Raw genomic sequence first — 144,179 nt, 5'->3', positions numbered from 1 at the left:
CATTTGCAAAAGATTTTCTTCAAATATTTCTGCCAAAATATTATATATCCAGTTTGCTGTAAATGGAATGTCTACTTAAGAGGATCTAAAGATTAATATTGATACTTTACATTTAAATGGTCCTTAAGCATTTAAGAGATATTTTTATAGGTAGTTTTATTGATGTCTGGCAGCAATCCATTGAGATCAGCAGTCTGGGTTTATTATTCTCATTTACAGATGTGGTAACTGAGAGTCAGAGAGGTATACCCTTGGATTACCAATAACATCGTGCAAGAGATGAATATTCAGAAAAGAATACACAAAAGGACACAAGTTCATACTTTTTAAAAATTGAAAACAGGGGGAAAGAACTTATATATTTAATTTCCTTTTCTCCCCTCTACAAATCCGTTGGACTCCATCTCTCATTTTACAGATGAAGTACAGAGGTAGAAAGAGACACCGGCACATTATCTTGTTCCTCTGTTTTGAACTGTCAGTTAACGGTAAGCTCAAAGGATAACTCAGCTCTCCTGACTGTCTAGTAAAACTTGGAAGTCCATTTTTGAATACAGATTGTAGACATGCAAGTCATTCAATTCATTTTTCTTAAAATAATTCTTCCTCTGAAATTTGTCAAAATGGTTTGTGAAAGAAGGTAGACCCTCAAAAATGTTTGGTACTGAAAAGCATGAACTTGAACTATGTAAATCACTTTAAATATCATACAGCTCATGGCTGACTGCTTTCTTTATTGTTATATTAATGATTGTGATGAGAATAATAATGAAGTCTTCTACCACACAAATATTCAATTGCCTCTAATATATTTTAAGAACCTCCTATTAAAAGAGTCCTTTCAAAAAATATTATTTCTAAGAGCAAATTCTGTTTTTCTTTCTAAGACATTATTGCTCCAAATGAGGAGAATTACTGCCAGGTTCCAGCCACGCTCACATTATTATAAAGGAATCAGTCACAAGTTTCATGAAATTGTTTTTTTTACCAGTCAGTGAGAACCTACTGTGAAAAAAGGCCATTTAAATTTGTTTTTTGTTTTTTGTTTTGTTTTCCAGGATTAGTCTTATATTTTTAATGAAGTCTTCAGTCTATTTTGCCAAAATACCTATTAGGAGATAGGAAAAGCATTGTTTTAAATGCTGTATGAACAATGACCATGCCCCCAGTGAAAGAGAAAGGTACATTTTTCATCACTCTCTAGGTGAAAGAAAGCACTTGCTTCCACTAGAAGGAGCTGTAGTTCTCAGATATGAAGATACGAGGGTGACTTTAAAGCTGAAGTTATATTGATGCCTGACCAGGTCTAGGCACCATTTATTTCCCACACATTAAAGTGCTTTTTTGGGGTTTAGTGGTGAAGAGGAAGGAGGAGAGAGAGAGGCAGAGAGATTGATATTTGACCTGTGCTAAAAGTACATTAATTTAAATATCAGTGTCTACAAGGAAATAAAGTATATGTTATTTTTTGTTGTTGTTATTTTAAATAAGATTACTTGAAGATTATACAGCCAAAACAAGAGTAGTTCATTTGTTGTTTCTAAGTTTAAGACTAGTAGACAAAAACAGGATCATGTTTCTTATGTATATGTTCATATGGCCGGGAATTTTTTTTTTTTTTTTAGTGTGAAGTTATTTATATGTGAATGCATGTCATATGGCATATATTGTTTACTTGTGACTAATCTCACATTCAATCCTGGTTATACTCAGCTCTACACCTTCTCCATGTCCATAGCAGGTGACTGAACATGTTTGGGGAAAAGGACATAACTATGTCCACTGACCTCACTTTAACTTAATGACCACAAGCCTACATGAGCCTCTAGTACTACCTAGTAAATCTAATACATACGTTTCCTAGTTCATGCTCCCAATCTTAGACAACCATGGTTGCCTCTTTTCTCCTCTCTTTAATTTTCTAGCACCTCTTTCCTCCTCCTTCACCCCCTGTAGGTGATCTTCCTTTCTGCTTCAGTGAGAAAAATGAAAGAAAGGAAATGATTTCTACACATTACCAATCTACGCATATTCTCTTTTGCCTTCTTTTCTGGAATTATGGATGAATTGCCAATTCATATTTATGAACAACCGCTCATTTCATCATGCTGGCTCTCATCCATTTAAGTACAACACTATATCAAAGTACATTATTGTATCAAAGTGCTCCCTCCCCTGCATTGTCAACTTTTCCACTCTGTTGAGTCATTCTTGTGATCGTGCAAATATCATGTAATACTATCCTTTTCAAAACAAACAAAAACCTTGAGCACACACATCCCTCCGGATACCACTCAATCTCTCTGTTAACTTTAAAGAAAAATTTATCCAAAGACTTGTCTACTTTTTCTATTTATAATTCCTTTCTAAATTGAACCTTCCTAATTAGACTTTTGTTTCCACTTCTCTTTTGCAGATTTTGTCCAAATCACCAAAGACTGTCATATTAATTTTCAGCTTTCAACTCATTTGATATACCGGTTCTCATCTTATGGATGTCTTGACTTCATCACTTTCTCCTTAATACATGATTCTGCTGAGATTCTTTTCTATTTTCTTCCTACTTCACTTGACATTCCTTTTTAATCTCATCTATGGGTTCCTTCTCATCTCCCTATCTTTTGAATATTGCTGTGCCCCAGAGTTCAGTTGTGGATATTTCCTTCACACCCTCACTCTCTTGATGATCTCACCACATGGCTTTAAATACCACATATGTTAAGAACTCCCAAGTCTAGAACTGTAGCCTGAACTTCAGCATTGCACTTCTAGTTGTCCATTCAACTTCAAAGAGTTGTCTAATGCACATTTCAAACTCAGTGTATTCCCAAACTCCTTGTCCACAACTTTTCCCCTTGTGTTCTTCCCACAGTCTTCTTTATCTCAGTAAATATAACTCTTACAGATGCCTTATAACATTCTTACAGATATAACTTACAATCTTAGGGTCCTATTTGACTCTTTATAAAAAATTCACACTCATAAATATGTTAACAAATGCCACAATTTACAGCTTCAAACCATATGTAGAATCTGACCATTTTTACAACATCCACTGTGACTATCTTGGTCCAAAATGCTATCATTTCTCTCCTTGCTTCTTCACTTTTCTTCTTAAGTTTCTAAAAGCACAACACCAGAGGTCTTATTGAAGCATATGTCTGTTGATATCACCTGTATTTTCCAAATCCCCTAATGACTTCCCATTTCTCTCAGACTAAGCCATAGGTTTTTCTAGACTAGCCTACAAGTGCCTTCTGGAACTTCTGTACTCAATCTCCTATACTCTTCCCCACACTCCTTCAACTCTAGAATGCTGGACTGATTCAGCCTGTTATTTATTGAGTTCCTACAATGAGTGAGCACTTTTGAGATACTATGGACAAAGAAGTAAACAACTTCTTGGGGCTTCCTTGCATTTCCTCAAAGCTAATATACACATTACCAGGAGCTTTGCATTTGTTAGTTCTGTCTGGAATACTCTTCACCGTATGTCTACATGGATGGCTACTTTCTCTCCTCTGGTCTCTGCTGTAGTAAAGACTGCATTCATCTCACATCTTCCTTTCCATCCCATAGAAGTATACCCTACAACCATAACCCTTCTTTGTTTTTCTTCATACCATTTATCACTAACTGACATGCTCTACATTTCATTGTTTAGTCAATTATTTCATATCTCTATCCATTAGAATATATCAAAAATTTTATGGCAATAAAATACAATAGAATAGAGAAAGGAAGAATAAATATAAGCTATATTTTAAACCAAGGGTATAAATAACACAGGTGTAAGGCTATATTTATTACAACTTCTTTCATTTAAGTATATGTTATTTTGTTTATATACCATTTTCACCAATATTAAGACAACAAAATACTGTGGGGCTTATTTGGGATCACTTGTGAACAATAATTCTTCATTAACAAACATGTTTTACTTGGCTTTTTAAAAACAGCAGAATAGTGCTGAATATAGTCTTTCTGATTATTTGATTATCAAAATATTATCCAAATTCGAGCACTGTGCACACAGCCAAAATATTGTCTATGCTAATTAAGAACTGGAGTCCTTTCTGGGAGGATCCAAGTGGCTCTCAACTCTATTCATGGACACGAGCCAACCTTAATCTAGTTGTTGGCTGCATTCATCACTCCAAAATATTCCTAAAGTAGTCTAATGCAATCAAAGTCTTTATTTTAATGTATATTTATATTTTGGTTTACTTGTTACAACATGTCATAAAAATCTCCTAAATAATTTTCAGACTTTGTTGTTTAAAGTAGTCATCTATTCATTAGCAAAACAAAGAAGATTGCTTGTGAGGCTAATCCTCCCGAAGTTACCCATCTCATTGGAAATGTGTGATCTGTAATTTGATAAACCATCACTAATCTGAGATAGGGCTTTGAAGATGCAAAACTTAGACTTCTTCCTAGTCTTGTTATCTAAGTAATGGATAGTAGACTATTGTTTTATAATATTATTTTAAACTATTCAAAAATAAAGCTCAAAAATTACATTCATAACACAAATATTGTGCCAATGTACTCTAACATATTAATTAGTCCTTTAGCACTTGATGGAAAAAAGTCCCCAGTTTCTGAACACAGCATGGAAGATCTTTCAAAACATGCCCTCAATCTATCTTTGCAGCCTCCTAGCCCATCACTTATTCTACAGCTGGCTGACTATAATGAATTTTCACTATTTCTCAAATGCTTAACTTTACTTTCATGTTTCCCAGCCTTTGTGGATGCTATTGATTTTTGTGGTTCCCTTATACTTCCGTTTTGTTTTTCAAGTCCACATTCATATTTTGCTTCCTGTATAGAATATTTACTGATTTTGTGTCCTACTTCCTACTTTGCATCTTGATGAAGTCAAGACATCCATAAGATGAGAACCGGTATATCAAATGAGTTGAAAGCTGAAAATTAATATGACAGTCTTTGGTGATTTGGACAAAATCTGCAAAAGAGAAGTGGAAACAAAAGTCTAATTAGGAAGGTTCAATTTAGAAAGGAATTATAAAGGAATTATTTTTCTGTATGTTCTCATATCGTGGTATTGAAATTTCTCCTCTTGTGCTAATTACAATCTGATTTGAATGAGGTGAACTAGAATAAAATTTTAGCAAGTTTTTTTCCCCACAAGATGATATGCTCCTTGAGTGGAAGAGTAACTTCTCATGGCTTTCAATATCTACTAGAATTTAGCAAGTGGTTCTCAGGTAGGGGTGATTTTGTCCCCCAGAAAACTTCTGGCAATGTCTGGGGATGTTTTTATATACCATGGCTTGTGCAGTGGGTTGATTTTGGCATTTAGTGTGTAGAGGCCAATGATGCTGCTAAACGTTCTACATTGCACAGGACAACTACCACAACAAAGAATTATCTGGCCCAAATTTTAATAGTGCCAAAGATAATAAATTCTGCTTCAGGATATGCCCACATGTGTTTTTACTCTATTTCTATTCATACATAATAGGTTTATCATATTTGAGACATCTGAATAGTTTTGCTAAATGCCAGCATTATGTTTAGGTTTTTTTATGTTACAAATTTTAATTACTATCATCTTCATTTTAATAGGACTTATCAGGACTTAAAAATCTAAGTTTCCAGATTTCTCTTGCTCTCCCATGCCTTTGTCAGCTTAAAAGTAGAAAAGAAAGAATGGAAATTATGGAAAGATCACACAGTTTTATATTACACTGGCCTACACTAAACAAACAAATAAAAACTTGTAACTGTCTTTTCTACAACCTTTTTGGCTTCATGTCTTACCTGGTTGTTTCCATCATAGAAGACAATCTCCAGCTTTACTTGTTTCTTTTAGATCAATACTTTCATTTATTTTAGTTTTTTGAAGATTTACCAGATTAAAAATTTTTTGAATGTAACACAAAAAGGTTTTGAAATAAAAATATAAAATTTTTTAACAAGACAAGTCTAGAGGAATAAACCAGAGAATAAGATTAGAGCAAGAAGACTGTGGGACAGAGACAGTATTTCTGACCTGGTGAAATGAGCAGGAGAAAAAAGGGAAGGAGAAGGCTTTCATTATTGCTCTCACTTACACTTGCTCCTCTAAGCTCCCTGCCCACACCTGTCATGGTACATCAAGTCTTTTCTATCCTATGTTTCAAGTTTTCTGAACATAGGATTTGTTTCCCATGATTTTACTCTATTTCTCCTCTGGCCTTGGTACATGCTGCTTCTTTTACTGGAATATCTTTTTTTACTGTTGTTTGTTTGTCCGTGCTCCACCGCCCCTTATCCTCTTACCTCTAGAAGCCTTTCCTGATTGCCCACACCTCCCAAAGGAGATTCAAGTGCCCTTCTTGTGCACTCCCTTAGCCCTCTGTGCTTGGCCCTAACAGAGCACAGAACACAATGAATTACGAACGTTTACTTGTTGATCCCCTCTGTGTCTTCCCCTTAGTGCCTAAGCAATTACTTGCTGAACAAATGGATCAAAGAAACAATAAAGAATAAATGAATAAAGTCATGGTTAGAGTTTTGCAGTCTTTGGAGGTACTGGATATTGAACTTGAGAGATACCTAAGAAGTTACCCCACACTTCCAAGCCTGGGTGAGAGTTAAACATCCAAAGACTGAAAAAAAAGTCAAATATCATTGTGTGGCTTTTATTTTTCATGTGACAGTATGTCATTGTTAGTTGTGCCACTGAATTCCTATTTAGAAGTATGGTAAGAATTTCAGTTCATTGTATCCCAGGAGTTAACAAAAAATGGTTGTATTCTATCTATGACACTAATTACTTGGAAAATATACGTAAAATGTAAGTTATAAGAAAATTACACAAAATGAGAGATTATGAGCAGATTCTCTATAACTACATCCTTGTGAAGACATTTGTATTCATTACAAAATGTAAGAACTCAAAGGGAACTCAGGGATCATCTAGACTTTTCCTTTTATCTTGCAAAGAAACACTTCCATGGAAAAAACAAGACATATTGAATGGTTAGAGACACTTGGAGGAGAAGGAACTGCTGAATACTTCTAAAGATAGGAGCTGTTCTCAAGACGGCATGCCGCAACCTTGGAGTGGCTCAGTATCAGACATAGCCAAGGTTTTTGACTTCTTATCCTAGTAGTAAACAACGTACGGGAAGAACAACAACAACAACAATGTCTGAGACTAAAATCAAGGAAACATTATAGTGGAATAGGATATGGATTGTCCTGATGGTCTGCACCAAACAGTTTAACTCCTCAAAACTTGCTTCTGCTCCTGAGTATGGATAGGAAAAGAGACTCAAGTGGGAGACTGACCTCTTCCACTAATCTGTTCTTAAGCATCCCATATAGGAGCTGTTTGTCCCAGGCTCAGTGGTAAACAGCTAAGATTAACATTTGGAGAAGCCAAAAGTGAGCACAGTGGAAATGTGGTAAAACCATGTGTTGTTTTCTGGAACATAATCACACCTCCTTCTGGAAGCTCTCAGCCCACATCTCCACACAAAGCCTGGGAAGGCTTCACGTGGAGAAGTCTTGCCCTTCAAGCAGCAGTGGTGTTTCACTTTTATGAAAGTAATGTGAGGAGGCTCATCTCTCAGGGAGAATCACAATAGTCATGCAAGAATAAAAAGAAGATAGCAGCTGAAGAAACCAATCCTGTTTCGAGTCAGGAGAAAGAAAGGCAATTGGGAAGACTGAAATACAGAATAAATGTGGTCTCTATTTTTTATTTTTCACACTGAACTGGGCCTGAAGGTGGTAAAATATAATCATGCCCAAATGGTGATAACTATAACTGCATTTCGTGATTCTAGTGCCCTAGAACAACATTTCTAAAAAAATATTGCCTTAGCCTAGTTTATTCTTGAAATAGCCAGAGAAAACAATGGTCAGATTGTTGGATATTGGCTACATGGTGTGTTGGTGGGATGGTCTGATTCACAGAATATCCATGGTTGAGGTAAGTAGTCTTTGATGAGAGCAGAGCAGAATGTATCATCACCTACAGCTCTGCCATGTAAGGGAAGAAATCTAGGAGATACTGAGTTTAGCATGAAATTTGCTTTCCCTTGTGGGAAAATTATGTATTCCTTTATAAAACAAATGCTCTGTCTACTGGCATAAAAGTCAATATAAATGTTTAGCCACATCAGGTAAACTGAAGTCTACAATATGATCTTAAAATTGATGGTGTTTTTCTAGAATTTTTCTAAACTGTAATAGGAAATATAGGGTTTCTCTTTTATTAAAAAAAATAGCCTTCTGAAGGTGAAGTTTATCAAAGTAAGAACAAAGTTTTCAACAGCAATGTGAAGATGGCAGCTTTTTGTGTAACTGAAAAAGGATTGAAACTTACAGTTTCAGGTCCAACATGTCATTACCCTAATCCTTACAACAAGAAAAACCTGTACGAACTGAAAATCAACTTTTCTTGGACGCAACAGAGATATGAGGTTTCAGGACAAACTGCCATCCTGAATCTGGACAGATAGGTGAATATGGAGAATCACAGTCAATATACACTTGGGAAAAAAATAAAACAGGCAGGAACACTTAAATGGTAATCTTGATATATTGCTGGAGGCTGAGTGTGGACTAGCATGATAGTTAGAATCACTTGGGGACCACAGTCTTACAGGGTCTCTCACATTTTCATGGCCTTTTCATTAGAAATCCTACAATGTTCTTATGGTAAGGATCGGACAAAGATATCTTCTTGGTTCTCACAGGGGAAAGGAAAGTGTAATCATGGTGAAATACACCCAAAGTGTTCTACTTTCCAGGGGAAAAGACTTTATCAGAGCCCTATCTCAGTTGAGATAGGAGACAGGAATTCCCACCCACTTCAGCCTCCTCTAGGCTTCTTGTGCCTCACCTATGGGAAAATAACCTTATATCACCACAAAAATACCAGTCAAGGTCAAAGCCAAGACACATAGTCCCAATAAAATACTGAGACTTAACCATAAGGTTATGTAGAAAGCTTCGCCTGCCCCACATTGTAACACCACATCAACAGGGCACCAGTGTAAGAGTGGATTATGGATGAAAGAACTGCAAGACATAGACCTTCCCTGAGGAGTAAACAGGGAAGCACAAAGTCAGGAAGGGACACAAACAAGAGCACTACAATAACTGAAAGATGCTGGCCCCTAGAGCTAGCTATATTAAACATTAAACACAGCACAACTCCTAGTCAGGTCAATATAAATGCTTATATTAAAGGTTTTTTTTTACTTCAGTTTCTATTACTAAATACATCTTTATTTCATCAACAAAAAAACAATTACAAAGCATGCCAAAGAAAGGCTTTGAAAGAAATGCAAGGAAAATACAGTCTGAAGAGACACTGGAAGCATCAAAATTAGACTAAGATATGACACAGATATTGTAATTATCAGACAGGGAACTTAAAATAATCACAATTAATATGTTAAGGGCTATAATGGAAAAAGTAGACAGTATGAAAGAAATCATGGTTCATGTAAGCAGAAAGATGTAAACTCTAAGAAATTATCAGAAGGAAATTCTAGATTTTAAAAACATAACAAAAGCAAAATACATTTGATGTGGATTCATCAGGCTGTTCAAGGCTAAGGAAAGAAAACAGTGAGGTTGATGGTGCATCAATAGAAACTTCCCACACTGACATTCAGTGAGAAAAAAAAATTTAAAAATCATAACACAATATTCAACCACATGCAATTTCAAAGGATGTAACATTATGTGTAGTTGAAAGAAGAAAGAGGCAATGAAGTAGAAAAAACATTTGAAATAATAATAGCCAAAAATGAACACCTAACAGGATAAATACCGAAAAATCTGCACACACATATCATATTCATACTGCGGAAAACCATAGACAAATGGAAAATCTTAAAAAAAGCCAGCGAAATAAAATATCTTCTCTATATAGAAATGAGGATAAGAATTACAGACTTATAATCAGAAATGATGCAAACAATAAGAGAGTAAAGTGAAATATTTAAAGTGTTAAAGGAAGCCCCCCCCAACAACAACACAGAATTATATATCCAGTGAAATAATCCTTCAAGTGAAGGAGAAAAAAGCTAAGATAAATAAAAACTGTGACATCAGACCAGTCCTGCAAGAAATGCTAAAGAAAAATTCTTCAGGGAGAAAGAAATGATGTAGGTCACAAACTTGGTTCTTCACAAAGAAAGGAAGAATATCAAAAAAGGAATATATGAAGGTAAAATGGAATCTTTTATTTCTCTCATTCTTAAATTAATTAAGTTGCAAAGTGGTCAAGGACCAGATATACTATAACAGTGTCTATACTGTAGTCAGTACAAATCTCTGCCTTTTGTTGACACAGATTTGCTTATGGAGCTTTTTTTAAAATAAACTTTAATTCCTTTAAAAATAATAATAGATATTTTTATTCAAAGTAATAATAATAACAATGTATTACATGAGTATAGCATATGGATAAGTACAGCAATGTCAAGAAGGATGGGAGGGAAAAATTAGGAATATTCTGTTATAAGGTGCCTGCACCACATGCAAAGGACTCTAGCATTATTTGAAGGTAGGCTTAGTTAGACTAGTAGATACATTATAATGGAAAATTTAGTGAAAAAACTAAAAGTTTCTTTTAAATTATATTTGATAAGAGATAAGATAAATGGAATTATATAAAATATTCAGTTAGAACCAGAGAAGGCAAAAAAAGAGTGGGTAGAGAGATGAAACAAAGAAGAAATGTAATAAATAGAAAACAGTTAAAAACATGATAGATGTTAATCTGACTCTGTCAATAAACACTTAAAATGTGAAGGGTCTAAATATGCCAATTAAACAACAGAGATTGTCAGAGTCTGTAATAAAACAAGACCCAACTACATGTTGTATACAAAAAAACAAAACAAAACAAAAAATCAACAACAAAAAAAAACCCAACCTACTTTCAATATAAAGCCTGTGATAAATTAAAAGTAAAATGATAGAAAAAGATATACACCATGCTAAAACTAAACAATAGAAACCTGAAGTAGCAATATTAATTTCAGACAAAGCAGAATTGAGAATAAGGAAATTTATCAGGAATAAATGGAGGTATTATGTAATAAAAAATGGGTCAGTTCTCCAAGAAGACAAAACAATCCTAAAAGTATATGTTCCTAACAAGAGTGTCAAAACATATGAAGTAAAAACTGATAAAACTGAAAAGAGAAATAGGCAAAGCAACTATTATAGTTGGATACTTCAACAAATCTCTTTCCAAAGTTTTAGACCTAGCAAGCGGAAAATCAGTTAAGGATATAACTGACCTAATTAGTATTATCTGTCAACTTGATCTAACTGACATTTATGGAATACTCCATCCAACAAGAGCAGATTACACATTCTTCTCAAACTCATGTGGAATATTCACCAAGATAGACCACATACTTAATAATAACATGTACCTTAACAAATTAAAAGAAAAATAGAAATTATACAAAGTATGTTTTGAGACCATAATGAAACTATGATTTCTGTTGATGAAAATCAATTATCAACAACAGAAAGATATCTGGAAATTCCCCAAGTATTAAAATTTAAAAAAACACATTTCTAAATAATACATGAGTCAAAAGTCTCAAAAGAAGATATATTTTGAACTAAACAAAAATAAAAATACACCTTGTAAAAGGATTCCTTAGGGGGGAATACATAGTACTAAGTGTAATTTATTAGAAAACAAAGATCTGAACACAATGCCTTAAGTTTCCTGTTTAGGAAACTAGAGAAAAAAAGAGATTTAAGCATAAAGCAAGCAGAAAAAAATAAAAACAATTAGAGTAGAAATCAATAAAAAATTTAAAAGGAAATGGAGCAACGAGAACTCTTATTCATTGCAAAATGCAAAATGCTACAGCCAATTTGGAAGTCAGTTTGGCAATTTCTTACAAAACTAAACATACTGTTACCATATTATCTAGCAATTGTACTCCTCAGTGTTTACCCAAAGGAGTTAAAAAGTACATCCACAGAAAAACGTGAATATGGATATTTATAGCAGATTTATTCATAATTGCCAAAACTTGGAAGCAACCAAGATGTCCTTCAGTAGGTGAATGGATAATCTGTACTACATCCAAACAATGAACTACTATTCAGTGCTAAAAACAAATGCGCTATATCAAGCCATGAAAAGAAGAGAGAAGACACACAGTACCAAAATTAGTAATGAAAGAAGCTTTGTCACTATTCATCCCATGTACATTAAAGACTAAAAAGTAATACATAAACAACTTTATTCTCATAAATTTGATAACTTAGGTTAAATGAACTAATTTCTTGGAAGGCAGCTATGCTTACCACTAAACCACCAACATTGCTTTAAATGCACTAATTTCTTAAAAGAAACGAACTAGCAAAACTCATACAAGAAAATATACATCATCTGAATAGGCCCATATCTGTTAAAGAAATTGAATGAATAATTATTAACTTTCCAAAATATATGCACTAGGCCCATGTAATTCCACTAGTGAATTCTGCCAAACAATTGAAGAAATTATACCAATTTTCTAAATCTCTTCCAAAAAATAGAAACAGAGATAACAATTCCTAACTCATTCTGTGAAGTCATTATTATTACCAAAATCAAATAAAGTCATTACTTGAAAGCTACAGACAATATCTCTCACGAATATAGAGACAAAAATCCTCAACAATAATTAGCAACTAGAATAGAACTATTTATAAAAAAGAATTATACTCACGACCAAGTGGAATTTATTCCAGTGATGTAAGGTTGGTTTAATAGTAGAAAATCAATCATTGTAAACCACCACATCAGCAGGCTGAAGAAGAAAAATCATAGATCTTAGCAATTCATGCAGAAAAATATTAAAAGACCCAACACCTATTCATGATATTAACTCTTAGAAAACTAGGAATAGATGGAAACAGTTTGATAGAGAACACCTACAAATAACATCATACTTAATGGTAAGTAAACACTTTCCCCCAAGACTAGGAAAAAGGTTGATGTCCTCACTTACCACTCCCATTGAACATTGTACATGAAGTGCTAACTAGCTAACACAAGAAAATGAAATAATAAAGATTGGAAAGGAAGAAATACAGCTGTGTTTTTTCACAGATGACAATTATTTATGTAGAAACTCCAAAACAATCAACAAAAACCTCCTAGAATTAATAAATGACTTTAGCAAATTTTGCAGGATGCAAGGTTATTATATAAAAGTCAATTGCTTTGTTATAAACTAGTGGCAATGAATAATTAAAAATTGAATACAAAACAAAATGGCAAGAAGAAAATGAAACAGGTATACATTTAATAAAGTATAAATAGGATCAATATGCTGAAAATTAGAAAACATTGATGAAAGAAGTTAAAGAGTATCTCAATAAATTGAGATATTTCATGTGTGTGGATTAAAGGATTCAATATAGTTAACATGTAACTCTTCTCAACATGATCTATTGATTCTATCCATACAAAATCCAAGCAATCTATATTATAGATATCAACAAATTGTTTTAACATTTATATGTTAAAAGAAAATACCTAGAATAGCCAGCACAATACTGAAGAGGAATAAATTTGGATGACTCACACTACCTGCACTAGATTTCTCTTGCTTCTATAACAAATTACCAAAATCTGGGGGACTTAAAACAATGTGTTTCTATTGTCTTAGAGTTCTAGAGTTTAGTAGTCTTAAATGTGTCTTGCCGGGCTAAGATCAAAGTGTCTGCAGGGCCGTGCTCCTTCTGAAGGCTCTAGGGAAGAATTCATTTCTTTGCCTTGTCCAGCTTCTAGAGAATGCTTACATCCTTGGATCGTGGCTCCTTCCTTTTTCAAAACCAGCAACTTTTTGTCAAGTTATTTACATATTGATTCACTCTGATACTAACACTTCAGTCTCCCTCTTTTACTTATAAGAACCATTATAATAATATTAGGTGCATCCAGATAATATACAATAATCTCCTCATCTTAAATTTACTTGTTTGTGACTTTTTGTGGTTAGGGGATTGCAAATTTCTTTGTATTTTTTAAAAGAGCTTTATTGGGGTATAATTAATTTTTTTAAATTTCTCATATTTAATTTATACAAACTGATGTGTTTGGACACATGCATACACCCTTGATACATCACCACAATCCAAGTAATGAACATATCCATCACATCCAAAAGTTTCCTTGAGCCCTTTGTTTGTTTTGCTTGTTTCCTTGTGGTAAGAACATTTAATATGATACCTCCTCCCCTCCTAATAAATTAAGTGTAAAATACCTTACTGTTAACTACAGATACTGTTATACAGCAGATTTCTAGAAGTGATTCATCTTGTATAATAGTAACTTTTTACTCATTGAACAACAAATCCCCATTTCCCCCTCCCCCAAACCATGGTGACCACTATTCTATTTTCTGCTTCTCTAATTTTGACTATTTTAGATACCTCATTTAAGTGGAATTATGCATCCTTCTATGGCTAACATTTCACTTTGTATAATGTCTTTCAAGTCCATCCATGATGTCACATATGATAGAATTTCCTTCTTTTTTAAAAAGGCTAAATAATATTCCATTGTATGTATATACCACATCTTCTTTGTTCATTCATCTACCCATGAACATTTGGGTTATATCTATAACTTGGCTATTTTGATAATGCTGTAATGAACATGAAAGTGCAGATATCTCTTTGAGATCATGATTTCAATTCTTTTGAATATTTACCCAGAAATTGGATTGCTGGATCATATGATAGTTCAATTTTTAATTTTTTGAGAAACCTCTATACAGTTTCCAACAATTGTCTCTTGTCTTTTTTATTATAGCCATTCTAACAGATGTGAGGTGTTATCTCATTGTGGTTTTTATTTGCATTTCCCTAAGGATGAGTGATATTCAGCATCTTTTCATGTACCTGTTCACTATTTGTATATCTTTGGAAAAATGTCTATTCAGATCATCTGCCTATTTTTAATAGGATTGCTTGTGTGTGTGTGTGTTTACCATTGAGCTATATGCATTCTTTGTATATTTTGGATATTAAATCTACTGTCTTTGAAAGAAAAACTGATAAGTTAAACTTTATTAAAATTAAGAACTTCTATTCTATAAGAGACACTACCAAGAGAACGAAAAGACAAGCCACAGACTGGAAATAAATATCTATAAAACACATATATGATAAAGGACTTATGTTCAAAAAATACAAATAACTGTTAAAACTCAACAATAAGGAAGTTGATAAAAAATTATCCCCAAATCTGAACAGTTACTTCAATTTAAAAATATATAGGTGGGAAAAAAACATGTGAAAATATGATCAACATCATTTGTTGTGAGAATTCGAAAGAGTCAGAGACCATTGTTAGAATAGCTAAAATTCCAAGCCCTGGCAATACCAATTACTGGCAAGGATTAGAGCAACAATATATGCTCTTTCGTTGCTAATGGGAATACAAAATAGTACAGCCACTTCGGAAGACAGTCTGGCACTTTTTTACAAAGTTAAATAGAGTCTTATGATCTAGCAATTTCATTCCTAGGTATTTACTCAAATTATGTGAAAACTTATTTCCACACAAAAACCTGCACACAAATGTTTATATCAGACATTTAAAACTGCCCCAAACTGGAAGTAATTAAGATGTCCTTCAGTAGGTGACTGGATTAATAAACTGTCATACATTCACACAGTGAAATATTATTTTGATAAAAAATGAGCTATTATTCCACAAAAAGACATGGATGAATCTTAAATGCATATTGTTTAGTGAAAGAAGCCAGTATGAACAGGCTTAATGTATGATTCCAATTATATGACATTCCAAATCGGCAAAAATAGAGACAATAAACAGATTCATATTTTCCAGGAGTTTGCTTGTTGGAGAGGTAGGGTAGTTTGAATAAGTGAAACACGGGATTATTTCAGATGGTGAAACTATTCTGTATGATACTGTAAAGTTGAATAAATAACACTATGCATTTGTCAAACTCTTTAGAATTTTATAGCACAAAATGAAAACCTCATTTTATGCAGATAAAAAAATCATTTAGAAAATTGAATGACACAAGGATAGAATGCAGAATGTGATGGAACACCCTAATATGTGAATCAATCATATGAAACAGTCTCAATGAAGAGATGTGAGGAATAGGCTGCTGACCTAATAACATTGGAAAGGAGTGGATTTTTAAATGATTCAATGTAAGAAAAGCTGTACAATAACACTGTACTCTAATTGGTCAACCTGTTCTCCTCAGGGTACAGGCTAACAATTATGATACTGCTCATATTAGTTTCTAGGGGCTGCCATAACATGTACCATAAACTAGGTAGCTTAACTTACAGAAATGTATTATCTCACAGTTCTGAAGACCAGAAATCTGAGATCAAGGTGTACTTAGGGTCAGGATCCCTCTGAAGTCAATAGGGAAGGTCCTGCTCCTGGTCTCTCTTCTAGATTCTGGTAGTTCCTTGGCTTGTAGCTGGGAGATGTTTACTCTAATCTTAACATGGTGTGTGTTAGAGGAGGTCAACAAGAAGATGAGACTGCCAGTGGACCCAGGAGTTGGACCCAGGCCATCTGAGGCTCCTCATCCCTCACTTGTCCTTGGAATGTACATTCTGCCCAGCATTCCCACAGTGGGAACCATTTTCAAGGATATAGCCTTGAGAAAGTAATATGTTATCAAGACCATCTGGATGGTATATGTGACTGAACCCAATCAAGCCTTTCTATGTAAACACTTAATATTTTGGCAGGCAGGTCTGGAGATCTACTCAACTTAATCACTGTCCAAGACAAACCTTGCAAGTAAGTTCCCTTGCTTTTTAAAATTGCCACCTACCAGTCTGCAGTGATCTGCCTCTTTCTTTGCTCTGTCCTTGCCTTGTGTGTATGGGGGCCAGTTTCAGATTTTACCTGGGAATTCCTGAGGTTTTGAACCAACAGTGTTTTCATTGTGTGTTTATCTGTGCCCAAATTTCCCCTTTTTATAAGAATCTCAGTCATAATGGATTAGGGGATCTGCTGTACTCCAATATGACCTCATCTTAACTATATCTGCAACAACCCTATTTCCAAATAAGATCACATTCTGAGACAAGGGGAGGAGACCAGAAGGATCCAAGGGGGATTATTGGAAACAGTATGAACTTTTGTTTATCTAAACATACATGCAAATGGTTACAGATATACTCCTCCCTCAAGGAGGTCAAGCATACCTCATTTCATAAGTGTGAATTATTTGTAATGATTTTATTTTAAACAGTACAGCATGGAAAGGGGAAATATCTTAAAGTGGAGAAAACTGATAAAGACCATCTCAGCCTGGTGATAAAGGTTAACACTTACAGTAAGTCACATATGCTATACACCCTTGATATGGTGTGATGAAAATGGCATTTTATCTCTGCAGTCTTCTCCAAAACACATAAGCCCAGCTGAATCATGATAAAACCCTAGCTGAGGCAAATTCTACAAAATTCTTGATCAGTACTTCTAAAAACTGTAAAAATTGTTAATAATAAGGTTATTCTGAGAAATTATTAGAGCCAAGAGGAGCTTAAGAAGACATGATAGATACACTGTAATATCTGGGTGGGATCCTAGAATAGAGAAAGGACATTATGTAAAAACTAAGGAAATCTGAATAAACTATGGAATTTTAATTAATAATACTGTATCAAAATTAGTTAAGCATAACAAATGTACCATACTAATATAAGTTGCTAATAATAGGGGGAACTGGATGTGCAGTACAGGAAAACTTCTGCATTCACAATTTTTCTGTAAATTTAAAATTATTCTAAAAGAAAAAAAAAACATAATAGTCTTCTAAACAGGAATGCATTGTTTGCCTTGGGCCTATAACCTATTCTATCATCCTAAATCCTTTTCCTCTAAGGCAATTAAAGATAATTGCCTTATCATGTATTTCTACAGCCTAGTTACTATTTATGGAATATAAATTCATAATTTTTACCTTTGTTGCTTTATTAAATTTGAAAGGTAATGCTGTTACATTTTCTCCTTTGATGTAGTTCCTATGTCATAGTGAAATAAACTTCCCAATTATTCCAGAAACTGAATACTAGATTAGGAAGTAAAGTCAGATGTTTGTCTTGGCCTGTTTACCAACTAGACATTTGACTTAGATGAATCATTTGGCATGGGAAAAATTATTTCTAATTTTTTAACCTATCTTTTAACTTTTCTTTATATAAATCCTATACCTATATGTATGTACACACATTTAAATTACATATATTAAATTATTTAATGTCATATATACTTGCCTCTACAAACTTATCATAATTGGGATAAATTCAGCTAAAGCAAAGAATCTTAGAATTTTACTTACTCTGTGCAAATATTTAGGCCTTTTGAAATATTAAAACGAATGCAGATACTTCCAATACAATGGCAGCTAAATTGAGCCCCAAAATCCCAAACAAGACACTGAAGTACTAAATGACCTCAAGTTCAATAATTCTACTAAATAAATAATTGATTTTATTTAGACTCATGAATCCCAGTGTAGTCCAATACCTTTCTAAAACTTCTGTATTTCATAAAGCAGAAGGGTCCTTCTGCTTTGACACTCTGATATTTACTGATCTGGCTATTCATGCGTTCAAGAAATACACGAGTATCTTCTTGAGGAGGAGAGTTGTTGGTGCTGGGGATATAAAGATAAAAAGACACTGGTCTTGCCAAAGTTTATACATGGACCAAAAAAACGTGTATATATGGCCACAAGATCCCTGTGATCCTGTAATGATTATTTAGAAGTTTCCAAGGTCATTAAGAAAGCAACATAAGAAAATGCATTTGCGGTGAGGAGGAAAAAACACATCTCTTCCACAGTGAGTGATTTTTTTTTTTTTTTTGCTTCACGCAGCAGGGGTTCCACATAAGTGATATTTTCACAAGTGGGCCTGAAAGAAATCTTCTTCTTTGGAAATATAAGAAAGATTCTCAAGCCAAAAGGGGACAGTAGAGGGCATGAATGCATCAAAGCATCTGTCTTTCCTTAACAGGCACCAGCTTCCCAAATCATAGTCCTTTCCTTCAATAACTCTTTTAAAAGGTAAGTGTTTAATAAATACTCTTTTTTTTCACAGCAAAATAGTAGCTTTTAAATGGTTCTTCTCTGTATAATAAATTTAAGCGTGATTAGAATTTCCACTACATTCCAAAATAGGATTTCTCTTTTGTTATCTGGACCCAGGTATTACAAATTCTAGTACTGGTTATTTCTTTGCCTGACTAGTTATCTAGCTTTAATTAAATACACAGTTAATATGTGAAAATTAAGTGTTTTAATTTTCACAAGGTAATAGGAAGAAAAATACTATTTTCCATTAAAGTAATTATATGTTTTTATTATAATTCTACTTGAAAATATTTTGGTATATTTAAAACAGTACTATATGAGATAGCATCAAATAGCATCATCATTATGTTCTAATAATAGTAAGAAGAATGATCACTTTCTAGATATTTGTTTTTCAGAAAATTATTTTTTTAAATTAATAGCTCAATAAAATTGCATCTTACTGGGTTCATAGTTGTGAGTCACTTTAACTATAGTGAAATAATAGCTAGTATTTTTACCCAAGTAGGAAAAACTTCCAAACTACAATTACTTTTAATCTCATACAGACATTTTATAAAAATTAGATGAATTATCTTTTTACATTTTTGCTTCTAATTTTATCATGAATTATGTATATTGCTAGAGTATGTAGCATAAAACACATTATTATATCTTACCTCTGATTTCTTAATGATAGCTTTAATACCTTAGCTATTTATAGTTGTTGGTAATTTTAGACCATCCAGCTGATGCTCTGTTGGAAATGTGAGGAAAATATTATGTGGCTTTAAGGAAGAAACCACTGGATATGACCATGTTATTATTGGAAGACTTTTCTCATTTTGCATTAATTCCAAAGCTATTTAAATCATTCTTGGAACCATTCTTTCAATGTGAACTACTATAAGGTTTTGCCATTTAAAGTCAAATACGTTTAGTAAAAAGAGATTTTAAATATACTCTATTAAATCAACTATCTTTTTCCTATGTTCATAGACTAATATTTTTACTTTCTGTTTCTCTGGTTGACAGTACCTTGAAGACAACAATAAACGTTTGAAAACAAGTGTTCTGGTTATTTCTAAGACATCCTCTTCATCTAACCCCAGCTCTGCCACCTGCCCCCCGACTCACAGTGAAAAAGAATCCTGTAAAGGGGATGCTTTTCTTCTGCCTTTTGCAACCCAGGTCATCCTAGACATGAATGATTTCTACCATATGTTGGACACACATCTCTGGATCAGATTTTCCCATTACTGGCTCCACTGCATTTTTAACAGATTGCATATCATATCTGCACTCTGTCATATCCCCTAGTTCACACTTCAGCACAGTGCTCTGCAAACTTAATGTGCAGTAAAATGCAGATTCAAATTCAGTAGTTTCAGGATGTGATTTGATATATACATTTCTAACAGGCTCCCCTGTGATACTAATGCTGTTGTTTGGAGAGCCAACTCTGTGGTATTAAGGCAAGTGTATCACATTAAACCCTGAGAAAAGCTTAATGAAATCTGTTTAACTTTCACACAAAGCCTTGTTTTGTTTTTTAACTAGAACAATTATTTTTTTCCTCCCTGGAATACTTCCTGGAGCTAATGTTCCATGAAACACATTCTGAGAAATGTCGCACTGGATTAGTAGCTCTCAACCTTTAGTGTGATTTGGAATGATCAGAAGAGCTTTGTTAAATAAAGATTTCCTTCCCTGCCCTAGAAGTTTCTGATTCAATAGAATTGATGTAGGATCTGAATAGTCACATGAATAAGATCCCCTCTGATGTTAACACTTCTGATCTGGAGACCACACCTTGAGAATCACTGCTTTAGTTTCCTTAGGTTCTGCACCTGTGGCAAGTCAGATTACCAGAAATCTTCAACCTTATTTCAATTTCTTTAACGCTCCATAGAAATTTCCTTAGGGCTGTGATTTAACATTATGCCTTAGTTTCTTTGAAGGTTAAATGAAAATATCTACATGGATAATATGGAATATCATTTTATAAATATCTTGTTGAAAGACTACCCAGTACATAGGTCAGTGTTCTTTAAATAAGAAGAAACATGAGATATTCTTGTTAGTATTTTCATCTAGAAAAAAATTCTCATGACAGGACAGAAGATTTTATTTATGAGAGTACTTTCATACACACACACACACACACACACACACATACACATTATTTCCTCCTCTCTCTTTTGGGACTTGATTCTTATTCTATGTCATTTTATATATTGTTTGAATGTTTAATATATATATGTTTTATGCCATACTTGTCATATTCTTTGAAAAATCAACAAAATAAAATAAATAATATACCACAACAAACTTACACGTTTATTTATCACGTTACACAACATTACTATAACCCAAAATCACAAGAAATGTTATTTCAATGCTATTTCAAAACCTTATTTTCTCAGAAAATATACATTTAAAATATTACAGTTAGTGGAAAAGTTATAGAGGTCTGACTTGTAGAGATTTTGATTTTTAGCATAAAAATTATGTCATTGGAAAGGAAACATAGCATAAATAATTAAAATTTACTTATACACTCAAGAAATTTCAAGTTCTATCCATACGTTTTTTGTTGCAGAATAAGTTAACTACACTGAGTACATTTCTTACCCCATGATCTTAATCTTGAGGAGAACTAGGATCAAAAAGAGTAAAACTACATTATCAGTTTGTCTAGCTAACAGGGTCTGAAGATTACATTACTCACAGCCCCTGTATCTGTAGGAATTCAATAGATACTAATGTGATAATATGAAGATGAACACAAATTCTTTGCTACTCCTTTACAAAAGTAGTTTTATACTTTCTATTTGTAAAAGATACCATTGCCAGAGAATATATTTTTTCTTCTTTATGAAACTGAATACATAGAAATTATGAGAAACAAACTTTGTCATCTCACATTCTTCAGTTTAGTTACTGTTTAGATGTTTAAGAAGATGAGTGTATCACTCTTCAATATTTTACCCTTAGTCAGTGGCTGGATATGAGTCAACTGAGTGGCATTACTTCTATAAAATAAACATTTTGATTTAGGGTTTTCTCCTACTTTGCAAGGAAGTAAAGTGTTTTTTCAAAAAAAATAAATAACATTACTGCTTAATAATAAAAATTATATGTAGTAGTTTAACAGTTTTTGTTCTTTTACGTTAAGGGGGGATTTATCAGTTAAACTGCTTGATCAGTCTTAAAAGTGGCTAAACATTTTTAGCAGTGTTCTTTTTACTGCCTTCTAAATATGTTTTAAGATTTACCACATGGAAACTTGTCTAGCTGGCACCTGTCAATCATTCAGAAGCTTTACAATAGACATCAAGGTACAGCATGAAAAAATAATGTGTTGCAAGCCTTAGTCTTTAGGTGCATGGTGGAGCAGATGAAAACCTTTCATAAAACAATGAGAGCTGGTTATTCAGGGAAAGCAATCGTGGTAACTTTCAGACAGGAAAGCCATTCATCTGAAAGTTGAAAGCAGCTTTTACAGTTCCTCTTGCATTACTGGTTTCTATCTTAGGGTAGTTGTTCAAAAATAGAATGATAGGCAAAGAGCAGAAAATAATCAGTATCAGAGCAAAGACAGAAGCAAAGAGAAAAATAGACAAGAATCCTGGGAGACTGACAACCAGACTTCAGTGTTAGCCGGGCTGACCTCAATTAGGCATTTATCTCACTTGTGTAGAATTTTATTGTATATTACTTGTGTAATTAGGAAATGAAAGCTATCCACCTATCCTAAAAACTCTGCTTAGTGGTCTAGAATATTCAAGGTATGCTTTCCCTAGGTTTTTATTCTCCAGACTCTTTTTAGAGTTTTGAGTTTCTACATTCTCTCACTCATGTAAAGAAGTCATTCCCCCTAAATTTATGCAAGCTAAACTTGGGCTATTCCTATTACAAAGGAGGAGGACAATGACAAGAAATGCAAGTGTGTTTCTAGAACTGTAGTTCCCTAAGTATCTGTGATAATTTATCATACAACTTCAAACTTATTGTGTGATCTACAGGTAGAAAATACCAATGTTGTATTTTTTAAGAAATTAAAACATAGTTGTCTTGCTTTTGAAAGAAAATGTATTCTTATTTTTTCTTTTGTGTCTTTAAATTTTTTTTGGCATATAAGTAGACTTTATTTTTTTAGAGCAGTTTTAGGTTCACAGCAAAACTTTGTGGAAGGTAGAATGATTTCCCATATAGCCCTGCCCCTGGTACAATGGATAAATCTACATTGACCCATCATTATCACAGGAAGTCTATAGTTCACATTGGGGTCACTCTTGGTGTTGTACATTCTCTGGGTTTTGACAAAAAAATGTATAATGATATGTATCCACCACTACTGTATCATATAGAATAGTTTCACTGTCCTAAAAATCCTCTGTGCTCCACCTACTTAATCCTTCCTTTCCTCAAGCCCTTGCAACCTCTGAACATTTTACTATCACCATAGTTTTGCATTTTCTAGAATGTCATATAATTGGATTCATAATATGTACCCTTTTTAGATTGGCTTCTTTCACTTAGTAATATGGCTTTAAATGTCCTACATGCTTTTTCATGGTTTGATAGCTCATTTCTTTTCAGCACTGAGTAATATTTCATTATGTGGCTATACCATTGTTTATTTATCTATTAACCTACTGAACAAATTGGTTGCTTCAAAGCTTTGGCAATTATAAGTAAAGATGTTATAAACATCCATGTGAAGGTTTTTGTGTGGACGTAAGTTTTCAATTAATTTGAGTAAATGCCAAGGAGATTGATTGCTGGATTACACAGTAAGAGTGTGTTTAGTTTTGTAAGAGACTACCAAACTGTCTTCCAAAGTGCCTGTACCATTTTGCATTCCACTAGTAATGAATGAGAGTTCTTTTTGCTCCACATCCTTATCAACATTTGGTGTTGTTAGCGTTTTCAACTTTGGCCATCTTAATAGGAGTGCAATGGTATCTCCTTGCTGTTTTAATTTGCAATTTCCCAATGACATATGATGTTGAACAACTTTTTATGTGCTTACTTGTCGTCTCTTTATCTTCTTGACATACATTGGTCAGGTCTTTTGCCCATTTTTAAATTGTTTTTTTTTTTTTTATAGATGAGTTTTAAGAATTTTTTGTACATTTGGGGTAATAACCCTTTATCAGATGTATTTTTATAATACTTCCTCCTAGTCTGTGGCTTGTCTTCTAATCTTCTTGACACTGTCCTTTGCAGAGCAGAAGTCCTTAATTTTAATGAAGTCCAGTTTATTACTGCTTTTATGGACTATCCCTTTGGTGTTTTATCTAAAAAGTCATTGTCATACCCAAGGTCATGTAGGTTTTCTTCTAAGTTATCTTCTAGGAGTTTTATAATATTCCATCTTACATTTAGGTTTATGATCCATTTTTACTAAACTTCTGTGAAGGGTGTAAAGTCTGAGTAAGATTGATTTTTTGCATGTGGATGCCCTGTTGTTCCAGCACCATTTGTTGAAAAACTCTTTTTCTTTATTGTATTAGGTTTGCTCCTTTGTCAAAGATCAGTTGACTATATTCATGGGGGTCTATTTCTGGTCACTCTCTTCTGTTCCACTGATCTATTTGTCTATTTTTTTTCTCACCAATGCTACAGTGTCTTGATTATTGTAGCTTTAGAGTGAGTCTTGAAATGAAGTAGTGTCAGTCCTCCAACTTTGTTCTTCTCCTTAAATACTGTGTTGGCTATTCTGGGGTTTTTGCCTTTCCATATAAAACTTTAGAATCAGTTTGTCAATATCCACAAAACAACTTGCTGGGATTTTGACTGAGATTGTATTGAATCCGTAGATCAGCTTGGGAAAAACTGACATCTTGTTGAGTCTTTTTATCCATGAACATGGATTATTTCTCCATTTATTTAGTTCTTTTATTTTTTTCATCAGGGTTTTATAATTTTCTTCATATCAATCTTGTACATACTTTATTAGATTTATACCTAAATATTTTGTTTTTCTGGTTGCTAACATAAAGGGCATTGTGTTTCTAATTTCAAATTGCACTCGGTCATCCTGGTATAGAGGAAAGTGATTGACAATGGTAAATTAACTTTGTATTCTGAAACCTTGCTACAATCACTTACTAGTTCCAGGAATTTTTTTGTCAATTCGTTTGGATTTTTAGACAATCATGTCATCTGCAAACAAAGATAGTTTTATTTCTTCCTCTACCATTTGCATATCTTTTATTTCTTTTTATTGTCTTATTGCATTAGGTAAGATTTCCATTACAATGTTGAAATGAAGTGGTGAGAGGGGATGTATTTTATTTTAGTGGAATATCCCCCATAAATTTTGAAACATTACCCAAGTAAAAGAAAGAACTTTCATGCACTTTTGTTCCAAACACAGAAAAAAACGTGATTCACTTGACAAGTTCTATATCAATTATTGAATCATGCTGCTCAGGAAGACACCAGACCTTTGGGAAAGCGGAAATAGAAAAGGCAGCTGAGACATTTGGTAAGAATTACTGAGAAGATGGTAATTACATTAGTAGAGAGAAGATTTCAAAAACATGAATTTTAAAAAAAATCAAGAGGTTTAACTATTATAAGTAATATACAAAAGGTGAATACAAGTAAAACTATGCATGAAACTACTAGAAATATGAACATGAAATTTATGAGAGACATCAGAAAGGAAATGAGGATATACAGTTTATTCACCTGGAGGACATGGGCAAAGTTATGAGAAAAGATGAGCCCACTATATAAAGAGGGAAAAAGAAAGAGAAAGAGAGGGAAAATGAAGAATGAGATAATGAAGAAGGGAGATAGAATATGTTGGTTCAGAGGTATTTTTCAGAGGAAGTGACTCACTCAAGAGAAACATACAAGGTTTTAGAAAAATGATATGCAGGAGAATGTGGTGTCATTAAGATGGCAGAGACACATGGGTTAGGTGAAAAAGGGTACAGAGACTGGGTGATATGAGAATGACAACTGTTGGAGAAACCTTGACTTCACTCTTGACTAGTAGAGCCTATCTCTATAAGCACATCTCATGAGTTTGCGTGGGTAAACCATTCATCAAGTACAATACATACTTTGGATGAGTATATGTACTTCAAATACAATAGAATGTGTTGGTGTTGTATACTTATCAAATCAGAAAATACCAAAGTACCAGACTTAACGGAATTCAATATGCTAGAATTGAATTCTAGAATTCTAGGCATCCAGAATTCTAGGAAACTGATTATAAGCTTAATTAATGGAACTTGATTTAGGTTTTACATGATAAACATTGTTTGGTTATATAGGAAGGACAAAGAGAGACTTTCCAAAGAACTGGGGGAAATGGTTTTGGAGAAAAAGCTGAGCAAAGACACAAATGCTAATGAAATGACTAAGGATGTGTAAGAAACAATAAAGAGGTAAACTTGGTTGAAATGGAGTATCTATGCTGAGAAGTTTTGAGAAATAAGTTTGGGTGAATTATGTACTCAGAGAATGTAAAATTCTTTACAAATATAACTAAAGATTTTGGAGTTGTGGGTAGAAGAACTAGCTATTACTGAGCACTCCTTGATATGGAAAAATGTGATTTGAAAGATGATTTTTTGAGAGCTTTTCAGCAGAGACTGGTGAGGTGTTGGTGAGGCAGGGATAGGAAGGCAGGTTCAAGTGTGAAGCAGAGATTGGAAGCAGAGAGATTAACCAAACTCTTAGGGAAGAGGTTCTGAAAGGTGGCAGCAATGGGAATGGAAGGTAAAGGATAAATATTTGAGAACAAAATGATTTGTAGCAAACCACTATGACGTAAGAAAACCAGACCATATGCTGAGATACTGGTCTACCACATAGATTTGATTTAAGCTAAAATACAGGGGAGGAAGCTGATAACTTAGAACTGGTTATTTTTAATGATAATTGCTAAATGAATTGATAATTATGCATTCCTAAATATAGTATTCCAACCTACAACTGTAAGTATGTGCAAAAGGATGAATAAAATATAGTACTTGCCTCAACTTGAACAAAGGAAATCTTTTAGGGATTTGTAATCCTGGAACTCAAATAATGTGGTTATGCTTTCTATTTTTAAAGAATAGTTAGAGATAATAGGGTAATTGAAAATATATATTAGGATTTATTCTTGTTTTATTTATGTATTAACACATTTATTTATTCAGGCATTTGTTTACTGAAATTGAAACAAAGATAGAATTAGTGGGGAAAAATGATCCTCATTTTTTTCATTAATATCAGCAAGATACCCATGATGTTTTATATTTCAACATAAAAATTAAATATATCACAATGCTATCTCTACCTTCTCTCTTTAAACCTTTATTTTATTTTTCAGGAATGTGTTGGTAGATATTAAAACTTTAACAACTTAGTGAGTTTGAAGAAAGTCCTTTTAAAAATTAAAAAAAAATTTCTTTTCATATTGAATGTATTCTCTTCCTGTGTTTCACAGCTATACTCATCTCTCATGTGGTACTAGTGTTTACTCTCAATCCCTTGGGAATCTAGCCTCCTGTCCTCCATTCTGATCTAGTCACTCAATCCAGGTATACACGCTCCTGAACAAGGCCCATGATACTGTTTTTAGAGGAAAATATTCTCTCTGGTTCATTCATTTCCTGTGAAACCTAGTTTAATGTTTTCTCATTTCATGAATGCATTCCTTGTTTATCTCTGAACAAAATGTCCTTCTCTCCAAATTTGCATTCTACTTCTTTTGCATTTGAAAACACTGCACTATTTATTTTGCCATATAGATTTGTAGGTTGAACCTGTGTCTCATATACTACAGTTCCCTGAAAAGCCAAACTCTACTCAATCTTTAATAGTAAAGCAGTATTTATTTTTGGTAGTGTGAAGGTTCTCTATTTCACATAACAAGAAAATCATATATGTAAAATGATTATAGAAAATGTGGAATGCTGAGTTTTCTTTGGGGATATATTGAGGTATCTCAGTAGAAGAATGGTCATTATTTCATTTAAAAAGTGAATTCTTGAACCTTTAAAATTTACGACAGCAGCTATGAACAATAGATTGTGAGTAAAACATATTCAATTTCAGTGCCTATAAAGGTGGGAAATATTCTCCCCCCTAGGCATACATATTTCCTCTACTGCATTTTATGGAAATCTGACTTTTTTGTGAAAAAAGTAATAGCCCAGAGTTATGATTTCAATATATGAAACTTTGCAGCCAATTTTAGATGAATTTGCTCCCATGTATATTTTATTGATTACATGTCCAATTATCTAATAAGATGGCAATCAAAGGGAATTAATATCAAATTTAATAATTTTGGGGAGATTAGAATAAGGTGTCCATAACTTTAAGTTCAGATTTTTGTTATTTTCTTTATACTCTCTCTTCTGGTTATTCTCTTTGTGACTTTCCACAAAACTATTTAGACTAGGTATGCAGATAATTCTATCAACTTGGTGGGTATTAGAAAAAGGTTTTGCTTTCATTATAGTCTGAAGTATGTGTCTGTTCAATATACTGTAAGCATATATCCACTATCAAAGTAAAGTTACATCTGAAAAAACTGTTTTTCTGGCTTGATTTTGAAAATGTTCTTTATAACCTCTGTCCACTTTTCTGTTCAGTTTTAAATAATTTTTGAGGAAAATGCTTTCAAGTTTTCCTATGTCACATAATAGCACTGTTTTTTAGGAAAAAAAGTATAAAAATTGGTTTACTTTGATAGAACATATGGATCTCCAAGGGGTTTTATAGTGTTTAATTTCATATTTATGTGTAATTAAGTATTTGATAACAGGTAGATAGGTTTATTTTTCCCACTGGCTTAATGTACCTTCCAACAAAGGGTTAATTTTTTTCTACATTGATTTTCCCAAATAGTATATTATAATCTGCATAAGGCAAAATCTTTCATATATTTCAAAATCTTTTCCACATATTGCTAGGCATATAGTTGACATTTGCTGAATTAATGAGTATGAATAGAAGAATATACAGCAGTAAAGGAAGGCTTATCTAAATCTACTAGAAGAGATATGAAGACATGTCCCAGTTAGCTTGTAAGAGAAGCCCCTTGAAGACTACCATGGCATCCTGGCCAGTAGCCTTCCAACTACCAGTTATGAGAATGATGCCATCTTAGACCATTCAGCTCTGGCAGAGCCACCAGCTGACTGCAGCCACGTGTGTCAACCCAGATAAGATCAGCAGGATGATTCAGCTAAATTTAGTCCAAATTGCTAACCTATGTATTGTCAACTGATGAATGGTGGTTTTTTTAATCCACTAAGTGTAGGTGGTTTGTTACACAACAAAGGATAACCAATATATATATAGTATTACATGTACAATATAAGTTTTTCAGGATAACTTAAAACATAGTTGCAGAAATACTTATGTAATGTTTTTTAAATGAAGTGTGAACTGCTTTCACATTTAGAAATACTAAACCAGTGAAAAAGGTGAAAATTTGCTGTGAATAAATTTTAAATTTATCTTATTATTAAGAATATCTATCTAATATGTAAGTTATATCTATAATGAACAAATAAAATATAACAAAATATAAATAAAATATAAAATATAATAAAGAACATGTTGATCCTATTTGTCATGCCTGGGGGAAAATTACTGAAAATTCAATGCAGTTATAGGGACTATGAAATTCCCTAGTAAGAGTCACACAGATTGGCTGTGACAAATCAGACTGAGCATAAGGGCCTAATATTAAGCTTTTTGATTGTATTATATATGCCTGATATTAAGCTTTTGATTGCTGAGCTATCCATTTCAAAAGATATCCATCTTGAATCAATATATTGCCAGCTATGGCACAGCTACTAGCAAAACAACTAGATGAGGAATTAGATGTCCCCAGGCACGAAGGTCCCTCTTTCAGAAAGCCCTGGGTACTTGAGTGATCCCACTTCTCCCTTCCCACACCCTACTTCCTGCTCTTATGCTTTAAACTAGCCAATAAAGAGTGAACTGAGGAAACTCTAGGCACCCCACCTTTGGACACTTACAAAGGTAGAGCCCCAGATCTGCTTTCATGCTCTCTCACTCTCTTTACCTGAGAACTCACTGTGTGACCCATAAGCATACCATATACCAGCAGTACCAAAGGTTTTTGTCACCAGGGACCGGTTTCGTGGAAGACAATTTTTCCACGGACTGTGGGTGGGGATGCTTTCGGCATGATTCAAGTGCATTACATTTATTGTGTGCTTTAATTCCATTAGTATTACATTGTAATATATAATGAAATAATTATACAACTCACCATAATGCAGAATCAGTGGGAGCCCTGAGCTTCTTTTCCTGCAACTAGATGGTCCCATCTGGGGGTGTAGTTGGGGAGTAATGCTCAAACTCTTTAGAAAGGTGAGATAGGTGATCATGCACCAGTTGGGAGAAAGAAGGCCCCGGCTCAGTCTCTTTCAAAATCTCTGCTAATGTTTGAAACATGTCAAAAATCCCAATGTTCACTTGTCACCCCCATAATTCCAGTTTGGCTTTGAATGCAGGCACTTTATCTGCCGACTCGAACACAGTTGTCATTCTCCCCTGAAGTGACAGATTGAGTTTGTTGAGCAGGTTGAATATGTCACACAAGTAAGGAAGTTTTGTGACCCATTCTGTGTCACTGAAATGTGCTGTCAGTGGTGACTGTTTTTCTAAAAGGAATCTCTGGAGTGGCTCCCATAACTCAAAAACTATGGCCAGTGATCTACCTTTAGAAAGTCATCTCACTTCTGTGTATCAGAGAAGACATGTGTCCATCTCCTTACAGAGCTGCGTGAACAGACATGAGTTAAGGACATGTACTTTAATGTGATTGATAATTTTAATCATATCCTGAAAAACATTGTTAAGTTCAGTTGACATTTTTCGGCTAGCCAGCATTTCTCTATGGATGACACAGTGCGTAGACTCACATTCAGCAGTGACCTCTTTGACCTGAGTAGTGAAACCAGAAAGACGTCCAGTCATGGCAGCCGCTCCGTCTGTGCCTATACCGACACAAAATGACCAATTCAGTTTTCCTGATATGTAATCGTTCTCAAAGACTTGAATAGTTCTGCAGCTGTGGTGTTGGTTGGCAACAAAAATGCACATAACATATCCTCATGCACATCCTCCTGAAAAATATATTGCACAAAAACAAGCACTGTTGCCTTATTGTCAACATGGATAGACTTGTCAACTTGTATTGTGTACCACGGTGACTCATTAATCCTCTCTAACAATTGTGCCTCAACATCCTCTGCTATTTCATCAATGCATCTAGTTATGGTGCTAGCCGAAAGAGGAACACGTGCCACCTTTTGAACTGCAGCCTCTCCTAAAAGTTCATGACAAATGTCCTTAGCAGCAGGCAGGATCAATTCACCAATAGTAAAGGGCTTCTTAGCTTTAGCAATGCAGTTAGCCACTAAGAATGATGCTCTCAGTGCAGACACACTAGATGAAGTGGTGGCCTTCAATAATTGTTTCTGTTCTACGAAGAAAGGCTTGTCTTTTAATGTAACATGCTTGGTCTCCATGTGGTGAAGCAGTTTTGAAGGTTTCATGGCTTCGTTGGATAGCCACTTGCCACATATTATACAAAGAGGGCTTGAAGAATGTGAATCACCTGTTACAATGAACCCTGTTGTAATTTAATAGGACTCGATTTTCTTTTGATGCAGCTTTCTTTTTGTTGGCAGTCTTAGAGAGTCTTCTGCTGTCTCATCATTGGGTCTTTCTCCCTTTTCAAAGAAGCTCTCCAGCAACGTTTGTTTTTTACTCATTTTGGCTAGGGTTAACTTACCAAAACTATGACTGAGACCAGTGCGCAGTGTGGGAAAGAGGCGTGGATGATTTACATTATTTCATGTAAATGAAATAACGTGCAGTCCACACTCAGACTAAAATAAGTGTCCGATTCTGACCTAAAGCCTTCCACCAGATGCAGCTCTACAATTGCAGTATATCAACTCACTTGCCACTATGAAGCCTGCCATCAGATGCAGCTTAAATGTCACTTGCCACCCACTGTTTGGTTTGTTTGTTTGTTTTTTCTCTCTTGCGGTACGCGGGCCTCTCACTGTTGTGGCCTCTTCCGTTGTGTAGCACAGGCTCCGGACGCGCAGGCTCAGCAGCCATGGCTCACGGGCCTAGCCGCTCTGCGGTATGTGGGATCTTCCCGGACCGGGGCACGAACCCGTGTCCCCTGCATCAGCAGGCGGACTCTCAACCACTGCGCCACCAGGGAAGCCCCACTGATTGGGTTTTGATATGAGTCTGCAAGCAATTGATTTATTATGGTCTCTGTGCAGTCAAACCTCTCTGCTAATGATAATCTGTATTTGCAGCCACTCCCCCGTGCTAGCATCACTGCCTCAGCTCCACCTCAGATCATCAGGCATTAGATTCTCATACGGAGCGCACAACCTAGATCCCTCGCATGCGTAGTTCACAGTAGGGTTCACTCTCCTATGAGACTCTAGTACCGCTGCTTATCTGACAGGAGCCGGACGGAGCTGAGGCAGTAATGCCAGCGATGGAGAGCGACTGTAAATACAGATGAAGCTTCGCTCACTTCCCCGCCGCTCACCTCCTGCTGTGTGGCCTGGTTACTAACAGGGGACCCCTGCCTATACCCTTCAGGACTTGTGATACCACAAGAGTGATACATCTTGTCAAAATTTCCTTTTTGCTGAAGTACATCCTGCAGTCATAAGAACCATAAGGGTCAGTCCAGCCACAACTTTGGCCCCAGTGGGGAAAATGTCCATGGGGGCTCCCTATGAGAAATATGGGCCGGGTGACTGCCTCAGGCATTCCTAGCCCAGAACATCACTATCAGTACAACACAACAAAGGCAGCCACACAATTTGTTATTCCTGCTCTATGAGAGGAACTGAGGTTCAGCACAACTTACCCACTTTCTCTAGGCAGCAATTGCAGGACATAGCTCAACATTGCCAGTGAACACACCATGGAAAGAATGAGCAACTCTACAGTAAGTTCTGTGTATTTGAGGCCCAATTAAAACAAAACAAAACACTACAACTCTTTTATTGACAAACATAATACATATGTTTTCTCCCATAAAGGATTACAGGGCACAGACAAAAGGCTAAGATTTTCAAGATTCCAAATGGATTTGGGGACTAAACATTCCTCTTATTTGAGTTGCTAAGCATGAGCTGGATTCCTCTTTTTTTTTTTTTTTTTTTCTTTTTCTATAGCAAGATGTCTCGGTAGAGCAGGAGACATTCAGATACTCATACTTTTTTCAAACTAGTCTGGGGGAAATGTGAAGTGCAGTTTGATATAACTGGAAGCCCACTGCCTTAGGAGCTAGAAAACATTTCTTCTAGATTTAGCTTTACAATAACAGGTTTTCACTTAGGTTTCTTGGATTTCAGCAAAATGAGTGAACTGGATTAGATCAGTGATTTTCACACTATGCTCCCTAGAAGCTCAGAGGTCCGTGGGAATCCAGGAAAGCGGGGAGGGGGAAAAGGAGGGCTGCAGGACAGTGGTACAAAAAGGAGAACTGTGAGGATTCTGAGCTTGCCACATCCACTCCTGACACAGCAACAATGATATGTTTTATGTATTGAGTTTCCTCATAACAGTATATTAAATATACATTTCATATTTAATTTTTATGATTATAAAAGTAATGCATTAATTCTGTGGGAAATATGTTTAAAAAATCAGTATTATATAAAGGTGAAAATAAAAATCACACAAAATCTTATAATACAAAAATAATCAGTTATTTTAGTGTATTTTAATTAATTTTTTCCTGTATATAACTTTATTTATGTCTACCTTTACAATATTAGAGTTGTAATTTACATAAGTTTGGGTGTCTGCTTCTTTCCCTTAGCATTTTATGGAGTTGGCCACTGTATAATACTTCTTGGCATGGATATAGTCAAGTTTGTCTAAGCCATTTCCATATAATTGGATCTTTAATTTGGTTCCAGTTTTGGCATATATAATACCTGAATACAAATCACTATGCAAAAATATTTGTACACGTGTCTGATTATTTTCTCACTATAAATTCCTGAAGTTTAGTTTAGTGGGTCAAAATGCTAAAATTATTTTAAGGACTTAGAACTTGGTCCATGTAGCTTACCTCCTGGAAATGTACCAGTTTATATTATACTAGTGGTATATGAGCTCTATATTTCCTAAACTCTCTAAAAATTTAGTGCTATCCACAAAACAAAATTTAGTAGGAATAAAGTGTATCTCATTGAAGTTTTACATGGGTTTTCTATTGCTGCTATAGCAGATTACTACAAATTTAATAGCTTATAATAACACATTTATTTTCCTACAGTTCTTGAGGTCAGAAGTCCTAAATGGGTCTTACAGTGCTAAAATCAAGATACCTACAGAGTTGCACTTCTGGACTCTCTAGGGAAGAATCTGTTCCTTGCCCTTTCCAGCTTCTAGTGTCTGCCCACATTCCTTGACTCATGGCTGTGTCACTCTGACCTCTGATTGCATTGCACCATCTCCTCTGACTCTTCTGCCTCCACCTTCTGCTTTGTAAGCATCCTTGTGATTATACTGGACCCACCTAGTTAATCCAGGATACTCTCCCTATTTTAAAATCCTTAACCACATCAAGTCCCTTTTGCCATATAAGGCAACACATTCAAAGGTACTGCTGAGTAAGTGGTGGACATCTCTGAGGGATCCTTATTCTGTCCACCACAAGCTCCTACTGGCATCACATGTTTATTGATCATTTGAGTTTCTTCTACTGTGAAATATCAATTAGTTAATCATGTATTTAATAATTAGTTTTATCTAATTATTTAAGTCCTTATCTAATGTGCACTAATAAGAGATATACCACAATATAAAACTTTTTAATGTTAAAAAAGTAAGATTAAAGAAAATAAGAGTAGGTAATTGGAGCTAGTATCAAAACAAGAAGCCCAAATAATCCCAGGCCCCACCATCCTAAGGAAATAATGCACTAATATTAGCATTTGTACCTAAATTCCACACATTGCTTAGCCCTCATCCTTTTAAACTCAGGAACTCATGCCTGAGAATTTCTCCTCAAGCATTTCTGAAATTTCCATGTGTCTCAGTATCAGTCTGCAGCCATTCTTGGCTGTCTTCACTGAGACTCTGCTGTGCTAGGTGCCACTGCCCCTCTGGGAAGAACAAGTCCTTCTTTAGCATAAACCCTACTGTCCTCTAACTGCCAAACGCCTAAGGTGCCAAAACAGTAACTCAATCCTACTTGTGTCAGAGCACAAATGGGAAGGGAAATGCTCTCTCCTGCCATGTATTCACCTGTGTCCAGAGCAGCATTGCTTATACCAAGTCTCATAATATCTCTCATGATAAACAGTTTCTGTAGCTTTTGCTCACAACTCTGGAAGGACTCATGGGGTCAAGTCCACTGTGAAGGCTAGATCTGGGTGGTGGGACAGACACTGCCATGCCCATCATTGTACTGCTGTTCTCTTCCCTGTTTGCATCTTTCTCTTTTACACATTCCAGGGAAGTTGACCACAATTTTGTTTTTTCTGTAGGTTTTTTAGCAGACAATGTAAAAAGAAAAACTCAGTAAGTTAGGAGGTTCATAGTAACAAATATATTTGTTTCTTAGGAGAATCACCACCACTCTCAGTATTAAGACCAGTGGAATATTTCTCCTGTTGGTTCATGTAAAGACAACACCACTATGCAATGTAGTTGATATGATCAAGAGTTTTACAGGTGAATCTTTTATAACCTCTCCCAATGCAGGCTGAACAGATCAAAACAAACACGGCATTTACAGGGATACATTTTAAAACTATCTCAAGTCCAGTTCCCAAAGAATGGTCTATGGAGTATTAGTACTATGTGAAATAATGATAAGGGATTTCCGTGTGTTTTACGGATGCAATGGAAATGGATATGTTTGAATACTGTACACTATATACTAATCTTAAAGATTTATAAAGCATGTTTGTTTCTTACAAGCTCTGCAGAATACTATAGAAGAGAATTCTGTTTAACTTAATTTAGCTCAACATGTTCCTGGCATATTCATCACAGAATTTTTTGTGTGTTTCTACCAATAATTCTGGGAATATTTATGTTCACATGAACACAGTTGATGAATACCTATGAAATTGGATGTCAGTAGTACCCTACAGAAAATCCACATAAATATTGTTGCTCACAGTCAAGTTTTTGAAATTTCTTAAATAGAAGCAAGTTCAAGATTATATTTTGGTGAAGTCTTCAAATGTAGCTACTCAGCTGAAGTTAGGATTAACTTTCCTTATGACAAGAGAGCACCCAGCACAGACACCACCTAATTGGAAGGGGGGTTGTAGCCCTCACACTGGAAACGTAATTTGGCTTTGTACAAAATTCTCAGGAGAACATATTTTTTCCTTACTTCTTTGTAGTCACTGTTGTTTTATTTTTAAGCATTTACTGATGCAGAAGAAAGCCAGAGTTTTTCCTGGTTTGTGCTCATTTATGAATAATCTATCTTACTTTCTTCACTTTTTTCTCACTAAACGCTTACAGTTCTTTGTCTCAAAAAAATTGTTGTACGTACTGGCAAAATGTCAAATTAGTTTGTTCTATATACTTGAGTCACTTTCAGATCAAGAATATTTATTTTGTTTTGTCTTTAATGACTGCTTGTGTTCCTGTCCACCATTTTTTCCTCAGTCCTGGTATGAGGTCTCCATTTTGTTGGAGACAAATCTATCACTATCACCTTCTCATTTATTAATGTTACCCCTTTGCACTTTTCTGTTTAGTTCTAGGAAAAGGAAAACTTCTTAAGTTTATCTTATTCATTACTGCTCCATAGGCATCTCAACATTTGCAATCTCCAGAGCAGCATTTAATTCTCAAAATGAAATATGGTTTTCTGTATGATCATTGTGTTCCATTTGACCCCCTTTTTTCATTTTGGTGTGTGTTTTCCTATCATCTTTTAAACCTAGGCCTGTTATGTCCTTTTGTTTGTTTCTTTTTTTTCCCAAGAAATTGATAACTCTTACCTTCTGTGAAGGATGCAAAAGTTTTCTAATTTTTCATCCTCATTATTTTTTCAAGTAATTTACATAGCTACCATATTTCATTGACTCTATAATGCCATCAATTAAAAGATGCATCATTGTTTTTTGTACAACTAAGAAAAAAATGATCATTAAATCATAAATTTTTTAACACATTGATTGTTATCTGAATCCCAATGTCAGATGTGTCAAAATATATCAAAATAATATGATTACGATAAATAAAATATATTATTCCTCTGAAACTTCAGCATATTATTCCTGAGTTTTTACCAAATTTTTTTCTAAGACCCATGTATTATTTGTTTTTACTTATTTTGAAAAATAAAATGTATGGGAACTCTGTTTGACAACAAAAGAGTACGCAGCTCTCCCTGGCCTCTATTCACTGTACACCTGGTACCAGTGCCCAGTATTAGAGTGTTCACTTCCTACCTCTGGATTGTCACACTTAAAACTGTGTTTTCCAGCTAGGATGTATTTATTAAAACAGAAACCCAATGGTACATTTTCTCACCTCCTTTTATACATTGTTCAAATGTCACATTCTCAATATGTACTTCCTTAAATACCCTCATAAAATTTCTCTATACTCCCAGAAGTCTTTAACCTTAGTCTCTGCTTATTTTCCCCCATAGCACTTCTTGCCTTTTTTATATTGTCTGTTTCCCCTAAAAGAATGTAAGTTCCATGTGTTTTGTCTGCTGTGTTTACTACTATATCTCCCACACATGGAATAATGTCTAGCATTTGTTCAATAAACAAGTTTTTTGGGAAATAAATTAATACTGGGTCCAATGATCATTGTTATCATTTTACAACTGAGAAAACTGGGTTCAGAATTAAAATGAGTAACAAAACTGGGATTCTAACATAAGTAAGTCTGATTTCAAAGTCCATGATCTTAGCTGCTAGTCAACCTTGTCATTAATAATGGTTTAAAAAACTTAGTCTTATTTTTGAATTTAGAATAACATCTTGATATGTGTGTGGTTATTTTCTCAGTTATCTAAAACTTGAGATGTGGACCAATATTCCTGGTAGTTAAAGAAGTTCTACCAGCAGCAAATAAGTCCCCACTCCTATTTCTCAACCCTGCCTAGCACTGTCTTTCAACTCATAAACTTTCCTCTTCATATCATCAGATGGGTTTGGAGAAATTAAATGTTTTTATCACCAGAAAAAAATGATTACTTAATTTTTACTTGGAAATTCTTGGTGCTTAACTGGTCTTCAGGAATTAAAAAAAAAATCAACTCCATAATGTATTCAGGCTCTGTGATAGACAGAAATAAAGATAATTTGGCACCTGGCTATTATTTCTACATAGGCACCAAGTACTCCTTTTATTCCTAAAACCATCTGTGTACTTTGTACATAGTAATATGCAACTTGGTGTTTCAATACCTTTTTCATGGTAAAAACAATCTTCTATAGTTTTTTGTTTTTTGTTTTTTTAATTTAAGACTATTACATACACTAACTGGAGAAGTGTTTTTTGGTTGTTTGTTTTTTAACTGGGTAATAAGATATATTCTTGAGGAAAAAGGAAGGTGAAAATGAATGTAAGCAGAAAATGAGAAAATAAAAAATAAACTAGGTGCTAGTTTGGGATATTGATGCTTTGGAAATTTGCATTCTAAATTTGACTTTTGCTGTGGAAGTTTGCATCTGAGGGGCATCAAAATGCATACCTTTAATGGTCTGGATAACACCATTTATAAGATAATCTATCAGGGAAGTCAATATGGTGTTGGGTCTCAAATGTATGAAAGAATGCAGGTTATATTCAAAGTGCTTTTTAGGAATACTGAAGATAGACAGAACTAAAGGGATACTCTTAGTTATGAAACCATTTAACAATGATAGATTAAAACTATTAAATATAGAATTGTACACTCTGGAATACAATAAAAATAGAATTACAGAAAGACACATAATTTAATATACTGAAATATTTTACCAAAATATAAGATCATTTGTCACTTAGGTTATTGTTAATTGTCTAATCTTTACTCTACTGCTCCCAAGAAAGGTAAATGAAAGCAGAAAATTTTCTCTGCTCATTATTGGATCCCCAGTTCCAGAGAAGTGTTGACATTTGCTGTACTTGTTGAATGAACAAAGCAAAAAATTAAGAAAGTGGGCCTTGAGTGTGACTACTGTCTAGCATATTAGTTTAGAGGATTGGCCTGATGTTGAACTCCTTTGGAGTTTATATTTTCTTTCATAATTTTATGAGTCAGGAATTTGAAAAGGGCTCAGCTAGAAAATTACTCATCTCCATGTGACTCTGTGGTTCTTTGCTGATTTGGTGAGCAGCTGCTCTGGTCTTGAAAAACTAACTTGGCTTTATGCACATATCTGATGCCCTTGTAAGGATGACTGGGCCCCTCCCCCTTTCCATGTCACCTCAGGGCCTCTCCAGTCTCTCTGGAACTGATTGTCAGAATTCTTACATGGTCCGGCCCCACAAATTCGTACTGGTGAGGTTTAGGCAAGTTATTTAACCTTTCCAAACGCCAAATCTCATCTGTAAAGTAAGGTTAATAATTGTACCTACATTAGAATATTGTAAGTGGTAATTTGGATAAATGTTTGGCACAATGTCTTGAACATAAATGATCATACCTATGAACTGTTATTGTTAAGTTGAACTTTTAAGCATTGGGAGATTTTGCTGGGGTAAAGGAGAGATGAAGGTATCCTAGTTAGAGTGAGTGTTATGAGCCAAATCACTGCAGTGGAAATAACATGGAAAAATACTGAGAGGGTTTATTTGAAGTATGCGTGGGGGAAGTATTAAGAAATCATTTATGAATAGGGTGGGCATGGAATATAATAGTGGATCTTGAATTAGTAGAAAGTATGTAGCTTGACTGGTAATAACAATTGCACATTTTAGTAAAAATTAAAAGCATATTGGATCACTGCATAATCTAAATTCCTATACTTGCTAATGAAGATTTTTCTCTAAATATCAAGTGCAAAATTGACTTCTTGTAAACCATCTCAGTTTTCCCACATGTATAAATGTGTACCATGACCTAACAATTGACATTTTATTCATTGCTAAGTGTATAAATTCATACTTCATGGAATAATATTTTAAAATAGTTACTAGGTCATTGACTTTGACATTAGTTTTCCAAAATTCCATTCTCTAAAGAGTTGCCTTTATTGGATACAGTGATTGGTTATTTTGCTTTAAGAAAGAAACATTTATCTAAATACTGGATTTCATGAGTCAGTGAGATGTTCTATATAAACCAAAGGAAGTTGCTAATACTGATGTTATAATTGGAATTTCATATTCCTGGAAGATGGTCGCAATTTAATCAAAGTGATTTTGGAGCTTTGGGAAAATGTGCTGATGTGTAGCTTAGCATGGAATTAACAGATCAATTTTACCCTGAAGTCTGTAATTACTAATTCTCTTCAGTCACTGAAAACAAAACTTATTTTGTAATATTGTTCCATTCACTGGGTATAAAATTATAGTAGTTGCTTATCTCTTTTGGTAGCCCCAAATACTGTAGTTTGTTTCTCTGTAACTCATGTATTTACTAAAATCTTTACTGAACATCTACGACTTGAGCATTACCCGTACTATGCTCAAAGTTCTTTTTTATTTATTTTTTTTTATTTTAGGCCATGCTGTGTGGCTTGTGGGATCCTAGTTCCCCGACCAGGGATCAAACCTACACCCTAGGCAGTGAAAGTACAGCTTTCTAACCACTGGACCACCAGGGAATTCCTATGAAATGATTTGTTCCAAAATTATAATGTTTCTAAAGTAACATACTCAGACACAAAAACATATGCATAAACCCACATATAATATAGTAATCATTGATAATTTTTTCCATTCTGTAAAATACAGGATTTAGTGGGAACACTGTACTTTTGGATTTTTCCCATAATAAAAATGTATGTATTTGAATATGTAAGCATCCAAAGTGTTTTTTAAAACATTTTCTTGGCAAATAAACATGGATTAATAGTAGTTACTTGTGTTATTCATAAACTTTCAGAAACAATGACTGAAATTAATGTCTATACAATTGTCCAATTAAGAAAGGGAATATTTTGAGCAATATAGAGTAGCTATATTTTATAGGAAATTTTGTATTATATTTTAGAAATTGTATTTATTGCTTATATTTTGAGTGAAAATAAAACATAAAGCGACATTAAAATCACTGTCTTCATATATTTAAGAAATTCTTGGCTTCAAGTTCTCATTCCCCCTAACCCCATCCTTTACTTTTTAACCTAAAATTGTTTATTTTTCTCTACAATCAGAGTCAGTGGAGCATAAAATGCCATAACCTTTGACAGAGATCATGATTAAAATCATAATAGATATTATTTGACATGCCAACCTAAAACCAAAATTCAATTGAAATTTAGGTTATGATCAGCAGGTGCAGTCCTATGAATAAGATGGAAACCATGATCAAGAAACCATACTGTTTAAAATATGGAGTTTCCTTACAAACCTAAAAATAGTTACTATATGTTCCAGCATTCCCTTCCTGGGCATATATCCAGAAAAGATTAAAACTGTAATTCAAAAAGATATATGCATCCTAATGTTCATAGCAGCACTATTTACAATAGCCAAGACATGGAAGCAACCTAAATGTCTATCAATAGATGAATGGATAAAGAATATGTGGCATATATGTGTGTGTGTACATATATGTATATATATGTATACATATATATATACATATATATATAATGGAATATTACTCAGCCATAAAAAGAATGAAATAATGCCATTTTCAGCAACATGGATGGACCTAGAGATTATCATACTAAACGAAGTAAGACAAAGACAAGTATCATATGATATCACTTGTATGTGGAATTTAAAAAAATGATACAAATGAACTTATTTGCAAAACAGAAAGAGACTCACAGACTTCGAAAACAAACTTTTGATTACCAAAGGGGAAAAGAAGGGAGGGATAAATTAGAAATTTGGGATTAACAGATATGCAGTATTATATATAAAATAGATTTAAAAAACAAGGGCCTACTGTATAGTACAGGGAAGTATATTCAATACCTTGTTATAACTTAAAATGGAAATGAATCTGAAAACAAATATATATATATATATAAATAACTGACTCTTTTTGCTGTACACCTGAAACATTGTAAATCAACTACACAGTATTTCAATTTAAAAAAGTATATACACCATATTCTTGGATTAAAGAAAAACATACTGTTTGGATGTATTTGCCTATCTACAGGGTGGTTTCTTTGCTCTAACTCAAAACAAACAAACAACAAAACAACCCCAAAAACCCTACGAATGGGATAAATGTTACCTAAGACATAATGGTGCTTTGTCTAAATGAGTTTAAATCCAGGTTCTACAATTTTCTAGTTGGTGATCTTGGGAATGCTACTCAACTTCTCTTCACCTCAGTTCTGTAATGACACTTAACTCAAAGAGTCTTGTGAGTATTAAATAAAATCACCTGTGGAGAACTCTTAGCATAATATTTCGCACATAGTATTGATAACTATTATCTGTTGTTTGTAACTTAAATATTATTAGCATTATCATGTTCAGGCAATAACCAATCTAGAACAGTTTCATTAAGACAACATTTATAAATTTGGAATTATTCTTTTTACTTTTTATTTTGAAATAATTGTAGACTTATAAGAAGTTGCAAAATAATGAGACCGGGAAGTCTCATGCACACTTTCCTCATAGTATAATATCAACACCAGGAAATTGACACTGATACTATTGGGGAGAAAGAAATTTTCCTCTACTAGGTTCTTCTGGCTGCCCTAAGAATTAAATTCACATGAGACAGATTAACAGGAGAAAGTCAAACAAATGTTTAATAGCATGTACACATGGGAGAGACACAAGAAAACTGAGTAACACACCAAAATAGCTGAAACTCTCACTATACCATATTCAGCTAAAGACAAAAGAGGATGTTTGGGGATAAAGGTTTGGGACTTCAAAGGGTAGGGAGGCAATTGATATAGAGATAGAAAAACAAATGTTGGGTAAATAAATGTTTGCTGGGCCATATAGAGACAATGGGACACAGAGTGGACTCTGATCTCTAACAGTTCCCCCAACCATATCCAGCCCATATTCATTGCAGATATCTGGTGATAGCTCTATTCTGGGAACAGGCCCTCTATCTAAATTCTTTAGGCAGTTATGGGGAAGGTCAAAGTTTTCCCCTGAGTGTTTTGGGCTTGACTGTTTTCAGCTTCAATTAATCTGCATCCCAAAGAAATATTTTGGGGTGGCAAGTTTTTTCCCCTATAATACAATCCACAGAGTTCATTCAGGTTTCATCAGTTATGCATATACTCTAGTTCCAAGATAGGTTGGAAATCAGATGCATCTGTGGAGCTTTCTACAGGCAGATTAGAATCTGAGGGGCCTAAAATAATAGAATTTTTCTAGCCCAATTTCTGAACTAGTTGGGGAAAAAAAAGGTAGCTAACAAATCCTAAAATATCACTGTTGTTACTCTTAGAAACAAGATTGGAGAATGTTTTCTTTTCAACGTGTTCCTATTCTTTCCTTTCCTGGAATATTGGACTAATCTGTTCCTTATTTAGATGTTGTTACAAGAGAGTATTTACTTTTTGAAAACGGAGCAATTTACCTATAAGCTGCAATTCTAAGTTTACTTATAAGTTTTCTATATGTGTTATATAAAAATTTTTAAAAGGTATAGAAAAAAGACTTTGTGTGCTGATACCTGTAGGAGGAAGCTGTAAAGAATGAGGATAGCTACAAGGAGATTAGGGAGGGGTTTGCAGCACAGAGTATGGTGTTTAGAGCCTAATGTCATACTAGCTATGCGTGTTCACTAACACCAATTCATAAAGCTTCCTTTGCTGTAGGATGACCCTTAAGTTTTGCTTTTGCGACTCTCATTGAATTGATAACTGGTTTCAGAGGTCTTAGATAATAGAGATGTTTTCACTGAAAATAGCACAAACACAAAATTTTGACCCATTTTTCCCCTTTTCCCTTCAGCAGGGTTTTTAAAGATGCTTGATCCCGCTGAGAGTATGATATAGTCTTCAGGCTTTGAGTTATAAGTTAGCTAACTCTGCAGCATTTCAGCCTACTGACCTCAAAAGTTGGGAAAGCAATATGAAAAGTTACAAAATTGAGAAATGAGCAAAAAAGAAAGGTTAGGGGTAAAAATAAAATTACTAATATCACTTATTATATTCAATTTAGATAGTTGTATATATTTTCAGCACATTCTACAGTTTTTTTTAAACAATAAAAACAAAGCCTTGCTAAAAAGTCAGTCTGTGGAGAACAATCTACAAAAGGAATAGTTTTGATGCTACACATACATGTATTACATGGAAGATAACTATCTGAGGCTATTTTAAAACTATTGAAAAATCCTGTTTATCTGAACAATTATTGTCCTGACACCATGTCTTGACCCCAGTTTTTCACTGTTAATAATTATCTTCCAAATGTTCCTATCACTCGTGGTGAGGGAGTGTGCCCATGACAATATTTAAGCTATACCTTTAAAACTGAAAACCTGGATCATTAAATACAAACATAGCTATATGCAAATGTGGGGTATTAGTTGTCATACTTTGTCTTCCTTCCTCTTAAGATTGACTGTGTCATGGTTATCATGCTAGTTTATGAAACAGCATTTTCACTAATATTATATGCTTATAGTAGCAACTGTTTTAAGATAAGTTTATCTTTCTCTCCATGGACTCAGCTATCTCTCCTTGAGTACACATTCTCGTGTGTCAAGGTCCGAACAGTATTGAACTTATTTCTGGGACTTATTTTCCAATGTAGACATTTTATAATCTTATCAGAAGTTTGTTATTTTATTAATGGTTGTTTTCAAGTAAGCTTCTTGGACTTACTCTAACTTACTCTGAAATCTTTCACCTTTCATTTCTAATTGTGAAAATCTTAGTCTTTCTTTAGAATACAGAGTAAATTATAATTTATTCATGATAACTTTCCAGATGACTCAGATAAAAATTATTTTTATACCTGTTCCCATGTAAAAATATTTGAGCAGTGATTGTCACTAAGTCAGGAATCAATAAATAAAGCCTAACATCATCATCACCATCATCAACTTTGATGCTGAAAACACTATATTTTGCCTTATATATTTGTGCCTCTACCACTAGACTTCATGCCCCTTGAGAAGGTAAAATTCCAAATCATCTAGGTATTTCCCAGTAGGCTTGCATATAGTTATATATTTAAAAATTGAATTATTGCAATTAATTTGCCATATTAGGTGACTGTTATCAAAATCAAGTGTTGAGAAAATTTTATATATGTGACTTTTCTAAGGAGAAAATTTTGTAAAGTTACATAACAGGACAATGAATAGGGGATGAAATAGCAGCATGTTCTGCCATGTAAGGGGATGGGCCTGAGGAATCACTGAATAATTGTGAAAGTTCTGGTCACCTGTATACAGGGTCACAAAAGAGGTGAAGATAAAGCAGAAAACCTTAGTGGGGGGATTACTCAAAATAACTAACTTTACTTAGGCAATTTCACTATGGTTAGATTTTAAAGGAGAAAGCAAACCTGTGGTAATGTTATCAATGCTGAAAATTATTAGATATGTAAGTGAATATTTTTGGATAATCAAATTTTGATTCCTAATTTGAGTAGAATAGAATATAGCTAGTGAAGCCAAAATCAGATTTCAGTACACATTGCATTAGTACTTTACTGATAAAATACACAGCAGTTCTGTAGTTCTATTACACTATTACATCATGGCTAGACTGCAATATTAGATCATATATAATAGTAAATAAACCGTTTAAAATGCAATACACAGAAATGAAAGTGCCTTAATAAAATGAACTATTGTTTTACTAGCATTAGGTAAAATAGATTAGTTTTATAGAACATGAAAAACAGTGGATTAAAATCAATCAATCAATCAATTTATTAAAAAAACACACACAAAAACAGTGTATTAAATATTTGGTGACACTATATTTTGGCCTTCTTAAAAGATAAGTAAAATTTCAACCTGATTAACCATTATTATTAATGAATCAATAAAAGCCTCAAAATCTTATAGCTGGCTATAGATATAAAATGTATATGACCTCTAGCAAAAGAATATTTTGAAAATGCCTGAATCACGGTATTTAATATTAAGGTTAATTCTGTTTCATTACAAATTATTTTGTAAAAGGAAAGCTCTTGCATTTCTTTTTAACATTTCCTATTGGAAAATGAGCTGGCATTGATTTTTAATTCAAATCTCATAGCTAATTAATAGATCTTTAAAAGTGCAGCCAAAATAGAAAATAACCTTCATCCTTAAGGGGGCCTAGTTTCTATTTTACCTAAGTTTTGTTTTAGCACTATGTAATCTAGTCTACATTTCAAAGGTTATTAGCTTATTTGGTGCCAAAAGGTCATGCATATTAGTGGTAATTGGCTTTTATAAATATTGCTCATTATGCAAATGCATTATTTACAAGCACCATTAGGCCAAAGTGGATTTGAGAACTTGGGTAATAGTTTCTCTGCATTCATTACGAGGCAAAATATTTGACAATAGATAAATTAGGAGTTCATCTTAGATATTAGCATATAATTTAGAATATGAAAAATTTGTGATGCCTCCTGGCTCATAAGCAGTAAAACAGGGCTGGTTGGGAGGCAGAAATGCAAATAGGTGGGGTGTGAATATCTGAATTCAGGAGACTCACCCTTAACCATCTAAGTTGGAAGTACCTGGTAATGCCTCGAACCAATCTAACATGCTGCCATAAGGTACCATCAGTATCTGCTAATTTTGTTGGAACTAACCAAAATATTTGGTTCTGAATTCATAGAGTACTGAAAGCAATATGGTTTCCAAGTTTTATGGACATGTAAATCTCACTTTCCTTCTTCTATACTGAGAAAGACAGTTTCTGCCTAGTTTAGATGATCTGAAAAGTCCTTCTGATATACAGCATGATGACTGTAGTTAATAATACTGTACTGAATACTGGAAATTTGCTAAAAGAGTAGATTTTAGGTGCTCTCATCACACACACACACACAAATGGTTAACTGTGAGTAGAAGATATGTTAATTATTTTGTAGTAATCATTTCACTATATGTATGTATGTTAATTTACCATGTAGTACATCTTAAATAATGCAATTTTTACTTAAAAATTAAATTAAATCAACATAATAAAAAAGGCACTCTGCAAGACAGTACAGGTCTAAAGGAGCAAGCAGACCTCTGCTGAAAGTATCTAGAACCAGGGTGAAAGCAGTTATAGTAAAGCTGAATTGTGACAGGTACTCCTTGATTATCTCTTTTAGCTGGTATTTACTGACATATTTGCTCAATATTTTTGTATTATTTTAATCTATTTTGCTTAGCTTCCTACAGATCATTCCTGTCTCTGCACAGCTTAGTGATCACCCAGTACATAATCATATGCTGTCTTCAAACACCTTAAAAATGGAAGGCTTTCTTCTTTTACCAATAGATCTTAGCATAGGTTGGGAGCACATTTCAAATTTCAGGCATTTTTTGAATCTACCTTGGCTTTTATTTTCTGCTATCCCCTCCCGTGTTTCCTCTGCACACATGTGCATTTTCCTGGTCAATCAGGAATGCATGGAAATAATGGACCCTCTTTTGTATCCCTTGGGATGCATGTAGCCTCACAGTAGGTCCCGGGACATATGGAGAGAGTATCAAAACCCTCTATGGCTTTCTCATACCCAGGATTTCTCTTTAACAGTTTGTCCTTCCCCATTTTCTTCCCACTAAGATCACTCACTGAAAACTGCTATATTTTACATCTTCTGCATCAGATCAAGTAAACTCTCTCCATCAGCAAGGTTTTTTTCACAACCCTACCCTTGGAGAACCATTTTCCTTTATAAATAAAATAAAGGCAAGGCAGAATACTATATTTAGTCTATTCCCAATTTTGCATTTTATGGGTGACCAGGATATGTATCAAAAGCCTCAAAGAGAGCACTGACATTGAGGTAGGCATGAAAAAGAATTCCTAAGAAATATGATTTTACAGAGAGTCTAGAGACAGAAAACTCATTCAACTCAGGCAATATTCAGGTACAAGCAGTAAGAATGAAGTGTCTATGTGATATGATCTGAAAACATTAAAAATGGGTGGTGAATATAATTTTGGAATTTTTAGCATAGAAAAAGGTGGAACAATAAATCAAAGGAGATTCAAGAGAAACTTTGTTTCAGGGGAGGGCAATACATTATCTTTTAGGCATGTTAAATTTGAGGTGCCAATAGGAAGGTCCTTCACATGGTAAAGTCTAATAAACATTAAAAAGTGAGACACAGATACTGGGGAAAAAAATAAGAACTGGGGATAAGATTTGGAAATCATTATCAAAAGGCATAATTATTTAATTTATCGGAGGAATTGAGTTTTCTAAGATTATAAATATATGTAATATACAATAGATCATATATAAATATAATCTAGTTTTCTAATATAAATATATATATATATTTTTATCTTTTTCAAATTCCTCTGAATTGGAGACAGCTAAGAGAAATAAGAGGCAGAAAGATGACAAACTACTTGCCAAGGTCCATCTGAAAGAGAGGAAGATAAGTGGGAAAGAGAGAGAGAGAGGGAAAGAGAGAAAGAAAGTGTAAGGAAAAAAACTGAAGAAAGATCTGCCTGAAGGCAGGAGAGGAGAAGAAACCTCGTCAAAGGAGACAGAAAAAGGATGATCAAGGAGGCAGGAAATGAACTAATAAAGTCTCCTGAGGAAGATGGCGAAAGAGTAAGATGCGGAGATCACCTTCCTCCCCACAGATACACCAGAAATTCATCTACACGTGGAACAACTCCTACAGAACACCTACTGAACGCTGGCAGAAGACCTCAGACCTCCCAAAAGGCAACAAACTCCCCACGTACCTGGGTAGGGCAAAGCGGAGAGATTCCCGCACAGAGGATCGGTGCCGACCAGCACTCACCAGCCCAGAGGCTTCTCTGCTCGCCCCGCCGGGGCGGGCGGGGCTGGGAGCTGAGGCTCAGGCTTCGCTTGGAGCACAGGGAGAGGACTGGGGTTGGCGGCGTGAACACAGCCTGCAGGGGTTTAGTGTGCCACGGCTGGCCAGGAGGGAGTCCGGGGAAAAGTCTGGAGCTTCCGAAGAGGCAAGAGACTTTTTCTTCCCTCTTTGTTTCCTGGTGCGCGAGGAGAGGGGATTAAGAGCGCTGCTTAAAGGAGCTGCAGAGACGGCTGCGAGCCGCGGCTAACAGCGCGGACCCCAGAGACGGGCGTGGGACGCTGGGCTGCGGCTGCCGCCGCCAAGAAGCCGGTGTGCGAGCGCAAGTCACTGTCCACGCCCCCCTACCGGGGAGCCTGTGCAGCCCACCACTGCTGGGGTCCGGGGATCCAGGGGCGGCTTCCCCAGGAGAACGCATGGCGCGCCTCGTGACGTTACACAAACGTCACGTCGGCCTCTGACGCCGCAGGCTCGCCCCGCCTCCGAGCCCCTCCCTCCCCGCCCCACCCCCGGCCCGGGTGAGCCAGAGTCCCCTACGCAGCTGCTCCTTTAACTCCGCCCTGTCTGAGCGAAGAACAGACGCCCTCCGGCGACCTACACGCAGAGGTGGGGCCAAATCCAAAGCTGAGACCCGGGAGCTGTGAGAACAAAGAGGGAAATCTCTCCCAGCAGCCTCAGAAGCAGCGGATTAAAGCTCCACAATCAACTTGATGTACCCTGCATCTGTGGAATACACGAATACACAACGAATCATCCCAAATTGAGGAGCCGTGTGGATGAAAGGTTCTTGGTGCTGAAGCCAGGAGTCAGTGCTGTGCCTCTGAGGTGGGAGAGCCAACTTCAGGACACTGGTCCACAAGAGACTTCCCAGCTCCACATAATATCAAACGGCGAAAACCTCCCAGAGATCTCCATCTCAACACCAGCACCCAGCTTCAGTCAACGACCAGCAAGCTACAGTGCTGGACACCCTATGCCAAACAACTGGGAAGACAGTAACACAACTCCACCCATTAGCAGAGAGGCTGCCTAAAATCATAAAAAGTCCACAGACACCCCAAAACACACCACCAGACGTGGACCTCCCCACCAGAAAGACAAGATCCAGCCTCATCCACCAGAACACGGTCACTAGTCCCCTCCACCAGGAAGCCTACACAATCCACTGAACCAACCTTAGCCACTGGGGACAGACACCAAAAACAACGGCAACTACGAACCTGCAGCCTGCAAAAAGGAGACCCCAAACACAGTAAGATAAGCAAAATGAGAAGACAGAAAAACACACAGCAGGAGAAGGAGCAAGATAAAAACCCACCAGACCTAACAAATGAAGAGGAAATAGGCAGTCTACCTGAAAAAGAATTCAGAATAATGATAGTAAAGATGATCCAAAATCTTGGAAATAGAATAGAGAAAATGCAAGCAACAGTTAACAAGGACCTAGAAGAACTAAAGATGAATCAAGCAACGATTAAAAACACAATACCTGAAATGAAAAATACTCTAGATGGGATCAATAGCAGAATAACTGAGGCAGAAGAACGGATAAGTGACATGGAAGATAAAAGAGTGGAAATAACTACTGCAGAGCAGAAGAAAGAAAAAAGAATGAAAAGAACTGAGGACAGTCTAAGAGATCTCTGGGACAACATTAAACGTACCAAGATTCGAATTATAGGGGTTCCAGAAGAAGAACAGAAAAAGAAAGGAACTGAGAAAATATTTGAAGAGATTATAGTTGAAAATTTCCCTAATATGGGAAATGAAATAGTCAGTAAAGTCCAGGAGGCACAGAGGGGTCCATACAGGATAAATCCAAGGAGAAATACGCCAAGACACATATTAGTCAAACAGTCAAAAATTAAATACAAAGAAGACATCTTAAAAGCAGCAAGGGAAAAACAACAAATAACACACAAGGGAATCCCCATAAGGTTCACAGCTGATCTTTCAGCAGAAACTCTGCAAGCCAGAAGGGACTGGCAGGACATATTTAAAGTGATGAAGGAGAAAAAGCCACAACCAAGATTACTCTACCCAGCAAGGATCTCATTCAGATTTCATGGAGAAATTAAAACGTTTACAGACAAGGAAAAGCTGAGAGAGTTCAGCACCACCAAACCAGCTTTACAACAAATGCTAAAGGAACTTCTCTAGGCAAGAAACACAACAGAAGGAAAAGACCTACAATTACGAACCCAAAACAATTAAGAAAATGGGAATAGGAACATATATATCGATAATTACCTTAAATGTAAATGGACTAAATGCTCCCACTAAAAGACACAGATTGGCTGAATGGATACAAAAACAAGACCCATATATATGCTGTCTACAAGAGACCCACTTCAGACCTACAGACACATACAGACTGAAAGTAAGGGGATGGAAAAAGATATTCCATGCAAATGGAAACCAAAAGAAAGCTGGAGTAGCAATTCTCATATCAGACAAAATAGACTTTAAAATAAACACTACTGGAAGAGACAAAGAAGGACACTACATAATGATCAAAGGATCGATCCAAGAAGAAGATATAACAATTGTAAATATTTATGCACCCAACATAGGAGCACCTCAATACATAAGGCAAATACTAACAGCCATAAAAGGGGAAATCGACAGTAACACATTCATAGTAGGGGACTTTAACACCCCAATTTCACCAATGGACAGATCATCCAAAATGAAAATAAATAAGGAAACACAAGCTTTAAATGATACATTAAACAAGATGGACTTAATTGATATTTATAGGACATTCCATCCAAAAACAACAGAATACACATTTTTCTCAAGTGCTCATGGAACATTCTCCAGGATAGATCATATCTTGGGTCACAAATCAAGCCTTGGTAAATTTAAGAAAATCGAAATTGTATCAAGTATCTTTTCTGACCACAATGCTATGAGACTAGATATCAATTACAGGAAAAGATCTGTAAAAAATACAAACACATGGAGGCTAAACAATACACTACTCAATAACGAAGTGATCACTGAAGGAATCAAAGAGGAAATTAATAAATACCTAGAAACAAATGACAATGGAGACATGATGACCCAAAACCTATGGGACACAGCAAAAGCAGTTCTAAGAGGGAAGTTTAAAGCAATACAATCCCACCTTAAGAAACAGGAAACATCTCAAATAAACAACCTAAACCTTCACCTAAAGCAATTAGAGAAAGAAGAACAAAAACACCCCAAAGTCAGCAGAAGGAAAGAAATCATAAAAATCAGATCAGAAATAAATGAAAAAGAAATGAAGGAAACGATAGCAAAGATCAATAAAACTAAAAGCTTGTTCTTTGAGAAGATAAACAAAATTGATAAACCATTAGCCAGACTCATCAAGAAAAAAAGGGAGAAGGCTCAAATCAATAGAATTAGAAATGAAAAAGGAGAAGTAACAACTGACACTACAGAAATACAAAAGATCGTGAGAGATTACTACAAGCAACTCTATGCCAATAAAATGGACAACCTGGAAGAAATGGACAAATTCTTAGAAATGCACAACCTGCCAAGACTGAATCAGGAAGAAATAGAAAATAGGAACAGACCAATCACAAGCACTGAAATTGAACCTGTGATAAAAAATCTTCCAACAAACAAAAGCCCAGGACCAGATGGCTTCACAGGCGAATTCTATCAAACATTTAGAGAAGAGCTAACACCTATCCTTCTCAAACTCTTCCAAAATATAGCAGAGGGAGGAACACTCCCAAACTCATTCTACGAGGCCACCATCACCTTGATACCAAAACCACACAAGGATGTCACAAAGAAAGAAAACGACAGGCCAATATCACTGATGAACATAGATGCAAAACTCCTCAACAAAATACTAGCAAACAGGGCTTCCCTGGTGGCGCAGTGGTTGAGAATCTGCCTGCTAATGCAGGGGACACGGGTTCGAGCCCTGGTCTGGGAAGATCCCACATGCTGCGGAGCAACTAGGCCCGTGAGCCACAACTACTGAGCCTGCGCATCTGGAGCCTGTGCTCCGCAACAAGACAGGCCACGATAGTGGGAGGCCCGTGCACTGCAATGAAGAGTGGCCCCCGCTTGCCACAACTGGAGAAAGCCCTCACACAGAAATGAAGACCCAAGACAGCCAAATAAATAAATAAATAAATAAACAAATATGGGGTTTAAAAAAAAAAGAAAAGAATTAAAAAAAAAATCCTCCTTCTTTGACTAAAAAAAAAAAAAAATACTAGCAAACAGAATCCAACAGCACATTAAAAGGATCATACACCATGATCAAGTGGGGTTTATTCCAGGAATGCAAGGATTCTTCAGTATATGCAAATCAATCAACGTGATACACCATATTAACAAAATGAAGGAGAAAAAACATATGATCATCTCAATAGATGCAGAGAAAGCTTTCGACAAAATTCAACACCCATTTATGATAAAAACCCTGCAGAAAGTAGGCAAAGAGGGAACTTTCCTCAACATAATAAAGGCCATATATGACAAACCCACAGCCAACATTGTCTTCAATGGTGAAAAACTGAAACCATTTCCACTAAGATCAGGAAAAAGACAAGGCTGCCCACTCTCACCACTCTTATTCAACCTAGTTTTGGAAGTTTTAGCCACAGCAATCAGAGAAGAAAAGGAAATAAAAGGAATCCAAATTGGAAAAGAAGAAGTAAAGCTGTCACTGTTTGCAGATTACATTATACTATACACAGAGAATCCTAAAGATGCTACCAGAAAACCACTAGAGCTAATCAATGAATTCGGTAAAGTAGCAGGATACAAAATTAATGCACAGAAGTCTCTGGCATTCCTGTACACTAATGATGAAAAATCTGAAAGTGAAATCAAGAAAACACTCCCATTTACCATTGCAACAAAAAGAATAAAATATCTAGGAATAAACCTACCTAAGGAGACAAAAGACCTGTATGCAGAAAACTATAAGACACTGATGAAAGAAATTAAAGATGAGACAAATAGATGGAGAGATATACCATGTTCTTGGATTGGAAGAATCAACATTGTGAAAATGACTCTACTACCCAAAGCAATCTACAGATTCAATGCAATCCCTATCAAACTACCAATGGCATTTTTCACAGAACTAGAACAAAAAATTTCACAATTTGTATGGAAACACAAAAGACCCCGAATAGCCAAAGCAATCTTGAGAACGAAAAATGGAGCTGGAGGAATCAGGCTCCCTGACTTCAGACTATACTACAAAGCTACAGTAATCAAGACAGTATGGTACTGGCACAAAAACAGAAAGATAGATCAATGGAACAGGATAGAAAGCCTAGAGATAAACCCACGGACATATGGTCACCTTATCTTTGATAAAGGAGGCAGGAATGTACAGTGGAGAAAGGACAGTCTCTTCAATAAGTGGTGCTGGGAAAACTGGACAGGGACATGTAAAAGTATGAGATTAGATCATTCCCTAACACCATACACAAAAATAAGCACAAAATGGATTAAAGACCTAAATGTAAGGCCAGACACTATCAAACTCTTAGAGGAAAACATAGGCAGAACACTCTATGACATAAATCACAGCAAGATCCTTCTTGACCCACCTCCTAGAGAAATGGAATTAAAGACAAAAATAAACACATGGGACCTAATGAAACTTAAAAGCTTTTGCACAGCAAAGGAAACCATAAACAAGACCAAAAGACGGCCCTTAGAATGGGAGAAAATATTTGCAAATGAAGCAACTGACAAAGGATTAATCTCCAAAATTTATAAGCAGCTCATGCAGCTCAATAACAAAAAAACAAACAACCCAATCCAAAAATGGGCAGAAGACCTAAATAGACATTTCTCTACAGAAGATATACAGACTGCCAACAAACACATGAAAGGATGCTCAACATCTTTAATCATCAGAGAAATGCAAATCAAAACTCCAATGAGATATCATCTCACACCAGTCAGAATGGCCATCATCAAAAAATCTAGAAACAATAAATGCTGGAGAGGGTGTGGAAAAAAGGGATCACTCTTGCACTGCTGGTGGGAATGTGAATTGGTACAGCTACTATGGAGAACAGTATGGAGGTTCCTTAAAAAACTACAAATAGAACTACCATATGACCCAGCAATCCCACTACTGGACATATACCCTGAGAAAACCATAATTCAAAAAGAGTCATGTACCAAAATCTTCATAGCAGCTCTATTTACAATAGCCCGGAGCTGGAAACAACCTAAGTGTCCATCATCGGATGAATGGATAAAGAAGATGTGGCCCATATATACAATGGAATATTACTCAGCCATAAAAAGAAATGAAATTGAGCTATTTGTAATGAGGTGGATGGACCTAGAGTCTGTCATACAGAGTGAAGTAAGTCAGAAAGAGAAAGACAAATACTGTATGCTGACACATATATATGGAATTTAAGAAAAAAATATGTCATGAAGAACATAGGGGTAAGACAGGAATAAAGACACAGACCTACTTGAGAATGGACTTGAGGATATGGGGCGGGGAAGGGTAAGCTGTGACAAAGCGAAAGAGAGTCATGGACATATATACACTACCAAATGTAAGGTAGATAGCTAGTGAGAAGCAGCTGCATAGCACAGGGAGATCAGCTCGGTGCTTTGTGACCGCCTGGAAGGGTGGGATAGGGAGGTTGGGAAGGAGACACAAGAAGGAGGGGATATGAGCACATATGTATATGTATAACTGATTCATTTTGTTATAAAGCAGAAACTAACACAGCATTGTTAAGCAATTATATTCCAATTTAAAAAATTATAAAAAAAAAGTCTCCTGAGAACTAACTGTGAATGAGGCTTCAAAAGAGAAACCTGAATTGTGCCCACTTCCACAGAGATATTGCAAGCAGTATGACTGAGCACGGGATTTTAGTCATTAGGTTGTCATTGGAGATCTTGCTCACATAACTCCCAGGGAATATAAATTCATGGTAGATAACAATTTTAAGCAAGATATTTTTACAGAAAGAGTATGCTATATCTAATTAGATTCATGCAAAGCTTTATTTTTGAAGTATTTTTATTGTTTTGATAATGAGAAGAGTTCAAAATCTTTCCTAATCCATCTATTCAGTAAACACAGTAAGACAATAGAATGATATAATAATCATATCAATAACTTTCTCTAAAGTTTGTATTCTTTTTTCTTGATTTTGAAACTGTTTTTTTTAAGACTTTTTGAATACTTACTACCTGACAGACTGAAGCTAACACTTTTGTGCCTTGTGTTATTTAATTATTACAACATTCCTCTGAATTAGAGATTGTGTAAGAGGAATAAGAGCCAAAAGGATGGCAAACACTTGCCAAGGTCATACAGCCAATGAGAGAAGGAGCTGAGATTTGAACTCACAACTGTTAGAGCCAGTAATCATTGTGCTAAGCCATACTCCTGAGGAGCAGAGAGCATACATGCCCGTGTGCCCATACAAACTCATGACAGTGCATATATCAGCAGTAGTTCATCAGCTTCTATTCTCAATTCTGTAATTCATACTCTTTCTACATTTTACCTATACTTTTCCTCCTCTGCTGATATCTTCCCCACTTCTAATTTATCTTACATAATGCTGTCTCCATGATCTTTTAAAAGTATAATAGTGATCATCAAATCAAAGAAAAAATACTCTTGCCTCTTTCTGTGCTATTGTATTTATTTTTTAACATTTTCTTTAGTGTTACACACATTTCTCCAGTTAGGCTTATTATTGACCTGTCTTACTCCCTGTCCTGGCTTTTTTTCCCACACAACTACATCAACACTAGATTGTAAACCATTTAAGAGAAAGAACTATATGTTGTTCAAATTGCTGTTCCTATCCACCCAACATTTTAGAAATAAAAAGTCCTTATAATATTCATTGGATTTGCTGAAGCTGTGAGTGGCCTTATGTTTCATTAAATACTTCAGTATGCAGTACATTTTTCTCTTGGATACTTAATATATAGTTATTGAATATATGAATGGATTTATGGATAAGTGAAGAAGAAATTCCTAATTGGCTGCCAGGGGTACACTGCTCATCGGATATATACTGTAGCTTATCTGTATCCACTTTTGATAAAACAGCAGTAAAAAGGAACAACACACTATCTTTGGTCAAATAAAAGTATATTTCTTTGAAAATAGGAATGATTATCACTTAACTAAACTTTGCAATTTTTAGAGGCCCACAGATTTCTCAAGAGCGCCTAATGGGTGTGTATGTATGTATGTGAGAGATGGGGTGGAGAACGGTGTTAAAGAGTACAAAATACTGCAGTTTTAAACTTATGCTAAGTACATACTTTTTATATCTGAAGTTTGTGGTAACATGGCAACAAAAAGGTAAATTTAAAGAAAGAGCAGTTATTAAATTACTTTTTTCTTAATGATTGCTGTTGATAAACACAGGTGTTGTTATCTGAATTTTTACTTTTTAATCAGTTGTATTTACAATATGTACATGATCCAAAATAGTCAGGTAAATTTATTGCAACTTTACATAATTCAAACTATGAGTAGAAATTACTCAAAATTCCATAATATTTCAAATAGCATTCGGAGATCAATATGAACACTGATCTTCTCTCCCTACAGCTAAACATTGGATAAAGTTGCCAATTACAAATTAGGACTAAGATGATAAAATTATTGGTTTTATTCTGATACTAGGTCCATAATTCCCAACAGAATATTTTTGCTTTGCTAGGCCTAATGGAATTGCTCAAATAAGCAGGTGCTTCCTTTCTATGCCAAAAAGATCTCTTTTTGAAATCCACTGGAGAATTAGAGCTCTGTAATGGGAGAAAAAATAATACAAATCACCTGGATCCAGGTCTAGTTTGATTTTCAAGTTTGATGAGGGCCATTACAGGTGGATGAATAAATAAAGACGTTAAAAGGCTGGAAATGTTAAGCAGGTGTTTATTTTTGTAAGCTTTCCATACTTAATATATGTACAGTTTTCATGAACATAAAGATTGACATATGAAACATCTTCAACATGATATTAGGAAAGATGGTGGAGTAGAAAGACATGCTCTCACTCTGTCTTGCAAGACCACCAGAATCACAACTAACTGCTGAAGAATCACCTAAAGGAAGACACTGGAACTCACCAAAAAAGATACTGCACATCCAAATACAAAGTAGAAGCCACAATGAGACAGTAGGAGGGGCACAATCACAATAAAATCAATTCCATAACTGCTGTGTGGGTGACTCACAAACTGGAGGACACATACCACACAAGTCCACTCACTGGAGTGAAGGTTCTGAGCTCCACATCAGGCTTCCCAGCCTGGGGGTCAAGCAATGGGAGGAGGAATTCCTAGAGAATCAGACTTTGAAGGCTAGTGGGATTTGATTGCAGGACTTTGACAGGACTGGGGGGAACAGAGACTTCACTGTTGAAGGGCACACACAAACTAGTGTGCTCATCAGGACCCAGGGGAAGGAGCAGTGATCCAATAGGAGACTGAACCAGACCTACCTGCTAGTGTAGGAGGGTCTCCTGCAGAGAGAGGGGGTGGCTGTGTGTCACCATGAGGACAAGGGCACAGGCAGCAGAAGTTCTGGGAAGTTCTCCTTGGCATGAGCCCTCCTAGAGTCTGCCATTAGCCCCACCAAAGAACCCTTGGATGCTCCAGTGTTGGGTCGCCTGAGGTCAAACAAACAAGAGGGAGGGAAAGCAGCCCCACCCATCAGCAGACAAGTGGATTAAAGTTTTACTGAGCTCTGCCCACCAAAGCAAAAACCAGCACTACCCACCACCAGTCCCTCCCATCAGAAAACTTGCATAAGTCTTTAGATAGCCTCATCCACCAGAGGGCAGACAGGAGAAGCAAGAAGAACTACAATCTTGCAAACTGTGGAACAAAAACCACACTCACAGAAAGACAGAGAAGATGAAAAGGCAGAGGGCTATGTACCAGATGAAGGAACACGATAGAAAAACAACTAACTGAAGTGGGTATAGGCAACCTTCCAGAAAAAGAATTCAGAATAATGATAGTGAAGATGATTCAGGACCTCGGAAGAAGAATGCAGGCAAAGATTGGGAAGATGCAAGAAATGTTTAACAAAGACCTAGAAAAATTAAAGAACAAACAAACAGATGAACAATACAATCACTGAAATGAAAAATACACTAGAATGAATCAGTAGCAGAAAAACTGAGGCAGAAGAACAGATAAGTGACCTAGAAGACAGAATGGGGAATTCACTGCTGCGGAACAGAATAAAGAAAAAAGAATGAAAAGAAATGAAGACAGCCTAAGAGACCTCTGGGACAACGTTAAATGCAACAACATTCACATCATAGGGGTCCCAGAAGGAGAAGAGAGAAAGAATGCAAGAAAATATTTGAAGAGATTATAGTCAAAAACTTCCCTAACATGGGAAAGGAAAGAGCCACCCAAGTCCAGGAAGTGCAGAGTACCATACAGGATACACCCAAGGAAAAACACACCGAGTCACACAGTATCAAATTGGCAAAAAGTAAAGACAAAGAAAAATTATTGAAAGCAGCAAGGGAAAAATGACAAATAACATACAAGGGAACTCCCATAAGGTTAATTGCTGATTTCTTAGCAGAAACTCTACAAGCCAGAAGGGAGTGGCATGATATACATAAAGTGATGAAAGGGAAGAACCTAAAACCAAGATTAATCTACCCAGAAAGGATCTCATTCAGATTCGATAGAGAAATCAAAAGCTTTACAGACAAGCAAAAGCTAAGAGAATTCAGCACCACCAAACCAGCTTTACAACAAATGCTAAAGGAACTACTCTAAGTGGGAAACACAAGAGAAGAAAAGGACCTACAAAAACAAACCCAAAACAATTAAGAAGATGGTAATAGGAACATACATATCAATAATTACCTTAAACGTGAATGGATTAAATGCTCCAGCCAAAAGACACAAGCTTCCTGAATGGATATAAAAACAAGACCCATATATATGCTGTCTACAAGAGAACCACGTCAGACCTAGGGACACATACAGACTGAAAATGAGGGGATGGAAAAAGATATTCCATGCAAGTGGAAACCAAAAGAAACCTGGAGTAGCAATACTCATATCAGATAAAATCGACATTAAAATAAAGAATGTTACAAGAGACAAGGAAGGACACAACATAATGATCAAGGGATCAATCCAAGAAGAAGATATAACAATTATAAATATATATGCACCCAACATAGGAGCACCTCAATACATAAGGCAACTGCTAACAGCTATAAAAGAGGAAATTGACAGTAACACAATAATAATGGGGGACTTTAACACCTCACTTACACCAATGGACAGATCATCCAAACAGAAAATTAATAAGGAAACACAAGCTTTAAATGACACAATAGACCAGATAGATTTAATTGGTATTTATAGGACATTCCATCCAAAAACTGCAGGTTACACTTTCTTCTCAAATGTGTATGGAACATTCTCCAGGATAGATCACATCTTGGGTCACAAATCAAGGCTTAATAAATTTAAGAAAACTGAACTCACATCAAGCATCTTTTCTGACCACAATGCTATGAGATTAGAAATCACTTACAGGGAAAACAACATAAAAAACACAAACACATGGAGGTTAAACAATACGTTACTAAATAACCAAAAGATAACTGAAGAAATCAAAGAGAAATCAAAAGATACCTAGAGAAAAATGGGAATGAAACATGACGATCCAAAATGTATGGCATGCAGCAAAAGCAGTTCTAAGAGGGAAGATTATAGCTATACAAGCCTACCTCAAGAAACAAGAAAAATCTCAAATAATCAATCTAACCTTACACCTAAGGGAACTAGAAAAAGAAGAACAAACAAAACCCAAAGTTAACAGAAGGAAAGAAATCATATAGATCAGAGCAGAAATAAATGAAATAGAAACAAAGAAAACAATAGCAAAGATCAATAAAACTAAAATCTTGTTTTTTGAGAAGATAAACAAAATTGATAAAACATTATCCAGACACATCAAGAAAAAGAGAGAGAGGATTCAAATCATTAAAATTAGAAATGAAAAAGGAGAAGTTTCAACAGACACCTCAGAAATACAAAGCATGCTAAGAGACTACTACAAGCAAGTCTATGCCAATAAAATGGACAACCTGGAAGAAATGGACAAATTCTTAGAAATGCACAACCTGCCAAGACTGAATCAGGAAGAAATAGAAAATAGGAACAGACCAATCACAAGCACTGAAATTGAACCTGTGATAAAAAATCTTCCAACAAACAAAAGTCCAGGACCAGATGGCTTCACAGGTGAACTCCATCAAACATTCAGAGAAGAGCTAACACCCATCCTTCTGAAGCTCTTCCAGAAAATTGGAGAGAAAGGAACACAGTCAAACTCATTCTGTAAGGCCACCATCACCCTGATACCAAAACCAGACAAAGATACTACAAAACAAGGAAAATTACAGACCAATATCACTGATGAATATAGATGCAAAAATCCTCAACAAAATACAAGCAAACAGAATCCAACAACAGATTAAAAGGATCATACACCATGATCAAGTGGGATTTACCCCAGGGATGCAAGTATTCTTCAATCTAAGTAAATCAATCAATGTGATACACCATATTAACAAATTGAAGAAGAAAACCCATATGATCATCCAAATAGAAGCAGGAAAAGCTTTTGAAAGAATTCAATACCAATTTATAATAAAAATGCTCCAGAAAGTGGGTATACAGGGAACCTACCTCAACATAATAAAGGCCATACATGACAAACCCACAGCAAACATCATTCTCAATGGTGAGAAAACGAAAGCATTTCCTCTAAGATCAGGAACAAGACAAGGATGTCCACTCTCACCACTATTATTCAATATAGTTTTGGAAGTCTTAGCCATGGCAATCAGAGAAGAAAAACAAATAAAAGGAATACAAATTGGAAAAGAAGAAGTAAGAGTCTCACTGTTTGCAGATGACATGATACTATACACAGAGAATCCTAAAGATGCCACCAGAAAACTACTAGAGATAATCAATGAATTTGGTAAAGTTGCACGATACAAAATTAGTGCACAGAAATCTCTAGCATTCCTATACACTAATGATGGAAAATCTGAAAGAGAATGTAAGGAAACACTCACATTTACCACTGCAACAAAAAGAATAAAATACCTAGGAATAAACCTACCTACGGAGACAAAAGACCTGTATGCAGAAAACTATAAGACACTGATGAAAGAAATTAAAGATGACACCAACAGATGGAGAGATATACCATATTCTTGGATTGGAAGAATCAATATTGTGAAAATGACTATACTACCCAAAGCAATCTACAGATTCAATGCAATCCCTATCAAATTACCAATGGCATTTTTTACAGAACTAGAATAAAAAATCTTAAAATTGTATGAAGACACAAAAGTCCCCAAATAGCAAAAGCAGTCTTCAGGGAAAAAACGGAGCTGGAGGAATCAGACTCCCTGACTTTTGACTATACTACAAAACTACAGTAATCAAGACAATATGGTACTGGTACAAAATCAGAAATATAGATCAATGGAACAGGATAGAAACCCAGAGATAAGCCCACGCACCTATGGTCAACTAATTTATAACAAAGGAGGCAAGGATATACAATGGAGAAAAGACAGTCTCTTCAATAAGTGGTGCTGGGAAAACTAGACAGATACATCTAAAAGAATGAAATTAGAACACTCCCTAACACCATACATAAAAATAAACTCAAAATGGATTAGAGACCTAAATGTAAGACTGGACACTATAAAACTCTTAGAGGAAAACATATGAATAACACTCTTTGACATAAATCACAGCAAGATCTTTTTTGATCCACCTCCAGAGTAATGGAAATAAAAACAAAAATAAACAAATGGGACCTAATGAAACTTAAAAGCTTTTGCAAAGCAAAGAAAACTACCAACAAGATGAAAAGACAACCCTCAGAATGGGAAGAAATATTTGCAAATGAATCAATGGACAAAGGATTAATCTCTAAAATATATAAACAGCTCATGCAGCTCAATATTAAAAAAACAAACAAACAACCCAATAAAAAAAAGTCCAGAAGACCGAAATAGACATTTCTGCAAAGAGGACATACAGATGGCCAAGAAACACATGAAAAGCTGCTCAACATCTCTAATTGTTAGAGAAATGCAAATCAAAACTACAATGAGGTATCACCTCACACCAGTTAGAATGGGCATCATCAGAAAATCTACAAACAACAAATGCTGGAGAGGGTGTGGAGAAAAGGGAACCCTCTTGCACTGTTGGTGGGAATGTAAATTGATACAGCCACTATGGATAACAGTATGGAGGGTCCTTAAAGAACTAAAAATAGAATTACCATATGACCCAGCAATCCCACTACAGGGCATATACCTAGAGAAAAACATAATTCAAAAAGACACATGTGGGCTTCCCTGGTGGCGCAGTGGTTGGGAGTCCGCCTGCTGATGCAGGGGACACGGGTTCGTGCCCCGGTCTGGGAGGATCCCACGTGCCGTGGAGCGGCTGGGCCCATGAGCCATGGCCGTTGGGCCTGAGCGTCCGGAGCCTGTGCTCCGCAGCGGCAGAGGCCACAACAGTGAGAGGCCCACATACCGCAAAAACAAAACAAAAAAAAAACACATGCACCCAAATGTTCATTGTTGCACTATTTACAATAGCCAGGTCACAGAAGCCACCTAAATGCCCTTTGACAGACGAATGGATAAAGAAGATGTGGTACATATATACAATGGAATATTACTCAACCATATAAAGGAATGAAATTGGGTCATTTGTAGAGACGTGGATAAATCTGGTGATTGGCATACATAGTGAACTCAGAAAGAGAAAAACAAATATCGTATATTAATGCATATATGTGGAACCTAGAAAAAATGGTATAGATGAACCAGTGTGCAGGGCAGAAATATAGACACAGATGTAGAGAACAAATGTATGGACACCAAGGGGGGAAAACAGCGGGGGGTGGGGGTGGGGGTGGGATGATTTGGGAGATTGGGATTGAGATGTATACACTGATGTATATAAAATGAATGACTAATAAGAACCTGCTTATAAAAAACTAAATAAAATAAAATTCAAAAAAACAAAAAAAAGATGATATTAAGATGTTGGCAATATTAATTCCAAATCAATTAACATGTCTGATTGGGCATATGTACCAACTCTAATCCTTCAAATTATTTTTTTCTCAGTTTTTAAAATTCTTGGAGATGAGTAACAATGAATACTTAAACTTTATCTGAAATTTTTATTTCATTTATTGTATTTTATAAGAATCACATATGATAAATATTACCAATTTTCAATTGTTGTTGACTGTGTAGATTCATGTTATATCATTTTCTGGACTTCGTTTAAAAAAAGAAAAAATGTGTTTCAGTAACAAAAGTATTTCAGTGCTTTCAAGTGTTCTCTTAAAAATAGTATAAACATTAAAAATATTTATTATTTTGATATAATAATGATAAGTATGCTGCAAAACACTTTGACAGTTTGAGGGAACAGTTATACTTTTTTTTCTTCAGACTCTCAACAGAGAGAATTCTCTGTACATTGAAATTGCAAAACCTCAAGCAATAATCAAAACTTAGGGACTCTTTGGCAAGCCCTGGCTTCCTCCTTCTTCTCCCTTCTTTTACTATAACTAAGTTTGCAAAGTGGAATAGAATCATTTTAAATCAACTGTCCCTACATATTGAAGGATTAGTTACTCATATTACTTTTAATTCATTGGAAAGGATATCAATTTGCTTCTGCACCTATCCTAATATATATGTGTGTGTATATATATATATATATAAAATATGTATCAGGCATATAATTTTATATCATTTTCCTTTTATATTGTTTCTCATTTATATTTCTCCAAACTCTTCCTCATAGTATTTAATGACAAGCTTCATGTTTTCTTCCTTTAATTAAATACTTATATATAAACAAGTAAATCTTTCTTGTTTGTTTTTTTTGTGTTCATTGTTGAATTATATATTATTCTAAAATTGTGTTTTCAAAAAAATCCATATGAATTATAACTGACTTTCATATAATCACTTTTACTACATTAACCTAAGTAATAAGTGGCAAAAACTAATTTGAGAGTAACTTTCTGCTTCCAAGGACTATGAGCCCCCATTCACTCATACGTTTTTGATGTTTTTAATGATATGGAGTCAAATGTGTAAGTTAGAACTTTTTCACAGCTTGTATTAATGAGATAACTACTTGAATGTTATGAGAGCACACAGTTCAGTATCCCACATGTAGGTGGGTATTGGATGACTAATAGACATATTATCATTATTATAAGAATTTAATCTGCATACTACTTTCTATATTGTCTACTGATATTTCTTATTTTGGCAAAGATGTTTTCCATTTGTTTAATGAATTGTTTCAAAGGTAATCTGCATTTCATTTTTTATTTCATCCCTATTCTTCTGAATAGGAAGATGAAATCATATAAATTAAAATTATATTGAATATATAGAAATTGAGATATAAAAGCAAGTATTCCTTTAGGAATATTGTGTATTGTACTGAATTCTGATGAATATTTTATCTGCATCGTTCTTCTTTGTACTTAGGACACATTGTGTCATCGAAAATGTGATCCTAGCACAGTGGTGTTATATTGATAAAGTCAGGAGTGCCACTAGATCCCAAGCACTTAAATACATGAAATTATTTATTTATGAAAACAAACAGCCCTATCCTCAATTCGTAGATGGTAAACCTGATATACAGTAGTTAGAAACATTCCAAAGCCATGTAACTAAAAGTAGCAAAAAAAAAAACACAATGGGTTGGATTCAGTTTTTAAAAGCAGTGTTCTTCCCTTATTACTCTATCATATAACCTGATATTATTAAAAATATATATACATATTCTTTAAGACACTATAAATGGAGTATTGTGTTGGTGATAAGAGCAATTAATCACATTTATACAATAAATCATATCATCTCACTTGAATCTTACAGCTACCCTGGGTTAAGGCAAAGAAATTGACTCTGATGCTGTAGTGTACTTATTTTCATGTCACTGGTAGAAATTGACTCTGATGCTGTAGTGTACTTATTTTCATGTCACTGGTAAAAACTTGAATCAGGACTCAAACTTAAGAAGACCATTGCCTAGATACATGCTTTCTCCTCTATATCAAGAGCTGTTCACAGAAGTTCATCTGCCCTCTCACTGAAACTGTTTACCAATACTGATGGGAAGGTAGGATTGGTATTATTGACTCCATCTCATAAATTTGACAACTGAGGCACCACCTAGAGGGTCAATGAGAGAAGTTAGTGGCAAGGCCAGAATTAGAATTTACTTCTCTAAGCTCAAGCTATCTTTCAAAAACATACCAATATCATGTTAAATAAAATGATGACTCTTTACTTGAGTTATTATATTTCCCCTGAAGGCTATATTAAAAAATTTTAGGTACATAATCTACTATTTCTAAAAATGTATGTATTGCTCATAGTGATGCTATAAGGATAAAAATATTCTTCATAGGTGTTAGATAAGAAAATAAGACTGTATAATTCTTAGCTTCTTTGTGCATTAAAAAAATTTTTTTAAATCTCAAATCTCAGTGATTTACAATAAGAAATATTTTCTTCCTCACATTATATGCTTATGGGTATGAATCAATGACTTATTCAAAGACTCGTTGTGAAGGAGCAGCCCCTATTTGGAACATGAAATTCTCATTTCAGAGGAGAAAGAGCAAGTTACTTTGTGAAATATAATGACTTTTAAATCTTCTGCCAATGGAATATCTGCTCACATTCCACTGATCAGGGAAAGTCACATGGCCAAGCCCAACATCAACAGGCAGAGGTTTATCCTTCTCCCACAGCAGGCACCACAACTCCAGGGAATGTAATCCTCTTAGAGTAGGAAATTTTACAGTAGGGAAGTAAAAAATTGTGAACAATAATATCTGCACATAGTGTTTAACACAAATTAATAAGTGACAGAATTGGACTTTTAATCTAGGCCTACAGACTTCACAATCATATTGGCCTTTCAAAGGTAGCTTATTTTACAGATTAAAATAACATTATAAATTATGTATATTATTTGTTCTTATGATTAAATGGACAGAGATGGAATTTCAATTATCATAGGGGACATGCCCACATTTAATTATAAATTCCAATATTGGTTTTCTTTAATGAATCATTTACTTTACTTTTTCTGTTTTGGCAGAAATTGTATTTGCACATTTCACATGACATCAAAGAAGATGTTTAGAAAACAGTAAGTGGTTAATATGACAGTTCTTTTCACAGTTTGCTAATTTAACAAAGGTTCTATTTTTGTCATAATAGCCAACTATGCCTGAGAACATTACCCAATAATTAAACCAAGGTTTTCCCTTTGTTTCCTGGACTATGGTTGTCAGAAAGCTATATGCCAGGTCTGTAAATGGGATGCAAAATACAAAGCTTGAAAGGATTAACCACCCATTTCAAGAAGCCAATCTCTTGCTGAAGCACTGAGTGACCAAGTGTGTTGGAATCATGAGGTTAGAAATTGGAGATAATAAAAGTCAGTACAATAACATTCTCTTTCATGTGCCAAGAACACATTGCAACACTGTGAAGAATAAGTTTGTCACCACCTTTCTATCCTTCTTGTTCATATCCCTGCAGCTGTCTGGTATAATTAGGAATAATTAGTTCTCTCCCTCCATTTTGTACCTTCTCTGTCAGTCCTGGCACATCACAATTTCTGTGCATTTTGAGGATGGTCTGGGTATTGCTGGCAAGCTCAGCTAGCCAGATACAAAGATAGTAGAAAGGGAGCTTGCAGCAGAATGAGCATACAGCCTCCACTGTATGAGAGGCTCAGAAACTTTTGACTTCTTTCTTCATTTTTGCAGAGAGGTGATATAGTTTAGTGGTTAAGAACATATACTCTGAATCCAGGTTTCTTTGTGTTTGAATTCCATTCTGATATTTTCTAGCTGTGTGACCTTTTCTAAATTACTGTTTTCCAGATTCCATATTTTTAAAATGAGGATAATAGGTTTGTTTTTAGGAGTAAATAAACTAAATTCTATGTCTATATATCTCTAACAGCTTAGAATATTTTCTATATAGAGTTAACACCATTTAAAAATAGCTGGTAAGTGATAGCTAGCTGTAACTATGAGGGATTCATATCAGAAGACAGTATATCAACCATGTTAGTTACCTAATGCTGCATTTGAAGTCATTCTATAATTCAATGGCTTAATACAATAATAATCATTTATTATTTCTCATGGTTCCTGTGAAACTTAAGAATGGCTCAGCTGAGAGATTCTGGCTTGGAGTCTCTTGTGAGACTGCAGTCTAATGTCAACTGATGCTATGGTCATCTTAAGGTTGGAATGGAGTTGGAAGATCCATTTCCAATGTGGCTCATACGTATGACTGGGAAGTTGGTGCTAGCTTTTGGCTGAGGTCCTCTTTTTATTTCCATGCCCACCTCTCAGTGGTACTGCTTGAGTGTTCTGACAGCAGGTGGCTAGCTTTCCCCAGAGAGAGAGATCCAAAAAACCAAGATGGAAGCTGCAATGCCTTCTAAGACCTAGCATTGAAAGCCATATACTGTTATTTGCACTGTATTCTATCTGTTGCTTAGTCTAGCACTGTGTCAAGATGAGAGGGTCTACACAAGGCCAGTGATGCCAGGAGGTAAGGGTGCCCAGGGACCTTTGGGGGGGCTGGCTAACACCCTAACCAACTTCATAAGGGAGTGAACATTAAATGGAAGAGAAAATCAATTACTTAATGTGCAATGTGAAATACAACATTTGGAAAAGGATCAGTATGGTTTTTTTAGTGTGATCACTGCATTCTGTTTTTCATAGTATTTCCAAAGGCGAACTTTAATAATAATTGAAATGCAGCTTGCTGATTATGCATTTAGAATAAGGAAAATTAGGTGGAAGATTAGAATATTTAGTTGCATCAGGCAATAATAACCTGACACTTTCAGTTTTGCAGTTGCAGTTATACCCGTCCAGATTAAAATCTGTGAGCCAAAGCCAACTACGCACTCACTAGCTGTTCCTGGATGGGATTTGTCAGCATTTGTTTGTCACTCTTCAAAAATCTCTTTTCAGCAATGACTAACCCTATGTGAATGGCACATCTTTTCTTCATTCAAACCTTTTCTTGGGAGATATTCTGTTCAATTAAGGTCAACCGAATACCTTTATTTGACCAATTGACTACTGATCTTATAGTTTAATGCTTAGAGTAAAATCTCATCAGAAATGATAGGAGACACCTCAATGTTCCCTTTATGTGCTGCGTATAAATCCTATGCTCTGCTCCACTCTTTCCCACTTTTCATGGCTTCATTAGAATTTGTACCTCAGACCCCACATGGGTCTTTCAGAATTTCTTCCCAAATGTATCCTTTACTTCTTCCGGTGGGAGACTTAATCTATCACTATTGGCCTCTCTCACCCACCTCACTCTTTCCTCCTCAGGGGAGGAAGATTCATATAATCTCTCCCCTTTCTCTTGGAGTGAGCTGCCTGTGGAAAATATGTTTTCCTCTAGGTTTGAAAGCATTTTAGGGACAGGGCTCATGAACAGAAGCTAGCTCTAGTCTGAACTGGTACTGCTGGGTTTAGAGGGTAAGTTTAGCCTAATTCTTCTTCTTTCTTTTGTATTTGGAAATCCATTTAGCTTCAAGTAAAAGTCACAATCTTTATCAGTAATAAAGATATTTGATTTGCTAAATAAAATTACCTAGAGTATTCTATTCCTTGTTATTTCTTCAGGAATTTTCTCTTTGGTATCGAGGTGATGAGGAATCAGGGATTACAAAGCCAAAATAACAATTGCATTCCAACAATGGTTTTTCCTCATCAAAAGGCCTTTATCTATGATAGACACCATGTGTTTTTTTCACCTCATGAAATCCTTTCACATGAAATTTACCTTTCCTTTTTTGTTATAGGATACTATTTATTAATAGATTTATTTATTATTTACACTTTACCTAAGTTTAGAAAGGATTCTGTTGTTGTTTAAATACTATGCCAGACAATACATTCTAAGTGGCTTATGAATACATTCTTTTTCTCTTATGTTACTTCATTTGTAACATCAGTTTTCCAAGTGGGCTCTATGGTAATGAGGTATATTATAAAGACAAAGAGACTTGTCATCAGAGACTTGGCTTCAAGTCCCAGCTTGTGACTCTGGATAACTCATTTATATATATGTCAATTTTTGTTTAATTATATCTATAAATTATGAAGGTTATGAGGATCAAATAAGATAACTTATGTAAAGGAAATTCAAAATTACTATGAAAAATTACAACTAAACCACTAACATAATAAAGTATATCTCTAAGAGTTGCAATTTTACGATATTGCCTCAAGTCTTTGGTGGTTATGGGGGAGGTGACCATATATTCCCTTTAGAAGATGTTAATAGTCATCATTATAATATTTTAAGCATGTATGTATCATGTTAGACAATTTAAAACCTTCTTTTCAAATATGATAATTTTATCAGTCTGGAGATAATAGCATATAGCTGTCCCTGACAAATAACAGTTTTTAAAAAGTATAAGCAGATTCTATAATCTATTCTTATGACTTGCTGATAGTAAATAAAATGGTTATGTGCATAGGAAATGTTTTTTTAATATCAAAGAAATATTTGTACTAAATAGAACAAGAGGAATGGGAATACTAACCAAGAATATTCACTACTGATAGCTATAGTTTATATTTTATGTTATTCAATTCCAAGTTAATTGCAGATTCTTGACTGTGTACATCCAGTATTTCTGTTTGTCTCACAGTGTTTTGCTCATCTACTCATTGCAATTCTTACTCTAAATATTTTTTACTTATCTCCATTTTCTTCCAAAGGTAACAAACTAGTGACCCAAGGGCAGAATCTGGCCCAGAAGGATTTTTGATGTGGGCTGCATAGTGCTCACTTTCTTTAAGCCAATATTTAAAATCTGGATATTTTATATAAAAATTCCTATCACTAAATTCTATTGAAAAATTAAAAATTAGAAGGGTTTTAACTGTGAGTTCTCATTTCTGCATGGCTGAAATTCAGAGGAGCCAATATTCCTCCTTTCAATGAGGTAAATTCAAATTCACCATAGCCAGCCCCTTCTGTATGTCCCAATTTCCAGCCTCTCCTCCCTGTTTACTTCCTTTGTATGTTATCTGTTGCTCTTAAAGCATTTGCACTTTGTACCTGGTAGAGTTTTCATTCATTTGTGGTCTTCTTGAGTATTTTTCTCTTTGACTTTTGTTTACTATCCCTGAAATACTTCTTATTTTAAAGTAGTCCTTCTAATTTAAATCTTAACTGATGAAATTTTAACATAACTATTTTTATTCTTAACATTTATAATTCTTACTCTTGTTACTTTGTGTGTTCTTTGACTGTATAAAGGACACACACAGTGAGACAAAAACATTTATGGATCTTCACAGCTTAAGGGGAGGAATATATACAATCAGAAACTTGAGGGGCAGAGTGTTTTTGAGAAAACCAAATTCAGATCATAAAGTGCTTACTGTAATATGTCAGATAATTCCAGACGTTCCTATCTTGTGTTTATCCTTTTTATTGTCTGTCTTTTTTTACCAAATGTGTCTTACAAAGTGGCTGGCAGTAAAAAAAAAAAAAAAAGACAAAATATCAACTGTTAAATGAGTTCAATGGATAACACCTGGACTTTTATTTTTTTGTCTGCGTTGGGTCTTTGTTGCTGCGGGCTTTCTCTAGTTGCGGCGAGCAGGGGCTCAGGCTTTCTCTAGCTATCGTGAGGGGGGATACGCTTCATTGTGGTGTGTGGGCTTTTCACTGCAGTGGCTTCTCTTGTTGTGGAGCACGAGCTCTAGGCACCTGGTCTTCAGTAGTTGTGGCACACAGGCTCAGTAGTTGTGGCTCGCGTGCTCTGGAGCACAGGCTCAGTAGTTGTGGCGCACGGGCTTAGTTGCTCCGTGGCATGTGGGATCTTCCCGGACCAGGGCTCGAACCCGTGTCCCCTGCATTGACAGGTGGATTCTTAACCACTGTGCCACCAGGGAGGTCCTGAACATTTTTTAAATGAATGATTTTGAATTATGGGAGGAAATTTAGCAGGTCGTGCACAAAGTATTAAGTATCTTATTAATATTTTTCAGAAGAGATTTTCTTAGGTGGATTCCTTGTAGTTATTGAAATATTTCTGCTGTTACAGCTTCTTTGTTGAGTTTACATGTCTGTTTCCACATAAAACAAGCTGTGAAACATCCTAGGAGTGATGTTGGTTTAAACAATGTCTTGATAAATGGTTCCAATTTAGGTTATTTGGATAGATGGAGCTTGTACCTAATCACTCTAATCAGGCATAAGGTAAATGTCCCACTGGCACCCCTTTCATTTGGGATAATTTTTGAATGAACTTCAAGGAATGCTGCTCCCCTAAAGTGAGAAACACTGTTTCAGCATCTGAGAAGAAGCTGTCTTGTTATCTTTCAGGAATATTAGTACTCCTGGTATGCACAAAAGAGAAGCCTCTTTACATAGGCATTCCATCCATGGATTCTGGTTTCTGTCTGAGTTTGGTTAAAATATGGAGATCTGTTTATTTTTTTTAATTAATTAGAATTTGATTGAGGATCCTACATTTCAGTTTGGGACGCCTATTACTCTTCCATGTGTTTCACACATCTGGCATAGAAATGCATTCTACCTTGCACTTCAGATAGACCTATATTCTATTTCTACCTAAAATTCTTTATAGTCTCATCAAGACTTCATTCTTTATCTGTGTTGCTGTCTTCTGATTCAGCTCACCATTTATTACCATGAGACCTTAAGGAAGCATTTTGCTTCTCTCAAAAATGGAACAATTGAACACATCTCTATTTATACTTTCAGAAAGGCCAGACGATACAATATACAGAGGTTTTCCTTATAGAGAAGGTGAAAGGAAGATACCGTATCTCAGACTTCCTGTTATCCACTATTATTTTGCAGGGCAAAGCTCCAAGTTCAATGCTCATTTATCTCAATTACTAATGGAACACTATTAGAGCAAATTAATTCTGTAACAAAAATCTCTTGGGAATTGGTGGTATGTTCCCAAACACTTATGTGTGCCTTCAACATTTTTTGAGACTGTTACTCTGTTTCCAGCTCATTACCATGACACTGATTAGGAAGGACAGAGTATAATCCAAATGAATTAAGCAGTCTGGTTAAGTAATTATGCCTAACAAGATGGAGGCATAATATATTTTATTCAGGTGTAATAAGAATAATGCATAAACTAGTACCTATTTTGCTGAATTTGCAGGAAGAGCATTATTAAATGTTAACAAGTAGTCTCTATTAAATATTTGTCCACAAAATCTGGTTTACTTGACAAAGTTAGACAGTATATAATGCTTTTACAGAATTTTATTCAGTCCCTCTCTTCACAGCACATGTTCAGCTGTCCTTTTTTCCTTCTCCTCTATAACAAACCCTCAAGCTCCTTACTTTAGATAAAGACTCCATTTAATGTAACCAGTTTAGAGATATACTCTCTGCTTGAATCCAGCCTAGCCAGCTGAGATATTTCGTCTCTAGTACCAACTGTCAGTGTCCTAATATTCTTTCAGACTGAATGTCACCAGAGTGTTACTCCTTGATAACACTGCTTTCACTTCAGTAAAAGGCCTTCCATAGCCTCAGCTGCTTAGATGTTTTCTACCTGATTAACTCCTTTTCCCAGCAGCAGTGACACGCTTTCCTTTTTATCTCCAAAGTGGAGAAATATCCATTCAAAGTTGTGTATGGGGGGATTTACAGTGTTTTATAGTAACATGTGTATGTCCTTTTTTAATAATACAAAAAATCTTACTACATAAAATTAAAACTACAACCAGATTAAACTTGAAAATAATAATATATAACCTCATTATAGCCTACTCTATATGAAACTATAGTTAATTATATTACTCGGTTATTTTATAACCCTGGTTGATTCATATAAACATATACATATATGTGTATATATATGTATTTTGTATTCTATTTTGTGTATATATATTATATATTTTTGTATTTTTCTCACTCATTCAGTCTTAAACAGTTTCAGGACTCTCCGAAGGCTGTTTCACATATGCTCACAGACTATTCTCAGTAATAATGTGGCAACTCTGGTTTTATTTCTATCCTTTCCCTCAACCTCCTTTGAATGGACAGACAGGTGTTTTGGGCACCACTGGCCCTCTTCCCCTCTGCTATGGCTCTTATTTGCTCCCTGGTGCATTTTTTTGGATCCACTGGGTTTCCCACACATCACTCAATTTTTCAGGTAGGCTATGTGGTCTTCTGCCTTCATTCCAGAGACACCAGAGACAAATCTATCAAGTGGGGAAGAATGCCTCTTTCTCCTTTTTTGTTACTGCAACAAGTAGGCATATCAGCTAATTCTACTGGCAGTTAAGATTTTGAGTGTCTCTAGTATAGTTTATGTGGTTAAATGTGTGGCCTCTGAGTTAGGAGAAGTTCATAGTGATGAAGAATCTACAACTTTATCATATAAGAGGAGAAAATGACCAACCATGAATGAGTGAGGTGTGGATGGCTGCTGATTTGTGGAAACTTGTAGATCTGATGAAGACTGCTCAAGTCAGAGGCTTGGAAATGGGAACCATGGTCAGAAGAGAGGTGTTGTGCTTAAGCAGTTGTGTTTCATAAAAATTGCTGGTAGGAGGTAGTGCTTTGATGTGTTAGGCTAAAGCTCAAAAAGGGAGGCCAGGTTAACTCTGCCAAAACTGTGCATCTGTTTAGTCTCTGAGGAACTGATCTGCAAATAAGCCTTGGACCATGGGAGATGACACAGTAGGTTTTCCTGCTGGACATTTTGTGCTCACTCTGCTGCCCTGTCCATCTAGTTCCTTTGCCTTCTCTGTCTCATATCCTTGCCCATCCAGTCTTACCTCTCCTGGGCTGATAGCCCATTTGTTAACACATTCTACAAGAAGATAATCAAATCAGTGTTTAAATATAAATACTGGATTTTTTATTAAAAGGCTCTTTAAATTTCAAACATAACAATGTAGGGCTGATATATCATCAGCTCAAGCACCTGGGACTAGGAGACAAATCTGAAAAACAAGCACGATGTTCCCTCAAAATCATCTGGTCCTCCTTAAGCCTAAAATTCTGATATTAGTTCAAGCTCATTTGTAGTATTTTTCTTTTTTCATACTGTGTTGTCTTTCCAGGAATCCTAAAGAATTTCTGTAAATAGGCTTCTGTGGGGCCTGCACAAGTTATTCCCAAATATGCCTGGAATGAACTGCAAATAAAGCTTAGACCGTAAGAGAGACATGTTACATTTGTATTGTATGAACACATAGCATTTATTGACATAATTCACATGACCACAATATTTAGTAGCTATTTCAGATGTCACCAATCACCTACATGTTTCTCCATTTACCTTTTGAGTGTTGATAAATTGATATTTACAGATTGCATCTTTATAAGTAACAAAACACACTTTTTAGTTGCTTATTTGGTGAACTATCTCCAAAGTGGAGAGACTAGAGTAAAACTTATGAATAGTTTTATAACTCACATATTCTTCCTTTTTTGTTCATTCAAAAATTTATTGAGCAATATCTAAGTTCAAGGCATTCAATTATGGACTGGCCATATATATGGTAGACAAAATAGATATACTCCATACATTTATGGTACCAACCATGTAAGTCCAGAAAATCATTGAACAATTAGATACACAGATGCAAATAATTAAATAGTGTAATAGAGTTACAAAGGTAAAAAAACAGGGAGAGTGATAATTTAGACTGGCATTCCAGGAAGTTCCCTAATCTATCATCTATAGATGATTCAAGATTTGAATCATCTATCTTCTAAACCAAGGACCAAGGGATAACCACTGCATTTTAACAGAATGAGGGTAACTGTGGTTCTTTGGTAGTGAACTAGGTAATAGAGGTGTGAGAAGAGGTGGGCAAGATGAGATGCAGGTATGTAGTGGCATATAGGCTATTGTAAGAATTTAAGACGTTATCCCAGGCATAGTGAGAAGCAATTGAAAGGTTTAGAGCATGAGATAGATAACAATTTTATTAATTTCTTAAATAAGATCACTTTGTTTTCTGTTTGATAAATAGAGAGGTGGGGTGGGGGATTGTAGTTAGGGAAGCCAATCAGCAGACATTTACAGTAGCTCAGACAGAAGGTGATAGTGAGTGGTTCTATGTTAGTGGGAATGGAAATTGACAAAATGCAGATATCAGAATGACCTTTGGGGAGTAAAATTGTAGTGTCTGCTGATGGTGAGCTGTCAAAACTCTCTTTCATATCTATGGCTTGAGGATAAGCCAATATAGAAATTTGATGAATATGTGTTATCTCATTTAAAGTTAAGAATACTTAAAACTTATGCATAAGTTCATTTATTTCTTAGAGTATGATTACTCAATTGTGCATTTATTCAAAACATTTATTAGCAAAGCATTGTGCCAGGCATTTTACTAAGGATTGAAGATATAAACATGAATAAGATATGGTCCTTGCTTCAGAAGCCATAATTATTCTGCAAGAGATTGACAAATAAACAATTATATGCAAGGAAATTTTGCTCATGAATATTTTTGAAACAATCAAAACAGAGTATTAGCAAAACAAATCCATTGATGTACAATAATGATAGCACATCATAACCTCTTTGGTTTTGTCCTAGGAATTCAAAGGTCAGATAACATTAGAAAATATGTAATGGATTAAAGGGGAAAATGTATAATCATCTCAGTGGGAACTTAAAAAAGAATCTGATAAAGTTCAATGCTCCTTCATGATTAAAAATCACTAATTGAGTAAAAAAAGAATAAAATTCCTTTTATTTGCTAAGAAATATCTACAAAAACCTACAGCATGTATTGTTTTTAATGGGAGAATTTTAGAAGCATTCCCTTTAGACTCAGAAAAAAGAACAAGGTGCCCACTGTCTCACTTTTTTTTTTTTTTTTTTTTTTTAGTACCACACTTAGAACCCAACCAGTACAGGAAAATAAGAAAAACAATTAAATTCCACAGCAATAGGGAAGAGAAAAAACAGGGTTCAGGGCTATTCTGTATCAGGTTGGACTAAGCTTTCTAAGGTAACGTAAAAACATCAAAATCCCAGGGGATTAACACAAAAATTTTTTACTTCTCAATAATATAATATTGGATTCAGTATGTCAAGAGCTGTGAAGGATCTGATATTTTACCCTACTTACAAGCTATAAATCAGCCTGATGCATCAGAGGTAACTGACTTTATTACCCATGGCAGCAAGCAGCATGTAGATCATGTTTGTTTTGTTCCTATTATCTAGTCTCTACAGGACAACTCAAAGAGGGCCAGGTTACATCTCACAGTCAAGGGACTGCATTACAGGAGAGGAACCCTGAGCCTGAGAACCTGAATGTTTTATACTAGAGAGTAGCATGTCTGCCCTTTGCAACAGTGTGAGACTATTTCTATCCTCCAATGTTGGTTGTTATACAAACACTCTTGAAAAGATAGTCCAGACAAAGACAGTCACTGCCTTTGCTGGTAATGTGCAGAAATACAAGAAACCAATGAAGAACTGTCTCCCAAGACAGTAAAACCATTCTCCTCATCCCATCATTAAGGATTCAGATTCTCTTCTGTCTCTCACACATGATCTTGTCACCAAATCAGGGGAAGAGAGAATATGGAGAAATCACACCCATTCCCAAATGCTTAATTTCAGTAGTATCAAGCAGTACTCTCTCTCATAGTCCATTGTGTAGACAAAACCCCTCAAAATGGAGGTATATGGACTATTTGGCAAACATATAGCATCTGCCAAATTTCAAATCAAGATGGCACAAAATTTTAAAAGAACTATTAGCTGATTTTGAATATTAATGGAAAAGTAAAAGCCTAAGGAGAACCAAGATACTCCTGAAGAAGAGTAAGATAGGAGATCTGCCATATTTTGTCACCATATATTCAGACCTAATAAAACCTAAAATAAAACCCACTAAATTTTAGCATAAATAGGATGAAATAGAGACCCAGAGATATCTATGCATAGATATAGAAACTTGGTATACAACAGATTGTAACCAAGCAGGACCCTGTGGGACTTTCCTGGAACATACCTCCATGTCCTCTGCCTGTCTCATGTTTGTAGAAAAGCTTTAGTGTCCCAGCCTATCCTGAGTCACAAAAACCTAGCTCAAGAATTAATGATTAAAAGGATGTGAACAAAAATAGCAGTTGGGCCAGGAGAACTGGTAACAATTTAAACTGTAAGTCATCCATTTAACAGTCACAGAACCTCTAGTTCCTTCCTGAAGTACATAGATAACAGTATCTGATGCACATTTCTGAGTTGTTTTACAGAAGCTAAAGTCCCCAACAAATAGAAGTTAACTACATGATGACCATGAGCAGATAGCCCCTGGATTGTCTGAGTATTGATAATGTCAACCACTGTGACACCACCCTGTTACCTCACCATCAACCAATCAGAGAATTATGCAGGAGCTGATCACATATCCTGCAATTCCTCTCTCTCCCTTTGCCCTTTAAAACTCTTCCCCGAAACTCATCAAGGAATTTGGGTTATTTTGAGTGTGAACTGCCTGGATTTCTTGTTTGGCACCTATAATAAATACTGCACCTTCCTTCACCACAACCCTGTGTCAGTAGATTGGCTTTACTGCAAACAGGTAAGGGAACCGAAGTTCAGTTCAGTAACAAGATGACTGAAGAAAGAAACGTCTATTCATTAAATGGTGCTGAGAAAATAGCCAAACTATACAGAAAAAAAAAGTTTGTTTCTTAATTAAAAATGAAAATGCACAAAAATCTAGATTTATTATGCATTTAAGGATAGATGGAAATTAAAACAAATAGAAGAAAATGATAAAGAATAACTTCATGACCTCAGGGTGGGTAAGAATTTATTAATTACAACAGATGTTAACTATAGAAAGAAAAGATGGTTAAAGTAGAACACATTAAAAATTTAAACTGCTATTCTCCATAGGGCACAACAAAGACACTGAAAACATAAGCCACAAAACAAGAAAATATCTGCAATTCATAAAATTGATAAATGTTTGATGCCAGGATATATAAATAACTCATAAATCAACAGAAAATAAAATTTAAACAAGCCTGTAGAAAAATCAACAAATACATGAAGAAGTATTTCATAGAAAAGGAAATAACTCTTTAGTGAACATATGAAAAGATATTTAGTCTTGTTAGTAATCAGATAAATGTAAATGAATGTGAGAGGTTCCTATTCCATGGTCCAAATTCGCAAAAAATTTAGAAGTCTGAGAATACCAAGTGTTGGTAATGATATAAAGTAATGAGAACTTATTTGATGTGTAAGTTGAATTAGGTCAATAACATTCTAAAACAATTAGCCATTACCCAAAGTTAAACATGGACACACACTAAAACAAAGTAAATTTATTTCTTGCCATATACTCTAAAGAAAATCCTGCCTATGTCAATATCCTGTGCACAGAATATCCTATACCTAGAGACATGCATAAGAATTATTGTGGCACCTGTGTTTGTAATATTAAAAACCCAGAGAGTATGAGCAATTTCTTCATTGACAAGAGGCTAAATTAATTGTATTCTATGACCACCATGAAAAAGTAAATGGCAGAGAAAATAAATCAACTACAGCTACATGCAACAGTATGCAAACACATTAGAATCAATATTAAATGAAATAGTTTAAAATAAATATGTGGGATAAATCTAGAAACTTAGAAAAACTGAAAATAGACAAGAAAAAGATGAACAAAAATTCAGGGTGATTATCTCTTGGGGGCCAGAGTGATTTGAAAAAAGAGAGGACTAATTGCTAGTTTCAATGGATTGAAAATGGTCTAGTCTATAAGTTGAGTGCTAAAGTATCAAGTGTTCATTTTATTATTTTTATATTTCAAAACATATTTATGTGTGATATCATTTTATACACACACGTAGATATTAAATATGCAGTATGAAAGGGAGGAAAATGATTAATTCTCTAGGTTAATAACAATTAATTCTCTGGCTTTAAGTGTGTTAAGGAACATTCCAAAAAGGGGGTAACAAATGGGAGAGAATTTGCAGGGTAAGTAGGTTTTTGTCAGATTAAGAGAGTGGAAAAAAAGGCATTCTGGGGAAAGAGTATTTAATAAGGACAAGAAGTTGTAAAACTGTCTGGAATGTGCAGAAAAGCCAAGCATTCATGATGGCTATGGTGTAAGTTAGTGATTAATAATATATAGTCTGAAAAATTCACTAGGGTCAGATTTTTTTTTTTCTTAAGTTACTTTTTTTAAATTGAAGTATAGTTGATTTACAATGTTGTGTTAGTTTCAGGTGTACAGCAAAGTGATTTAGTTTTATATATATGTATATGTATATATATGTTCTTTTATAGGTTCTTTTCCATTTTAGGTTATTACATGATATTCACTATAGTTACCTGTGCTATACAGTAAGTACTAGGGTCAGATTTTGATTCTAACATTTTATGTTAAAGAAATTGGATTTCACTGCATAAGCATGAGAACATTAGCTTAAATTTAAATCAAGTGCACTTTCATATTAAGATATAGGAAGAAAATCTGGGAAAATTCTTGTGATGATTAATTTTATATAACAATTTGATTGGGCCATAGTGTGTCCAGATATTTGATCAAACATTATTCTGGGTATTCCTGTGAGGGTGTTTCTGGATGAGACTGACATTTGAATCAATAGACTGAGTAGAGCAGTTTGTTCTCTCTAATGTGGTGAACCTCACCCAATCAGCTGAAGTCCTGAATAGAAAAAAAAAAGGCTGAGCCTCACCTGAGTAAGAGAAAACTCCTCATGTCTGACTAAATTCCTCCTGTCTGACTACCTTCAAACTAAGACTTTGGTCTTCTTTCTGCCTTCAAACCTGAACCGTTACAGCAGATCTTCCTATGTCTGGAGCCTGCCAGCCTTCAGACTGCAACCACACCATCAGCACTCCTGGATCTCCAGCTAGCCAACTCACTCTGAAGATCTTGAGACTTGTCAGTTTGTCAGTCTCCACAATATATGAGCCAATTCCTTACACTAATCAATCAATGTCCACCACCTGCCTCCCTCAAGAATGTATATATTCTATTGGTTTGTTTCTCTCAAGAACCCTGATTAATACAATATTAAAGTCATCTGTTTGATGCTATTGAAGAACCAGTAATTAGTAAAGAATTACATCAGAACTGGGTGAAAGGGGGAGGATCAGAAAATTTAACTCAGATTTGGGGGTTTCTGCATGTTGCTAGAAGGGGTAATTGAGAATGCAAGCGGCTGAGAGAATCTTTTGAGGATTTTTGTAAAGGCAAAGTGTCAGAAATTGATATCCAGGGCCTATCAAGGATGGAAAAAATCCCTGGTATACCCTTATTGTTTTAGGTTAGAACCTAAAGAGTTGCAACCTAGGAATAATGGTCAACCAGAATAGGTTTTCCATGGCCTGTAACTCGTATTGGAAAATGTAAATCTATAAAATTAGATATAGGTGATCCTAGATTTTAGGTGCCAAGAGGCACCTGGAGGAAGCACACCAAAATACTCATGGAAGAAGATAATACTATCCTAGTTCTCAAAATTACTTCTACAAATATTTTCCAATAAATGTTGGACACAGATATTAAAATTATCAGGCCCACAAAGAGAAAAGAGAGAAGGAACAACAACAAAATTGAGAGAAACAACAGGAAACAGTAGACATTAAATAGAAAACAATTAACAATTTTTATGAAACAGTCCTATAAAGTGAAGAGATACAGGATACTCACATACATTTAAGATAGTGGTAGTTTCTATATTGAATGAAATAAAGGAAAAGAACAGAATTTAAGCAGAAAACTGGAATATGTAAAAAATAAATAGAAGTCTGAGATGACAAATTCAATAACCAAATGAAGAATCAAAACAGTTGATTAAACAAAATATTGGATAAATGGAGAGGAAATAATTCTGAAGAAAATAGATTTAATGAAGCAGAATGGAGGAAAAGATATAACAACTAGAAGGAAAAAAAATAGGTGTCATAGAGGATACAAGGGAAAGGTCTAATATATATTATTCAGAGTACCAGAAAGAGAAAAAAAGGACGAAGAGGGCAGATGAAAAAATATTTGAAAAAGATAATGTCTTATCATTTTCCTAAACTGTTAAAAGACATTGTATATCAGATCCTGAACTTCTACAAGCTCCAAGCAATAAAATTATGAAGAAAACCTAACCTAGGAACATCACACTGTATTAAATTTCTATTGTGGCATAACAAATTACTACAAACTTAGTGTAAAATAACATCAATTTGCTGACTCACAGTTCTGTAGAGCTGAAATCCAGCACTGCTTAGCTGGGTTCTCAGGGCATCAAAGACTGGAATCTCATTCTTTTTTTGGTTTTCTTGTGTTTGTAGGACTGAGATTTTTGTTTCCTTGCCACTAGAAGTTGGGGAGGTTCTCAAGGGGCCACCTGCATTTCTTGCAACATGGTCCCCTCCATTTCAAGCAAGCAACTGGTGCATCAAACCCTTCTACTGCTTTAAGCCCCTGACTTTCTGTTCTGTTACTCTCTGGAGACCACGGTCTGCTTTGAAAGGGTTCAGGTGATTATATTAGGCTCACCTGGATGAGCTCCCTACCTAGAGATCAACTAATGAGATCTTAAATTACATTTGCAAAGTCCCTCACAGGAGTACCTAGTTTAGTATTTAATTGAATAATTGGGAGAAGGTGTGTGTTCATCAGGGACCAGGAATCATGGGGGTAATCTTAGGATTCTGCTTGCCACACACACTAAAACTATTGAGGGAAAAAAAAGAAGACAAAAAGAAACTATTAAAAGCAGCCAAAGAGGGGGAAAAAAAAATCAAAGTATCTTCCAAAAACTGCTCAACCCAGAATTCTATACTATGTGAAAATATCCTTTGGGAATTATAATTAAAATAAAGGTAATTTCAGACAAGTTAAAACTGAGAAAATGTATTATCATCACTGTCAAACAAATAATACAAAAATACTCAATGATGTTCCTCAGGCAGAAGGAAGATAACTACAGATGAAAGTTCAGAAGTTTAGAATGTATGAAATAAAACAGGTAAATCTGAATGAATATTGAATAAATAATAATAAAATATCTTGGGTTTTAATCATTCATAAAATTGAAATATGTGGAAATAATGTCAAATAATTCAAAAGGAGGTAAATTGAGTTACATTGTTTTAATGTTCCTTGCATTATCTGGGAAGAGATTAAAGTACTAAGTAATATTAGATTTTGATAAGTCAAGGATGCAGTTTGTAACTGCAAAGAAAATTACTGAAATAAATTATAAAAAGTGTATACCAAGCTAACATTAGGAAAAAAGTGGAAAAAGAAAAAAGAATACAAAATATGGTAAGAAAAAAGAGAAATTTAAAATGGGGGGGGTACAAAAAGAAAGCAACTAATAAGATGTTAGATTTAAACCCCAATACATCTGTGATCATGTTGCATATTGGTTAAAGACCAATAAAGGATAAGCTTTATCAGACTGTATTTTTAAAATTCCAAAATATGCTACTTATACAAGACACATCTAACATACAAGTTTATAGAAAATTTGAAAGCAAATGGTAAGAGAACAATGTACCATGTAAACAATTAACAAAAGAGAGCCAGAGTAACCATATTTATGTCAAGCAAAGTAGAGTTTAAGAAACAAAGAGGACACAACACAATTATTAAAAAATAATAATCAAATTACCAGGAAATATAAAATTCTAAATCTGTGTTCAGGTAACATAGGTTCAAAATTTATAAAATGGAAATTAACACAAGTACAAAGACAAAAGGACAAATCCACAATCACTGAGGGAGAGTTTTAATAGATGTCTCTCAGCAACTGAAACAACAAGAAGATAAATAAGTAAAAATGGATTGTACTAACAATGTTCTTAGTCCAGCAATGCATTAAAAAATATATCATGGATTAAAAATCAATATATTCTACTACATCAACAGACTAAAGAAAAATCATGTTTATCTCAATAGATAAATAAAAAGTGTTTGGTGCAATTTCAAATTTATTTATGATAAAATCTCTGCAAATTAGGAATAGATGAGACCCTCATACATCATATAATAACAGGTGTCTACAAAAATCACAGAGTACACATCACAGTAATGAAATTTTAAAGTGTTCCTTTAGAGGTCAGAATCAAGACAAGGGTACCTGCTATCACCCTTTACAGTCAACATTACACTGGAGACCCTTGGAAATTCATTAAAGCAATAAACAGAAACTACAGGTTATAAACATTAGAAAGAAGAAATAAAACTATCATTATTTTATGGTTATGTACATAGATCTATAGACTATTCAGATATATTAGAATTAATAAATGAGTTCATCCTAAACAATTAGATGCAATCAAGCTAAATATAGTGTAAGCAGTAATATGTGTTACTCTATTATTACCAACTGTACAGTTTTTTGAATGTCTAAAATGATTGACTCTTAAAAATTGTCATTTTTCTGATTATAAGGCAATATATATTTATTTTAGAAACTTTGGAAAGTAAATAAAATTATAAAAATGGAAACTATTTAAAATACATGGCCCATCAGAAATGAGATAACATTTTAGAATATCTTTTTTCAGATGTGGTTAGGTGGACCTCTAAGTTTTAAATTTTTTTAGAGAGAAAAGATTAATACAGAAACATTTTCTCACAATGTTTCAGATGCTTCATTTAAAATACTTTTGGAGGGGCTGCCCTGGTGATGCGGTGGTTAAGAATCTGCCTGCCAATGCAGGGGACATGGGTTCGAGACCTGGTCCAGGAAGATCTCACATGCTGTGGAGCAACTAAACCCGTGTGCCACAACTACTGAACCTGCTCTCTAGAGCCCGTGAGCCACAACTACTGAAGCCCATGTGCCTAGAGTCCATGCTCTGCGACAAGAGAAGCCACCGCAGTGAGAAGCCCACCCACTGCAATGAAGAGTAGCTCCTGCTCTCTGCAACTAGAGAAAGCCCACGTGTAGCAACGAAGACCCAACACAGCCAAAAATAAATAAATAAAATAAATAAATGTATTTTTAAAATAATAATAATAAAAATATTTTTGGAGAATAATGATATGAATTAAAATATTTTTACTTTAATTAGGAAAGATTGTAGTCAAACCAGTTAAGAAGTAAATTTAATATCTGGTAACTGACACTGAGAAAAACAGACATTAAAATGTATATATTTGGCTAATTTGGATTTTCAATTATTTTAAATCTTAAAGTTCCCATTCCCTTTTACCTTTTTATGCTTTCTAAAATTCTGACAGAAACAGGGACCATAAAAAATGCGTTCAGCAAATTTGCTAGATATGTTTGTGTAAAAGTCAACTGTAAGTCCCTATAACATGAACATATATATGAGAAATAAAATTTTTACAAAAGGAAGCTCTTTATAACAGCCACAGAAAACAACAAGAAACTGAGAATAAGCTTAAGAAATTTAATATAAAATCTCTAAACAGAAAACTTAAAAAAAGAATTGAAAGATATTATTGTAGACCTAAATGATTGGCAGGCTACACTCATGATTTGTATGGCTTGATCATTACAATTAAAGATGCCAGTTCTAGTCAAAATGATCTATATATCCAATGCCATCCCAGTTAACATTTCAATAGAAATTTTGATACTGGTAAGCATTCTCCAAAATAAAAATTTCCAGAAAAGCCAAGACTTTCTTGAAAAAGAAAAACAAACTGGAACAACTTTTATTCTTGACTAACGCTATGTATAAAAGTCTGGCAATTAGACAATATGATATTTATGCAAGGGCAGCCTAATAGAATGGAACAGAAGAGTGAGTTCGAAAATATACCCTATGTATATCTATCTGGACCCTTGATTTATGAAAATTGTGCTAGTGCAAGGCACTAAACTTCCTTAGCAATCAAGGAACTGGAAATTAAAATAATAGTGTGAAACCACTACCAACCCACCAAAATGGTTCACATTTAATGAGAACAATGTATAGTTTTAGTGAGTAAATGGAGCAAAAGGAACTCTCTCACACTACTGATGGAAGAGTAAATTGTACATGGTAGGTGGGAGGGAATGCACAGTCACAGAAAAGGTTGAGAATTTTGAAATCTCAAATCCATGAACCTTGCTAATTGAAGCAGTAACACATCCTTTTGCCTCATTAAAGATTTGGCTACTGTTGTTGTCTCACAACGGGATGCCAATTTTCCTTGTAACCAATCTCCATCTTCTCCAGGTCCATGAGAGTGAAATCCCAGAATAGACAAAGGCAAAGTACCAGAATTGTATGGGAAAATATAGCTTATATACTGAGAGAAGTGTGGGGCTTTACCAATTAGTATTGGTAGGAGTCTGGGGAGTGTTATGGGTTGAATTGTGTCCTCCCAAAAAGATATATTGAAGTCCTACCTGCAGTACCTCAGAATCTGATCTTATTTGGAAATAGTCTTTACAGAGTAATCAATTTAAATTAAGGTCATTAGGGTAGGTCTTAATCTGACTGGTACCTTTATAAAAAGGGGAAATTTGGACATAGAAGCAGACATGTATAGAGAAAAGATGGTGTGATGACACACAGGGAAAGATGGCTATGTTGCTGATATGGTGCAGCTAAAAGCCAAGGACACCAAAAGTTGCAGGCAAACACCAGAAGCTAGAAAACACAGGAAGGACTATGCCCTAGAACCATCAGAGAGTACAGCTCAGCCAACACCTTGATTTTGGGCTTTTAGGCTCCAGATCTATGAGAAAGTGAATTCTGTTATTTTAAGCCACCCAATTTTTGGTACTTTTTTATAGCAGCCATAGAAGACTAATACAGTGGGTGGATTCAATGGTCATTAAATGAGGGAAATTAAAATATCAGATTAGTTAGAGTCAAATTCATGGGTGCACTCACCTGGGATTCAGGATTTAACATGGTAGCTTGAGCATTTGGGACTGGTCTTAATAATTCATTAAATTGGTTAATTACTGTTTGGACTCATTGATGGCTTTATAGTTAATGAGGGTGAAATGCTAGACTTTCATTGCCATGCTGAAAAAGGAGTATGAATGCTTGGGAAGATGATAATTTTGGAATGGGTTATAAACTAATTGCTCAACTACTCCCTCAGCATCCTCTTCACTAGGGCCCAGAGGATATGCTCTTTGCCAAGATATAAAGAATCACAATCATGAAGGGGCCTTGATGAGTTGTGGAGGCTTTCATGGGAAGCCAGAGTTAACTGTGGTAAATGACCTAACCTTGATGGAAATCACGAGCCCCATAGGGATAGAATTAAATGGAGGCACAATTATAAGAGTAAGCTATAGGAAGAGAATAATAAATACACTTCTGACGTGTTGTAATTTTGGGCAATGGCACATTGATCCCAAATAGATCACAAAATAGAATAGATGATACTTGACATACATAAGTGCTATGTTAATTACTTTTTGCTGCATAACAAATTACCCCAACGCTTAGCAGATTAAAACAACATGCATTTATTAACTCACAATTTCTGAGAATCAGGAATTTGGGAGAAACTTAGCTTGGTGGTTCTGGTTTCTGGGTTTCTCATGAGGTTACAATAAATATGTCAGCCAGAGCTTCATTCATCTGAAGGCTTGACTGAGGCTGGAGAATCCACTTACATGGCTATTGGCAGAAGGTCTAAATTTCTTGCTACACAAATCTCTTCATAGGACTGCTTGTGTTTCTTTCATGACATGGCAGCTGAGTTCCCCCCAGGAAGAATGTGAGCAAGGAGGAAACCCAGATCGCTTTTTTTCATATAGTTACAGAAGTCATACAATATCATTTCTGCCACATTCTTTTCATTCAAAGTTAAGTCACTAAATGCAGCCCACACCTAAGGGGAGGAGAATTAGATTTCACCTCTTGAAGGGAGTACTTGTACATTTATTTTCTAGAAGATACCTAACTTGAATCACCATAGTGAAGATTCAAAGATTTTTGCTGAGTTTTGTGTACATATATGTTTTTTCACAGACTTGGAAATGGTGGAGAGGTCAGCATACTTTGAGTAAGGTCACTGAGACACACCCAAAAGGATATACTATGACTTTTTCTCAAGCCTTTACCATTTACTAGACTGACTATGCACTGGAGAAGTGGAAATGCTGAGACTTTCTGAAGGATATTAGATACTGATTCCGAACTACTGCTAATCCTCAGAAAGACAAAATGTCATCATGACTTACTGTTCAAAGTGCCAGCAAAAGAAGGCCAGTGATGCCAGACATTGTGATCCAATTCTACCTCAGAGTAGAAGGCTAGTGGGACAGTAGATGGCTGGGTCATGCATTTTTTTTCACTGTGGAGGTTGGTATTTTCATTCAGACAAATGACAAGATTAGGTAGTGACAGAAAAAGTGTTGGACTCTGCTACTCTCTGTCTCTCTAGATCCACACTTCACCTTGTTTCACCCTGCTTTGTGCCTTGGAAGGCTCAATTTTAGGGACTTCATGGAAAAAAACTACCTTGTCCTATGCATCGCAAGCACCAGTAGAAAATCAGAGGGTGGCAGGAGAATGAAGTTTAGGTGTTTTTTTTTTGCGGAGCACAAGTTCTGGACACGCAGGCTCAGTGGCCATTGCTCACAGGGCCAGCCGCTCCACGGCATGTGGGATCCTCCCGGACCGGGGCATGAACCCGTGTCCCCTGCATCGGCAGGCAGACTCTCAACCACTGTGCCACAAGGGAAGCCCAAAGTTTAGGTATTTATTTCCCTGAATCTGTGTTTTATTTCTCCAGCTCCTTCTCTTTCCTCAAATATGCAGTGGCTGCTTTCCTCTATTGAAGATCATGGCTACTATAGCTACTGTTGTCTCACTGAGTAACTATGATAACTAGTTCCTTTAGAAAATTATTTCCATTGGGATATGTTGAATTTGAATGTGACTGTATTAAGCAGGTAGCTGGATATATGGCTTTGAATCTCAGATATGATATAAGAACTATATAGAAAAGATATGAGCATGATCAGTTTAATGATGATAGCTCAAGTCATACAGGGTGATGGAGGATACTTGTAGAAAGTGTACACAATGAGAAGAGAAGAGGGCTGGTGCATTTCCTTGGGGGAACACTCATGGGGTGTTTAAGTCACAGTCTCCTTTTTAATGGCAAAGGAGATTAAAAAGACATGGTCAGTGGAGAATAAGAACCAGTGTTAATAGATGCCAGGGAACATTTCTAAACTAAGAGCTGTCGACATTATGAAATGATGTAAGATCAAGTAACATAAGAACCCAAAGATATTCAATACATTTAGAAGTATGGAAGAACTAATGAACTTGGTAAGAATGATTTCAATGTACTAGGGGTAGCAGAATACAGGTATCAATAGTTTTGAATGAGGAGCAAATAGATGGTGAAAAAATAAAAGATTTCATAAATCTTGTTTGTGAAGGAGAGGAGAACAGATGATTAGAAGATTTACTGGGGGTGGGGAGAGAACAAGGAATATGTGGGGGAGGAAAAATAACTTCCCTCTACACTTCTACATTCTTGGACGAGACTCCTTGGTAATAGAAGACAGATTAACAAGAGAAAAACAAACAGAAGTTTAAAAACATGTACACTTTCTATATAGGAGATACCCAGGAAAAACTGAGTAACAACCTGAAATCTCCCAAGCCACCATATTAAATACCATCATCAGCTAAAAGTAAAAGAGTTTGGAGAGTGGGGGAACCAGTTATGGGAGACTGTTTGGAAATGCTCAGTAAATAAGAGTGAGGTTATGCAGATCTGAATCTTTGCCTTCTCCATCTATAAGAGATTCTAGAGATTTAGTCATCCTTTTCTTCCTGGGACAGAGTGAGAGAGAAACTCTTACAAATGGAGATTTCCCTTATAAAAGTAAATGCCTCTTACAAAAGGGTAACTTCTACTCCATTTTCAGAGTTTTTCCTGTGTCTGCTGTTTCTTAAAAATTATCAGCCTAAAATAATACTTACACCAAAGAGGCATATTTTGGGGTGGCAAATTATTCTCCCCTTTAAATAAATATAAGTATGCCTAAAAGATAGGTGAAAAAAAGAAAAATGGAAAGAAGGTTTTGAGGTATAAGACATGGAAATGTTAGATGACTTTCCACTTTGAAGAAGCATATATACTGACTCTGTTTGGGCCTTTGATTCAGAGTACATATATTAGGTGACTGTTGGTTTCTTTCCAGGTCATTGGTCTCTATTTTGACTTTCATTTTTTCCCCTGTTCTTTACTATCCCTTTGAGTTTGCTTGATAATCCTATGCTGGATCAGTTTAATAATGTATTTGTTACCTCTAAATTTTTGGTGAAGTAGTCCTAAATTGCCATTCTAAGTCAGAAAAGACAGGAGAGAAGAGAGATTCTACAATTCTTCTACAAATTCTACCATTTACAACTGTGGAAACCAATATCTCCTTTTTCTCACCTGACCACATTATATAACCCAATTATTCATTATAACAGAAATCAGGCATCCATGATGTTAAAGAAAAAATTATTGTGACACTCATTAAAATAGTAAGAAAGACTTTGTTCAAGACTATTGCAATAGGGGTCAACTCTATGGCAATAAGGGAGAGGGATTGTGCTCAACTCCAAATATAACAAAGATAACTAGAGAGTTACAGCCAAGGAGCAGAGTAAGGGAGTCAGTGAATGGAAAATAACTAAGAGAAGACTTCAAGGGATTTTTGCTAAACTGACAACAGGATTCTTGCTGAAGTCAGGCCAAAATGACCAAATATCAAGGATAGAGGATGAGAAACATGACCAGATATTAAGGGTTGGGGGATTCTTGCTAAACCAACTAAGCAGTATTCTTTGCTGAAGGCTGTGCAAGGTAGAAGCCTGGATGAGAAGAGGGATCAGAGGTGCCTAATTAAAGTTTGGTTGAGGAAGAAGTTTTGTCAATGATTATGGTGAGATAAACTAGTTGGATTAATTTGAATCTGATTAAAAACATATTGGCTAATGGAAGCCAGACAATTTTGTGCTGTCTAAATATTTTATGATTGAACAATGTAAAACATTATCTTAGTGTATTGAAAACTATAGCATTCTACTGGAAGGAGTTCATGCTATCAAAGAAACAACGAAAGAAAACAAAATAATGTAACTTCCAATGTAATTATTTTATTATTTACTAGATTAACTAGAGCTATGTGAAAAATAATGAAGAAATACATTGTCAACTGTAAGAAATTTTCCCTTTCATACCAGCTACATAAGTAAGCTACTTGTATATGAACTTGTTCAGGAGGAAACATTTAGTCAAAGCTATGGCTTTCTCTCTTTTTTTTTTTTATTTGCTTATTATTTACTATGGTAAACAATAAAATAGAAATAAACTCAGAGAAAGTAAGTCACAAAAGAAAGAAATGCAAAACTCCAGTCAATGAAAATGAACTTTTCTGGTTTTCTTAGGATGTTATTTCCTTCCAATATATTATCTGGTGATATCAAATCTGCAAATCAACAGTTTAAATAATTTCATATTGACTATGCATATCATACTGTTTAGATTCAATGAGAAAGAGGACCTCAAAAATAAAGCAGCAACAGAACCTAATAGTTTTTACTATTATTCTGTTTCTGTTAGACTTAAGAGAATACACATTTTAATAATAACTTACCTTTCAAATGTTGAAAGCAAAAAAATGAGTTTTACTTTTTCTTGAAGCATTGCAAGGTAGACATCATTGTTCTTAAATTTTTTTTCATATGATATATCACTAATTGCTTTTAAATGGGAAGATAATAACAACTTAATCTTTCCAACTCTGATTAAGGAAATAATCATTCAGTAAAGTCAGATTGGTTCTAACATCTACCAGTATTTTGCTACTCATTCATATAGTCAATCTTCTTTAACGTAAGCAAATCTGTTAGTGAAAAATACCAAGGGATCTTTTATAAGGTACTCTGAAAAACCTGTCAACTTTTTATATTTTCCAAGTTAAAAAATAAATCCCCTCTGGAACTTTGCATTTCTTTTTGTCATGGAGACTACATTGCATCTTGCAAAGTTAAACCAGTTGGCTGGTAAAAGAAATTTATCATCAAGTTTAACTAGTGCATTTCATAGAAGTCTTTCAATTTATACATGGAAATTTTATGAAATGTTTCTTCTGCAGATCCTTATGTAAATTAGTACAGGCCCTGAGGCCCAAAATTTGAAAAAAGTTAGGCCAGACTTAAAGCACCAGGCTGTGGAGACATAAGAAGCATAAAGTCAAGTCATAGTACTCATCTATACTCATGCCTTCAACTGGCTTTAACTGTACTGACTCATGTTCTGGTCATGATTCTGCATAGAAGTAGTTACAGAAGGTTGTCAACTGAGAGAGGATTAAAAAATAACATGTAATCTTATCTAAATACCTAGCCTAAAGCCTTCTTAACCTTTCTTTCATTGCTTTTTTTATGTAAATACATCATTTAAGCAGTTTAGTCATTTTAGCCAGCTTGCCAGAGCTGGCCTTTTCTCTCCATTGCTAGTCACTGCTTTTTTTCTCTTCCTCCATTTCCTTGTAGTCACCTCTGGAATTGCTATTTATAGCTCTGGTGGTATGAGTGCTCTGATCAGATTCAATTTTCAATCTTTATTTTATTGCAAGGTACAGCTTTAGAGGGTGAGGAGTAGATCAGATTAGGTTTTGCTCTACCAAGAGTTTTTATTCATAGACTTTCTTTAAGAATAGGATGTGAGAAAGACATTAATAGTGAAATACATTGTCTTCTTCATATTTGAGGATATTGTGATTGGTATCATTCCAGGTTTTGGGTGTGGTTGAAAACCCAGAGCCTTTTGTAGCAGCTTTTTCTATTCTCTTAGAATGTTAAAGAGCACCCTTTGGTCTGCAGCTGCTGATACAATTCACTAAGCCTGATGCAGCTCGAGCTGTTTCCCATTTCTTTTTCAGAAATTAATTCAGAACATAGAAGCCTTTTGGAATGAGCATATGTTGGAGCATACATGCTAATAACATATCATTGAGAAGCCTCTGGTAACAGAATATGACTCAGTCTAAATGAAAATAAATTTATTATCAGGACACTAGGAATCACAAATAATTTTTTTTAAGTCTGAAAAACCTATATAATGATGAGGATAACCCAGATTGAAAGTCAAGAACTGATGACTAGTCTCTTCCCCATTGATGTTGGAAAGACAGATTTTGAAGGGCCTCCTGTCTTTTTGCAAAGATGCCTGAGATTCAAATTCTAGGGAAGGAGAGAATTTGATTGACTGGTTTGGAGCCATGGGGAATGACAGTTCCACCAGAACACTGTGGAACTGTGGAAGGTGGTAACTCAGGATTAATTGATACTGAAAGAAAATAGAAGGTATGATCAGTGGGCGATTGGTCTTATTACACTACTGTTACTGCTCTTTGGATATTATGATCAATTATTTAAGATTTATTTTTGGATCCTGGTTTCTATGGACTCTCCAAAACATATCAGATATTAGACTTAATCCAGCCAAACATACTACTAAATCTAGAAAAGAGCTGTCTTCTACATGGGTAAGGAAGTAAAATGCACTTAAATTATAGAGTGAACAAGCACTTAAATTCCAAACTGGTTTTTGCCAATTAGGGATAAATATATAAGAAAACTAAAAGGGTTTTGAGAGCCTCTGCTGAATAATAACATTCCCCAATATAGTGATACTTAATATATATCATATTGAAAATGCTTAAACATTGTGGGCAAATAAACTATTTGATTCTTAAAACTTTTACAGACAAAGCTTTATGTGTTTTGACATTTCTCATTTAAAACTGGGAAGTGCTACACAATGGGCATTTGTGCCATTGCAGTCATGGAAATGGTATATCTTTCCATTGTGACTCATTGTATTTTTTAGTGATGAGAACATATGTAATGTTATGCTGCTGAATTAAAAAGATTTTTTTTCTTCTTCATTTTTATAGATGTTAAATGTCTGTAAAGAACCTTCTTATTTATTTATTTTATTTATTTATTTTTGGCTGTGTTGGGTCTCTGTTGCAGTGCGTGGACTCCTCATTGCAGTGGCTTCTCTTGTTGCAGAGCACAGGCTCTAGGTGCACAGGCTTCAGGAGTTGTACCTCACGGGATCTGGAGCACAGGCTCAGTAATTGTGGCGTACAGGCTTAGTTGGTCTGAGGCATGTGGGATCTTCCCGGACCAGGGCTCGAACCTGTGTCCCCTGCATTGGCAGGTGGATTCTTAATGACTGTGCCACCAGGGAGGCCCAAGAATCTTCTTAAATGCTCTGATAAACATACCAATAAGACTAATAACAATAAGGACTAACATATTTAATGTTGGGTATATGCCAAAACATTAAAAGTTTTATTTAATCTTTACAGAAATCAAATGAAGCAGATCTGGGTTTTTCTCAACTTCAGCACTTTTGACATTTTGGACCAGATAAATCTTTGTTGGGTTGGGGGAGAAAGGGCTCTCTGGTTCATTAAGATATTTAACAATATCCATGGTCTCTACCCACTAGACGCCATAAATGCCTATAGAAACCCCTCCCAAGTTGTGACAATCAAAAATGACTCCATACACTGCTAAATGTCCCATCTGAGAACCACTGAAATAGGTACTATTGTATTCTGCCCCCAGAAACATCTGTTGGTCAAGAAAAGTTTACTTCACTAAATTTACTGCAGCAAGGAAGAATACCACTTTCATAGTAAGTAACTCAACAGATACAAGTTAGGTCAATTTATCTTCAGAATTTTCTTGCTTAGGCTCAAGAAGTTAAGGTGGGTCTTTTAAAGTAGGGGATTGATTAGGACTGGGTAAAGTTCACATAAAACAGTTCAGGATTGGAGAATAGGGAGGAGAAGGTCTTAAGGTGGGTCTTGATGAGTAAATTGTTTGATTGAAAAGAGAGCTGATAAATTGGAAGATTGGGACTGACACATACACACTACTATATATAAAATAGCTAACGAATAAGAACCTGCTGTATGGCACAGGTACCTCTACTCAATACTCTGTAATGACCTATATGGGAACAGAATCTAAAAAAGAGTGGATATATGTATATGTATAACTGATTCACTTTGTTGTACAGCAGAGACTAACACAACATTGTATCAACTATACTCTAATAAAAATTAAATAAAAAAAAAAAAAAAAGAGGGCGCTGTTCCCTGAAATGAGCAAACTCTTTGCCAGGTATACTGATTACCAATAATTTCCTAATATAAATCATAAAGTTATTTATAGATTTGAAGTCTCATCTTCCCACGTAAGAATTTACTGCTGCAAATTAAGTTATGTTGATATAGGTAGTCTCAGTTTTTGGTCCCACCAGTTTGGCTATGTTGATACAAATTGTCTCAATTTCCAGACCTTCATTTTGTTACCAAGTTGGTCCCCAGCAAGGGTCTTCCAGCCCAGCGTGCCCAGTGTTGTCGTTGGAGCCAACAGAATAAGAATGAGACTGAGTTCAGTTCAGAAACAAAGGGAAGTTTTTTCTTTTTTCTTTTTTCACATCTTCATTGGAGTATAATTGCTTTACAATGGTGTGTTAGTTTCTGCTTTATAACAAAGTGAATCAGTCATACATATACATATATTCCCATATCTCTTCCCTCTTGCGTCTCCCTCCCTCCCACCCTCCTTATCCCACCCCTCTAGGTGGTCACAAACCACTGAGCTGATATCACTGTGCTATACAGCTGCTTCCCACTAGCTATCTATTTTATGTTTGGAAGTGTATATATGTCCATGCCACTCTCTCACTTTGTCACAGCTTACCCTTCCCCCTCCCCATATCTTCAAGTCCATTCTCTAGTAGGTCTGTGTCTTTATTCCCATCTTACCCTTAGGTTCTTCATGACATTTTTTTTCTTAAATTCCATATATATGTGTTAGCATACGATATTTGTCTTTCTCTTTCTGACTTACTTCACTCTGTATGACACACTCTAGGTCCATCCACCTCATTACAAATAACTCAATTTCGTTTCTTTTTATGGCTGAGTAATATTCCATTGTATATATGTGCCACATCTTCTTCATCCATTCATCCGATGATGGACACTTAGGTGGTTTCCATCTCTGGGCTATTGTAAATAGAGCTGCAACGAACATTTTGGTACATGACTGTTTTTGAATTATGGTTTTCTCAGGGTATATGCCCAGTAGTGGGATTGCTGGGTCATATGGTAGTTTTTTCTTTGATCAAAGAACAGAGATGTGCCAGCTCCGGCTCTAGAGCACGTGCTCTCCCTGACATGTTGGGCAGAGCTACTTTATAGAGATTTCCTCAGCCTGGAGGGGAGGAGGTGGAGTTCTCGCTGGTCAGGCACAGGCGTGCTGCTCATGTCTGCAGATCCAAGTGCCAGGTGCAGCACCTCTGCATGTGGTCTGCTGTGTTGAAACTTTGGGCGCAGCCATTTCACACTAGGAACTCTAGTCTGAAGAGCCGGGCACAAAGCCTCTGCCCGCTGCAACCTGAGAGCAAGTGAAACCAGACGAAGTACAAAGGAAAAAAAGTTTGGGTTTTATTTTAATTACCCAGATTCTATTTTGATTTCTCAGGAATTGTTAATGGACTTTGCTGGTGACAATTGTAATCCTTCTCTAGACTGAGCTGGGGATATAATTACCATGTGGGACATGATTAATCCAAATCTGTACTGATGTGTGAGGCATTATTATCATGTATCATGTTTTGCAGAGTGGTTGTTTTACTATCTATTATCAAGTATTTCTGTTCTCTCTTTCTCTCTCTGTTTCGGTCATTTGATGGGACAAATTCTTCACAACATTTTGATCACTGTAAGTATTATGGACTGAATGTTTGTATCCTCCCCAAACTCATATGTTGAAGCCCTAACCCACAATTTGATGGTATCTGGATTTTGGGTGATAGTTAGATTTAGATTAAGCTTTGAGGGTGGGACCCTCATGATGGGATTAATAAATCTGTAAGCACCTTGATCTTGGACTACCCAGTCTCCAGAACCTGGAGAAGTAAATGTTGTTTAAGCTACCCAGTCAATGGTATATATATCATTTTCCTAAGGACACTTTCTAATCTCTATTTCTGTGAAAGTCAGTTATAAAGTCAACAAAGTCTGAAAGGTACCCAAGTATGATTTGAGTAGAGCCATCAACCTCTCTTTTGGTGTTACATGATAAGGGATTTTAGGATTTTGGATATATGGCCTCTTGTGGTGTTTTCTCATAAAAATCATATTTGAGGTAAATCCAATTGCCTGGGGGGAAAACTCACTTATTAAAAGGGACTTTGTACTAAAAGGAGGTAGATGGACCCTAAAAGAAATTAAGCACAAATCCATTTTTTTGTTTCATTGTGTTCTTTAGCTGATCAAAAAATATCTGTCTCCAGGGTATTAAACCAATAAAGAGGCAAGAAAATAACTATAAAAATAAACATACATACTTATCAAAACCTGATAACCTGTGGTTCCATTCATGTCTATCATATTCTGTAGGTCTTTGGTGTAAGTTTTCTGTTTGCCAAAGATCATCTGCTTCTGATTCCTAAAAATTTTCAGCTTAAGGTGTCTAACTGAGATACTCTTCCAGTGATGTAAGGATAACATATCTATTTTATGGGAAATCATGGAACCAAAGATCAACTTTCTGTCCTTTCAACTGTGGTTCAAGAGTTGTCTTTATCTGGTATATCTTTCAGAAGACTAGATCTTTGAGATTTACATCATTTAAAAGTTGTTTGGCAGGATATTGAAGAAAGGCTGATGATCAGACATGGTATATTGCATAATACTAACATACCAATATGCCAATGTCAATATATGTAGTATATTACCTTGCAGTATTCAACCTTGTCTGTTTCATGGTCTGACTTAGTACTTAACCTTGAGAGAGTCAATGAATCCCAGACAAGTTGAGCTTGTCATTAAAGCCAATGGCATTACCTTATGCCATGGAAGTTTACGTGTCTCTGAGCTTGGTAATTTTAGTTTGAGAAGTTCATTTGTTCTTTTATCATTCCCGCTGATTGGGGATGATGTGGGAGTGAAGTTTCTGAATTAGTGGCAAGTCATTATAAAGCTGTTTAATGTCCATCTGCTGAGAGAGAGAGAGTTTGTATGGCAATGGAATTATTTAAAGATGATATTGTAGTCCCATTAACAATACAATTAAAATTTAAAATATCTTCTTCAATATTTAGAGGTGTTTCTCCTCATTAGTTCAAGGGCAAAGTTGGGACTTAGGTAAAGTGTTTCCCCTCAGAGTATTTTTATTGTTTCCTCCACAATAGATATTTGTTGTATATATAGATGTATCATATTATATATAATATAATAATCATTATACTATATTATATAATATACCATATTGTGAGGAAAAATAAAGATATATATACACATATATTCACACACTTATATAGTATTATATACGATAGTCACATAGCTAGCTAGCATGGGCTGTTATTACAATGTCCTTTAAACTTACTATATTTATAGTGCCCTTTTCTTCTGATGACATTGGAGCACTATTTATTTTATTTGCTCAGCATTAGTGTTTTCTGGGCCTTAATCTGTTTTTGTTTCAAAACGTTCAGTGCAGTCTTCCATGAGGCTGTTCCTCATTCCAGTCTTTACCTATTAAATTGCTTCGTTTTAGCTTTAGACAATTTACAGAAAGTGAGGCGAGAACCAAGATCACATTTGCTTCAGGATGTACACATGAATTCTGTCAAAATGTGTTCAATAATCTATCCTATATCCTTTAATTCTCCAGTGGGTTAATCCTTTTTTTTAATTTATTCTTCTTTCAACTGTTTTGAAATGTAATGTAATCACAGGGATATCTTTGGGTTTAGCCTCCAAAAGAACTCACCTAAAGTCTATAGCTTTTCTAAACCCTGCTGGTTTTGTTTACATTTGTTACCTTTTATGTCATGCTTAGAACCTTCCTAATCTCTCTCTCTCTCTCTCTCTCTCTCTATATATATATATATATATATATATGTGTGTGTGTGTGTGTGTGTGTGTATACATATATGTATATATATAATATATACATATATATATAATATATATATAACACATGAATTATGTTTAGCTCTCTCTTTTACTCTCAAAAGTTTCCTAATTTGAATAATAAAATATACGACCATTCTCTCTACCTCTGATTTAAATAATTCCCAATCTACTGTCTAGTTCTCTTTTTCTTTACCACACCAACTTATCACATCAACTTTATCACACCACAGGACACTGAAATAAACTCTTATCTGGTTACTTTACTGCTCCCCCTTCCTGTCCCCACCCCCATCAACATGTGCTCTATCCCACAATAAGGAATACCTTATCTATACTGCATCCAGACTTCTGTTCAGATTACAAGTCTGGTTAAGGATCTACCTATCTCTTCTTGTTTATCTAAAAAACCTCTCCCTGTACTCTATGCTAGCATTATCTGAATTAATATATTTTCTTTTCATCAAGTGCAAAGTACTCTCTCCCATACTACAGTATTTTCACATTCTCTCTCTTTCCTCTTGCTCTGATTAACATCTTATCTATCAGATCTAAGATCAAGGCTTATTCCCACAGGAAACTGTCTATTGCCTCCTGTGGTTGGCTGAATAATAATCCCCCCAGTACATCCACAGCCTAATCTCCAGAACCTATGAATGTTACCTTATCTATCAAAAGTGAATTTAAATATGAATAAATTGAAGATCATGAAATGGGGAGATTATCCTGGATTGTTCATGTGAGTCCAATGCAATAACAATGATCCTTCTAAGAAGGAAAGGAGTCAGTCAGAGTCACAGAGGAAGGGAATGTGGTGACAGGAGTAGAGATTGGAGTGATTTTCTTTGAAAATGGAGGAAGGGGCCATATCCAAGGAATATAGGAGGTCATGAGAAGCTAAAGGCAAGAAAATGAATTCCCCCCTTAGAACTTCCAGAAGGAAACGACCCTGCTGAAATGGTGAATTTAGTCCAAGTGCAACTGATTTTGGACTTCTGACCTCCAGAACTGTAGGAGAATAAATGTTTGTTGTTTTCAGCCACTAAATTTCTGATAATTTGTTACAGCAGCAATATACCTCTGTACACTACATCTTATTATTAGAAATACTAGTGATGTCACTTGATTCTCCTCTGTCATACTCATAAAATCAGCACTTTTACATTTGATTACATTTTTATTTTTATCTATTTCATAAACTATAAACTACATGTTCCAAGAAGTTAGGGTTTTTTAAATCTTGCCTTTGTATCATCAGTGTCCAGCAGAGTTCATGGCATATAGCAGATGGACAATAAACATTTTTTGTGAATGGATAAAATGATAAATTTTACATTTTAGAAATTTCTTTACTATGTAAATATAATGAGGAGTATAACATTGGACATCTCATTTATTTTAGGTCTCTTTTTTCTTCTTTTGAGCAATGGTTGATTCCTTACAGACAGACATGGAAGTACAACTACTTCCAGCTGGCAGAACTGTCCCCTTCCTTCCCTCCACTTTCAGTATATAAGCAAGATGATAGAAACTTTCCTACTAAACAAAGATTTGTGTTAGTTATTCCTGAATCATATATGTTAGGATCCATTAATAAAACTTTGTTATGCCTAAGACTTCACCTTTTGAATGATCAAAAGTGAGATTACAAGTATTAATTACATGGGGGATAATAGTTTTAAAAAATTCCTGCCACACACCATTGACTGTGATGTTTACTTTATATATTTAATATATCGCCTTTGAATGGGGCTCTCCTACTTTGTCATTTTGCTTGGATGATCCAAACATTGATCTACAGTTTAATATATGCCATTCCTTTAAAGAGCAAGTTACACATTTCCCCCCTCACAAAACACATTTCCATTAGTTCATTGACCATTATTTCTGAACTCTTTGTCAATTTTCTCCTTGTCAAATTGTTTTCATGGATTTCTCACACTATTAATATAATAGACTTGCAGACATTTTTAGGTTTGATTATTACACAGCTGACTGTTGTACTCTCTACATTGTATAAAATGTGCTAAGAGTAGCATAATATTTTTTGTAGCTTGTATTGTCTTTGAATCTGTGGGCCGAAACTAGACATGAGCTAAGATGAGTGAGCTCATCAAGGAAACCCCTGTTACTTCTAGAGTCCTCCAGAAAGTGAAGTATAGGTACAGTGTTCTGACGGATCAGATAGCAATGTCAGTGGTGTCACTTTAGGAATAGTGTTTTGGATCATTTTCTCTTAGATTTTTATCATAATGATTTACAGCCATTTAAAAAAAATGTTTGTTCTCTTGCCATTGAGAATAGAAATATGAGTCATTTTTTACATTGGTAGTTTTAATGACAAAACATCCTAATTATCATATCTATGCATTCATGCCTATTTTGTATAAAGTCTTAGCTTTAAAGGGACATAGAAAAGGAGCTAATGATGAGGATTGGAGTCCCTAGGTGTGTTCAGTGTACTGAGCAGTTTTCATGCATCAGGGCTGGCTATGGATCTTCTGTTTGGTAAGGACCCATGTAGGAGAGATGGATGTTTCTTTCACATTTATTGCTTTCTGTATCTGCTATTTAATTTCAGAACATATTAAAATTTCCTCTAATTATATTATGTATGGTCTATATATAATAGTAATGTTGTAATTTTGCTTTTCTCTGTCTTAAACCATGGGTGCTCTACGACTGGTTCCAGAACACTTAACAATTTATATCTATTATCTTCTTCGAAATTTTCATGAGTCTTTCACAGTAGGAGCGACTGTGCATCTCACTGCCTCTCATATAACCATTTGTGAATTTGAACTTGAATTTTTTGCTTACTGACCTGTCTATGGTCTTCTTGGGGCCAAACTTTACTTTGATTATCTTTTACTCTCTCTCCCGTATCCCACTTCAAAGTCATCACAGTGTACACAGTGACCACAATTAAGTGGCAAGATCAATTTTTCCAATTCCTGTATATGTCCTTTCTTCCTTCCCCATTCTAAGGAAACCTACATACACTTCTCAAAAACACCCCTTTCCGGTTGTGATTAGCATTGTGAGCCCAGTGGGTGCTACCTGGGAGAGGAGTCACCACGTGCTCAGAACAAAATTTCCCTTGTGGGAGCTGGCAGCATCTAGGCAAAGACCATCCCTGGTGGTCAGTCTCCATCCAAAATGGCGCCTGCGTGCTCGGAAGCATCTGGGTCACTTCTCTCCTGCTTTTCCTTCTAGCCCGGCTCAGGCCATGTGTGTTCTGCTTCTCCCCCTTAGCTGCTTCTAAGCCCCCCACCACCTTTTGGCAGCAACATCAATAGAATCTGTTTTTTTCCCCCCTGGTGGGGGCTCTCGGATCTGTGTTTAGCCATTTATATCTACTTTAGCTGTAAAAGAAGTCCAAATGAAAATCAGGTGATTGTGGAACCAGTAGGGACTTGGGGGGTGGGCAGATGTGGGGACACTGTATCTGGTTCCAGATCCGGCTCAAAGGCTCCTCTGAGCTGGGGCCAACTCGCCAGCACTCGCCATTAGAGATTGACCAGCCAGCAGTAAAAAGTGCATTCTGGAGTCCTTGCAAAGAAAGATCAGCCCTTTGTGTACCAGCCTTTATTGCCTTTGTGCCTCTGTCTTTATTCCGACCCCCGACCCCCTGCTGGATCCTGCTGGAAGGGGCCTGGTCTGTTTCTGAGATCCGGGTTCCCGTTCCGCTAACCCAACTCTCTAGTCACGTTTTCTTGGCTGTGTAACCAAATTGTTGGGATCACGGAAGAAGTCCCCTTCCTTGCGTGTCACAGCACAGAGGCTGTGACTGCCACCCTGGCTCCTCGCCAAGTGCCCAGTGCCCGAACCCGTCCCCAGCGTTGTGCTGCGTTCCCAGAACCCTCCTCTCGCTTGGACCCAAGAGAGGCGCCAGCTCTGGCTGGGACTCTTGGTTTCGAGAGGATCTGGATTGGTTTGGGTGCTTTAAAATAGATTTTTTAGTTCAGTGGTGCTTATGGGGGAAACGGGAATAGAACTTCAGTGTGAGATTTGGGTGGATGGGAAAGTTAAATATTGGTCTTTATTATTATTATTTTTTGCTTTGCTATTGTTACCACTTTTGTCTCGATGTTAAAATAACAAAAATGAAAAAAAAAGTATACATCAGATTCAGATGTGGTCTATATTAGCAAGCAAAAGGTATATTTGTCTTGGAGATATTCTACCTGGAAGAGTGAGAAAGACTAACACCCATTCTATTGACCCAAATTGAACCTATTTTCTGATAGTTATGACACAATGTGTTCAGTGGGGATTTGTAAAATGAACAAATAATTTCATGGAGATATAGAGATAAGGACCAGAAGGATAGCCATTTTAGGTTGACTTGATAGAAAAATTAAGGAACAGACATGGAACACCTTCTATACATGAAGTGTGTTTTTAAAATACATTTAGTAATTTTTTAATGATACTACTTTCTGATAATGGAGTTTTCCATCTCATTCGTCTAGATATTATGGACACACAAGGCACCTACTAAATTTTGTGAAACAAAAAGTTAATTTTACTTTCACAAAACTACATACAAGTATGCTTTGTCACAGAATACACACTCTGTTAAAAGATAAATGGAAGCATATTACAATTTTTAAGTTTATTTGAGCAAAAAGCCATTTGAATTGGGCAGCACCAGTCAGGAAATGATTTGGAGTGCTCCACCCACAGGAGCTGGGGAGGGACTTTTATAGAGAAAATGTGGAAGCAAAATAAGGAAATTATTGATTAGGTATAGCTTAAAGCCTACTTGGCTGTTTGTGATTGGTTATCCTTAGGTTTCAATTCCATAACTTTGAAATGTTTACAGGCTTAGATTTTGGTTTGCTTATGTAGGCTCCCAGGTCTTTAAAGCCACCCCAGTCTAATGGCTTCCTTGTTTAATTAATTTAACACTCCTAAAAATATAGTTTGTAAATAAAATATTTGCTAACAAGTAATTCTTTATTTAAGGAATCCTATGAAAAATTTTTATGAGTGACTATTCATACTTTTTCTGTTTTGCAAATACTATTATTGTTCTTGGAGGCTTCCTTTTAAAAATATCCTTTGCTTAGAATGCACATAAACTATAGATGAGCTAGGAAGACTCACCACATTTGCTAATGAAAAGGTGCTAATATTTTACAAGTTTTTCAGAGTGGTATTATTTTATAAAGCCATTTCCTCTAATACATTTAAAATTATGTGCTTACTTTTAAAAACCTAATTTATATAATTTCATAAAAAAGTGCATTTTGTGTACAAAGACAAAATACTTTAGGTTTATTTGTTAATATTTTATTTAAGCAGATTTTTCCACCCATTTATATGAATATGTTTTTCACCATTCCCTGACCTTTCACTATTCACTGACATTCACACAGTCAATCCTTTAATAGTTTGATTATGGCAAAGAAAAACCTCAGATTATTATTTTATATCATGCTAAAGGAAAATGAGTAGGTTTATCTGTCTTTTACTTTTTGAATTACAATATTTGAAATATTACAAAGAAACCCACCAAAATAGCCCAATAATGGCACTTACAGGTTTCATGAAAGCCTAATAGCTATGGGTCATGCATTTTTGCTTTTCAATTTTTCTCTGAGAGATTGAGGTCTGTTCAATGATGTGTACTGAATTGAACCTTTTCTCTGTTTACTAAAAAATGTATCTAATTTTTGTTTTTAAAAGATGCCTCTTGGCTAGATGGTTATTAAACATAAGTATATGCCAAGAGATCTACTTGAAGATTTAAAATGAGTTCTTGTGTTAAGTCACACTTGTAAAAGAAATAAAAGCTCACTTTCTACTATGGACAAATAGAGTTCTCTTTTTCTTCTAAGTATTCATTTTTCTGCCTTGCCTTTCAAAGCCATTCAACTTTATGATTTGTTAGCCAGAAACTTGACAATATAGTTACACTATGATATTTATTAAATCTAGAAGAAATACTAACACCTGATACTTACATGAATGATCCCATCACCAGAGTTCTTCATTATTCTATGTGCTTTATTTTTAAGTTCATCATCAAATTTAGAAAGTGTAGGTCACATTATGTTATTTCTCATCTTTCAAAATCACGTCAGCAAAATATGGTTACCAATAAACCACAGAAGCTGGTCCAGCATTACTTTAGTATAAGAGGAGAATTTGATTTTTATATTACTCACACAACTAAAGCTCATTTTTTATGTTCTATTATTCTTTTAAAATACTTTTATGTGAAGATACGTATATGATGTGGATGATAACAAAAGAACTACAGATTCCAGTGTAGACTATTGTGCTTTTTGACCAAATACTATAGCATCTGTTTCACTGAAATTCATATCACGTTTTTTTAATTTAATTTAATTTATTTATTTTATACAGCAGGTTCTTATTAGACATCCATTTTATACACATCAGTGTATACATGTCAACTCCAATCTCCCAGTTCATCACACCCCCACCCCCACCCCCAGCCGCTTTCCCCCTTGGTGTCCATACGTTTGTTCTCTACATCTGTGTCTCAATTTCTGCCCTGCAAACCAGTTCATCTGTACCATTTTCTAGGTTCCACATATATGCGTTAATACACAATATTTGTTTTTCTTTTTCTGACTTACTTCACTCTGTATGACAGTTTCTAGATACATCCATGTCTCTACAAATGACCCAATGTTATTTTTATGGCTGAGTAATATTCCACTGTATATATGTACCACATCTTCTTTATCCATTCGTCTGTCGATGCACATTTAGGTTGCTTCCATGACCTGGTTATTGTAAATACGCTGCAATGAACATTGGAGTGCATGTGTCTTTTTGAATTATGGTTTTCTTTGGGTATATGCCCAGGGGTGGGATTGCTGGGTCATATGGTAATTCTATTTTTAGTTCTTTAAGGAACCTCCATACTATTCTCCATAGTGGCTGTATCAATTTACATTCCCACCAACAGTGCAAGAGGGTTCCCTTTTCTCCATACCCTCTCCAGCATTTGTTGTTTGTAGATTTTCTGATGATGCCCATTCTAACTGGTGTGAGGTGATACCTCATTGTAGTTTTGATTTGCATTTCTCTAATAATTAGTGATGTTGAGCAGCTTTTCATGTGTTTCTTGGCCATCTGTATGTCCTCTTTGGAGAAAGGTCTATTTAGGTCTTCTGCTCATTTTTGGATTGGGTTGTTTGTTTTTTTAATATTGAAGTGCATGAGCTGTTTATATATTTTAGAGATTAATCCTTTGTCCAATGATTCGTTTGCAAATACTTTCTCCCATACTGAGGGCTGTCTTTTCATCATGTTTCTGGTTTCCTTTGCTGTGCAAAAGCTTTGAAGTTTCATTAGGTCCCATTTGTTTACTTCTGTTTTTATTTCCATTACTCTAGGATGTGGATCAAAAAATATCTTGCTGTGATTTATGTCAAAGAGTATTCTACCTATGTTTTCCTCTAAGAGTTTTATAGTGTCTGGTCTTACATTTACATCTCTAATCCGTTTTGAGTTTATTTTTGTGTATGGTGTTAGGGAGTGCTCTAATTTCATTCTCTTACATGTAGCTGTCCAGTTTTCCCAGCACCACTTATTGAAGAGACTGTCTTTTCTCCATTGTATATCCTTTCCTCCTTTGTCATAGATTAGTTGACCATAAGTGCATGGGTTTATCTCTGGGCTTTCTATCTTGTTCCATTGCTCTATATTTCTGTTTTGGGACCAGTACCATATTGTCTTGATTACTATAGCTTTGTAGTATAGTCTGAAGTCAGAGAGTCTGATTCCTCCAACTCTTTTTTTTCTCCTCAAAAGTGCTTTGGCTGTTTGAGGTCTTTTGTTGTGTCTCCATACAAATTTTAACAGTTTTTTGTTCTAGGTCTGTAAAAAATGTCATTGGTAATTTGATAGGGATTGCATTGAATCTGTAGATTGCTTTGGGTAGTATAGTCATTTTCACAATACTGATTCTTCCAGTCCAAGAGCATGGTATATCTCTCCGTCTGTTGGTATCATCTTTAATTTCTTATTTTTTAAAACATTTTTATTGCAGTATAATTGCTTTACAATGGTGTGTTAGTTTCTGCTTTATATCAAAGTGAATCAGTTATACATATACATATATCCCCATATCTCTTCCCTCTTGCATCTCTTTCTCTCCTACCTTCTCTATCCCACCCTTCTAGCTGGTCACAAAGCAATGAGCTGATCTCCCTGTGCTATGTGACGGCTTCCCACTAGCAATCTATTTCACATTTGGTAGTGTATATATGTCTGTATATACACTACCACTCTCTCACTTTGTCCCAGCTTACCCTTCCCCCTCCCCGTGTCCTCAAGTCCATTCTCTAGTAGGTCTGTGTCTTTATTCCCGTCTTGACCCTAGGTTCTTCATGACCTCTTTTTTTTTTTTTTTTTTTTAGATTCCATATATATGTGTTAGCATATGGTATTTGTTTTTCTCTTTCTGAGTTACTTAACTCTGTGTGACAGACTCTACGTCCATCCACCTCACTACAAATAACTCAATTTCGTTTCTTTTTATGGCTGAGTAATATTCCATTGTATATATGTGCCACATCTTCTTTATCCATTCATCTGTTGATGGACATTTAGGTTGCTTCCAAGTCCTGGCTATTGTAAATAGAGCTGCAATGAACATTGTGGTACATGACTCTTTTTGAAGTATGGTTTTCTCAGGGTATATGTCCAGTAGTGGGATTGCTAGGTCATATGGTAGTTCTATTTTTAGTTTCTTAAGGAACGTCCATACTGTTCTCCATAGTGGCTGTATCAATTTACATTCCCACCGACAGTGTATGAGGGTTCCCTTTTCTCCACTCTCTCTCCAGCAACTACTGTTTGTAGATTTTTTGATTATGGCCATTCTGACCATTGTGACATGATATTGCGTTGTAGTTTTGACTTGCATTTCTCTAATGATTAATGATGTTGAACACTCTTTCATATGTTTGTTGGCAATCTGTATATCTTCTTTGGAGAAATGTCTGTTTAGATCGTCTGCCCATTTTTGAATTGGGTTGTCTTTTTTTTTTTTTTATATTGAGCTGCATGTGCTACTTGTAAATTTTGGAGATTAATCCTTTGTCAATTGCTGCATTTGCAAATATTTTCTCCCATTCAGAGGGCTGCATTTTCATCTTGTTTATGCTTTCCTTTGCTGTGAAAAAGCTTTTAAGTTTCATTAGGTCCCATTGTTTATTTTTGCTTTTATTTCCATTTCTCTAGGAGGTGGGTCAAAAAGGATCTTGCTGTGATTTATGTCATAGAGTGTGCTGCCTACGTTTTCCTCGAAGAGTTTGATAGTGTCTGGCCTTACATTTAGGTCTTTAATCCATTTTGAGTTTATTTTTGTGTGTGGTGTTAGGGAGTGTTCTAATTTCATTCTTTTACATGTAGCTGTCCAGTTTCACAGCACCACTGATTGAAGAGGTGGTCTTTTATCCACTGTATATTCTTGCCTCCTTTATCAGAGATAAGGTGACCATATGTGAATGGGTCTATCTCTGGGCTTCCTATCCTGTTCAATTGATCTATATTTCTGTTTTTGTGCCAGTACCATACTGTCTTGATTACTGTAGATTTGTAGTATAGTCTGAAGTCCAGGAGCCTGAACCTACAGCTCTGCTTTTCTTTCTCAAGATTGCTTTGGATATTCGGGGTCATTTGTTTTTCCATACAAATTGTGAAATTTTTTGTTCTAGTTCTGTGAAAAATGCTAGTGGTGGTTTGATAGGGATTGCATTGAATCTGTAGATTGTTTTGGGTAGTATAGTCATTTTCATAATGTTGATTCTTCCAATCCAAGAGCATGGTATATCTCTCCATCTATTTGTATTATCTTTAATTTCTTTCATCAGTGTCTTATAATTTTCTCCATACAGGTATTTTGTCTCCTTAGGTAGGTTTATTCCTAGGTATTTTAGTCTTTTTGTTTCAATGGTAAATGGGAGTGTTTCCTTAAATTCATTTTCAGATATTTCATTATTAGTGCATAGGAATGCAGGAGATTTCTGTGCATTAATTTTGTATCCTGCTACTTTACCAAATTAATTGATTAGCTCTAGTAGTTTTCTGATAGCATCTTTAGGGTTCTCTATGTATAGTATCATGTCATCTGCAAACAGTGACAACTTTAATTCTTCTTTTCTGATTTGTATTCCTTTTATTTCTTTTTCTTCTCTGACTGCTGTGACTAAAACTTCCAAAACTATGTTGAATAATAGTGGTGAGAGTGGGCAACCTTGTCTTATTCCTTATCTTTGGGGAAATGGTTTCTGTTTTTCACCATTGAGGACACTGTTGGCTGTGGGTTTGTCATATATGGTCTTTATTATGTTGAGGTAAGTTCCCTCTATGCCTACTTTCTGGAGGTTTTTTATCATAAATAGGTGTTGAATTTTGTCAAAAGCTTTTTCTGCATCTATTGAGATGATCATATGATTTTTCTTCTTCAACTTGTTAATATGGTGTTTCACAGTGATTTATTTGCATATATTGAAGAATCCTTGCATTCCTGGGATAAACCCCAGTTGATCATCATGTATGATCCTTTTACTATGTTGTTGGATTCTGTTTGCTAGTATTTTCTTGAGCATTTTTGCATCTATGTTCATCAGTGATATTGGTCTGTAGTTTTCTTTTTCTGTGATATCTTTGTCTGGTTTTGGTATCAGCGTGATGGTGGCCTCATAGAATGAGGTGGGGAGTGATCCACCCTCAGCTATATTTTGGAAGAGTTTGAGAAGGATAGGTGTTAGCTCTTCTCTAAATGTTTGATAGAATTCACCTGTGAAGCCATCTGGTCTTGGGCTTTTTTTATTGGAAAACTTAATCACAGTTTCAATTTCAGTAATTGTGATTGGTCTGTTCATATATTCTATTTCTTCCTGGTTCAGTCTAAGAAGCTTGCACATGTCTAAAAATTTGTCCATTTTTTCCAGGTTGTCCATTTTATTGGCATAGATTTTCTTGTAGTAATCTCTCATGATTCTTTGTATTTCTGTAGTGTCAATTGTTACTTCCCCTTTTCATTTCTAATTCTACTGATTTGAGTCTTCTCCATTTTTTTCTTGATGAGTCTGGCTAATGGTTTATCAATTTTGTTTATCTTCTCAAAGAACCAGCTTTTAGTTTTATTGATCTTTGCTATTGTTTCTTTCATTTCTTTTTCATTTATTTCTGATCTGATCTTTATGATTTCCTTCCTTCTGCTAACTCTGGAGTTTTTTTGTTCTTTTTTCTCTAATTGCTTTAGGTGTAAGGTTAGGTTATTTATTTGAGATGTTTAAATTCTTTAAACTCTTAGTGATTATCCTGAGAATCATCGAATACCTCCTTTACCATTGTTATTTCTATGCCAAGCCTGTTTTTCTATGTAGAATGCAATTTTATCTTTATCTGAATATTTTAATCTTTTCTCCTAGTTTTTCTGAGTGCACTCTATTTTTTACTAGAATCCCTTGCCTAGAAAATCAAGTTTGGTTATTTTACATCACCACATAACCTGCTATTTACTTTCCACGCATAAGAACTCAGCTGCAAGGAAAAATGAATTCCTAGTCCAAATTTCAGTCTACTGTATATAAGATTCTAGTCACTTGAAAGGGATACTGGAGCTATTCTGTCTCTGTTCATTTGTTGCCAAGTAAATCAACAGAATTGGTATCACAGTTTTTATGAGTCTCAGAAGGCTTTCTATTATTTCTTTGATACAAACATCAGGAAAACCATATTTGCAACAGATGGATGTTATGTATACATGTGGCTGGCTTTGTACTTCTGAATGAAGAGTTACAGGCTACCACTGACATTTGAGATGAATGATCAAATGTCTACAATCAGCTTTTTCTTGAACTCATTTATGGCTTTATAGAATACTTTGTGTTGCTTCTTAGTGTTACTTGGAGTCCTCTTCACGGAATGAGTATTAAACCCATTGTCCTACTTCAGGGTCTTAGGATTCCTTTTTCTTTGTTTCCACAACTGGACTAGAATTCTTCTCTTGCTTCAATTTCTCTGGATAATGTCTTGTGTTGTACTTGACTACTACCTTCTAAAGCTGTATTCCTTGAGTTGTTTTCCTGTTTCTATTTGGGAGACAACCTTGCAACAATGGCACACATGAGTAGTGGCTGTCTTAAAAGGAAGCCAAGCATCTTAACGACTAGCAGGTACTGGAAGAATTACAAACGTAAGAGCACATGTTGAAATAGCTCACTTGAAATAGATCTATTTTTGCATTCAATAGGAAATCCTAAATACTTTTATTATCAAACCTTTTTCTGTTTTACACACATATGCTGCTTTCATTCTTAGTAACATACTTCCACTAAAATGATAAGTGTTCATAAACAGCAGTAATTTGTCCCAGTTATATTTTAACATAAACCCATTACAGCAAACGGTATCATATTGAAGACCCTGGACTACACTCTTTCAAAATGACCCATTCACGGCTTTTTGTAATTCTTGCTGACAATAATAGTTTTATTGTTTCAATAGAGAGAAGTTTATCTTATTATTTTATTTTTACTTATTTATTTTTGGCTGCGTTGGGTCTTTGTTGCTGTCTGCAAGCTTTCTCTAGTTGCAGCAAGGAGGGGCTATGCTTCATTGTGGTGCGCAGGCTTCTCACTGTGGTGGCTTCTCTTGTTGCGGAGCTCAGACTCTAGGCATACGGGCTTAGTTGCTCCGTGACATGTGGGATCTTCCCGGACCACAGATCGAGCCCATGTCCCCTGCATTGGCAGGCAGATTCTTAACCACTGCACCACCAGGGAAGTCTGAGAGAAGTATATTTTACATATGCTGAAATGTATAGAACTCATATCTCATAATAGTAGTATTTTCCAAATATGAGATAAATCTACAGACTTGTAGAGGAAATTTGTAATAAAAATGCTTTTTAAATACATGTGTATTATTATTTGTAACTAGCCATTAGTGATACACATATTTATATGCTTCTCGTTTATATTCATGTCCTTTTCATGGGTTTATCTTATACAGTAACCTGTATCTGTGCTTCAAATAAAATGAGGAGTGCTTTTAGTACTATTGTACTTTCAGTATTCATTCAACCTGAAAAGAATCATGATGTAGTGGAGAGAACATGACCTTTAGAGATTGTTAAAGGTGGATTTGAAACCTGTTGTTTTTGCCTTCTGATGTGTGTGTGTAAAAATTTTAAGAACATTTTTCATGTTGGAATTTAAGTCAATATTTCAGTGAAATATATTTTTTGATCAGGAAATACTATGAGCTCTTCTTATATCATATAGTTCATCAACCTGTCTATATAAAACCTTTAGAAATGCTTAAGTGTGTGTTTTAGGCATTATTTTCCATTTTTCTTCCATGTCTCTTATATTCCTATTGAAAAACTAACGTAGTCTGCACTTTTAAGATATCTTTTTCTATTAATGCAGTTTAGTCTTTTTTAAGCAATGTAACTTCTTTCTGCTCCCATTCCTGCCTAGTGTTATTATTTTGAGGTTCATCTCAAATTTCAATTTCTAAATAGAGACTTCCTGGATCTCCAACTAGCTTTTCTTGTGAATGTCCATACACCTTAACCAAGACACCCTGATTCTTTTTCAAATATCAAAAACAAAGTTCTTAAAAGGTTTATTAGTTACTTCACAGTAGGCTTTGCTTTGGTAAACTACCCAGCCTACACTTCTTCAAAAGTTTTCTTCTCTTTCTGAATTTGAGGCGTTTCTTATGTTATTCTTTATGCCTGGAGTGCTCATCATTCTTCATTGCTTTCATCTGGCTATTCTAAGCCATCCTTAGACATCTCATTCCCCAGGACCTTCTATGTCCTTTGCATGGCGCAGGCTCGATTAGATGCATTTTCTAACATTCACTCAGCTCCTGTTACCAAAAAAGCACAAGTAATCTGTGAGCATTTGTCACATTGCAATGTATTTGCTCATATATCTGGCTCTTCTTTCATCATAATGTAAGCTTTGCTAGGAAAAATAATTTTTCCTGTTTACTCTGCATGCTTGAATGCCTGGCAAAGATCTGGCTATACATGAATATTGTGTAAGCATCCAATATGTATCTATTAAATAAAAGATTAATTATTTAATAAAGTGATGACTTTTTCTTTTCCCAATTTACAAAAATTCACATCTTTATAAGATTTACAATGAATACAACACTACTGTTTTAACTGAATTGTGAGTGTGGGAAGTGCTATTGGGTGGGGGATTCTGGACTGTGAAATGTGTATTTTTTTTTTGTAACCATTCACCTTTAACTTTGGGGAAAAAATGTTTACTATATGACAACATTAAGTAAATTAAAGTCATTACTCTTCTGTCACTGATGATTTCCTGGATTTGACAACAAGGTCTTTAATGGATGAGGAAAGTTCTTGAAGCTATTTATGAGTCATGATATCTTCTTGTTCTTTGTCTATTTCATCACTCAAAAGTGATGACCTTTTATATTCCTATTTGAAACGTTTTTATTTACCCTATTAATAGTTTCTTGAAGTTAAGGAATTAAAAAAATCTTTATTATTCCCCACCTACACTAGTGCTCAGCTGACATCTAAGTTTATTTTACTTTTGTTCAAGGAGTTTATAAATAATATTTTTGTAGTTATGAAAAATAATATTTTATAATATTTTAAAGAAGCTGATGTCAGCGTTTTTTAAATGAGTATACAAGAATGTGCATTTTTGATTCTATGGTAGTAGGTTGAGCAGTTGACATACAAGGAAAATCAACTCCATAACTTAAGTATTTCTCTTAATACTGAAAATCAAGATGTTTGTTTGGTAATATTGATACCCGAATTAGGGTGGGGAAATGCTTCTGTTGAACTATTTGGAAGAATTTATTTTAAAAAATCAGGTATATTCACATGACTTTCATTGCTTAAATAAAATTGATTTTTTAAGTAAATATTCAACTTTAGAGAACCCAAAATTAGAAGTTTGAAACTGACTTCTAGTCCTGACTCTACTAGTAACTGTAGACTTTGTGGCAAAACATCTAACTTCTGTGTATACACAAGAATGATCTCAAGGTAGATGAGTTTTTAAATCCTTTTTGGCTCTAAAATTATGATTCAACATGAGAGATCAAAGGATGAACATGCAATGAACTCAAATCATACAGTTTAATTTTATCTCTGTGTTTCATTTTAAGTTGACTAAAATCCTTTTTGGTGGTTAGTGGAAATATGTGGAATATAAATAATAAAAACATAAATAGAAAATAATGATTTAATGATAATTGTATGCAATTTAATGTATGACAAATTATCTCTCATGTATGCCTGTTAATTTATTTATTCGTATTCAGCTTTTTACTACCCTTTTCACATACCCTGGGCAGAGTGTCAGATTAAATTAGTTATCACCAGCAGGGTGTAAAAGCTTTAATAAATAAGATGTCCTGGAGCTTACTTATTTATTGGGCCATTCTAGGTTTTTATAATATCTGCATAATAACTGCACAGGAAGAATCTTTTATTTTTTATGTCCTCATGGGGAGTGTGTGTGTGTGTGTGTGTGTGTGTGTACATACATATACGTTTTTTGAAGCCCCACTAATATCTACCAAAAAACCCTATTATCATGAAACAGTAAGAGAACAAAATATGCTAGGAGCAAAATTCTCTGAAAAGCAATTCAATGACAGCAATGGCACTCCTGAGAATTTTACAAATTTTAATATTTATCTTGTCCATTTTTTTCCTAATGTAATCAACTAACAGAGAAACAAAATGATTCAGCCTTATTTAATTTCTGGTCGAGAAGAAAAACAAAAACATTGATGATTAACTATTTGTAACAACTCATTAAATGCAGCCCACGTTTTTGAAGATGGCATTGTGATGATGTAACAGAAAACTCTTTATTTCTCCATCTGTATTTATATACCATAAAACATTTTACAAGCCATAGACAAATAAAATATGTTTTTGGTGGGTTGTTAAGGGCAGATAATTCCTGCTCACAGTGATGTATTAGTTTACTTTATCTCTGCAAATAGAATATCATCTAGTGTAATATTTATTCCATGTTAACTTCCCCTGTTGAAAACTATCAATCTCAAAAGAAAATTTTTGTGATACTATTCCTCTGGAAAGGTTTCTGCTGAGTGGCTCTGTTTTCACTAGGAAAAATAACAATCCACAGATATTAAGCTAGGATTCATGATGATGCATTTGGTAAGTAATGTCAAAATCTTTGCCCTACTAAGAGGCCTTTCTTATTTTCCTTTCAGAACTGAGTCCAGGATCAATAAACTCTATGATCTGCTCCAGTATTTTTAAGGCTTTTCACTTTTTTTAAGGTAGCTTCAGGGATGAGCATAACTGCCTAGAATCTGATTGTGAAGAGCAGGAAATCTTGATGCAGCTTTTTTTCAATATTTACTTTTTCTTCAGTACCATTACTTGATTATTTTAACAAACAATTGTAAAATTTTCAACTTATTTTATTGATAAATCATATGGATAATTGGAATCCTCAAACTTCCTACAGATTTTAACTTTTTTCTTGATTTATGAGAATTATTATGGATGAGACATTTGTTAGGACAATGATGTGGGCAAAATAATTGTTTACTAACCTAAGACACAATTTTTTATTGAGCTGCATTTAATATATAGTTAAATTCATAGATTTCATTTTTTGTAATTTTCTTTAATTGAAGTATAGTTGATTTACAGTGTCATGTTAGTTTCAGTTGTACAGCACAGTGATTCAGATATATATATATATATATATATTATATATATATATATATATATATAATATATATATATATTCTTTTTCAGATTCTTTTTCCTTATAGGCTATTACAAAATATTGAGTATAGTTCCCTGTGCTATACAGTAGGTCCTTGTTGGTCAGGTCATCTATTTTATATATAGTAGTGTGTATATGTTAATACCAAATCTCCTAATTTATCTCTCCCTGCTCCTGCTTTGTTTACCATAAGTTTGTTTTCTATGTCTGTGGGTCTATTTCTGCTTTGCAGATAAATTCATTATTATCTTTTTGGGTTTTTTTAGATTCCACATATAAGTGATAGTATATGATATTTGTCTTTCTCTGGCTTACTTCACTTAGTATGATAATCTTTAGGTCCATCCATGTTGCTGCAAATGGCATTATTTTATTCTTTTTAAGACTGAGTAGTATCCTATTGGATATATATATATCACATCTTCTTTATCCATTCATTTGTTGATGAACATTTAGGTTGCTTCCATGTCTTAACTATTGTAAATAGTGCTGCAATGAATATTGGGGTGCATGCATCTTTTCAAATTATAGTTTTCTCCAGATATATGCCCAGAAGTGGGATTGCAGGATCATATGGTAACTCTATGTTTAGTTTTTTAAGGAACCTCCATACTGTTCTCCATAGTGGTTATACCAATTTATATTCCCACCAACAGTGTAGGAGAGTTCCTTTTTTTCCACACCCTCTCCAGCACTCATTATTTGTAGACTTTTTGATGATGGCCATTCTGACTGGAGTGAGGTGATAACTCACTGTAGTTCTGATTTGCATTTTTCTAATAATTAGCAATGTTGAGCGGTTTTTCATGTGTTTGTTGGTCATCTGTATGTCTTCTTTGGAGAAATGTCTATTTAGGTCTTCTGCCCATTTTTTTGTTTGGGTTGTTTATTTTGTGTGTGTGTGTTGAGTTGCATGAGCTTTTTGTATATTTTGGAAATTAGTCTCTTGTCAGTTGCATCATTTGCAAATATTTTTCTCCTTTCTACAGGTTGTCTTTTTGTTTTGTTTATGGTTTTCTTTGCTGTGAAAAAGGTTTTAAGTTTAATTAGGTCCCATTTGTTTATTTATGTTTTTATTTCCATTAATCTAGGAGACAGACCCAGAAAGGTATTGCTGCAATTTATGTCAAAGAGTGTTCTACCTCTGTTTTCCTCTAGGAGTTTTAAAGTATCTGATCTTACATTTAGGTCTTCAATCCATTTCAAGACTATTTTTGTATATGGTGTTAGAGAATGTTCTAATTTCATTCTTTTACATGTAGCAGTACAGTTTTCCCAGCACCACTTATTGAAGAGACTGTCTTTTCTCCATTGTATAATCTTGCCTCCTTGTCATAGATTAATTGACCATAGGTGCATGGGTTTTTTTCTGGGCTTTCTATCCTGTTCCTTTGATCTATATGTCTGTTTTTATGCCAGTACCATAGTGTTTTGATTACTGTAGCTTTGTAGTATAGTCTGAAGTCAGGGAGCCTAATTCCTACAGCTCTGTTTTTCTTTCTCAAGATTGCTTTAATGAGAATAATAATACCAACAGTGCAGGGACATTTTCATGCTTTGAGATAGAATATGTAGAGTGAGTAGCAAATTCCAATGAATAGTATTTATTATATTGTATGTGATGAGTGCATTACTTTCTTGTTCTCAAAATTGTATGCAGTATTCTAGTGGAAGGGAATGAGAGGAACAGACCCTTTTAACAAACTGCATGAAAATTCATCTAGCCAGTTGGAAAAAAGAGGGCCTTGAGTTAGTTTACATTCCTCAGGAAGGTATGTGAGCATCTTCTGAGTGTGTATAAACTGAATAACAGATCAAGTAATTTATTTGGGAATATAAGCAATGATATCCAACACCATGTTCAAACGGAATGTTAACCTTGCTTTATACCAAATATTCGGTAATAGCACAGGGATATGAGCTCTATGGGTATTAGAACAAATCTATGCATACACACTCAGAATTGCAGGTGCACAGGAAAACATTTAAGCTTTGCAATTAAATGTGAAGACCTATATTACAGATCCGTTAGAGTGCAAATGAAAAGTAAAAAATGAAAAAAACTAGGTTGGCTCTATTCAAGATCTAGAAATAATGTTTAAGAACAGAGGTTCACCTTGTTTCTAGAGAAAGATTATATTTCGATGACTACTTATATCTTTTTTCTCAATAGTTTTTTAATGAGAATGTTACAGTGAAAGTACTGAGAGTTTTTAAATTAAACTTTGATTATATAAATTATATAGCTGGACTTTTTAATATAATAGTATTTATATATATATATATATATATATATTTTTTTTTTTTCAGTACGCGGGCCTCTCACTGTTGTGGCCTATCCCATTGCGGAGCACAGGCTCCGGATACTCAGGCTCAGCAGCCATGCCTCACAGGCCTAGCTGCTCCATGACATGTGTGACCTTCCCGGACCGGGGCATGAACCCATGTCCCCTGCATCGGCAGGCGGACTCTCAACCACTGCGCCACCAAGGAAGCTCTTTAGTATATTTTAAAAATAAAAATTGCTCCCTTGTTCCCTTTCCATTGTTTTTTTATTACCTGAAACTCCTTTCGGGGTCAACAATGCCATAATTGCCTATTTGTTTATTTTAAAATAAGCAAGCAAACAAACACATAGTGATAGTAAAATAATCCAGTTTAGTTCATATTGCATAACAAGGACTTTGATCATCTTATTATTATTTTTATTGTAAAGTTTATTTTATGCTTTTTAAAGTACAAATTTGACTTTCTTACTCCTTCCTCAAATTATTTCTGATTGAAAAAGCGCTATGCTGGGAGGATCACCTAGATATCAAGAGTTATGGTTTCAGTTCTACTGCAGACTTCTGGGATAGCATACGTATGCCTCAGGGTTTTTTTTTTCTGTTTCCCCTTTCTAAATGAGGTAATTAAAACATTGTTCCACTGGGATGTTGATATAACTTTTTTCCGAAGCATTTTAGTCTTAAATCTGAAAATTTTTATAGACAGGAAAATGGTTTTGTGTAACCACAACTTTAATGCCTTTTTTTTCTAGGAGAAATTACCAAATTATTATTCTTTCATCAAGAACTAAATATATTATTTTATATTTCCAAATCATGGCCCCTGTGGACAAGGACAATTGACCGTAGTTAAGAAGGAAGCAGCTTTTAATTTATTTTCAGCTGGCAACCACAGGAATGGATTCTTTCTCTTATTTATTTTTATTTAATCTGTGAGACTGATGGCTCCCTAGTGAGTTGATAATATGAGTTCAGCAATCAGGACATTATTTTAACATCGCTTACATGCCATATTAAGTTTCTGCATAACATTCCCTTGTGTCAGGCAGAAGACAGAATGAAGAAAAGTCTTCTGCAGTATGCTTTTTGAATGTTTGTTCATTCTTTAGATACATCAGAAGCTCCAAGATGACCTGAAAATACAGTGCAACCTATCAGATTATATGTGTTTCAGGGAAGTTATGTGGCACATCCTGGCTCTGTGTTGGAAGCAGAATTGTACAGATATATTTACTTCATTTCACGACATCAGAGAATAACAAAAGAACTTTCAGATGTGTTTCTAATATACCCAACTCACAAGTGGACAGTGAATTTAACAAAAAGACAAGGAAGTTTCTGATCCTTATCTGCCTTTGTCTTCACTGATATTATCCTTATTTCATTTATGATGAGTTAATATAGGCATATTTTAGCAAATTAATGGTATTACTGAGCTAGCATTTGGTGTATCACTTTCATGTGCCTTTTTCAACTTTACTGTCTACAAATGAATTACACCTTTCCAGATAACTTAGCAAACCAGGCTATTAGTATGCATGCATTATGAGATTGGATGATAAAAATGGCTACTTACAGAAGAAACCAATAGAATGTGCTCCTTTGTCATTGTTTTTGTGATCCTATCCTTTTAGGTATTGATGACAATGCAAACTATTACCTTGTTACTAACCCAAGATTTAGAGTCAGTGTGTAAGATTCAAAGTAATTATGATGGCCCATTTTTGATGCATGCAGTATGTCATTTTTCATTCATGCTTGATTGCATTAAATTTTAAATGAATTCAGCCAAGAATGATTTTGCACAAGATATGGGTTTTCAGCCATAACAGAAAATGAAAAATTATATTTGAATTTTTTTAAAAAGTGATTATTATATTTAAAAAAAAGCTAAGACTTAAAAATAACAAGTTTAGCCATGCCATCTAAAACTTTCAATGCAGATAATATAATAAAATTGTACTGTTATTAAAACAGAAAACTATAAAACCTCCAAACCCGATTAGAATGTATTAATAATTTCATATGGGAAAAAGAAGGATTAATTATATTCTATCAAATATTTTGCATTACCTAAAAACCTAGTTTTAGGAATATTTAGTTAAATTAATACTTTTGGATTTAGTTTTATTAAACTAAATAACTTGTATAATAGCCACTCTACATAAAAGGAAAAGTGTAGCAGTATTTGGGATAAAACTATTTGAATATTTGAAATATTATTTAGGACAGAAATCACATTGAAAAAAGGGTGCAAATGGAGAAGATGAAAGGTTTCTAGCTGGATTATCTGTTGGTTGGTACACAGAAGAAAAAGTAGCTACCACTATTTTATCCGAATGAGACCTGAAATGAGTACAACTCATGAAATGAGTACAACTAAGATAACTTGGCAAGTGTAATAAAACCAAGCAGCTGACTCTGATTTTACTATACTAACCTCAAGTTTCACATTTCAATCTTTTGTAAAGGCATATAATTTTAAGAGATTCAAACTTAGCTACTTATTTCTACAGTCTGTTTTTAAGATGTCTCATGTGACCAATGAATGCAATGCTAATTTGTGAAGCTGTTTAAAAACATGCATTTGTTGGTAGATGTTGTCTTTATTCTGAACAGCAATTAAATTGAGTTGAGCGAATAGTTAATGATCAAACTGCCATGATTTTATGGTGCCTACATTTATTGCAGAAATAAAATTTAAATAAATTTTGGGAGCTGCTGAATTCATTTGTAGAAATGTAAAGTTAGAATTTAGAAGTCTGTCTCTATTTGACTAGTTTTGAACTTTTACCATAATAAAACTTTACATTCCTTAAAATCATTGCTTTGTATTTTAAAAAGGAATTTTAGTAAGTAATTTCTTAAATTGAAAAAATTTCATAACTTTCTGCAACCAAAATATCATCACAACTAATCAGACATGGATTTAAATGTAGTCGTACTAATGTATATAATTTTTATGCCCAAACCTTATCAATCTGCTACTTCAAAACTGAGTTTCACTGACTTTCACTTTAAAGATACCAATCTATTTAGCTGCTTAAAATCCAATCTTTTTTCCAGATACATAATCTTTTTTGGAAAATATTTGGGAAACCTCTGGGGCAGTGTTTCTCAAATTTAGCATGCATGTACATCACCCAAAGAAGCTAGATTGTTGAGTCCCATTCCCAGAGTTTCATTTTGTTGAGTCTGGGTCAAGACTTTGCATTTCTAATGTTCCAAGTTGACACTCACGTTCCTATTTCAGGGCACAGACTTTGAAAACCATTATGTTAAGGGATGCCTATAAATTCTTTGACCCATTCTGTCTTTTGATCATTGCATTAGCATGCCAGCTGACTATAATATTCTGAATAAGCTTCATTGACAAGGGAAAATACTTTCCTATCCACTTCACTGTTTACTAGACTGTCAGGACTACTTAAATTCCCTATAGATGTCTCTCTCCATCTCTGTGTGTATAAGTACGTTAAGGTTCAGGTGTTCTTAATATATATATATATATATATATATATATATATATACATAATATTATATATATATAAATATAATATATATCTGATATAAATATTTCTTTATATATATACACACATACATACATACCCAACTTTTGAAGTTACTCTTTGCCCGGTGGTACTGCTGGATCTTAATCTCTCCATGCTTCTTGCCACCCAACACCACCAATTCAGTTTCTTTTTCTTTTCAGATACAGCCTCAACATCAATCATTGTCCATTTGAGTTCTTTTTACAAGATGCAACCTATTCCCATGTAATCATTTGAGACCAATAGATAAAGTGCATTAATAGGGATCAACATCCAAGTTCACATATCTAGTCTTGACTTTACCCTAGTGCTGCCACTGTTACAGTTTAAAATATTCATTATCATTTCTAGCATAGGATCACAAAAATCAAGACTTGTTCAAAATATAATGTATTACAGCAAGACACACCAGTAAGACATTGTATCTCAGGGTCTATTTTTACAGGTGAGAGTCTTAAATGTAATATAAATTGAAGTTAATACGAAGTGAAATATTACTAGCATATTTTGCCGAGGTGATAATGCATCCTACCACCACAGGTAACTAGGCAGTAGTTATGATGATGATATAAACAATCACTCTAGTTCTGCTTAGTATGGGATGGACTGGTCCTAAATTTAGTTAATTGGTAGGCACTTCATTAGCCTGATTATCCATGAAATAGGAAAATTATTGAAATGGGGCAAATACATTATTTAAAATTAGTCTGTTATATAAATTGCATAAATCTGAACCTGTTCTTCCTTTGGAGAATTAAAAATACATGGCAAGACTTGCAAAGAAAAATTGTAGATATTTCCCAAATGAAGGCACAAGTGTCTTTTACACTTTTATCTTCAGATCTTTTAAAAGTACTGTAGATTTTAATAAACCAAAAGCTTCTTTGCTGAGATACATATTGATCGGTAGAGAATAAATGATGGTGACTAATTTAACACCAATTTGCCTTACTTTTTGTTAGAAAACTTAGAATTTTTTCAAATTTTTTAATAGGACCATGCTCTGAGAAAATACTACATGCAGATCTAAACTGAGGTAGGTAAGGGCTTCAATATTAAAGGAGCTGAGAGAAGGTCGGTGGGTAGAGTAGGGTTAGGGTGTGGAGAATGGTTTGAAATAATCTTGAGACTATAAGAGCAGCAAGATTATGAAAAGTCTTGCAAGCTATTAGGAAGTTTTGCTTTTATTTTAAGTACAGTGGGAAGTCATTGGAGAGTAAAGACATTAATCTTGGGGTATATATTTTTTAAAGTTATTCTAGTGGCTTTGTACAATTAAATTAGAACAGAAAGGATATTTCATTCAAAATTAGGTTGATTAAATTTATTTTGTTGCAGCTTTTCTGATGCATGACTCTAGACACATTACTTTTCTTAGGATAAGGGAAAATACTTAATTCTTAAAGTCATCATATCCATATTCATTTCTAAAATATGTAGTTTTTGATTATAACAAACATGGAGATACTTGAATACGTCAGTATATAATGTTCATGAATTATTTGAAAATCTGAAGTATATTTGAATGCAGTAAACATTATATCACCTAATTATTCTAAAATAAACCAAATTAAATATGGTTTTTCTCTTTATTAACTTCCCTACTGCTTTTTCCAATGACTCAAAACTATTTATCTGTATCTATATCTATAGTAAGACTATCAAAATCTAGTGAAGGAGAAAACGAGTTATTCATCAATTCAAGAAGCTATTATTGAACACATAGTTCATTCAAAGGTCTCTGAAGACCTATGTAGAACAGACAATCTGAAGAAGGGCCACCTGTGATCTTTATTATTATGTTCAATGCTGATATACTCATTTTTCAGTCCAAATAGTCCATCTGAAGGTGGGTAGCTCTGCTTCTATAGACAACCATTTAAAACACATAGCTTTTAGGCTCCTAAAATTATGGTCATTTGGAAATATCCCGTGTATGGGGAAAAGAGTTTAATAGTTCATTATAAATAATAAAATCTACCTGTGGAGAATAATCTTCAATCTCAGTAGCCACCCACTAATTAAATAAAACCTTATATAGTATTTGACTTAGGCTGAGTTCCACCATAAACAGGCCCTAAATTAAGAATTTTAGTAAATTATTTGGAGTGATTCCTTGAACAAAAAGTGCGATTAGAAGGGTACAGATGCCATTCAAGGCATATTAATGAGTAGGCTGCCACTAGGTCCAACTGGGGCTAATTCCCATTGGGGCCTCTGGGGGCTATTTTGTTCCATTAATAAGGACAGAGCTGTAGTATTTATCCACCAATTTCTGTTCTTCATTGGTTGAGGGTTCTTCTTGAGAGTGTTAATTCTTGGCAATTCCAGCCTGTTCTGCATTAAGCTAAGCATGCTGCTGTGACCAAGGAAAGCTCTTGGGCAAAGACCCATATGATTATAGTAACACTAAATGCTGAGAAAAAAAGGGCAGGGCACATGCAGCATCTGTTGTACTAGTGTTATTTAAAAAGTCAAAATATCTACCTCAGGAACCATGATTAACTATTTAATCACACTTTGGGTAACTAGAGCATAAGTCCTGTATTACTTGGATCTTTGCTTCACGGGCTGGTAGAAAGCATGAGGAAGGAAAGACCATATATAAGTCAGAATAGGGACAGGACCAACTGATTCATAACTATAGACAATTAAACTTCCATTGCTTTACATCTTCATGTGTAAAACGGGGCAAAGATATCTGTCTCATAAAGTTGTTAAGAGAAATAAATTTGACCATGCTGGCAAATAGCAAGTTCTTACAAATGGTTAACATTTGCTAAGTTGACCATTTGCTGAAAAAATAAAATTGATATAAAAGTTAAAAAGAAAGCTTTGCATTATTTAAAAATTTGTTATTTCTGAAAAGTATATTAATTTTATAATACATATTTCCCTCCACTCAATTGTCAGTTGTCTAGAGAATTCTAAGTGTTCAATCTGAAATCCATTTCTTACTCTTTCAACAAAAAAGTGTAAAAAATATACTTCAGATATATTGAGCTGTAAAATCCAAATTAATATACTGTGATTAGTTTCTGTTATGCATTCTTAAAAATGTTTTTAGAAAAATCACTAAAGTAGCTGTAGGTGACTATATACTTTTGTCTATTTTCCTCATTTAAAGAGAAAGAAGCTAGGGCCCAAAGAGTTGAGAGGTTTATTTCAGGTAATATAGAAATTTGAAAGGAGATATTAGGTGTCTATTTTTAGTTATTTTCTACTGCTATTAATAAAATTTAACACACATGTGTTATTATTAACACCTGTTAAGACTTTGGGTTCTACCCTTAGCAGAACTTAAGCAAGACCTGCTGAACTCCATAGCAAGATATTTTGCTCAAGTTTTATATTCCCTAGGAGTGTTGTTCTAAGAATGATTTTTTAAAAAAGAATTTATACTAAGTGACAAACAAGAAATATCTCATCGTGTATTACATGCCTCTTTACCTTAGGCCTAGCAGAAGCCCCATGCCCTTAGGAATTCATTACTCTGACTTATTCTTATATTGCACTATATAGCTCCTGATCTGATACAGTCTCTCACCAAGCTGTCTTCATCCCCTAATAAATGTTTCTGATGCGACTCTTGGACCTAATAATATGTTCAAAAGTTCTTCTGTACCCCCATTTTTAAAAATATTCACCTAATTCTTTTCTCTAAATGAAAGGTAGATATCCCCTAGGGACACTTCTCCATTTAGTCATCTCAAATAGCAACTGGTTTAATATTTTTTTCCCATACTCAAAGTAAACTGGACCTGGAAGTATAGATAAAGGTTACATTTGTCCCTCATGGTCATGTGTAGACCATTCTCTACTCACCTGCCTCAAAACTCTCCATCTTTTTGAAGTACAGTTGGATATAACATGTAAAGGAACAACAACCATGTATAAAAGTCAGCAGAAACAACAGTACAGCAATAACAAAAACAGCAAAAACACAGCAGATTTACTATCTCCAATAATTTAAGAAAATAGAATTAAAGTGGAGAGAGTGGACATCCTTGTCTTTTCCTGATCTTAGAAGAAAAGGTTTCAGCTTTTTATCATTGAGTATTATGTTAGCTTTGGGCTGTGATATATGGCCTTTATTAGGTTGAGGTGTGTTTCCTCTATACCCACTTCATTGAGAATTTTTATCCTGAATAGATGTTAAATTTTGTCAAATGTGTTTTCTGCATCTATTGAGATGATCGTAAGATTTCTATTCTTCATTTTATTAATGTGGTGTATCAAATTGATTAATTTGCAGATGTTGAACTATCTTTGCATTCTTTGAATAAATTTTACTTGATCAGGGTATATAATTCTTTTAATGTATTAAATTCAGTTTGCTAATATTTTGTTAAGGACTTTTGCATGTATGTTTATCAGGGATATTGGTCTGTAATTTTCTTTTTTTGTAGTGCCCCTATCTGGTTTTGGTAACAGGGTAATTATGGACTCATGAAATGAGTTTGGAAGTTCTTTCCTTTTTTTCAATTTTTTGGAAACATTTGAAAAGAGATGGTATTAATTATTCTTTAAATATTTGGTAGAATTCACCAGTGAAGCCATCTGTTCATGGGCTTTTATTTGTTGGGAGCTTGTGATTGTTCTGTTGAGATTTTCTATTTCTTCATGATTTGGTCTTGGTAGGTTGTATATTTCTAGGAATATATCCATTTCTTTTAGGTTGTCCAATTTGTTGGTATATAATTTTTTTTATTTTAGTCTCCTACGATATTCTGTATTTCTGTGGTGTCAGTTTTAACGTCTCTTCTTTTATTTCTGATTTTATTTATTTGAGCCCTCACTATTTTTATTTGTAAGTCTAAATAAAGGCTCATCCATTTTGTTTACTTAAAAAAAAGTTTCTTAGTTTCTTTGATTTTTTTCTATTGTCTTTCTTGTCTGTATTTTTATTTTCACTCCAATCTTTGATATTTTCTTCAAAAAATAAAATGAGGTAAAAAAATCTTTTCCTTTAAGATTAAGAACAAGACAAGGTGCCTACCTTAATCATTTTATTCAACATAGTATTGCAAGTCTTAGCCAGAGCAATTAGGCAAGAATAAGAAATAAAAGGCATTCGAATTGGAAAGGAAGAAGTAAAACTTTCTCTATTTACACATGACATAAGATTGCATATAGAGAACCCTAAAAACTTCACCAAGAACTGTTAGAGTTAATAGAGGAATTCAGTAAGGTTTCAGGATACACACAATATACAAAATCAGTTGTGTTTCTATACAATAGTAACCAATATCAGCAACAGAAATTAAGAAATAAATCCCATTACAACTGCAACAAAAAGAACAAAAAACCTTGCAATAATTAACCAAGGAAGTGAAAAACCTGTACACTAAAAAGTATAAGACATTGATGAAAGAAATTGAAGACCCAAATCAATGGAAAGATATCCCATGATAATGGTTTGAAAGAATTATTATTGTTGAAATGTTTATACTACCCAAAGCAATCACCAGATTCAGTGTAATCCCTATCAAAATTCCAATGACAGTGTTCACAGCAATAGAAAAGATAATCCTAAAATTTGTATGGCACCACAGAAAACCCCAAATAGGTAAAGAAATCTTGAGAAAGTAGAACAAAGCTGTCAGCATCACACTTCCTGATTTCAAACTTTACTACAAAACTGTAGTAACCAAAACAGTATGATATTGGCACAAAAACAGACAAGTAGATCAATGCACTAGAACAGAGAGGCCAGATATAAACCCATGTATGTATGGTCAATTAATTCACAACAAACAGCCAAGAATATACAATAGGGAAAAGGACAGTTTCTTCAGTAAATGGTGCTGAGAAAACTGGACAGCCACTTGCAAAAGAATAAAAATTGACCACTATCTTATACCGTATACTAAAATTAACTCAAAATGGATGAAATACATAAATTAAGACCTGGAATCATACAGCCATAAAACTCCTAGAAGAAAACATAGGGAAGAAACTCCCTGACCAGGGTCTTGGCAATATTTTTTTAGATTTGATACCAAAACGAAAGACAAAAAAGAGCAAAAATAAAGAAGCAGAGCTACTACAAACTGAAAAGCTTTGCACAGCAAAGGAATCCATAAAGAAAATGAACAGGTAACTTAGAGAATGGGAGAAAATATTTGCAAGTTACATATTTGGTAATGGGGTAATATCCAAAATATAAAAAGAACTCATATAACTCAACAAACAAGCAAATAACCTGATCAGAAATTGGGCAGAGGAACTGAATAGACCATTTTTCCAAAGATGACTTACAAATGGCCATAGGTATGTGAAAAGATGCTCAACATCACTAATCATCAGGGAAATGCAAATCAAAACCACAATGAGATATCACTGCACACCTGTTAGAATGGCATCATCAAAAAGACAAGAGATCACAAGTGTTACTGAGGATGTAAAGAAAAGGAAACCCTTGTGCACTGTTGGTGGGACTGTAAATTGGTACAGCCATTATGGAAAAATGTATGGGGGTTCCTAAAAAAATTAAGAATAAAACTACCATATGATCCAGCAATTCTAATTCTGGGTACATACCCAAAGGAAATGAAATCATTATCTCAAAAAGATATCTGCACTCCATGTTCATTGCAGCATTATTTAGAATAGTCAAGAATGGAAACAACCTAAGTGTTCATCAGATGATAAATGGATAAAGAATATATGATACACACACCACACACAGACAATGAAGTATTAAGCAGCCATAAAAAGAAGGAAATCCTGCTATTTGTGACAACATGAATGGACTTTGAGGGCATTAGGCTAAGTGAAATAAGTCAGACAGAGAGAGACAAATACTGTATGTGGAATCTAAGAACACTGAATTCATAGAAACAGAGAACAGATTGATGTTTCCTAAAGGTTCTGGGAAGGAGGTGGTTAGAGGAAATGAATGAAGGTAGTCAAAATGAAAAAACTTCCAATAATAAGAATAAATAAGTACTGGGGATGTAACATATAGTATGGTGACTATAGTTACCAATACTCTACTGTATATTTGAAAGTTGCTAAGAGAGTAGATCTTAAAGGTTCTCATCACAGGAAAATAATGTAACTATATGAGGTAATGGATGTTAACTGAACTTACTGTGTTAAGTATTTTGCAATATATACATATATCAAATCACTATGTTGTACACCTTAAACTAATGCAAATTATATATCAATTATATTGCAATAAAACTGGAAAAAACAAAATAGAATTAGATATATTATATGAAATGTTCAGAAAATTGAGATGTAAACCTAAAAACAGTAAGCAATAGACAAATGTTTATCCAAATTACTAGGAAGACTTGAAAAAGAACAAAACAAAACTTCTAAATTTAAATAACATAGAAATTGAAATGAAGGATAGCACAATGAGTGGGTTAATTGATAGGTTGCATATAGATGAAATAGAATTTATAAGGTAGAAGAAAGAACTACATGAGGAATCTCCTGGGAATGCATACCAGAGAGACAATAAAATGTAAAATATGACAGGTTAATGGATTTGATGGATAGACTTAAATAGCCATTTTCAGGAGTAGAAAATATAGAAAATGGTTGAGAATTTTCCAAAATTAATTAAAGATATGAATTCACTAATCAAGAGAGAATAAACAGATCATCTCCAAAGGAAAGACAATTATACTGCAGTAGACTTCTCAAATGAAACAATGGAAGCTAGATAAGTAACATAATATTGTAAAAGTACAGAATAAAGTTAAACCTTGAATCAAGTCCTAAGCAAATCTTTGACGAAAAGATCAACATTTTCAGGTAAACAAAAACTGAGAGCACCATAAACAGATGCACAGCACAAAAGTATAAAATATATACTGGGTTTCCCTGTTGGCGCAGTGGTTGAGAGTCCACCTGCCGATGCAGGGGACACGGGTTCGTGCCCTGGTCCGGGAAGATCCCACATGCCGCGGAGCGGCTAGGCCCGTGAGCCATGGCCTCTGAGCCTGCGCATCCGGAGCCTGTGCTCCACAACGGGATAGGCCACAACAGTGAGAGGCCCGCGTACTGCAATAAATAAATAAATAAATAAATAAATAAATAAACACATCAGGAATAAAGGAAATTAACCATAAGTTAGGTCTGAGGTCGAGAAGGAATTATAAACAAAACATTTTGTTAACACACACAAACAAATCCAAATAAATGTTAAATTATAAAGCAATAATAAGATATCTAATTTGTGGGTTTATAAACAAAAACACCTAAAAAAGACATTGAATTAAAATTATAGCTGACCATTACCATAGCCTACATTAAAAGATGGGGATGGTTATATTTAATGTGTTTTAAGTTGCTGTTTTGGAGAGGGGTGTTAGAATAGTAATTAAATATCTGTTTAGCGTTATTAGAAATTGTGTTTGGCTTCCTGTAACAGAAAACCAAAAATCCAAAAATGACTGCCTTAAACAGCTTAGGGATTTATTTTCTATCAGCTTAGGGATTTTATTTTTTACAAAATAAGGCAAAAGGTAGGCAGTCTGAGGCAGAGATGGCTGCTCCATATTGTTTTAGAAATCCAGACTCTCTGCCCTGCTGTCTTTTGAATTTGGTTAGAAGTCAGTGACTGTACTTTCTCCCATTGTGGCCAATTGGCAGGCACCAAGACAAAGACATAAGGTAGTAAGAGTTTGTCAAAGATAAATGGTCTCCCAGTTAACTCTGATCCCTCTTTAAAGAAAGCTTTCATGGAAACCGCAACCCCAAATCTCAACCTGTATTATATTGGCTGTATACTTACATTTGCTGAAACTTCACAGGAAACTGAAGAGTAGAGTTTTCAAATGGCCCCAACTAGAAGAAGGTTGTTTTAGAAACAGAAAATGAAAAAAAAAATATTGGTTAGAAATCTAGCAGTCTCTATTTCTGGCAAATTTAGTAAAATATTCAGAGCTATCATTAAGATGTAAACTAGAATTGACAACTTCCAAATCAGTAGAGAGATGGAAATGTACCATTTATTGAAAATACCATCTTTTCCTCAATGAAATATTGGAAACTTTGTGAAAAATCAATTAACAATAAATTTAAGGGTTTATTTCAGGAATGTCAATTCTATTCCACTGATCTGTATATTTATCCTTAGGCCAGTACCACATAGTCTTCATTTCTGTAGCTTTGTAGTAAGCCTGAAGTTAAGAAGTGCAAATCCTCCAACTTTGTTTTTTTTCAAGATTGTTTTGACTTTTCTGGGTCCTCTACATTTCCCTATACAGTTGAGTATCAGACTGTCAATTTTGGTAGAAATATCTTCAATAATTTTGATAGGAACTGCACTGAATACTTTTGGGGGAGGATTACCATCTTAATAATATTGAGTCTTCCAATCCATTATCATGGAATGATTCTCCTTTCCTTTAGATTCTTTTTATTTCCCCTCTCAGCAATGTTTTTAGTTTTCAGTGTACAAATTTTCACTTCTTTTGTATATTGTCTTGTAACCTGCAACCTCCCTAGGCTTGTTTATTAGTTCTAGTGTGTGCACATGTGTGTGCATGCATACTCCTTTGGATTTTCTACATAACAATGACATCTGTGAATAAAAAGACATTTAATCCTTCTTTTATAATCTACATTACTTTTATAGCTTTTTCTTGTCTGATTGCCTGGATAGAATCTCCAGTACAATACAGAATTAAAGTGGTAAAAATGGACATATTGCCTTATTCTCAATTTTAGGGAGAAAGCATTCATTATTTCATGGTTGGGTATGATGTGACATGTAGGTTGTTTGTAGATATTTTTTTATCAGGTTGAAGGAGTTTCCTTCTACTCCTAGTTTGCTGAGAGTATTTTTCCCCCATTTAGACAAATTAAGAATAATGTAGTTCTGCTTCTCTGACTGTATTCTCACTGATAGAAGCACATGTGACTCTTTTGTATTTTCTTTGTCTTTAAGAATGAGTAGAACTTTCCAAGAGCTACCCCAGCCAGCATACTCTTCCTAGTAATGTCTCAGCATATTGCTAACAATTCATCAAAATCCACTCTGTGGAATGGGATCAGTTTGGTCTGGACACATGACTTCCCGGAGTTACGGTGGATACCTAGGTAATGATTCTGAGATCCAGGCAGCCATCTCTGAAAGATTCTTTCTGATTCTTTGTTGTCCTTATTTTTGGTTTTAGCCTAAGTCTAGCTTCACTTTGCAATTAAAAGATAGCTGCCAGGGACTAGTAAGGTTACATGCTTCCTTTTTCTTGTTTAACTGGTGAAAGAGGGGAAAAAGAAAATGAGGCATGGGAAGAGAGAGCGAGAAATTGACTTAATATCTCTTTAACAAATGGCTTTGCTGCTTAAACTGTTACAGAACCAGGTTGGTCTTGCCTGAAACACAGCAAGCTAAAATGCTGAGAGACCCGGTTTGCAGCAGAGAGGGTTTATTTTCAAGGCAGCCAAGCACGGTGATAGAAGAAAAACCTCAAATCCACCTCCCTTTAGGCAGGGGGCTGGGGTATTTATGGGATAATGAATAAAGAAGCAGGGTGGTCTTGAGGCATGGTGCATGGGAAGCATGGGGAAAGGTGATTGGAAAAACGTGTGATAATGACCATTCTGCGCAAGCCTAACCGAGCTACAGGGCTCTGCATGTTCTAAAGATCGCCAGACACTCGCGCATGCTCAGTTGGAGGGTCAGTGGTCCTATCCAGTCTTAACCGGCTCGGCTCAAGCTAGACACAGCTAACTCTCAGCTCAGCTTGAACCTGACACAGGTGACTCCGGGTTCCTGGAAAACAACTCAGGCAGGCATCTTATACATTTTATCCTTTAAGCTATGTGCCGCGTGGAGGACACGCAAGCCTTAAAACGACCTTGATTAGGGAAGCCAGGTGAAATGGATTGACTAATCACTCATGGTTTCAAAACCATTTTAAATGGGTCATTATTTGTAAACGTCAATCTTGACAGACCCTTTGATATAAAAATAATTGGGTGGGGCTTCCCTGGTGGCGCAGTGGTTGAGAGTCTGCCTGCCCCGGTCCGGGAAGATCCCACGTGCCGCAGAGAGGCTGGGCCCGTGAGCCATGGCCGCTGAGCCTGCGCGTCCGGAGCCTGTGCTCCGCAACGGGAGAGGCCGCGGCAGTGAGAGACCCGCGTACCACAAAAAAAAAAAAAAAAAAAGGGGTGGAATAGAGGGCCGAAGTTGAGGGTGTTCCTGATTTTATGTTTTCCCAGTCAAGTATGTGGTAGAGGTGGAGAATTACGGCTGCATACATGGAGGAGGGGCCTTCGAGAAACCATGAACTAACTGTTGGAAATGGGAAAGGGAACTGAATAAAGCTATGGCTTGAAGATTGACATTTTGGTAAGTACATGAAAGAATGAACCTGCTAAATTGTTGCCAAGTTCTTTGAAAATGTTTTAATGTCCTGGTAGAAGTTTTCAAACTAATTTCCACAATTTCATTGATTTTAAAGGAGTATTCTGACCTAGAATCTTGTCCATTTCAGTTTTAGGATCAACGCTACAGACAGCTTGTTGAAAATAGTTGCTACGAGTAATGTTATGTCGAGCATGATAAAGTCTCTCAAATTGCTAGATTCTATCTAGCTTTTTGCCCTAAAGCTAAGGACCAAAACCTTAAATTGTTTTCAGAATTTGATCGGTATCAGTACAGGGCAGGAAGTACTGATGTGATATGACCTCAGTGTTCTTCTCCTCTGAAAGAACTATAATTGCCACAGAAACTTCTGCTTGTAGTAGGATTGGAAGTACACGCAGTAATCTAAACCAGAAACAATGGTGAATGCAGCAGTTAAAACCAAAATTATAGTGGGAGTTAACAATGGACACTTTAAAGCAGAGATTAAAAATGATACTTAAAAAAAATTAATCACTTTCTATGTAGGAATTGAGAAGGAATTAATCTTTGAAGGTCCCAAGAATCTGTGTCACCTTGACCATCTGTGCACTGCTTCCCTCAATCAAGGGTGAGGAAATATTTCTTGTCAGGTTTTCAAATTCTGTTCCCTAGTCGCTTAGCAACACTTTGGATTTTTATCATAATTTTGAGTATGAGCCAGCTGGATATCAGTTAGATTGTTGAAATGCAACAGATTGAAGACTGGTTATATAGAATATGTCAGCTAGCTAGGGATCATTTCAATTTAAGTGGGTTTGCCAAAAGAAACCTGAGTAGAATCCTGACATTCGTAGGAACAATCACTTATAATTTTTTTTAGACCTCACATTTGTGAATTACCACTTAAGCACAAATATAGTTGTAAAATCACGTTAAATGATAAATTGTACCATGATATGAGTGTGTGAATGTTTTAATAGATTATCTGAATGGAAGAATGAGATTTTTCTTTTTGTTTTGAATTGAGATTAACACAATTTTAGAATAGACATAGCTCAAAACATTCCACATTTCAACGATATAGGAATCAGTATGTGCTTTGCTGCATTTAACCATGATGCTCCTCTTTCCTACAAATTTTGTTATAAAGCTAGGTGAATTTCATCAGTGTTGAATTCTTGTTCCTACTTACATTCCTTCCTTTCTGAGACACCCGACTCCCCATCCGAAATGCAAGTCCCTCAGAAAGAAACACGCTCTCTTCTTTCTCAGACTGTCACAGATGCAAAGAACTCTTTGAAATAGTCCCATGTTTCCTGGGACTATATTACTTCAAAGGACAAAGTACCTTCTTTTTAAAGTTTCACTTAACTTCTATCACTATTGTGCAACTTTTGCAGTGGGGGTAAAACTTCATAAACTATTTTTACTGAGTGAATATATATATAATGATTTTGAATGTCATAGATCTGGATCCTTTGAGAATTTGCTATTCTATTCTCTATTCAAAATTCTTTCTTGGATAAGAAATATTTTAGGTTTCTTAACCTTATATTCAAAACATTATTGTTTACTTTTTAGCCTATGAAAATAAGACTTTATTTTTATTTTCATGAGTTACTGACTGCATAAATATAAGAAGAGAATGAGGAAACCAGATTGAAAGCTGAATACTGGATGGTAGGCCAGGCTTGCTCTTTAGCTATGGGCCTCTATTCCATATTAGCCTAATTATTCATAAGTTTCAGCAGTTTTAGCAGTATTGAAAATCATTACATGTAATGGACTTTTGGAGTGGTTTGCAATTTTCTACATCCAGCAATTCTTTTTTTAATTAATTTTTTTAATTTGACTATAGTTGATTTACAATGTTGTGTTAGTTTCTGCTAAGTTTTCTTAAAGGTTTTTAGAGCCCCCAATACACATGCTAATCTCTTCAACATTGTCAGCCATAAAAATGAGACTCTTTAAATTCAAGGCTTTAGAACTCATCCTCAGTCCTGTTTCAATTTTTAATTTAATTTGATCTAGGCTTTAGAAAAATATTGCTCTATTACCACCTTTATTCCTAAAGAAAACAACATGATAAAGTGGAAAAAAGTATGATTTCTAGGGTTAGGCATGTGTTTAAATTATACATTCTTTACTTATTTTTTGATTGCCTTTACATGTTACTTAATTTGTCTTTTACCTGTAAAATGTAAATAATGAATTAAAATAGTTATATTTAGGGTTAAATGAGTTAGTGCTTTATTTTGTAGATTGATGGATTGTATATTTTTCTATCTGCTTGGTCTAGCAAAGAAGTTATGTGGCTTATAGTGCTACATAAAGTGTCTAGAATAATTAAAAATAGAGTGAAAAGAAGAGGGAGAAACACAGTTGTAGTGAAATGGAGTTAGGATACTTACAAAAATGACGTAAACATCACTAGGTACCATGATCATTTCTCTTGGGAGAGATGAGTGCATAGTATGATAATGACATAATGAATAAACAACCTCAACAATATCTTTATAATAGACCCAAATTAAAAATGTCATATGATTATTTCTTACAGAAATCTTTAATATAAGCCGATGTCATTATTTTAAAGGACAGTTAAAAACAATCTTTCAGGGGGCCAAAAACATGCAGTTTTGGTATTCATGAAGTTTCTACTTTCTATAGGGAAAAGAAAGAACAGATGTTTTCTCTGATACAATCTGTCCTTTAGAACACCCAGCTTTCTATGCAGTTCCTTCTGTGTCATCCCTTCTGTAAGGCAGAGTTCCATTCAGTTGCTGTATCCAGCTTAAAGCCCAGGATCTCTAGTAGATGTACAATCTTTTCCCTTAAGTCTGATATAGTTATCTTTAGTTTAGAAACAGGCATTTGCTCTTAGCATGCATGCTCAATATAAAATGATGACATAAACCAGGGGTCAGCAAACTTTTTTTTGTAATGGGCCAGATGGTATGTATTTTCAGCTTTGTAGACCATACTGTCTCTGTTACAACTATTCAGCTGCCACTGAAGGGTGAAAGCAACCAGGTATAAAACCAGATAGGCATGGCTGTGTTTCAATAAAAGCTTTAGTTACACAAACAGGCAAACTGGATTTGGCCTGTGGGTCATAGTTTTCCCACCCCAGCATATACACAAAATAAGCATGAAATTCTCATTTGGGGAAAAGGAGAATGAGAAATACATAGTGATTATAGGTTTATAGCAATGATCAAATCCTGCTGTATGTAAATGATAAAACACAAGTCCTTTGGCTAGTCCATCTGGTAATCCATAGCTCTCTGGGAAGTTCTTTGACTATTTTCTTCTTGGGTCATATCTTAAGTGAACATTGTCAAAATGTTCTTTTTGAGGACTACAGAATTTCAGAGCCAGCATTCTAGTGATCTAGCTGGGGTGTGTGTGTACTTGCTGTGGGTGGAGGGATGGAGAGCTGTTACTCTTGGAGCTGAACAGCCACCATCCTTTGCAAGCCAAGATTGATTCTCTGTCAAAGTAATTCTCTGAAGACTTAGTTTTAGGACTATATGTCAATAAGCAAAACTGGTGATCTTGCCTAGATAGCATCTGAGTCTAAAAATTGTGATCATTTTTTTTTACTGATTGTACTCCATCTACTCCCCTCCATCCTAGTCTTTCTTCTTCCCCAAAATATTGATAGTAACAGCTATTTGGAGGCCATCTGATTAAAAAGGCTTGGGTGTGATGGTACCATGTTATTTCCATCTTCGACTTTGGGCTTGTATCCTTAGGTGTCAAGGTAACTGTTTTGTTCTTCAAAGGCTACCAGTAAGAAAGCCTCTATCATGTCGGCACACCTAGAGCCAAAGGAATAGAAAACGCAGTATTTATACTGGTCGGAGTGATGTGTGTGTCTGTGTGTGGTTGGGTAGAATGATTAGCAGAGAATGCCTGATCACTGTTATAGTATCCTATTCTTTGTGGGTATGGCTTGATCTAGGATGTAATTTAGAATACCAAAAAGACAGATATGATACATGTATTCTATATAACATGATTATTGTTTCTGTTAACTGAGGTTTTGATAGTTAGTGAGCTCAAAAGCATACTCACTAACAGATACCTGGAAAGAGTTGTTCTGTGTTACTAGTTATACAGATAATGTATACTTGGACAAACAGTCAAGCTAAAAGTAGGTTAATGTCATTGTTTTTGTCTTGTTTTGTTTTTAAACGAATACAAGACACCTTGCTAATATAGGTACTAGAATAGTATTTGTTTCTTCTTTGGTCTTAGGTGAGCTTATTAACAGAAAGAACCTTGATTCCATTTAGATAATTGTTTTGATTTTGTTCCAGTTTAGATATAAAAGAATGAGCAATTGATACTCTAAAGTTCCTTTTGACTCAGCATTGCTGAAATATTTTTGTTCAGAAAGATTTTTTAAGTCATGGTAATCCAATACCATCTGAGCCTAAAAAAATCTACATAAAGTATGTTTGTAGAGAGTATATCACTTTGGACAATATTATTTTACAACAATTCTGGGTGTATTTTGGGAAATGTATACCAAGCAAATGAGCTATCTTATTATAATAGAATGTGGTATTTATAAACCCATGAAATATTTTTAAATATGTAATAATATTTATTTTGGTTCTGTAATAGTTGATCTATAGCCTTTTTCTTTTTTTTATTTTGTATTTTTTATTTTTGCTGTATAACAAATTTAATCAGTTATACATATACATATGTTCCCATATCCCCTCCCTTTTGCGTCTCCCTCCCACCCTCCCTATCCCACCCCTCCAGGCGGTCACAAAGCACCAAGCTGATCTCCCTGTGCTATGCGGCTGCCTCCCACTAGCTATCTACCTTACGTTTGGTAGTGTATATATGTCCATGCCGCTCTTTCACTTTGTCACAGCTTACCCTTCCCCCTCCCCATATCCTCAAGTCCATTCTCTAGTAGGTCTGTGTCTTTCTATAGCCTTTTTCTGCCAATTGTTAGAAAACAAATTGTTAGTTTTCTTTCCTAATTGCATCTACTTATAGAAAATAATTTTTATTATTACCCAAGTTAGCCAGACTTTGAGGTTAAGGACACAGTCCTCCAGACTGCCAAGTCTGTTCAAGATAGAAGTTCAGGGGTTTCCTAAAACCACCCTCAGTTTCAGCAGTTTACTAGAAAATCTCACGGAACTCTCTGAAAATAATTATACTCATGGAAAATGATACATTAAAATCAGCTAAGGGTAGCGATGCATAGGAGAGAGTTTAGGAAGTTCGAGATGTAAAGCATTCTTTATCCTCAGTATGGATTTCCATTGGTATTTGTAAGTGATAATACACACAGAATATCATCAGAGTCAGGAAGCTGACTCTCACTGAGCTCCAATCTCCAAAGTTTTTATTGAGGCTTCATTACTGAGGCATGCTTGATTGATTAATTACCCACATGGTTGAACTCAATCTCTAGTCCCCTCACTCTCCAAAGGTGAGATGATGTTGCATAACCCAGAACCCCCACCCTAAATCATATGGTTGGTTATTGTAGTATGACTAGCTTCCATCCTAAGACTATCAGATGGGCCTGGTCTAGTCATCTCATTAGCATAAAATATCAGGTGTGGTCTGAGGGGCCCACCATGAAGAAAAAGACACTCATAGAAAAAGACACTGGAGAAATTCCAAGGGTTTAGAAGTTACCTCCCAGGATTCAGGAAAAAAACTTGATTTTACTGTACAATTATCTGTACATAATCACCTACATGTAAATGACTATAGTTTGATCTGTTACCTATAACAGGAGAGCCATATACAAATTATGCAAAAGATGGTTAATAAATATTTTACAAAAAAAGGAAGAGAATACAGATGAACCGGTTTGCAGGGCAGAAATTGAGACACAGATGTAGAGAACAAACGTATGGACACCAAGGGGGGAAAGCAGCAGGGGGGTGGTGGTGGTGGTGTGATGAATTGGGAGATTGGGATTGACATGTATACACTGATGTGTATAGAATGGATGACTAATAAGAACCTGCTGTATAAAAAAATAAATAAAATAAAATAAATAAATTTTTAAAAAAATAGAAAAGAAAAGAAGTAATGTTTGTTTAGCTCCTATTTATGTGCCTGGCATTATAACTGACACTCTGTGTATGCATAATACACATTTGGTGTGTATTATGTCACTTAATTTTCATAAAAACCTAACAAGGAGGGTATTGTATCAGCATTTTTCAAATAAAGAAACAGGTTCAGAGAAGTTAAATAGCCAGCTCAGAAGTTGGGCACTGGGGTTCAAACACAACATATCTGACTATAAAATGCCCATTTTTTGTTTTCAGAAATGGTTCTGTTTGCATCTAAGTTAAATGGTTAAAACTAAAAGAGCCATGAACTCAAAGGGCTTCCTGGGATGCCAAGTGGGTGTAGCTTTTGCGTGGGAACAAAAGCTGGAACCTATTCAACGTGTTTTAATTGAGGATTACAGTTAAAAAAAAAAAGGTCTACACTTCTTGAAATTTCTAGCTCTTCCATCTATGCAACGTTCCTATCGAATCTGATTCTGCACTACAGTATATGATTCAGTTTCTGAATGTTGACGATAATCATGGTCTTTTTTGAGCTTGTTCAGATTGCTCTATAAGTATTATTTCTAGCCTCAATGACCAAGATTTGGAAAGGGTCAATATGTACGATAGAAAAATATAACAGTAAGCAGTGTGGAAAAGCAGTAACTAAAGACATCCTGTTCTTCAGTCAGAATATTCAACCAGTAATTCCAGGTTACCCCTTGACCAGGAAAATAGCGGGCATTCTATTTGGATGGAATATTCAGGTAAGAAATAAGCCAATGTTTTGTAAGGAGGGGAAGGTCGCCATTTTGGAGCTGGTCCAAATTGTAGGAGGTATATGTGGAGAATATGGTATCAGTAATTCAGTGCTTGCTTGCCTTCTCAGGATACTTTAATGGATTTAAGTTTTTAAATGAACTGAACACTGAAAATATTAGTAACCCACAATCAAAATATTCTTTGAAACAACAGTTGAATGGTTTCTAAATGAAAGGTAAGAGACCCTTTCAGGAATCAATGGAGATCTGTGCCTCTGTGGCCTCATTTACCAGATTTGTGCTTTGACCAGCTGATAGCTCAGAATCTGCCCTCTGTGCCAAGTCTAATTGCCCAGCTCTAGTTCCCAGTTCCCATGAATTTTTTTCTTCAAAGAGAATTTGTTAATATACTTAAAATTTAATATGTAAAGTTAGAAAACGTTTCAAATATTCCAAAACTTAGAGGCAGTTATACTTATTAGAGATAATAGAGATACCAGCAATATCTGTTTAAAATCTTTTTTCTATTAAAAATAAAATATTAAAGATAAAAATAAGACCCACATAAATATCTTTTGTCTCTTTCTTGCAAGACATAGGAACTATCCTGATTTGGTAATTTCATTGCTGTGCATATTTTTACATTTTACTAAAACTAAATTTAGTCACTCCTCATCATACATGGTGTATGTATTTGCAAATTTGCCTACACGCTGAAATCTATTTGTAATACCAAAATCAATATTCATGGCACTTTCATGGTCATTTACTGACTTGCACAGAGGCACAAAATTTTTGAGTTGCCCATTACACCTGTTTCCAGCTGCGGTTGAATAAGGCAGTGCTCCACCCTCTTGTTTCAACTCTCATACTCTGTAAACAAGTGTCCTTTTGTAGTTTATCTAGTGCCACTTTTTAAAAATCTGTTTGCTTCTTTTCACATTTTTGGTGTGTGTGCCATTTAAAATGGTTCCCAGTGTAGTACTGAAGTGCTGTCTAGTGTTCTCAAGTGCAGGTATGCTGTGATGTGCCTTATGGAGAAAATACGTTTGATGGGTTTCATTCAGGCATGAGTTATAGTGCTGTGGGCCATAAAGTCAATGTTACTGAAGCAAAAATGTGGTATATCAAGAAAAGGGAAGAGGAAATTTGCTGACTGTACATGAGACCACTTTGTAACATCTACTGTATGTTATGAAGCTACAGAAAAGACTGAAATGTGGCTAAATTTATGGATTCATAAGATGGCAACCAATTTTTTAAAAAGTGTAGTGGACAGCATTGTTGTGAGCCTGAAAGCCAAAGAAATTTACAGTCACATTACCCAGGGTCAGAAAAATGATAAACCCTTCTCAGATAGTGCTGGCTGGCTCACATGTTTCAAAAGTCAATATAACATAAAGAATGGTAAACTTGGAGGTGAGGCAGTTTCTGTAGAACAAATAGAACAGCCACAAACATCATTTTACATATCTCCTTATACACATGTGTGGGGATTAGACATAAGTGAACTTTCCAGGCCACATAGTATAAGTTATATTAATCACTCATTTTCATAATAATGATGTGTGATAAATCACTGCAGAATTCAGTGACATAAGGACAGAAGATATTTATTTTTCACTATGTGTCTGCAAGTTGGTTGCCTTTCAGCTGATCCAGGCTACACTTGGCAGGGCTTTGCTCTAAGCTGAAGGTTTGGTCAAAGTCCTCCCCAAATATTTTTTTATCCTTCTTGGATCAGTGGCTACCTTGTACACATTCTTCTTGTAATACGATGTAGGAACCCTACAGGACAAGCATATTTCTTTTTTGTTTTGTTTTGTTTTTTGCATTTTATAGCTTATTGTCTCATTTATTTATTTTTTAAATTTTTATTGGAGTATAGTTGATTACAATGTTGAGTTAGTTTCAGGTGTAGAGCAAAGTGAATCAGTTATACATATACATATATGCACTATTTTTTAGATTCTTTTCCCCTATAGGCCATTACAGAGTATTGGGTAGAGTTCCCTGTACTGTGCAGTATGTTCTTATTTGTTATCTATTTTTTTTTTTTGCCGTACACAGGCCTCTCACTGTTGTGGCCTCTCCTGTTGTGGAGCACAGGCTCCGGACACGCAGGCTCAGCGGCCATGGCTCACGGGCCTAGCTGCTCTGTGGCATGTGGGATCTTCCTGGACCGGGGCCCGAACCCGCGTCCCCTGCATTGGCAGGCGGACTCTCAACCACTGCGCCACCAGGGAAGCTCTGTTGTCTATTTTATATAGTGTAGTGGTTCTATTTCAATCCCAATCTCCCAATTTACCCCCCACCCCTTATCCCCTGGTAACCATAAGTTTGTTTTCTACATTGGTGACTGTACTTCTATTTTGTAAATGAGTTCACTTGTACCCTTTTTTTAGATTCCACATATAAGCAGTATCATATGATATTTGTCTTTCTCTGTCTGACTTATTTCACTCAGTATGACAATCTCTAGGTCCATGTTGCTGCAAATGGCATTTATTTTGTTCTTTTTTATGGCTGAATAATATTCCATTGTATATATGTACCACGTCTTTTTTATCCATTCCTCTGTTGATGGACATTTAGGTTGCTCCCATGTCCTGGCTATTGTAAACAGTGCTGCAACGAACATGGGGTGCATGTATCTTTTCAAATTATGGTTTTCTCCAGGTATATGCCTAGGAGTGGGATTGGTGGGTCATATGGTAGTTTAGTTTTTTAAGGAGCCTCCATACTCTTCTCCATAGTGGCTATACCAATTTACATTCTCACCAACAGTGTAGGAGGGTTCCCTTTTCTTCACACCCTCTCTAGCATTTATTATTTGTGGAGTTTTTTGACGATGGCCATTCTGACCAGTGTGAGGTGATACCTCATTGTAGTTTTGATTTGCATTTCTCTAATAATTAGTCATGTGGAGCATCTTTTCATGTGTTTTTTGGCCATCTGTATGTATTCTTTGGAGAAATGTCTATTTAGATCTTCCACCCATTTTTCGATTGGGTTGTTTGTTTGTTGTTTTTATATTGAGCTGCATGAGCTGTTTGTATATGAACCCAAGGCCTTTCAGTTTCCAAACCGTACTCTTTTTCTACTGCATTAGATAAGAGCCTGTAACAGTTGGTGGCAATATTTGGGGATAACAACATCTTCAAAGAATTTTAATTTTATCTTATCTTATTCCGAAAAAGCATTTGAATAGGTTACAAAGCTCTGTAAAGAGCAGCAAAAGTTAACACAGTTATAACTACAGCAAGCTGAAAATTAGGTTACCATTCATTTTTAACACATTACAGAATTCTTCAAAATGTGCAGTGTGACTTAGCTACTTGATCCTATTCATTTCCCTTTTACAGATTTTTAAGCATATTTGAAGTCTCTGCTCATGTCACATTTGCTAACCTCTCATTGCAGATCACTGGCCAAACTCAATATCAAAGTTATGGTGAAACATGCTTCTTTTGTGGAGGTTGGAGGGGAAGGCGGAATAACTAGTTGCTGAACAATAATCGAATTTATCACATTAGTCCCATGTTTCTATTCAAATGAATGTGAATATATGAATTTAAATTCTCAATATATAATTTATAGTAGCAATACATATGAGTTCCTTTTGCCTATGTCTGTGCCAATAATAAATGTTAGAAGTATTTTAATTTTCACTCATATTTTGTCATTAGGTAATGCCATTATTTCAGTTTGCACATTTTCATGGGAAGTGTGAGAGTGAGAGGGCCTCCTTGGCAGCATTGCAAGAGATTCCTCTCTGGCATCTGGATAGCAGATAGAGCTGAATATTAATTTTAGGAATGGCAGAATTTCAAAGAAGCCTTATTATTTGGCCTCAGCAAGTCAGGGACCTAAAAGGAAAGTGGTCAGATGTGAGATTTGGGATAGGTATCCTGGATATATGCAGTTAAAAACCTTGAACCCACAGATTCCCACAATTGGGGAAAATCTCATCAGAATTCAAATGGAGTATTTCTGGGCCTATCAAAGGAAGAGAGGGGTTATGTGCTAAAGAAGCTGTAGGATCTAGCTAACCTAACTGGCAAGAACTGGGAGAATATGCCTGAGAATTTGAAAGTCGATC

The sequence above is a fragment of the Mesoplodon mirus genome, assembly GCF_964341445.2.
Source record: "Mesoplodon mirus genome assembly, chromosome: 4".
Classification (NCBI taxonomy): domain Eukaryota; kingdom Metazoa; phylum Chordata; class Mammalia; order Artiodactyla; family Ziphiidae; genus Mesoplodon; species Mesoplodon mirus.
Note: the sequence above shows the minus strand (reverse complement) of the source record.